A 144179-nucleotide genomic window follows, 5' to 3' on the forward strand; every position below is an offset into this window, starting at 1 on the left:
TGCCCTAGTTATGCCTCTGGTGGGGTAAGTATTAGAGTGACCAACACGGCTACAACCTACACCCCGTAAGTATTAGAGTGTCACTCAGGTGGGGGACAGGGCTTAACTTGTAGCATGCTTGCCGAAAAAGGTTGGCCATCATTTCTTTGAAGTATGGGATATCACTGGGAAATGAAGTTACTTGGACTAGATAATGGGGGATAATCCCACGATAGCCTAAGGCCAGAACAAGAGCTGCATTGTGCAACAATGGTTTATGTTAGTGAGCGTTTACTCTCATGAGTTAAAGAAGTCCTGTTGTTGACTTCAATGAGCCCAACATGAAGTGACATAAAAGATTCTCCATTTGCTATCAGGAGTATGGCCTGCTATAACATGGGATCCGTATCCAGTTACAGAAAAGCAGCATGGGCCCATTAAGGGAAGAGTTTTGCAAAAGCAGCCCGGAAGCCTGGACTTAATAAACAGCCTTCCAGTTTGGCTAGTTGATAAGTCACTTGACTGAGTGTGGGCAGGCCTTGAGTGCCATATAAGCCTGGACCTGAGCCAAGTCATGCAAGCCACTGGATGAAGAGTTTCTGGCTAGGAAGGTGGTAGGGAGCTACCAGGCTGACTTTAGTGCTGCTCTAAGGACTGCCAGCAGAATACTGGTGCCTTATGGAGGAATACAACCCAGGTAAGAAGTAGCCTTGCTGCAAGATAGTGAGCTATTGTTGTCATCTGGTATATCTATAGCAGGTTACTTTTATGTTATAGCCAGTGTGCTTGTTTTCTTTGTTACAGTTGACTACTGGTGGTTTGGGTGGGACTAGAAAGGGTGGTGGTTTTTGGAGGTCTTATTAGAGCCTGAAGACCATGTAGCTGCCTTGAGCCCTGCCAGGGGTCAGGGTCCAGGCAAAGGCAAATCCAGGGAGCCCGGCATTGCTTGTGAGGGGCAGAAAAAGGGCTAAAGAGCCAACAGCCCAGAGATAGGCAGAGCTACGGAGCCTGCATCCCAGGAGGAGCAGAGCTAAGAGACTAAGTGGGGCAGAAACAGGCTTAGAGAGTCCGCAGCTTGGAGATGGGCCCACAGCCTGAAATGGGAAAAGCCAAGGGTGCAAGAGGGCAAGACAAGGACTGGAGCCCAAGAAGCCAAGCCTGATGCAGTGGGTCTAAGCTAAAGGAACTAGCTAAAGCAGAGGGACAGAGACCAGGAAGCTGAGGTCCCACCAAGGGGGGGAGGTCTGAGCTGGCCTGTTCGTTTGGGGTGAAGTGCCCACTTAAATGGTGATTGAAAACATCTGTGAGGCATGGGCATGGGTGTTGGGGTGGATGGAGCCCACATATTTAGATAAGGTGATGAGCACAAACATCTATGTTCATGAGTGTGAGAGCAGGCATGGGAAGCTCTAGGGCAGCTTCCCTCTTCCGGCCGGCAGGGCAGCATGGAGGGCAGTGGACAAGATGGCAAATGCCCCCTCGTCCCTCCTCCCCTCCAGGTCTCTCTGCCAATCAGTGCCAAGAGGCACAGCTGCTGCAATATACCTGCAAAATCACTCCTGTCCACTGTGAGCAGACTGTGAAAAACCCTTTGTCTCACTGCAATTTAGGTAGGAGTGTTAAGTTGAAAAAAGCTAATTATTGGTTATACCGCTTTTAGTTTGGGTTTTTTTTCCTTTTAAAAACAAACTCTTCTGTGACTTATTAGAATTGGAGCCTTCTACAGTAAGTCTGCAAAAGCTCTTCCTAAATCTGTCATCTTGGGCACAATGTACAACTAGCTATTTTTATGTATAAAGGATGCTTCAGCCGACTTACCCTTTGGATGAATGAATGCCTTGTTCTTCTGCATGGGAACTTTTTTTTAAAAGTCTATGTGTATATCTGTTTCAGATATTTCACCATATTGTCTCTGTTCATTATACATTAAATGCTTTCAAATTCTATGCATATAAATATTTTTACATTCAGCCTTATTTTTAAGGGTTAAGAGGAAAGGACCATTGGCATTTATTTAATTATCTAACCTAATTTCTTTAAACTGAGTTCTCTCTCTCCCTCTCTCTCTCTCTCTCTCTCTCCCGCTTTGTGAAAGTGACTCCTTTCCAGCACTGTTACAATGAGTACAATGTGAGCTAGAAATGCTTAAGATAGCCCATGAATATAAATCGAACAATGGATATTCATTTGAGCCAAAGTGCTGCTCTAACTCTGGTATCTATCTAGATATTTCTAAAGTACCTTTTGCCCTATTATCAGCTTCTCAAGCCTCAGAAGTAGATGAAGCACAATGACATTACCAGTAAAAAAAAAAAAAAAGGATGTACCTAGCAGATATAGTAAAGGATCACAGGATAAACTCAGCAGGCATAAGCAAGTGCAAATCTAATAGATGTGTGTCCACCTCAGGTTTAAAAAAAAAAAGTCTTATCCAGGATCCTACATAAACGACGTATCCTCTAAGTCTTCCATATTAAGCTTAAAGTGACAGTTCAAACTTTTAAGACCTATTATTTCAGGCAGACATCCTTCACGCTTTGTTCATATTTGCAAATTTTTATTTGCAGCTACAAGAGCCCCAAACACAGACCTACAATGCTTGTTCCTAATCCAGGCCTAGCCTGCTTATGCTAGGGGACAAGATTGCCTTATGTGCATTACAAATGGTATAATTTAAGAATTTAAAAACTAGAAATGGAATGTGTGGGAGGGGGGGCAAGTTAGCCAAGGGCTGGGCATTAGAGCTGCTTAACAAGTAGTTTGCTTAGGGGTTTGGTTAGTTGGTGGGGATTGTTTTGGGGTTAGGAAGGCAGAAGAAAAGAAACCTTATGGAAAACCTGAATTTTGGGGGGTGAAATCCACAAACTGAATGTTTAACAGAAAACAAAAATCCCCACATTTTTTACTGAAATTGCAACATCTTGGATACTGAGGGCCCCATTTTTTTCTACAGCCTGGTCTCCTGACTAGACAGCATCTCCTAATGGGGAATCATGGTCTGCCCTCTTGCTGAACCACTGTTCTGCATCATACAAGATGTGATCTGGATGGGGAGAAAGTAGTCTTGCTGTTCCAGTAGGGTGTTGTGGCAGCATTTCCAAAGAAAGATCCAACTTTGTGGGTATGTTCAGTTTTCCAGTGAAAAGTCACAATTTTAACAACAACAAAAAAGGGTAAATGGGTAACCCACGTTTCTGACAAGGGATTTTCAAGAAAACATTTTCCAACCAAGCAAAGTAGCCTTCCTTGTGCTCTGATGACTTACTGTGAGGAGCAAATATACACAGGGAGTATCTACACAAGATGCTACTGCACAGTAACAATAAGCTACTGTGTGCACTAGTTCATTGCTACCACACAGTAGCATTGCCGGGTACTAACTGTGCGGTGACAATACTGCACAGTAGTAATGAGCTACTGCACAGTAGCATTAACAAAAAAAACATGCGGCAATGGCACTGATCAGCAATGCCAGTCACTGCACAGTCATTTAATACTTGCTTAGGCACGTACTAAATGATTCAACAGTAACAACTGTGCAGTCCGCCACTCATGTAGACACAGGCACAGTAAACTCCTTCGGAGTATCACAGACACTGCTTCCAAGGAGTTAAATACAGCACTATATGGACTAATACAGCACAGTTTCGCAGAGGAAATAAAGAGAACGCAAATACATGCATGCAAACTTACTGTTTTTACCCTATAGGCAAGGCTATTTTTGCCATAGGTTACCATACCATAGGCTTTCAGCAGTATGATGCACAGTTTCCTTTCAGCATAGGAAGCCAATTTCCTTCAAAATGAACAGGACTTATGAACATACACCAAAGTGAAGGCAAGGGGAAAACACGCTGTATCTAGATAATGTCTTGCAAAATTAGTGCTACCAGCTCTGCATACGTCAAATGGAGTTGCTCATAACAGCTGCCTATGGCCAGGCTGTTCTCTTTTAATCATAATACACTTATAGACAATCAATCAAGAATTAATCTTACTGTTGTTCACCAGAATTCCAGAAAAACTAATAACACTCAAGATCTTCAATTGAGGACTGTCTGTACTGTGCCTAACACAAGAAGTCTTGAGTTATGATGATGACCTTTTATGATATAAAGATATGAAATGGAAAACACACATTGCCTACAAATTTCTAAATGTGTTAGAGTTTGGCGATAACTTGAAATGGTCCAGAAAATGAATAAACTGGATGGAGACGTAGGTATTTGATAACAACAAGCAAGACATTTTAACAGCGAGATGTTCTTGTAACTGGCTGACTAGCCTCCACTTACTGCATTTTTAAGGCTTAGATGTGATTTTTCCTGAATGAGATTGGGATTCAATAAAGAGAAGGCTAAATACCATACTCGTTAATTAAAACAATCACAAAAAGGGCTCCCATATACCAATTTCTTTTTTCTCTTGACTTCCTGGCAACTCGAATCCAGCTCATAGACCACAATTTATAGAGCTTAATCAGCTGAAAATGTTCCTTAGTAAAAACAGTTCCAAGAAATGTCTTGGTTACCTCCCAGCCTTTTAATGTGCAGCTTTGAGTGCTTGTAGCTTAATCCTTTAAGCTTCAGTCACTGATTTTAGAATACTATCATTTTCATCAAACTTTGACATTGCAGAGAATCTGTCAACAGTAATAAGGGATTTCAATATCAGTACTCTGTTTTTACTTGTAGAACTGCTTGAATTCTTTTTCATATTCAATTTTCAACACAATAGTTTTGATAAAAAATGTTTTAGTATTGTCATATTTTAATTTTGATGGGAATCTCTTATTTTTTTATGAGGGAAAAAAATCAACCTTCTTCTATTTGGGCGCGTCTACACATGCACATTTACTGCACGGTAACCAAAATTACTGCACAGTGTGGGCACACGTCTACACATGCATGCCTGTACTGCAAGTAAATATTGTGATTCATGCCAACTTGAGCGTAAATTTGATACCTGCATTATGCCCAATTAGTTACTGTGTGTAGATGCCTCATTGCACAGTAACATTGTGTGTGTGTGTGTGTGGACTGACTTGGGACTAAAGACTAAAGTTAGTCCCAAGTCAGTCCACACACAGCATTAATATGATTCAACACCTGGATGTGTAGATGCCAGCCTATTCCTGATTACTGCACAATAAATTTAAGCAAGTGTACATGCACATGGAGGCACACCCTTTTGGGAGGAAAAATACCTTCTTCCCTCTTCTACTTCCTTCATCACTACTTTTCTCTTTTTATTATGACAGCCTCTGTAATATTGTACGTGTTTTCAGATAAAATAATTTTTTTTTAATTCATACTGAAGCTGGTATTGGGGAAAATAAGATAATAAATTAACTCCCAAAATATCTCAGATTATAGCAATCAGACCCGTGCACAGCCCAACAGTCCAGGGAACCAATCAATTTAGGAACAAAACAATGGACACAAGTAGAGCTTTTTGGAAATTCTATCCTTCCTCCCCCAAATCAATCTAATTATTGAAGGAAAAATGAACACATCTCTCTCAATTAAAAAAAAATCAATTTGGAAATGTAACTGAGGTGTCTCACTGAAGGGTTTTCATGCCTCAATCTTGCTTGGTCTGGACTCAGAACTAAACTACATCTCCCATGATGCAACAGTCTTCCCTTGCTAATGCTGCATCACGGAATTCCCCTGGGACTGAAGAGTATTGGAGGTGTAGGATGGGTAGCGAGTTGGTGTTTAGGAATGGAAGGAGTTTGCCTTCATTGATCTTGCTTGTAAGAAAAGTCAGAACATTCTGTTGGAAGCAGATGCCCCACAAGAAATTGTCAACCTTATTTTCCATTGGAAAACAGTTTAGGCTAAAAAATATCCCTGCATTAACCAATAGGACAAATTCTCAATGGAAGCCTAAATATAACTCAAAAAACTGTTCCCTTCCAAAATACAGCCTTGTACTGAGTATGAAGATACTTTGAAGAGGACTTCTGGCAAAGTGGTATGGTTCAGCTTCCATTAAATCAGTGGATTTAATTGTATTAACTGCATTAACTACAGTGGGTGCAGGACCAGACCTTCTGTCAGCAAGGGAGATTCAGATATATAGAATTCAATGACAGTAGTGTTTTCACCTGGTATTTTTAAGATAAGACAACTAGGTGATGCAGTTCAGATTTCACTCAGTCAACTGCTTGTCACTAATCCTTCCTGCTGCTCAGTTGGATGTTTCTTAAAATGTGCAACTAATTTGTTCATTAATATGTGTAATGGTTAGCAAACAAGTAGTCTAGGCAGTGGGCATCATTCTCCAGGAGGGTGGGGAGAGAAACCACACATCATGTAAGTGAATACCATCTGGTATACAAAACCCTTTTACAGTTCACTACAGTCATTGTATAACTCCAACAGAACTCATAAAAGTGTCTTTGAGCTATTATGATTTTCAGTGTATTAACGTGAATCTAACTGGGCACTCCATAAAGTAAAAGAATGGGAGCTATATCTCCGTGGCTATCTGGGAACACTATGATAAGGGAACATGGCCTTATTTCCATTTGGTATAAAACTGTGTCATCCTGTACTAGCTATCATAGTAGACAGTACACTAGGAATCGGCAGACCTCAGATCACGGATAGAAAGCGCATTCTGTAGATGGGTTATTGTTGACAACACAAGGAGAATAAATTAGAGTCAGGAATAAACGAAGACATTAAAGCCCCCATGGCACCGTCTTAAAAGAATTTAATATTTGGAGATATTTCAGTTTCTAATGTTTGTACATGCCATTTATAATCCAGACTGCATAATATGCAGGAGACAAATGAGGTGTAATTTTCATGCTAATTACACTGGATGCATTTATCCCTTTGTCATATTTATTTTATATGGTATCTTTTAAATTATAAAGAGACAATGATATTAAAACACACAAATTACACTTTACCATTTTATTTTTGTTTTCAGCATTTTCTGCTTTTTTTTTCACACCAATTCCCAGAAGACACTTCATTATGTTACTTCAGCTCTCAAGTGACAGAGATTTCTTCCCCAGGATTTAGCCCAAAGGGCTTTATTCATCCTTTTGCTCTAGCAGACCTCTGAGTGAAATCTACAGGTGCCCCAAGTAAGGGAGGGTGGGGAGCCTGATGGCCTGATTCTAATCTCACTTACAGTGGGCTATATCCTGAGCATCTTCTATGAAATCAAACATCAATGTAAAAGTGGTGAGAGCAAGACCAGAGTCAGGACCACAGAATTCAACTGCCAGAGTCCTTACAGCTTTGTAAGATGTTGACTGATTATATCATTCCCCTGGATGCCATATGCTGCTGACGCAGGTTAAAAGCTTAGATTAAACCCTCGAGTTAGCATATACTTTCACTCATTTTAATAATGTGTTTCATAAAGTGAACCAAGATGAAAAATGCTGTTTGACTTAGTTATCAATGTTCTTTATTTCACATTGCTCAAATAATTATTTGGTTTTGGATTTACCATATTTACTTAAATACAAGGGTTCTCCCCCTCAAATCCACATTCCAGGTCAGCCAAACTATCCGGGTTGAAAACCACCTGATTGGTATCTCCCGGACCACAAGAATAAAAATGTCCACTACCAATAATCACACCTTGGCTAGATCTCATATGCTCCAATACTCAATACAGCCCATTTGAATAAGACATATGGTAGTAACTATCCCAAATGCTCTTGGTCTCCCTGAGCACCAATTCTTTAACAAGTCATAGTGAGCTACTACACTAAATACGTTGGCTTCCTCTTCAGTCCCATAGCTGAGCTGCGCCTTTCTTTTCCATTTCCATTGATTCCTGTTTCATCACCAGCCTTAAATGTCTGGCAAGCATAATCAAATGTAGCCCCAAACAGTTCACCCGGAATCCCTCTGTTGCCCCCTCTCTTAGCCTGTTGCATATGATTAGCGTGGCCCTGTCCTCCACGAGGTAAAGCCGGACCAGGTTGCCCTGCCCCTCACTTGCATATAATTTTTTTGGAGAATCCCAGGACTTGACAAGAACATGTGGTTCCAGTCATAATTAACACATGGTACTTTGTGAAAGGTATCTGGAGTTCACACATATACTGAGCAGTGCTGAGCTGTGGGGTCACTATGGCTTGAAATGCTGTTGATTCTGATGGGGCCCAGCTTAATAACAATATGATATATTACAAGTATTTTCACTGTGGACTAATAATATCATGCATTGTTTGTATATAATTAGGTACAGAAGTGCTGCTTAAATGTGTGTTTCTGGAATATCTGTGCTACAGCTTGCAGCAGTTGAAAAAAAAAAGTGCAATGCATCAATTCTAGATTAACCAAAATAATGGGTATCCATAGTAATTTTCATATATGTAAATTACTACAGGCATGTTTATTTCCAAGTCAGTATTTCCAAATTTGCTTTTCACTTCTATGTGCTCAGGGAGATCAGAGTCTGACTGTAAAGGGGTAGAGAAGGGACTACACGGGGAAGAAATTGGGGAGTCAGTGAGCAAGGAAGTCACCTGATTTCCCCACCCCCCACCATTTATTTTGCCTTGTGTAGCAGTGGGAGGGCAACAAATTCAAGGCAAACCTTCAATAATTAGATTCAACACATGGAAAACTATAACAAATGTATAAATTTTCCATACATAGAATCTAATTATTGTGGGGGGGTCATCTTATATTCAAGTAAGTATGAATATGCCCGTCATTTTTTGATGCCAGTGTTCTGGCACTTTGTCTCTAGACAAGTTCACATTGAACCGAACTGACATCATGTTAGGCTGAAAATGCCCCATGGAGAATCTAGGCAGGCAAGGTTCTTTGGGTAGCTGCGATATATTTCATTACATCAACTAAATAGATTGAAAAAGTTCTTTGCAAGTTTTCAGGTACAAACACCCTTCCTCAGGCATAGGGAGCACTATAGATAATCTACCTTTCCAGTCTGCTTCCATAGGAACCACATGCACCTTTTAAGATCCCCAGCAAGTGGATAGATTCAGACTCTGTCAAACCAATAGGGGACCAAATTCCAGGGTGGAGAAACAGGGTTTTCTTCATGGTGGATCTCAGCTGCTGGAATAGAGCACAGAGATAGAATAATTGTTTTAATCTCTGAAGCTGTAGGTGACTTGGGTCCTGGCTACTATGATCAACACATGGTGCAGATGTACTGTCCATAAAGAAATGCAGCCATGTAAACAGAAAGCTTCTGTGCACAAAATCATGAGCTAAAAATAAATGTCCAATAAGGCTGTAACACGGGCGTCTGGTGCCTCCTGAGTCTTGGCAGGGCACCCACAGAAGATGGTGGCAGTGGCAGTGGTGGGAACAGAGCTGGCTAGCACCTGTAGAAGCACCTGACGGTGTTGGCAGTGGGAATGGCCCTTTTTAGGGGAGGGGGAGGCACATGCTCCCCCTGTGCTTCCTCTACCAATCACCTATGGGCTTGAATATGAAAAGGCCACATGCTCAGCTTTTGTTGAGTTGCATAGCTCTGATTTCAGAGGCCTCCTGGGTGTTTGACTTTTTAAAGATAATTCCTGGTTAGTCACTAAGGTTGCTAAACTATGCCAATTGACACCAGCTAAGGATCTGTCCCAATGTGAGGGAGCATTTTTGCCCCTATAGAACCACTTGTCCCCTTGCATGTTGCTAGGAACTGCCCCTTCTTAGCTCCACCTTAAGTAGACCAGTTGAAGAAGTCCCAGAGTCTCCACTGACACAAGGGGTTTTAATAGACTGTGTTGGCTCCAGTAACTCTGCTTTGTTTATGCCTTCCCACAATGTGCACACTAGTGTCCTGGCATTTTTTGAAGTTGGCAATATCCCCCTTTCTAGCAGGACTGGTACAACATGGAGGGGAACAATGCTTCATTCAATATCTGTATGAATAGTTCTTCAAAGGTATTGCTTCAAAATCCAGCAGTGAAGGATGTGAGTCATTGGATTAAATTAGACCATTTCTCCCAGGATTTACTCATGCTCTTATGATCAGTGTTTACATCCATGTTTCTTGGCATATATGTGTTATGCCAGTGTCATGTAAACCTTCATACATGTTTCTTCAAGGTCAGCGGCACAACTAACAAATATCATACCTGAGATGCAACATATTTGGAACAGCCTATATCAAGCAATACCTCTCAGTCCCAACAGCTTGAATGAGCTGTGATACATGGATAGCTCTAGCTTTTGATGCATCTTAGCACATCCCGCATTTGTTTTCCCTCCCATTTGGTAGCAGATTTCAATTATATATATCATCCCTGCCAGCTGTCTTGTACTTATGACTGTGGTGACTTGCTCAACTAAACAGCGAGCTCTAAACAGATGTTGTGCATGAAGCAGGAACCACTGCACTTGACGTATATCACATGCCAGACAGTGGGGCAAAATGACTCAACTTGACATGGGGAGGAAATTGTGTCTGACATGTCCTTCAATTCAATGAGTAGGATGTCACTTCTGGCCCACATTTTCATCTGATCCATTTAATGTTATTTGACAGGACATGCATCTGACTGCTAGAGTGTTGAGTACCAAGTTATATACACATAGTATAATGAAAGAAGCAATGGCTGTGTAATGGGGACAGCAGGACCTCAGCCGTGGACCCTGAAATATATTATCTAAATTATGTCCCAGGTTTTCAGGGCATGTGCACTATTTAGTTCTGACGTTTTTTATCAATATGTCCAAACCATCAGTGAGCACATTTTTTAGAGGAAATTGCCAGTGGACAACTGATTTTTCTCCCCCCTGCTCTCCCCTTTCTCCTCCATCATGGATCTACCTCCAATGATGCTGTTTACAGCTGGCCAGACTAAGAACATTGTTCCAGATTGCAACAGTATAAGGAGCGTATAGGATGCAAACAAGCCACAGTGTGCGATCCAAGGAGAATGCTGAGCTAACCAGGTTTCTACACAAGGCCAGGCATGATTTTAGAGCCTCACCTTGTAACTAGGTTGCCTATAGATAGGACCTGATTTAAATCAGGATTTCGCATTTTTTGTGAAAATCACAAAATTAAGTGATTTTCACAAAAAACGTGAGTGGTAACAAAATGCCATGGGGAGTTCCCATTCCCCAGCCAGCAGCAAAAGCCTAGCAGCCCAAGGGAGACGGGAAAGGGTCATGAAAGGAAAGGGGGGAAAAGAGAGTTTGAGGATGTGTAGGGGAAAGGCTGTTTGCAGGTCCTCCAGATGGAAAACCAGGGCGTGAAAACACAGCTTTCTATGAAATACTAGTGCTCCATAGACCACAATATAGGAACATTTAGGCTGCCTATACACCTGCTCGGAGGCAGGGGGAAGGAGGGGCACAGGGTTTAATTAGAGCAGATCCCAGAGAGCTGTTCTAATTAAAATGCCTCATAGTCATGGCTATTAAGCCCTACCTGTTTCAAAATGGCTGCAGGACACTTTAGCTAAAGCTCATTTGACAAGGTTTAATTAAAGCACTCCCACAGCCATTATGAAATATGGGGAGACTTAATACACATGACAATAAGGCAAAGCTGGAGTGTTCTAATTAGAATGAGAACCAGCATGTGTATAGGGCCTGATTTAAATTGTGGGCCAATCAAGGCAAGGGTCACTGTTTTCATGCCCAGGGGGTGGGTTAAGGGCTCCACATGAAAAAACAAACAGCTCCTCCTGTACCCAGCACCAGGGTCATCTGCCAAGGCAGCCCCAGTGAGACAGAGGGGGGTATACATGGGCTTTTCAGCAGCAATCAAAGGCCTTGGGAGCAAGGTTGCTGCGCTGCAGTTAAACCTGAACCTCAACCTGCCCCCTTGGCCAATCAGGGGGTGTGGGGAGGAGTACCATGATCTGGGTGCAAAAAGAGTGGCCCCAGCTGTGATCAGGCCACAATATTAGTAAGCTGGGCCTGCAATTTAAACCAGGCCCTACGTATAGACGTGCTGGTTCACATTCTAATTAGAATACTCCAGTATTGCCTCATTGCCACATGCATTAAGCCTCCCCATGTTTCAAAATGGCTACAGGGATGCTTTAAATAAACCTCATCAAATAAGCTTTAGCTAAAGTGTCCCACAGCCATTTTAAAATGTGAGGAGTAGCTTAATACACATGATGATGAGGTGTTTTAATTAGAGTGGCTCTCCAATTAGAGAGCTGCTCTAATTAAAACATGCCCCCCCCCACCTCCACCAAGGCAGCCCAGGGGCCTTGTTACACTTTACATAGTGAGCCACACAAATGTTGATGAGCATTAGTGCTACCTCGAGTTTAGAGCAGTCACACCCTTAGTCTAGAAACTTTCTCTGACCGTCCCCCACCTGCACAGCTATGACTTGCCACTAGAGACCTGGTGAACAGGAGAAGGACTAGGTGCTATAGTTGTAAGCTGCTGCTACAGGGTTGGTGATCCAGGACAGACTTCCATTCTTGGTCTATGAGTGGGGGTGTGAGACATCCTGGGATACTGGAGGACTTCAATTTGGGTTGAACATCTACAGAGAGTGGCCGACCTTAATGGAACAGGATCTGGGTAGTACAGAGCAGAGATAATCCTGCCCTGGAGTGGTGTAACTTTACACATGCATTAATTTACTTTTACTAATGCACATTAACTGTAGTACCTCTAATATGAGGTAATGAACTAATGTACATTAGGCTGCATTAATGCGCGTAGCACAAGTGCATGCTTTTTTTACTAATAATACACAGTAGACTATTCTACATGCACATTAGCATGTTAGCAAGGTTTTTTTATGCACTGCTTTAATGAACAGCAGAATAGGCTACTGCAAATTAAAGTGCACATATAGACATGCCACTGGGTGCTTCAAACCATTTTATGGTGTTAATGTGTGAATAGCCCAGGAGTTAAGAGCTCCAAGGACTGCCCAAAATTACAAGGCCCTAAAATAAACAAGATTTTTTCTACTCCAGGTCAGCCTTCCAAATGTGTGTAATCTCTGCCCTGATTCAGCACAGCCCTCCAACATATGTTAAACTGCAAGCAATTAGGCAGTCTCATTGGAGTCAGTGAAACTTGCGTCCTTAAAATGTAACTGTGGGTGTAAATGCTTTGCTGGATCTGGGTCTCAGTGACATTTTAAAATATAGTTTCCTTGCTTCCTCCCTACCCTTCAGCCTGCAGATTGGTGAAGTATACCATTTTATTTCACTACATAAGAATAAACATTTTGGCCAAGGAAAAATTTCAAAATACTTACCCATTTTATCAGCATTTCTCTCTTTTGAATCAGATTATAGGTCAAAAATGACCTATAACAAAAAGACAGGCTGGAGGAGGAGGTCTTATGGCAGTGAGATGCTTAAGATCATTTGTATTCGGGTATTGACATTTTCCCAAAAGCTTTAATTATCAGGTATCCCCAAGACAAATGCAATGGAGTGCCGGAGGCAGATTTACAATGCTAACAGGAATTCTTATTGGCAGTGCTAACAGTATACATGCAGGCAGGAGTCCAGTAGGTACGGAAGATTCTCTTCTGTGGAATTAGCCATGCTCTGAAGTGAATCAAAGTTTCATTCTTGATCCCAGCTCTACAGCAAAGAGGTTTGCACAGGAGTAAAGTTTGATCTTGTAATAGAACTTTGAGTAATGAGAACTGGATGCTGGTCCTCCTGTAAGCGAGAAAGTAATGATACTGTGAAGGAATCACAACATCCCTAAAGCCAGGAGAGAGCTAAAAACAAAGGGCAATGCTACCTAGTTCCACCTAGTTCCAGAGCCTGGTGTAGGGTTTAGGGCTGTGTGGCTTAGGTCTTTTGTAACTACATAAACAACACTCTTCCATTAGAATAAGAAGAGGTTAGCTTTCTTACTTGGTGTGTTACGTTAATCACCTCTTGACCTTACTGGGAGAACAAGTCAGCCCACTGGAAGCATAACAATGGTCACGTCTACACATGCGCATTTACTGCACAGTAACCAAAACTACTGTGCAGTACGGGTACACATCTACATGTGCATGCCCCAACTGCATTGTAAATATGGTAATTTATGCTGACTTGAGTATAAATTTGATAAATGCATCATGTGGGTATCCAATTTATGCCCGATTAGTTAGTGTGTAGTAACGCACATGTAGATGCCTTACTGTGCAGTGACACTTGTCCTAAGTCAGTCCACACACAGCATTAATGCACTTTAATACCTGCACATGTAGATGCTGGTCTATTCCTGCTTACTGCACAGTAAGTTACTGCACAGTAAATTTAAGCCAGTATATATGCACATGTGGACCCACCCAGGATGCATCTAAAATCCTGCAGAATTGGAGTACTTCCTAATCAATGGCGGTTATCCAAAATATGCCAAGAATACGTGCCCTTGTGATATCATGGGAATCTAACTGTTGTCCTTAAAAAGCATTTGCCTACAAAAATATGAGGGCAAGTACAGCAAGACATGCAGGAGAGGAACCGTTTCTCAACAGGAAGTGACACCAAGGGAGTAGCAGCCAATGTTCAGCCATGCTGGGTTACCACTTAGTGCAAATGAATCTACCAACTGTTTGTATCTGTCACCTTTGCTGTGCAATGTCTGAAACAACAAAGTGGTCCTGAGGTGGTGTGCAATGTCTTTTCTCTACTGTTAAAATCTGGTTTTGAATAGATGTCAGGTAGTTACTGGAACATTGACAAAGATGAGAAATCACCTTTTCACAGGTGTATTTCTGCTATTTGGGAGACTGCTAATTCACTAACAAAAAAATGAAAGGCTGAAAACTCTCCAAGTTATATGATCTATTTTCTCTGCTGCGTTGGATCATATACTTAAAAACTACTTTTTTATTACATCATAGAAAAAAGCCCAAACTATTTGACTGTGTACTGAAGGCATGACACAAGCTTCATCAAAAAGATGAAATTCAATAAAGGCAATGCAAAGCGCTACACTTGGGAAATAACTGACTCTGGTGATCAGGACACTTGGAATGGGAGAGTTCCTTGCACCAATAAATATTTATTTATATGAAGCAGAGCACCTTTGACAGCAAATATTAAGAGGCATTCATATACATCACTTTATAGCTCAGTGTTGTAGGTAGTCACCACAGGCAGGATATTAGTTTAACTCTACTCCATCACACCCGGTGGAGTGCTTTACACAGTGAGCTATTAGGTAAAAGAGAGAATACCATCTTTTCCTGTAGCTATAGTTTCTGCAAAACCCCGATCTGCAAGATCTACTCTGAGAAGGAATCCTGGATCGGACCCCCAAATAAAACAGGTGAAGGAATGGCCAGTGGGATTTAAGAACCAGGATTTTCAGTGCAGTCACAATTGAAGTAGTTCTGCATATCCAGTACAGGAATGTAGGTGCCTAGGGGACTTTACTGGTTGATACTTAGCACCCCTCTACACATTATATTTATGTCACAATGAATCTGTTAATCATGGCATAAACGACAATGGTGTTACATGTGCATCCAATATAAGGAGCCATAAAATGGCAAACCAACCATAAAAATATTCCACATATAACATTTTTATGGATGGGTTGTATGGAGCCTTAACTTGAATGTGTACCATGTATCCCCAACCCCAGCCCTGGCTTGACCCCAAACAACCCAGGGGTCCTGAACCAGCCTCAGTGTGGTCCCAGAGCTGGGAGTGACAATCAGCCCCGGCTCATGCTGAGCTATGGGCACTCGGCTTATAATTTACCAGTGCTGGGGGAGCCTGGGATCATGATCAAGTAAAAAGGACTCAATTGGGATCTCATTCCTGATTCCCAAAATTGTGTCTTCTGCCACACAGGGGTTGAAATCAATTGCAATGGTTGTGATCAGGGATCAGATCCCACAGCGCCTTTTAAATGAACATGTGTCAGGGCCCTTATACACATAGTGAATTTAGCTACCTCCTGAGATAGGTGGAAGTTGAGTGCCATGGGCTTTCAGCATCTAAATTTTAGAGTTAGATGCCCAAAGCCCTTTATGACTTACCAAAAGTCATAAAAATATAACAGTGGCAGAACCAGGAATGCAATTCTGGATCCTGGCATCCAGCCCCATCTTTTTCTGTCCATCTTTTTCTGTCCATCAGACAGTTCCCCTTGCCTAAGTCCAGGATAAGCTTGACTTGTAGCTATTTATGGGATGAAACAGAAAACCTTAATTATAATGAATATTTCACTAGAGTGGAAAATTGCTTTTAACTGGAAAAAAAAGCTGGAAGTGATTTTTTGCTGTGGGTCACTGAAATGTCACCAAACTCCTGCTAATTCACACTAGGGAGATACCATGGCTTCTATAGTGAAACAGAATGCTTTGATGCCCTTTATGTCAGCAGTCAAGGGAAGCCTTGGAGCAGGGTACTTTTTGGTGTTATAATGGCTTCAGGGCTCTCTTTGGACAGAAGCCTTGTATGTTTTTTCCTGATTCTACCCGCCTGCCCCCCCTCTTTGTTTTTACTTGCCAAAAGGATTGTGATATTGTTACCAAGACTTTTCAGTGCTCCCTAAGGAAAGTAGATGATAGGGCCCCAGTAATTTATTCTGGATCAACTGCCAAATTTTGTGTTGGAGAATTTTTTTTAAGCCTTCACTCATAACAATTGCCAAAAGCATTGGGGAAAAAAAACCCTAAACCACTTGAAAAAACATCACTTCGTGCCAAAGGGTTTTTTTAGATGAAAATATATATTTTGTTGACTTTAGTGTTCCCAAATGTTTCAACTACCTGAAAACATTGTTTAGCTTAAATATTCAAAAAAAAAAAGTGAGATAAATAAATGCTGAAGCCTGACAAATATAAAACTTAAGAAATCTAGTGGTGACTGGTGAATAGCCCCCACGCTAAAACATATGCTAGTGGCGTGTACATCTTAAATCAGTAAGCAATAGTATGATAAATTCAGCAGAATCCTCTTCCTTCTGTGGTTCGAATCCTGCAAAACACTTGTTCACTGGGATTACACATGTGCACAAGAGTTTACAGGTTCAAGCATAGTTCATCATTGAACTAGTGCTCTAATTGGCTCTGGAGTCAGGCAATTAGCAAATGGCCAGCTATGACAGCTTGTTCTTGCATTCATGTCTTGGGTGTTGGCTACAGCCAAGGCTGGGGACTATGACTGGGGTGTGCCAATTCTCCAGCTAGGAGCAAAGCTGGAGTTTCCAACCTAGAGGGTCTGGCCCTTCCACTCAGAGTCAGACTAATTGTCATATTTGGGATCAGGAAGGAATTTTATCCCATGGTCAGATTAGTACAGAGTGGGGGCAGGGGTTACCTTCCTCTGTAGTGGCGGCCTCCACCTGGGACCTCTCGAGCATATATTGACAACATTCAATGGAAGCAGGATGTTGGCTGCCATGGTTCCCCTCCTTTACCTGTGGCAGGTTAGGGTGTTAGGTCTATGTTGTTTCAGAGTTGATAGTAGTCTTACATAGAGTTTAGATTATGGTTAAACTAGATCCTGCCTCAGGCAGGGGGGGTGGACTAAATGACCTCAGGAGGTCTCTTCCAGCTCTACTTCTCTCTGTTCCATGACTTTTGTAGGATCTCCCTACAGAAGCATGTGCTGCAATTGCCCATGGTCATTCTTTGCTTCATGGTAGCTTTGTATTAAAAACCTCCTTGTCACCTTGATGCTCCTTTTTCTTCTTTTTTCTTTTCTTTTTTTTTTTAGCAAGAATGTTCTTTCACTTTATTTAAGGTCCACTATCAGTGCTGGGGACATGGGTGCCTAAAATATTGGAATGTATTCTATGCTCTGTCCTTGTTTCCTTGTTTATACCTACGTGAAAGAAAATGTTACTAAATGAGAGCAGCATGTGGTCAGAGTTCTCCTTGGAAACCAATATCATATCCACTGAAGGTCAAATCTTGCTCACTTCAATCACTCAGCTGATAGGGCATGTAGGATTGGGGTCTGGCTACTTACAAAGTAGATGTCGAACTCCACTGACATACGTCTGCAACAATGAACGTTTGGGTCTGTTCCAGGTTACTAAGCATTCATCCCCCATTCCATAACAGCTCCAAAAATCAAGCGACTGTGGGTGAAATGGCATCTTTTATTTCAACTGCAGTTGTTTGTCTGCATCCTCTGGGTATACTTCTTTTAAAGCCTGAGTGATTTGATTGCTTAATGGGATTCCTTGTGTGACTAAAGCTTTGCAGGTCAGGACCTTTATTTACATATGAAGAAACAAGACCAGGATTTTATGCTTGAAAATTCCTTGCTCTCTTCATTCAAAAATGTGCAGTCCTGACTAAAAATGTGCAAGTCAGTTTTCATCCCTGTGGGACTGTTATTGCTGAGTGACTATTAATATTCAATAGAGTAGGCTATTTGGAAAATAAGACAGTGTATTGGGTGAGACCTAACATTTTTACTAAGGCATATTTTAAAGGCAAGAGCAACTGTCTGACTTGCTAGAATACATTTTGCTCTTCTTCCTAGTTTTGTGCCAAGTGTGTATGATCAGGAACATGGATGGTCTATCTCATGAGAAGAGACTAAAAGAGTTGGGCTTACTTAATAACAGGTGGTAGGAGATACGATTGCTATTTGTAAGTACATCAGGGAGAGTAAGTACAGCAAAGAAGGAGAACTATTTAAGCTAAAAGGCTATGTTGATACAAGAACAAATGGGTATAAGCTGGCCATTGATAAATTTAGGCTGCAAATTAAGGAACAGCTCCTAACCATTAGAGCAGGGCTGCACAGAGTAAATCCAGCAGGGAGAACAGCAGCAGACAGGGCAGGCAGGAGAGAGGAGAACAATGGATTGGGGAGGGGAGGGGATCGGAGTGGCAGACTTACTTTGTAGAATGTCTCCCAAAAAGGTTGGCCCCTACCGCACTGGAGCAATCAGGTTCAGGAATGACCTTCCCATGGGAAATGTGGGTGGGGAGGGGCAAAAACCTAACTTCTTTTAAAATTAAGCTCAGCAGGTTTATGAAAGGGATTATGTGATGTGATACCTGCAATAGCAGAGGACTGGATCTGATCATCTAGGTGGTCCCTTCCAGTCTTATTTGTTTTTTGGAACAGGACTTGGCTCTTTCCAAGCTAGTTTGTTTTCAGCCATGTACCCTGCAGGTATACTCAATCTAAACGTCAGAAATAAAAACATTCAGTGCCAAAACATTAATTATCAATATCCTTGCTCTATGTTTCCCACTGAATATTTATAGAAGATGACTTGGCATTTTAAATCATTTTCCATTAGTCCTAATAGGGTCAACAACGTTCATGTGCATAGCTAATAACACTGTCTTCTGCAGAGGCCCAACACAATGGAAATCCCACTCGAGGTCTAGTCTGAGGATTTAAACAAGGCTTCCATGTTGCATAGGTTTGAACCATGCCTCTGTGCAGGGATAAATTCAACTCTAATGGTATGTCTGTGATGCAACTGGAGGTATGATTGCAGAATATATGATCTAGCTAGAGACCATGTATAGATTGGCCTGTAATTCCAAGGATGCAGTACATGTATCCCTGTTCCATTGGAATCTGTATGTACTTTTTGAAGGGTTTTCCCCTTTCTTTCTCATTAAACATAACCACTTGGCTTTCTTAGACTGGAGAGAGGCATGGCAGGAACAAGCAGCACAAACAAGGAGACCTCTGCAGACAGGACCGTCACTGCATCCCAGTCCTGACCTGTAGTATTTCATCCAGCAGCAAGGTCCAAAAGGCTCATCAGCAGAAACTGGCATGCCTAACAGACAAGCTTCATGGAGGAGTAGAACAATGTGAACAAACAAATCCACTGAGAGATCAAAGAGAGGCCACTAAGCTCTCCTTCAGCTTTGTCACAATGTCAAGACATGATTCCCAAAATGTGAGATACTAGCCAGCTGTGTTAGAATCACAGAAAATTAGGATTGGAAGGGACCTCAGGAGGTCACCTAGTCCAACCCCCTGCTCAAGGCAGGACCATCTCCATCTACATCATCCCAGCCAAGGCTTTGTCTAGCTGGTTCTTAAAAACTTCCAAGGATGCAGATCCCACAATATCTCTGGGTAACCTGTTCCAGCACTTTACTACTCTCCTAGAGAGAAAGTTCTTCCTAATTAACTTTTCCAAAGTTACCTTGATCATACCCTCCCACATGTCTTCTCAGAGACCCAATTCCCTAGCCCCCATGCTATTCGCCTGTACCTCTGGTCCTAGAACTCAGCAGTCCATGGGCCTCCAGTTTTAGATGCATTTTTTCTGACAAGTCAATATCTATTGACCAGCATGAATAAAGTCATGTGAGCACAGATGAGTGACTTTGAAAAGTTTCAAACTTGAGCTTAGCTCACAAGGATAAAGCAACAATTTAAAACCACATAGCTCTGGCAGGTTTGGAACGGAGCCTCCTCACAGGCACTGACGCATTTTGCTTAGGGCATTCAAATGAGGAAGTTTTGAATCAAAAGCCAAAAGATAATTTAAAAAAATACTGAATCTCAGGCAAGTATGCAGGCTTTTATTGTTTTTTTTTAAAAGCTATATACACTTGCAAAGCTAAATGTGATATTATTTTCAGCATCATTGGAGAAGACCGCCCCAAAAATATGTCTGTTTCACTGATATTTAACCCATGCTGCAAGCTTTGATGTAGCTCCAGTGGAAACTGTGATTATTTATATTTTACATTAAAAAGACCAGGCATCATGTAGTAAAAACTGTCTGCTCACAGCTGCTTCTTCTGTGCAACATCCTTGGGCAATGCAAGTTGACCATGCTATGCGAATGATCCCTTAACATCTTTGCAAATGTAACAAGGTTTTCGTGAATGATCATCTTAAATTATTATACATGCTTTCATGGGGATTTTCTTTATTTTTTGTTTTTTAATAACAGTAAAACACAATGAGAACTATTAAACTGAATCTAATGTCTTGTGTCATCTCTTTAGAGTCATGGTTAAACTGAACAGTTTAAGACCACCTGAGATGAGTCAGCTCTGACAACCTACCTGTAAGAGGTGAATCAATCTAATTGTTCTGTCAATGCCAATGTATCTGATGTTAATGCTGGAGAGCTTTGGTATTAAGTTCTGTTATAATATGTTGGCAAGTCCTCTGGCTCTAAAGAAAGCAAGACGGCTTTTACTGCTGACAGTGAATGCATCCGACCTGCAGAGGTTGAATTTCTGAATGCTCCTGGTCTGCAACAGATTCACCTGCTGAGGTACAAGTTGCACTCCCCTATAACCCAAATGCAGCTGTATCAGAGTAGGGATTCAAACCCCAATGAGGGAGGGTGCTTGTAAACACAAATAAGCTCTGCAGTGTTACCTGAATTGGCACCATGCTGCACTGCCTTAGCCCCCTAGCATAGTTCTGAACTCTCCTAGAGGGCAAAGACTGCTCCCTTCCTCTTTGCTGTATCTGCCACCAGTGAGGATGTAACTGAGACATTCTAGCTCCGATTATGCCAGATCAGCACAAGAAAGGACAACAGCAGCATTTTCATTGCTGGTTTCATTAAGACCCATGGAAATTAGGCTATTTTAATGACACTTTGTATCATAGCGCATATGTTGTGATGCTTGTTCAGTCATGCCTCAGTAGCTATTGGAGAGCAAGTACTCAGTTTATTGTATAAAACCCAGGTTTTATACAGTAACTTAGCTTTTGTTCTGAAGATCTAAGCCCTGTGGTCTGAAACCCCTGTGGAGAAAGAAACTTGCTGCTAACCACGAATGGTCAACAAGGAAAAGAGTGCCTCAGTACTGCTTGAGAACGCGTGCTGAAGAGCAGCTCCAAAAGGGACAGGATATAGAGTCATTCTGTCTTTCTCTTTGGATCAATGAATCTTTAAGTATTTCTTACAAAGGGGAACAGCATCAGCAATAGGAGGGATTGGGACTGTGCATTCCCAAAAGACCTTATCATACAGTGGTTAGGTTAGGGCATTTCCCTGGAAGGTGTGAGCTAAGGGTTCAAATTCCATCAGGTTCAAGGTAGACCTTGAACCAGGGCTTTCTAGATGGAACTACTGATTAAAAGGCCATGTTTCCATCTCTTCCTCTCTTGTGAATCTTCCCTTCTATCAGAAGTTCCCAAAAAGCAAAGTTCCCTCATTTGACCTAAAATGACACTTATCTTTTGGTGTTTTTAATGAGAAAACCTGAAGAATTTTTCATTTGGGTTAGATTATCCCAAAATTTATTTTCAATTTTTCAGTTGGGCCACCAAGCCAAAAAATCAATTATTCACGCAGCCTTAACAACTACTTCAGAAAGGGGCTGGTGGCTTAATTAAATAATAATTACATAGCGATCTGAAGACTCCAGAAATGCTGACTTAGTAGCACTTATAGTCACTTCTCCTTTATTGTCTTGTCACTTCGCTGACAATAATTTATACACAGAAGGCTGCTAAGGGCATAAACACCTTGCGCTCCCCCACACTCAACCCCAGTTATCAAGAGAGATGTAATCAAAGAAAACATGCAACATAAAACAGCCACTGTTCTGACTGTAAAACTGCTAGATCCACCCATGCCAACACAGCAGCTGGTTCTATTAGTGCCCTTCCGTAGGAGTCATCGGAGGTGACTGAGCTCTGGTCCTCTAAACCTGAAAACCAGAGCTTCTACTGCTTGAGCTAAGCTGTTAGCTTGGCATTATTCACAGATTCAGACCTCTATGCCTGACCTAACTATTCAAGAAGTATGAAGGGTTACAGCTTGTTATCCAGTTTTATACATAGTGCATTGCAGCTAGTGAGAGTTCTGCCATTGGACTTGGATACGATCAGGATACAGCCTCTAATAGGTGCTAACTATCATGGAGCTGTCCCTAGGCATTGTGTATACAACACTTGGTCTTTTATGAAGGTTGCACTACTTGGAACGCCAGTCAGGGTCAGGTAGCTTTTTCCACTTCAGGTAAAATATTCTGCTTAGTGGTTTCCATGCCACGTGCTTTGATGCTACCCAATCTCTCTCTTTTGCCAGTTTTTCATACCTTCTTTCCATTTCTGATGACTGACAACAGGGGTGCTCTATCTATGGCCTGCAGGGCAGATGCGGTGCGTAGAGGTAAGTCATCCGGACTGCAGGGCTCATCACAGGTCCTGAAATTTGCAGCAGGGGAGTGGTGGCAGATTTAATTGCCCTAGTGGAGCCCAGAGCTACAGCAATTAGCAATTAGCTAATGCTGCCACTGCCAAATTTCCGGACCTATGGAGAGCCCCATGGGCTGATGACACAGCCATGTGTGCTGGATCACCTTGACTTGAATTGATCAGGAAATACTGGAGGAGTGGGTTCATTATGTGATTACAAGTCATCTGTTCTCAAGTTTTAAACAGAAGAAAAGAAACAGTGGTTTTCAGCTGCTGAGAATTGAATAATATTTGGTATTTTAGTGCCAAAATCTGGGTTGTTTTTTGATGAAAAACCAAAGAATTTTGACAAATTATTGTTCTCAAAGAGCATACCATGGCAGAAAAAGGTATTTTCTAGCCAAAAGAGGTGGTGGGGACGGGAAATGCTTTAACAAGAAAGCAAGACTTCTTCACAGTCAGAGTGTCTAGACTGTGAAACAAACTCCCCCACAGACGTGGTGTAGTCACCTACCCTGGAAATCTTCAAGAGGAAACTGGATGGTCACCTTCCTGGGGTCACCAGACCCCAGTTATCTTTCCTCCTAGAGCAGGGGGGCTGGACCTGATGACCTTGTGAGGTCCCTTCTAGCCCCTAACAATCTATGCATTTTCTGTTTCCATCCGCAGTGTTTTACTGCAGAGGACTTCCCTCTTAAGAATGATTTTTTTTAAAAAGGGGGCTATGCAATGAGTGGCTTTACAAAGAGCAGCAAAATCGCCCTTCACTTTTCACAATACATGCTTTATAGCTGGATACCGCAGTGATAAATGCTTCAGAAATGTTCCTATGTTGATGTGATTGCTTCAGACAGGTAACAAAGCAATTGTCCAAAGACTATAAAAAGTTACAATTTAGTTGCTAGTTGCCAGTTAATTACAGAATTCTACAAGAGACAGCAAAAATTCTCCAAGAGCCAGCAAAAACAGAGCACAAGGAAAACTAATGAGGACAAAAGAGGGCTTCACTTTTAAAAGTTTTGCTACTTGGGCATAGATTAAATAGTGTAACTGCTATACCCTTGTGGCATCCTTCCATCTCTATGGAAAAGGAGATCCTTCATTTAATCCAGTCAAAACAACAAGAAAGTAGATACTATGTTGGATTAGGCAGAAATTCAATTAGAATCTCAACACTGTCCCTATATAACTGTCACTGTCACACAGAAAGGCGACATATATGTAACTGCAGGTCATTCACTGATTTTACATACTGGTAAATGGGAATGTTATTCTTTGATAGTAACTAGCCATGTTGGAAGGCAGGGTAGATTTACACCTTATAGAGTAACCAAAGTAGATACATATCTACTTATCACTTCAGATGAAGTGAGCTTCAGCACATGAAAGCTTGTATAAATCTACCCTGAGTTCTTTGACATCCCAAATTTATCACAAATTGTTATCAATAAAGCTTATGTTCTTTCCCTGGAGCATTTTATGGTTGCATGAATCCTTACATAGATCTGTCCTTTCTGGGTATAAACAGCAAATCCTAGCTTTTGCTGTGGACCAGGATCCAAAGCAAAATTCTGTTTAGATAAGTCCTTACTCGGGCAAGTAACACCATAACAATGGGAGGAGCTGGCAGGATCAGACCAATAAAAATGATCCCTAAATGGTCAGGAATGTGAAGAGATGCAGAATTAGATAAGAGCGATCATAAGGGGCTGCAGAGAGCTGGGCAAATATTTGATTTTGTTAGTTGGTTTGTTTGTTTGCCTGGTTGAACCAAAAGAAAGAAGAAACAAAAGTCAAATCAGTTTGGCCTGAATTAAATATTGTGTTTGACATGAAAGGTTTTTGTGCTTCAGGTTTGTGTCTGTGTCATTTTAAACCTGGCATATTGGCTGTTGACATGTCTCTAAACAAAGGTGTCATTTCAAAATAAGAAATATGAAACATCAATTATTTCCAAAAAAAATTTCAGCCAAACATCTGCGCTGAATTTGGCCTAAACTCTGAGTTTCTGTCACCCCAGATCTCCACTTTATTTGCTCCAAATAAACTGCTGAAATAATTTCCCCTAGGTCTAATACAAGACAGATAAACAGGATGCTGTGAGATCATGGTGCCTTTTGCACTGGCTCAGCAGTAACAGATCAAGACTGTAATGTGTGTATGAAGTGGGAGTCAAGGCAGAAAAAGCAGCACAAGTGTGATGTGATTTAGTCCTCGACAGATGTCTGGCTGACAGGGGCACAGTGCATTCAGAGGAAAGCAAATGTAATAATTGACCCTGTATGAGAGTTGCAGAATCAGCCTTGCTAAGTGAATCCCTTTTTTTTATTGGCAGTATTTTTAGAGGCTGAAAAGCTGACCAAGTGTAGCTACCATATGCTGAGCAAAAGAAAGTGCAGGGTCAAAAATAACCCCAAGACACTAAATATTGTACTAACCATGTATATTCAGCTCATCAAACTGCAAACACAGGCACCTTCTTTTTATTCACTCAGTGCCTGCAAGCAACTTTGCTTCATTCAGTCCTACCTAATTTCAAGTCAGTCTGGATTGACTTTCCAGTAGGCATCTAGGCGCCAATACAGCAAACACTCATGCATGTGCTAAACTCAGTTACCTTAAATACAGTGACTACAATAGGAATAGTATTAAAAGGAACATTAAGGATGTGGGAAGTTGTAAGGTGGGAGAAGGAGAAATGTAGTCTGTGATATCTTCCGTCTAGCCATAAAAATGTCTGCTGTTCTGCCTGATACTTTTGAGGGTTAACCTGTAGTGAGCTAACCAAACTGAGCCTTATAGATTCCTGTATGAAACTGCTGGTGGAATACCACTTTACACTGAGGTTCAACTGAAGAGCAGATATAGCATTTTACTATGGCTTGAGAAGTGTGGGTTTGAGCCTGGCTCAGGCCAAAGGTTACCACCCGTCTACCCAACTACTCTTTGGGGAGTCAAAGGCAGTTGAATGTGATGCTAGCCACATCACTCCCTGGTGGGTGTTGGCTTTGGAAATGGTGGTGCTGTAATCCTGCTAGCCCAATTGTCTGTTATGCCTGGGAGAACCCTTGACTTTGTGGGGTGCAGGTGAGCACAGTTACAAGCTGGGCATCTGAATCAAATCAGTGCTTGAACTAGCTAAGTCATTCTTTCCAACAAAATGCAGCAGTGTGAGTGCACACCTGGGAAGATGCTGCAGGTAGGGCATCTTGTAGTGAGCGGATGACTACCACTCCAGTTCTTCACCATGTAGCCCATTCAGTTGTGCTGCATGAAGCAAGAGAGTAATAGAGACAGAATAGAATCCACCTACAAAATGTTTCAGGAGTGTCTAGATTTGGATCTGCATTTTGCAAATAGTTTCCCTGTTTAGAAGAGGCCATGCCAAACCTCTGGATCTCACCACTCCAACATGCTGAACTCTTTGAAATCTTGATCCTCATGTGGTGGCTTGGTTTGGCTTGGCTTGGCTTTTGGCAGTCCTTGTCTCTAGTAATAATTAGATAGTGAGAACCAGACATCTGCATCCCAAACCCAACACTTTCCTTCAGTCTTTCCAGCTCCTGAATTCAAACTTCACAGCTTGTGACTTTCTATCTAAAGAACTTTTCCCCTAACTTTGCATCTGAACTCCTAATTCAGTTCAACCAGAAATCCAATTGAAACTTGGCAGTTCAATCCCATCGCTAAACTGGAAGATCTAGTGTTTTGAAGACTGGGAAAGTAGGCAACCAAGATCCAGCACTAATTTGGCTTTGCTAGGTAGAGTCTCATAGACATCAGTGGCTGGAAGGGACCTCATGAGATCATTGAGTCCAGCCCCAAATGAGTCAGCACTGAAAGAGGCCACAGGAACTTATATTCTGAACCCTTGCACAGGGACACATTTTGCAACTTAAACCATCCAGCCTTGTCATGACACCCTCCAATGAAGGAGATTCCACAACAAGAAATCCTTCTTGAGATTTAATCTGAATTGCTTTGCTGTAATTTAAATGTGCTGCTCTGTGTCCTTCTCTCTAGCAAGAATCTCTCTTTGTGGCAAGAGAAAGCAATTTTTCTGTCTCTCCTTTATGCTACCCTTTCAAGTGTTTGAAAACAGCTATAATGCTTTACTATCATCTCCTTTTCTCCAAGCCACACATTTCTCCTTCTGTCCTTCTTCCTATGGTTTGCTTTCCAAACCCTTAATCACCTTCACCACTTGTCTCTGCATCCTCATTGGTTTTCTTTGCATCTTAAAATATGATCCCCAAAACTAGATGCAGGACTCCAGCTGAGGCCTAACCAGCACTGATTAAACTAATGATCACTTACACCTCCTGTGTCTTGCACCAAAAACTTCTGTTAATGTTGGAGCCCAACATCACATTCTTTTCTTTTTTTTTTTGGTTCAGCATCACATTGCACACTGAATTGGTGGGTTTGTGACCCATAATAATCCCTCAAACCTTCTCAGCAGTACTACTGCCAAGCCAGTTATCTCTAATCCTGTCTGTGTGCATTCAATGCATTTTTGTTTTCTGGGTGCCACACCTTACATTTGTCTCTGTTGAATTTCATTTCCAATTTGATCACTAACTTCTCTATATATCTGTATCCAAGTCACTAGTAAAAATGTTAAACAACACCAGACCTGGGATAAACCTGTGTGGAATCCTCCTTGGGACCTCCTGCCAGTCTGACATTGATCTGTTACTAGTTTACATTTTTCATGTGGTTATTCAATCAATTAAATAGAATAACCATTAGGTGGATATACATATAGCCCACATTTCTCCAGCTTTCTTGTAAGGATGTCACAAGGGACTATATCTGCAGCCTTACTGAAAACAGCATATTCCTCTCATCCACCAAACTCTCCAGCCAAAGAAAGAAATCAGGTTGGTTTGGCATAATTTGTTCCTGACAAACCTACATTGAATGCTAGCAATCATCTTTTTATCCTCCAGATATTTACAAAGTGATTACTATAAAATTTGTTCTCGTAACCAAACCAAGCATTTAGTCAGGCTGACTGGCCTATAATTCCCCAGGTCCTGATTTATTTTTTTTAAAATGAACACTATCCCCTAAAATCACTGACTGGTTTGAGAAGTTTTCATAATGGAAAAGTCATCCTGTCAAGTCAATATTCTAGAGGGGAGAAGGAGGAAAAAATGTTTACTTAACAATTTGGTGGAAATACTATTTTCCCAGAGATTACAAAAACCTTCTCCTGCCTCCAAACCAGAAAATTTGAACAACATTGTGGACACTGATTTGTGTGTAAGGGAGCACTGTTGACAGAAAATAAGTATCTGTCTTTACATATATTTTAGGGAATTGGATGCATCTTTTAAATATTTGATTTATTAGATAAGTTGGATTAATTAATACAATTTTTTTTACACAAAAATAATGGGCACTGTTAGCTGTTCTCTGGGAACCTCACCTCTCATTCATGAGTTTGTGAATATTACTCCCCATGGCTCCGAGATTTCTTCAGCCAGTTTCTTCCGTGCCCAGAGGTGAAGTCCATCAGGCCCCGCTGACTTACATTCTTATGTTTGTCATGCATTCTCTGATGTGCTCTTTGCTTTTCATCATCTTTGTAAAATTCCTTTCTTTGTTTCTAATAGTTTTTCTAATTGGTCTTCTCTAAGACCCAAATCTTCCCTGGGCTTATATCTGTTGCTCTCTACCATTTCTTGCTAGCTGTGGCTCATTTTGCAACTTTGCTTTCCTGACTTCTTAGGAAATATATTCACACTGTTCCATTTTTCAACATTGGCTACTTTCTAGTCCTTAGAAAGATGTATTTCCTTCTGTCTTGTGTATGCACCTCCCTTGATTTTCAGATTGTTACAAATTGCCTTGTGTAGCCACATTGGTCTCTTGCAGATCTTACTGTTCCACTGTTAGAATAGCTCCATGTTGAGCCTCCAACATCATGTCCTTAAGGAACTGCTGGCACACCTGGTTTCATTTTTCTTTTAAATTGTTCATTTGTAGAACTTCACCTACTGTCTTTCTGAGTCACTTCAAAATCTGCCATTTTGAAGATAAGCATCTAAGAGTTTTTTGGTGGTATAGATTTGGTTGGCGGTTCTTCAAAAACCGGACTGAAGTAGGGTGATTCCCCCAGGCCTTTGGGTATTAGTGCCAATGTTCAAAGGAGCCCCCACATCTTTTTAAGATGAATAATGATCTGAAAAATCATAACTGGGGAGGCTGCAGGAACACTGCAGTAGGTGACTTACAAAGACACTGATAATTTTCTTTCCCTGGGACTTCTTCTGGCTTTGTGACAGAAGCAATGAACTTACAATGAAGTGAAGGGAGTGGGGGGATTCATAAAAAGGATATTTCATTTGCTTCAATGAAAGGTCAAGGATTTTCAGGGTGACATTCAAAAACTTTCTAGACTCTTGACAAACTCTCTGGGGTGTCTGCAGTCTTTATGTGACTATATTAATAATCTGGATGATGGTTCTGCTAGTTTTTTTTAAAGGCCAGAAATTGCTGATGTAGACTTATTCATTCTCATTTGCATTCTTGTTTCTTGGTGAGGTACCTTTGTTGACTACATCCAGGCATAACTATCATATTTGAACTCTGCTGCACATAATCATTAACTATTCTCTTTTCCTCTGAGGATTGGGCTGATATTGCTTATGCCAAACTGAAAATTTAGAACTGCTGGGTATCTTTCACAAGAGCTCCATCTGGTGTCTTGTGTTCCTTTCCTTTCGTTTTCTGCATGTTGCGCAGGGAATAAAATGACTACATTGGCTTCAGATTATTGAAGAAATGATTTTTCAATTATAGGGGCAGAGGATTCACTGGTGTGGAGCTACAGTTTTTATACATGCTAAGGAGTTGACTCATGATGTGTATGCATGTTTATGTATATATGTGCATGCATGCATTCATGTGTGCATGCATATGCACTGCAGCATTCATGAGCTCTGGTTAAAGACCAGGACCCATTGTGATAGGGGCTCTGTAAAAGCAACTTCTGGTGGAGCTTAGACTTTAAGTTGAGAGAGGATGGGAAAGACTCAAAATAGTGCTTATACAGTAGTTGGCACAAACACAGCAGGAGACACAAAGAACTAGGAAGAAGGAAAATTTTTCTTTTTCTCTTCTCTTGCTCTCATACACACATGCATGTATGTGTGTAAATGCATATGCATGCATATAAATGAAATTAGAAATGGTAAAATTTGCCTGTTGCAGGGAAAGTGCCATCGGAGCACCACTACAGGTTCTTCTTTTGTACTTTCCTCTATGCTGAGGCACTTTAGAAAGATATTGGATACGTGTTTAAATAAGGTATTTACCAGTTGTCACCGCAGCAGCCTGAAACCAGCTGCCACTTTCTCTGCCAAGCTAGTGAGGGAATCCTTAGTGACATGACAGAGGAAACAGGCCTTCATTACTCTCTGAAAATATTAGCTTTGAAATGATCTACTTTCTTATCCTAATGTAACAGCTTAATTACAGGCCAGCTTTACAAGTTGCTTTGGGATGGTTAGGGTATTTTTCATCAGCTGTTTTCAGGTTATCAGGAGATTAAAACAAATCTTGGGGTTTTTAATGATGAAAACCTTTATATTCCTTCTTTGCCTTCCCCAGCCACCACACATGCTCTGAACTCTCCCGTAGTTCCTACGTATAGAAGTGAATGTTCCTCAGAATTCACCTTTGGATATTGCAAGCTGGGGTCCAAAAGAAACATTTGTGCATATAATGTATATGCATGTGTGCATGTCTATATATAAAATCCATCAGAAGCTTCCATGCCTTATGCTTATATTGTTTATATAATCAATATATATAATAAAGTGAAAGGTTATGTATGTCCCAATTTCAGAAAGCACTTAAATATGAAAAATACAAAAAAACTCTTAAAATTAACTGCATAGTTTAAATGAATTGCGTAAGGGGAGGATAACTAACTATGGTAGTTGATAGCCCCATTTCACATACCTAGAGTTACTCACAGACTTATATTATTTCCGAGATAGTGAAAAAGGTGAAGGAAAACCTGCATATAACTTGAAGACTAACTCTTTCTATTTCTTTGAAGAGGTGAAGTGCCATATGAAACATTCTGATGATTTTATCTGTAGCTGATTGCAAAAATTGGGGAACTGAAAATCTGTGGAATAAACAGAAAATCAGTGTCGGAGACGGTCAATACTACCTTAGGCATCTTGGAAATCAGAAGGAAGGTTCACCCTGCACTCTTAAAGCCAGATAATACCTATAATCTATTTAGCAGGTAGGTTCACTGAAGTTTGGATTCATGCTGGTGTAGCTGAAAATGGTTTGGCTTGCATAGCTAATTGTTCTATCCTAAATGCACTGTTAGGTTTTAGGTAGGGTTTTTTTTCTTGCGATAAAATCTAAAGAAGCCTTTACAAAATCATAGAAAACTAGTGTAAAAAGGAAATTCAAGAGGTCTTCTAGTGCAACCCAGCAGGTAGAATTATCTCCGCCTAAAACATCTCAGACAAGTCTTTGTCCAACCTGTGCTTAGAAGAGCCTAAACGTCCCTTTTCACTAATCTATTTCAGTGTTTAATAGTTTGAAAGTTCTTGCTAATATCCAACCTAAATCTCTTTGTTAAAAGTTAAGACTATTACTTCTTGCCCTGTACTCTTGCCCTTTTCCCCGTGCACATAGAGAACAGTGGATCATCCTCATTATAACAACACTTTCTGTATTTGAAGAATGTTATCAAATACCCCTCAGTCTCTTTCTTCTCCAGATTAAGTTACCCCAGTTCTTCCAACCTGTCCTTGTATATCAAGTTTTTCAGGCCTGTGATAGTTTCTGTTCCTTTCCAGTAGACTTTTTCTCATTTGTGCACATCCTTTCTCAAGTACAGTGCCCCAACCAACCACAGGACTCCAGAAAAGACAATGTGCATATGACACACAGGATACATTTATTTCAGATGTTCCCTTATATGAATCTGTATTTAAAATGTTCACAAACTTTACTTTCTAGGAAAAAAAAGATTTTTAATAACATTTACTGGTGTAAAAACTATATGATAGACAAAAATGTTGGTTTTCTTCACCTCAAATGTGCAGTACGTAAAGATCTCAAATTGTGCTCCAAAAGATGAAGAAATTATATATTTGAAGGATTTTTTTGGCAGAAGAAAAACTCTGTTGTAAAGTTTCTTATAAAATGTTCTTGGGATCCTGTGGGAAATAAAGTAAGTGAGTATGCTGGGAAGGAGGGGGGAAAAAGGAGGAAAGCACATTTCTTCTTCAAATATATGTCACTATTTTATTCCAATCTACAGAGGCCTCTCACCATTTGATATCATGTCATAAACCCTATTCAAGGGGAGAGAGCACCCCCAAGAGGATTGGTTTTGAACTGATAGAAGGTTGTCAATTAACATTCTGTGGAAGTATAGCATTAGATCAGTGTAAGGAAACAGCTAATGATTTAGTTCTGCCGCTTCCGAAAATGAAAATCACGTTGGTGTGAATAATGACGTTTCCTAGGTAGAACAGTAACATTGTTTAGGTAGCTAACATTTTAATGCATTTCCTACAGCTGCCTACAGCATCAGTGTGTATTTGTCATTGTGCATCTTACAGAAAACACACAAGGAGGGGTAGATCCCATTTCATCCATTAGGCATTTAAGTGCCATTTAGCCTAAGTGTCTTAGTGCCATCCTTCTCCATCTTATTCAAATCCATGAAAAATTATTAACATGCCTTGTTTTGTTGTGTGTCATTGCCTAGCCCGTGACAGGATGGTGCCTGAGGGCCAACGTGATGCCACTAGTGGCCCCCTTCTCCTGCCCAGCTCCTGCTCCAGCCTTCCAGGGTCTCACCCTTTCTTTCCTGCCATGACTTGATGTTGAAAGATAAGGAGGGGAGGCTGTGCTTGGAGGCTGGTGAGCCTATGATATTTGCTCTTGCTCTTTATTTTCCTCCCTTTTCCTACCCACAAACTATAAACCCCAGAGCTAGACCCATTCTGGTAGTCTTGTCTTTTCCCTGGGCACTGCTTCCCACAGTAAGCTTCCCTGCAGGGACTGACAGCTTCTTGGACTCAGGGCCTGGACATATGGGAAGGCCTGGGAACCCACACTTTCAGTCACACATACCCCTTCCACCCAGCCACACTTGGGGTTTTTACTGTCTTAATTAAGGGTCATCCTGTGCTCCGGCCACTCTGTCCTCTGCAAGTGACAGGATCCCCTGGCTCTCTGCCTGGACCTGCTGCTTCAATCCCCAATCCTCTCTCAAATGTCTTTCCCAGTCTTCCTCTCTTGGATGCCATCTGCCCAGGCCACTTTGGCACATTTTCTGGGTGTACTGATTGAGTCTTCCTCCCCCTTCCTTATGTCCACGTAACAGGATCCCCTGTTACTCTGCTCTTAAACTGACTCCCAAGAATCAGCAAGGAAGAGAACTGGACTGCAGTTTAATTTATTAATGCTGTATTTGGATCAATCACTAGTCTGCTGTTTCTGTACCACAAAATGGATATCCAGTCCTAGGGGTAGTAGAGCCTGACCACCTAGGAAAAGGGGGGGAGAATGACCTTTCTAGGGGTAACATAACCATTCCCATTAAAACATTAAGGCAATGTCACAGCAAGTAGCTGTAATGGTTGTAGGCACTGTTTCTTAGAGAGTATTAAAACCCACCTGGCCCTTTCAGAATGGTAAGTCCTGATTTAAGCATGTCTCCATTGCAGTGAACATACCCAACTTAGTTTTAAATCCACTAACTCAAATGGCAGTGCTTGTGTAGCCATGGCAGTATGAAATGCAGTATAGCCTCGCTGCTGTACTAGCCCTGATTCTCAAGCGAGTTTTGCATTCTGAGTCAAGCATCATGCTACTACTGCTGGGTTGTGTCCACACTGCTTCCTGGGATGCTCCAAGCATACACTCCCTACTCATTCCTGTTCCGCACATCAAACCCAGAAACGAGGTGTTGAAGCCATACTAAGGGCACGGCCTACTGCTGCTTTGGGGATCTTGGTCTCCTATGTGCTTAAGGGGATGCAGGTGAAGCAATGTAAACCTCTCCCTTGGACTGCTCATAGCTTCCAAACTAGGCAGTTTAACAGTAGTGGTGTCTCTCAGCACTACCCCGCAATAAAAGCAGTAAGCAAACCTGAAGAAAAAAAATCATAAAAGTCCATCTGAGACAGGGAGAGACGGGAAGCCAAAAACCTAGAGGATATATGCAAACGGACAGAGACACAGTTGGTTCAGGGACTGGCAAGCCCCTTTTTTTATATTCAGAATTATTGGGGCTGCTTTGCTGGGCTGCTACAATATAGAAGACAAGCCCTGAGTCCATGTTACAGCCACGTGCTGCCGCATATGATGCATATACTCTGCACTGGCCTCTGTTCCAGTTACAGAGTAGTTAGCAGTGAAACCTATAGAAATGATCAGGGCCTTGGGGCATGCTCTCCATACAAATAACATGCTGAGGCCAGTGCTGTTTCCCTGAGCAGGGCAGAGAGATGGATAGATTTTTAACCATTTCCTCAAAGAAATACCTTTGGGCAGGTGTAGGTGACCCAGTTCATGCCCAGAGCAGAACTGCACGTGCAGCATCTTCTGCTGCTACCTCAATGCAGAGGGAGTGGGACTACAGGAAGTTTGTGAAACAGAGGGCAGTAGTTTAGCCTGAGTGGTACATATTTTGGTTGATTTCCACACTTTCTCCTCTGGCTGGACCAACACATCTTGAAACCCATGTGCTTAAGAACCTTAGTGCTTCAGGAGTTTGATGCAACATTGTCAACAGGAAATGATGTCCACTCAATATTTCTGCAGGCAAATGCACTAAGCGAAAAATAGCAAAATACAATGAGATGAACCAGGTCTTTCAGATACCGCTGGTACAGATAAGGCAGGGTACTCAGGCACTGTAGGTCAACATGGTTCTGCTGACTCTAGTTTAGAAGAGCTGAACATCTCGCCCTTACTGGCTTCCTTTCTATTCTAGTCGGGTAGCAATATCGTGATTGCCAATTAGAGTCAATAAGCCCGATTCCAGTGATACTCCTCGTAAGTGGCCAGCTGTCCGGTTCTGCCATCTACATCCCAGAATTCTTCTGAAATTCCAGACGGAAGAAGAGCTTGCAGCTGCTCAGATCAGCAAGCCACTTAGTGCTTAAAATCTTTTTGCATTACAGGTCAGGGGAACTCTTTAGTCAGCTTTTTTATTCCTTACCTCTAAACCAGCACAGTAAAGATTTCAAAACATGTCACTCAGGGCCAGAAACAAGCTGCTGACCTGACTAGTTACATTTAAATCTTGGTCTTCACAAACAGAGTATCCAACAGACTTCTTAATTTGTTATGCCACCTTGTTGGCTTCCAGTTCTGAGCTGTATTTAGCAACAAGGCTGAACAATTTTGCTGCCATTTTTATTATCTATCATGTAGTACTGTACTAGCTCCAATTAATGGTAGTTTGCAGATAGCATATATGTTTTAAATAAAAGCAGCTAACACTACACAGAGAAAGGAAAAATAGTTTTGTGTTTAAGATACCAAGGAGTTGTAAGAAATGGGTTCTACAATTCATTCCGCTACATACTTCTTGGACAAAATACTCCAAAGACTTCAAAAGGAGCCATTGATTATGGTTGTATCAACTGAGATGTTCAAATGTGGAGGCCTATGCAATCCTTACCGATGCTGAACCAAATAACTAGTAAAAGCAAGAACTACAGGTACTCAAAGCCTCTGGAAAGCTCACCCAAAAATGGTGACTGCTTTTTGAAACATGGCTGGTAGCATGCATGTATGTGTGTGTCCCTTACAGATATGCCAGACTTAACCCATCACTGATGAGGGGGGTTGTGACTCCTGATTTTCGTGTCTTGGCACTTGAGCTCCAGGAGTAATAGTTCATGGCTTTAGTAGCTCCTGCTCAGTCCACCGTGTTGGCCAGAGCATGTCACATCTTTGCCTCACCTTGCTGTACACTGTGCCTTGAAACGCAATCAAGCCTGTTTGTCTACAGTTTCAAGTAGGGTCCCTTTGTCCTCTGCCAGTTGCCTGTCTTCCAACACTCTGCCATTTCCTCTTTCACATCTCTTCACCAGATCCACACCTGTTTGTTGGCCTCCTAGCCTTTCCTTCTATGTTACCTCTCCCATCACTTCTCTTTCTATTAGCTTATCTCTTCACCACTGAAACACCAGCTCTCCTCCCCCAAAACTATAAAACTAGCCGATTATTTACCACTATTATATTATTTGTTCTGCTTTTGTTTTTTCTACCCAATTTTCCTACCCTGGGTGTCTATCTTGTCTCTTTAAATTGCAAGACCTTATGGGGTAAGAGGCTATCTACTGTTCGGGGTTTGTTCTGTTACTAGCACAGGGAGGACAGAGCGTTCTTGGACAGTCCCAGGGCATTACTGAAATAAACATGATAAATAAGAGTGAGAGGCACAGAGAAGATGGTAGCTGTAAAACTAAAAGAACAAAAGGAAGGCTAAATTTATTTGAAAGGAAGTTTTAAAGGCATTTGGGACATGTTTCTTTAAAAGGGGAAAAGGGCAGAATGGACTATTAAAGGCCTGCATGGAAATCGCAGCTGTATTGTACTTTTGGCAAAGAACTCAAAAGGAGTTAGAAAAGAGAAGGTGGCGGGAAGGGGAGAAGAGGGGCTGTGCTATAAAAATCAACATATTGGTTGGCTATTTGAAACTCCTTACAGATGTTCAGGACTTAATCTACTACTGATGAATCCTATGTTTTTTTTATAGTTGCAATTCATTTTTTTTAAATAGAAACATCAATCTGTCTTCCAGAAAAAAAAAAGCCAGAAGAGACAACTCACAATATTAATCTTTAATCTTCCTTTCAACGAAAAAGTCACTCTTCAGGGCAGATTTTTTTTAAAATGATTGATATGCAGCAGAAAAGCTTCACAATTAGCAAAATGCATATTTTAAGTCTTCTTCATCTAGGCAGATGCAAATAAAACCAGGGGAAGAATATGACTAATCAGAGCATTACTTCGTATGTTATAAAATTAGTGGTCCAAAAGTGGCCTGAATACTGTGGTATCAACTCCAACCAATCAGTGCCCGATGCAGGCTTCAAGGAAAGCAAACATCCAAACTCCTCGTATTGTGCATTGGGAGCGTCTGGTACTAAGGGAAGGATCCTTTGAAACTGGATAACTGGGGAGCTGCATGAGCTAAGCAGTAGTGGAATGTAGACATGGGGGGAAAGGAAGGGCTTTAGGTACAAAAGCAGCTACCCTAAGCAGAGAAGTGCCTCTCTCCTTCAGTTTTCTAGACTAAGAACTAAGGACCCTAAAATAGTCCATAGCTTTGTTGCTTGAGTACCCACTTGAGATTTGGAAACCAAGGTACAAATATCTGGTCTCATGAATGCATTAAACATCCACGGATTTATTTGTGACAAATATGTCATAGATTTTTGATTTTTTATGATTTATTCCTGCTAATATCTACCCAGTTTAGATAAATACATGTCATCTGCATTCAGAAACATATAGGCAGACAGTGACGTACCCCAAAAGGCAGACATTCACACTTAGAAAACCATAAGCTACTTTCTAAAATCTGGAAATGAACTAGAAGTTGTAAGTGTACCACTTGACACATAGCAAACCAAGTGCATTCTGCACTATGGCAACTGATATTCTTAAATATTCTTCCAGAGTAACTCCATGGAAAGTGTAGGTCTGTGGAGTTAAAGCAACCATGGATGAGGTTTTGTCTGGAAGAAATGACTCAAATAACCAATCAATTACTGTGGGGCACGGAGAGGATTTGGGAGGCACAGATTCTTGGTCAGCTTCTAAAGATCCAATTAGATGCACAGATCGTGCACAGATGCATAACGTGTCATTAATAAAGGTGGGCATACTTTCTCCATCAAAAATATTTCCTCTCTCTAATAAATGCTTTTCTTAACCAAGCAGAGCCAGCTTTGCTGTGTTGTAACTTACTATAGCTCTTTCTATCTCAACCCAGTGCTCTGAAAATAGTGTCTTTCCATGGTCCAGTAAGGGTCACAGAGCGTCGTATTTGCAGCCTGCCAAAGCACTACAGCCCAACCCAAAACACTATCTTCCTCTACTCATCTCTTAGGGCTTTGTTACCCGTTGATTTTAGGTGGCTCAGAGAGGTCTTAACCTCCAGCCTGTCCACGTATTAAGACGTGTGAACTAGTTTTAAGCATAGTTTAGGTGTCTTAAAGCTATACCACTCCAGGGCAGGTTTATCTCTGATTCATGTTACACAGCCCATGATGGGTCCCATGAATAGGTAGCCACTCCCCAGAGATAAGCCACCCAAGTTTCAATCCTGAGATGCAATGTCCCTTCTCCTCACACTCTTGTTCTGCATGGACAACTCACAGGTGTAGCTCCTAGTCAGGACCCTGCTCAGCAGCCCTCTAACAGCAAATCACAGCTGTGTAGGTCAGGGACAGTCAGAGAAGATGTTCAGCCTGAACGTGTAACTACTCTAAACTCAAATTAACATTAAAGTTCATCAACATTTGAAAAGCTTAAGGTGCTACATGTAACAAGGCCATTGTGTACTGAACAGGAGGGGTAGCAGAAAAGATAATGAAATAATGAGACTCTCCAAAGAGCAGAACCCCAAAAGCATTGACAACAGCTGAGATAAAGATAGTCTACAAATGTATCACAAATTGTCTAAAGGTTTGTGGCATCAAATAAACCACTGTAATGTAAACAGTTGTACAAAAAAGGACAGCAGGGGGAGGGTTATGGTTTACAAAAGAGTACATGATTAGACTTAAAGAATACATTCCTAGTTTAGTTAAGTTTACTTTAGTTTAGTTGAGTGTGGATTCAACATCAGCAATAACGGCTGACTACAATAATGTCATTAATGTTATAACCAATCATATTACCATATTTTTACCACAGGAGACAAGACAATGTTGTTTATAATCTCTAACATATATTGAATAAAATGTTCAATAAGATCATTCCAAACATGTTTCCTCTGGTAGCTATTTTATTACATTTCCTACAGATGATGCAATATTCAATTATCATTCTTGTTATTATCATTATAGCCTCTGGTTCAGAAGCCAAAACCACTATTTACTGGAAAGAAAGATCCCCTTTTATTTTTCTTTCATAATCCTAACAGGATTAAAAACTTTTCATGAGAAACTCAAAGCAAAAGGGAAAAATTCCCAGATGCACTGAATTTTCCAGTTTTAAGTAAATCTGTAATAAATTGTTCTTAAGTCAATCTGTCCTCTATATAACAATACTGCCAAGCATCGGGCATTGTCAGCCTATGAAAAAGGAGAAAACCATTTTCAATATTGCTTCTGCAAAAGGTATAATTAGTTTGTTTAATGTGAGTTAAGGATTTAAAGGCTCATGACATGGTTTTGAGAGAAATGCAAAAGGCAAATTGAATAATCACTCGTTAATTACATGCTTTCACCCAGTTGATAGGAATTGCTTCATCTGAAAACCATGGGATGATAGAAAAGAGAATTTTTGTAAGTTACTTTTTGTTTAGATTTTAAAGCTTTTTTTAAATATTTATTTTATTGGCTGGCCATAATAAAATATTAAACCTGATCTTTTTTTAACTTTGTCTAGCAGGAATTAGTCAAAACAAAGGCTAGAAAACTTCAGGAAAATAAAGTTATGGTTTTAAAAGATGATATCTACTGTCTGTGAACAAGGAGTATTGTCTGATAGAGATTACTCCACTGTTCTTATGCTCAGAAATACTGATTTTCAATCCAAGCATTTGTGATTTACATGTCAACAGTTTTGAGAAGAGAAATGCTATGTTTTATCTAACTCAGATAAGATACAATCAACATCACAGTTGTAGGGCTCTCATATATTGACTAACATTTGTCTCTCTGATAACAGCTACTGAAAAACTCTGTAATGACTTTCCACAATATGCTTAGATTACCAGGCCAATAAATTAGGGTCCAAATGTTTTAGGATAAATCACATCTTTTGATCTGTAGAAACTCAAGTAGAGTTGTTTGGGAGTTTTCTTACTTCCACTGAAATCATAAAGCTTTCGCTGACGACCACAGGAATATGATTTGTCCATTAGAATTATCACCAATTAAAGCACTATACAGTTTGCATGTTGCATACTTTGGGTTTTTGCTAGTCATTGAGTGAGTAGGGAAACGAGTCTTTTGATTATATCTGAACAGAACAAGAAAAGCGCTGTTTCACTAGCTGCCCACTTCTACATGAAACTGTAAATTGTGAAGAGGGATTCTAATACCACCTCCCGGGGAGGACAAGATATGAGAACAGACACTTCGATAGCATCTCCTTGCCTGTCATTCTAACTTCCTAAGTCATTTTCATTTTAACATATATCCCCAGCACTCTCCTAAGAGATTCTTCTTCTCAGCTATGGTGCATTCTTTCTTTATTTGTAGGGTGCTTATAGCCATTTTTACCCCCAGTAAATACTGTCTTTGAATTATATTTATTAAACCACAAGTTAAAGGTTGCAAACTGTCATGAAAGCAAATAAAGCCAAAGACTATGTCAAGCATAGCTGATCAGTATATAGTCACATATGGCAAGACTTAATAGGCCCATTGATATATTGCCCTGTTTGTCCCATACTGCTCGTATTAAACACAGTGGCAAAACTCCCATTGACTTCAATGAGTAGAAACTGTTGCTGTTGTCTGATATTCATAAACCATTGCACCTAATCAGACTTGTCCAATATGCTGTGTCCTATACCAGTGTTTTTCAACTTTTTTCCATTTGCAGACCCCTAAAAATTTCAGACAGCCATGCAGACCCCTTTACATACTTTTCATTGATCATAGTCATCTTTTTTGCAGACCTCTTAGACAAGGTTCCACAGACCACAGGTTGAAAACCACTGTCCTAGACCAATGTGAAGACACGGTCCCTGTTCAAAGAGCTCACAATTTGAGAAAGCCTTTTACATGATGCGTTTTCCAAACCCAGCTGGCCACATTCAGAGCAGAGTATTAATCTTGTTTTAATTTTGTGGGTTGTCAACCTTTAATCTTATTTTTCTCCCTTATCATCAACCTGGAGAGGCCTCCTCTCCAATTCTCCTCTCCGTTTCTAACTCTCCCACCTACTCTGGTGATTTCATTCTCTCCCAGGTCCCTGTTGTGATGTCCCCTATATTCACCTCCTTCTTCACCATCCTTTTCAACTTCACATTGCTCTCCAATTCCTTCTTCTCTCAAAATAACCATATCCTGGTAGTTCCTGTTTTCAGTAAGGTGCCCCCAGCCATACTTGCCACTTTACCTCTGTCCTATCTCCATCTTCCACATCTCTCTAACTTACCTAGGTAAATTCTTAGCCTTTACTTCATTGGCAGGATTTCACCCACTGTGCATGAAGGTTACAACAGGTATACAGAATTGCTTTTCTCTGTGTCTATCCATAATCCTGTCCTTCCTGACACACAAATGCCTTCCAGAAGGGTTTCCAATGACCACTTCAATGGCAAATCTCAAAGCCTCTGCTCTAGTCTCAGTGTTTGTGACATCTGTGCTGCTTTTGATACTCTAGATCATTCTTCTTTGACTGCCATCTTATCCTCACCAAGATTAACTCCAATCAACTTAAGGCACCTTATTTTAAGTCTACTTAGTATGTGTGTACACACCCCATGATACTTTTTTTGTCACCCTAATTTTATCAAATCCAGAGCAGAACTTTCTATCTTCCCTCCCCAAACTACATAACTCCTTGGCTGTTACTGCCAACAACAATCATCCTCCAAATCACTTAGACTCATAGCCTCAGGATTATATTTGACTGAACACAAAGAATGACATAAATAGGAGCACAACTGATTAGCAGTAATACTTCATCTCATCTAAAACCTTTTTCTGTCTTCAGCTATCCACACTTTCACCATCCTTTCTCTGGCCATGAAAATAAATGGGCCCTCTTTTATATTCTTATGTAGTGCTTACAGATGGGCAAAAAGTGTTGACTATTTTTTGTTTGGCTAAGTGACATAACTAAAGTAGCTGCTATTCTTTACAGCTTGTTCTTTTCATAAAGCACAAAGCAAGTCCAAAATAGTCTCAGCTCATGTAAATTTGTAAAATGTACTGCATTTATAATGTCTGGAAGCTACTCTACATGAAATTGTCAGATTACTTCATTAAGAACCAATTCCTTCACAAGTTAAAATGCCTATCATCATATTGTCATATAAGAAGAACTGGTCCCCTGTGATGCTGATTAATAGATGTGTCTCTTCCTTGGAAGTGTTACATAATAGCTGCACACACATTTTCTTTTTATCACTACAGGCTTTTTCCCTGAAGTAAGTTACTTCCTTGTGCTAACTGCAGACTTATTTCACACTGTTCATCAGCTCCCTTTCTGTCAATACCAGAACCTGATTTAATAACAGTATGGCAGAAACCTCTGACCTTTACAAAACTTTCAATTTCTAGGTGATTTACTGTGAATATTGTGGTCTATTGTAATTGATCCCCCAGGTCTGCCCTTCTTCTTTCGTATGGCTCTAGGAGCAAACACTATCATCACAGGTTTAATTCCAAATTGCCCAACCAGACCAATGCCCAATCCCAGTTGGGATAAATGCATATCATCTGCATTCAGAAACAAAGGCATACAGTGGCATACTGCAAAAAGATAGGCATTCACACTTAGAAAACCCTCAAACTTATATCTGGGTCAGGATGTAATTATGTGCTCCATGGTTTGGTCAGGCTTTCCACAGTCATAGCCAGACAAGGTTTTTAGGCATCACTTGAACATCAGGTGGCCACACCAACCATGTCTGCCCTGAGTGTATGTTAGAGGTTCAGCAGAGAACAAGTATTGTTTCCTAAACTCTGTACTGTAGATATGTCCTTTGAAATATGAATCAAAACTGATTACATAGGTGATTACTTTTTTGCTCTGTCATGCACTTGTGAAGGTGCATGCTTAGGCTCAGAAGAGTAATTGCACCAGAACAGTGGTATATACTGGTGGTGAAATCCTGGCCTCGCTAGCAGTACTCCCAATTTCTTCAGTAGACTGAGGATTTCAGTGCTATGGATTTCAGTGCTGAGGATTTCAGTGCTATGCAGATATTAAACGTACTGATGAACATAACCTGAGACTTCTATAAGGAGCAATACAAGTCTTGAAGTCACCATGGGATTTTGCATGGGTGCAGCCTACTCACATGGAACCTTATACTGGACCTTGGGGCAAATGTAGTGGTTAAGACACGTGATTAATTGGCAGAGCAACTAGTGTGGAAGCATAAGAACTCTGCATGGGTGTCTATTTTTCTAGCAGATCTCCTAAGGACCATGGTTTTGCTTCTTCCGTGTTTCAAATTTGTCCTCCAACCAGCCCCAGGAGATGCCCCCCAGAGAGGTAGCAGATGATCATCAGGATCTATAGTGCTCATAAAATAAAACGGTTTATTTTCATCCCTTCTGAAAAATATGCTAAATACAAAGAGAAAAATGATACATTTAGTGAATGACACCTCTTTAACATACAAATCAATGATCATGTCTGACATCAAAACCTTGGAGGACTGCCAAGCCTTTTGTTAAAGTGTGAACTGCTAATCTAACACCAATGTTTTGACAATGATTTTAACAAAAACAAAAGATGTTGTATAAAGCAGGGGGACAAACATGTTTTCCTGCAGCATATGGTAACCTCAAGTTAGACGACTCTGAAGTTCTCTCCTTCACATTCACTTTCTTGTTTTGTTCTCTCTCTACATAAATACAAACATTTTCCAGCACAGCTAGCATGCTGAAAATGCTATTCTGCTTTTTGAATGGGTGTTGCAAATTTCAGATGCTAGATTTTTATTAATGATAACTTCTATTGGAAACAATTCTGTTCCTTTACATAAGTGAAGAAGTAGATCCCGGGGCAGGGCAGGGCATGGGTCCTGGGGGCTCCAGCCTGGCTGTGCAGCTGAGACTCGTCCCACTTCAGCCCCTGGCTCCAGGCCCCCCCAGGTGGTGCGGGGAGGCAGCCTGGGCCGGTGCAGGGCTGGGGAGTGGTGGTTTTGTGGGGGGCACCGGCAGCAGGCAACAGCCCCAGGCATGGGGAAAGGGGCAGCCACACAGGCCCAGTGAGCCCCAGCCCTCATCCTGATCCCAGGCCCGGCTCTGCTCAGGTCCTAGCCCCCTATCCCCCGCAGACTTTCCTGTCTGGGGGTGGGTGGGGCACGAACCCCCATGCATGCTCATCCCCCACAAAATTCTTCTTCTCTCTCCATGCATGTGTGTGTGTGTGTGTGTGTGTGTGTGTGTGTGTGTGTCCATGGCAGGAGGAAGAGTGTGTTTGTGTCTGTCTATTAGCAGAGAGTGAGTGAGTAATGTGTGTGCCCATCCGTGTGCATGTGTCTGTGTGCATGCGTGAGTGTGTGTGCATGCGTCTGTGTTCACTGCAAGGAGAGTATGTTTGTGTCTATGCCCATGTGCAGAGTGAATGAGAGTGTGCACCCATTTGCGTATGTGCATGTGCTTCTCTGTGTGTGTGTGTGTGTGTGTGCGTGCTTGTATGTATGCGTGTGTGTACATTTGTCTGTTCATGGTAGGGAGAGTATGTTTGTGTCTGTGTGTCCATGTGCAGAGTGAAAGAATACAGTGTGTGCCCATCTGCGTGTGTGTCTGTGTGTGTGTGCATGTGTCAGTATGTGTGTATGCATGGGTGTGCATGCATGTGTCTGTGTTCATGGCAGGGAGAATAGGTTTGTGTCTCTGTCCAGGCACAGACAGTAAGTAGAGGGCATGCCCATCTGCGTGTGTGTGTCTGTGCGTGCATGCATGAGTGTGTGTTCATGGCAGGAGGGAGAGTGTGCTTGTGTCTGTCTCCATGTGCAGAGAGTGAGAGTGTAGAACATGCACGTGTGTGTGTGTTTTCCTGGCACAGACAGTATGTTTGCCAGGAGTATATCTGTGTGTCCATGTGCAGAGAGTGAATGAGAGTGAGAATGAGAATAGAGTGCACGGGACAGTGGGTGGCAGTAGTGGCCGCCAGATGCAAGCTCCCCCACTCGTTCCTGGGAGACAGTAGTGGCATGGGGTGGTGGGTACTGGTGCTCTGTCATCCCCCACCCCGCCATCATTCTTCACAGGCAATTGGCTAGTTAAAATATATTTTAATAACAATAGTGTTTTATAAATATTTCAATGTACTGTAGCAAGAAAAAGAATGGCAGCAGAGGTTACTAGGAGTTGCTGTAAGTTAATTTGTCCCACGTACCTGAGACGTTATTAGTTCTAAATTTGTCTAGAGCTGTTAATTTAAGCTATTTGTATTGTGTGTATGTTCCAAACTGCAGAAAGATGTATTACCTATTCTGGAACAAAATGATACTTTCACATTTCTCTGTGTGTGTTACTTTGCACTGTAATATTGTAATGGTACATGTTACAAGACAAATTGTCCTTGGGGGTCCTCTTGTGGTAAGACTTAATTATTGCGCTTAAAGTCTGGATTAGGAGTTCATGATTCACTTTTTCAAACTTTGCTATGTAGCTTGTGAGGCTGCAGAAAAGGAAAGTTAATGCTAAATATTTTTGAAAACCATAAAAACACTGATGAGGAAAATGTGAGGATAAAATATATCAAAATACCCACTGCACATAAAAGTCCGTGAATGAACATGTGACTACAATGTCAACAGTGGTGTTTCCTGAAAACAGAACAATATGGATATAAAAATATATTGGCCTTTGCTGAAAATAAAACAGAAATCGGGATAGAAATATAAAATATAGTTTGATTGCTGCTTTGATTCTTTGTACTAGTACTTTATACTGGGCACATATACACATGCACTTGATCTAGGATCAGTTTACTCGCTAGTAAACTACTCACAAGTAAACACTCCCAGGCAGGTGTCTACACATGCAGAGAAGTAAAAGCAGTTTGCTGCTAATGGCCACAAACTGTTCTTGCTGCTTGGAGCTCTGCAATGGGCCCCTTCTGCCACCAGAGGGAGCGCTAGGCTACCCCTGTGGGTGCTAGTCCAGGGGCTGGCAGGGGGCACCCTGTCTCCTGGCTGGGGCTGGGACATTGCACCCTGCTCCAGGGGGCTGCCTGCTGCCCGGGTGGGGACAATGTCCTCCTGCCTCAGCAGCAGGGAGCTCCTGGCCCCAGTCCCCTGACCAAGGGCAGGAGACTTGGAAAGAGCTTCAGGTGAGGGGCAAATCCCAGGCCCCTGCCCCAGTCCACTGGTGGGACAGCTAGCAGCTCTTTCAACCCATGCAGCTCTCTTTCTAAGCTCCATGACTCAATCACCTGATTGGGGCATGGGGCTGGGACCTGCCCCAACCAGGATAGTTCCCAGCCAGAACTCCGCAATTGCAGGAACGGGCTCCTCAGCATCTTCCCCACTCAGCTTCACAATTATGGAACTGGGCAGGGAACAGGATCCCTAGCCCCCGCCAGCAGGGAGCTCATGACTGCGGGGCTGGTGCTGTAAGATCCTTATCTCCCAACCCAAGCTCTATGGTCACAGGATCCAGACTTGGAGACCCTCATCTCCCAACACAAGCTCCATGACAGCAGGGCCAGTGCTGGGAGATGCTTATCTCCCAGCCTGAGCTCTGCAATCACAAGGCTCTGACTGGGGGGATAAGGATCTCCGAGTACCAGCCCCATGCCCACAGAGCTGGTGCTGGGAGATAAAGGTCTCCTGGCCCCCTGCTCCCAAATGGTGAAGCAGGGGCTGTAAGACAAGAATCTCGCAGCCCCCATTCCCCAATCATGATCTCAGAGTGGGGGGGTTGGAGCTCTCTGCTTCCAGGGCAAGGGAAATAGTCTCCGCTCGGGCTCTAGTGATAAAGCCTGCCCCAGCAGCAGGCAGCTCCCAGGAGCAGGGAGCAATCTTCCACCCCCTGGTGGCCAGCTGACTGGGAGCAGATTTGCTCCTGGTCAGCCATCTACATGAGTGCTACTGACTGTTACTAATTGAAAGTAAATTTGCTATTTGCAGGTAGCAAATTTACTTGCAATTAGCAAGGTTTACTGTGCAGTAAACACGTGTATAGATGTACAGGCTTATTGCTCTGTAAACTATGCTACTGCACAGTAAACTGTCTTGTATAGACATGCCTACTGTTTACTGCCACAATACTGGATCTCATTACTGTCTCCTGTAACGATATAGTAGAGTAAAACAAATCTTCCTGATTATAAGTGCTTGTAAAGGTGAAAGACCTTTGAAGGACTTTCATAGTTATAAAACCTAATATATTAATCCCACAGTATTAACCATGATAGTTAATACAAATAAATTTAAGGCCATATAAAGATAGCAACAAATAAAACCTTTCAAACTATAGGACCTTTACTACCTGACATGACTGGGAGTTCTTCTGTGGCTTACGGACAAAGCTATATGATCTATCCAGATTATTCATAACTAAAAGTGCAATATGTTCAAGGCTGACAATATTCAGTCTCATTAAACCTACATATCAGATGGAGATGGAGTATCTTGTTTTATGCACAGCAGAAGGCAGTATTAATATTTGTGCTTTATGATATCTCACTTGATGGATCTTAAATCATATTTATCCAAATAACAACCCTCAACTTATCTTCCACTCCACATGCATTTATGCAAAAGAAGGGTTTATGTCATGAAGTTTGGATCAACGATTCAATGGTTTTAAACCCAGACTTAAGTGGCACCAGCAATATAATTTTGCACTATATCGAAAGTTTCAAAATTAAAATTAAGGGTATAATAAACATAACTATGGCAAGATGAAGAAATTTTGCTATGTTCTCCAGACTGAGCACAGCTCCAAAAGCCAGAAGCTCTTGATTTCAGATTTGGTTTTGCCAATGACTGCATAGTTCTGAATAAATCACATAAGACTTTTTCAAAATCCATTGAAGAAAATGGGGGGATTACAATAGGCTTTGGATCAGCCCTTTAAACTCCCTTGTCAGCCCTGATGAATGAACTTGGGCCTTTGTGTATCAGTCCCATTCAGTGACTTAATTAGGGTGGGAGGGTGCAGAAAAAAATGGCTGCAGCTGCAGCGGGGCAATCACACTAGTGAAAGTCAAAGTTTCCCCTGTGCCCCAGGTGCCCTGCCACATGATTTCCCTCTGATCCCCTCTTCTCTAAATGGAGACAAGAATGTTTGCCTCACAGGAATTGTGAAGGAGGAATCAAGACTTGTTTGTAAAGCCTTCTGAAGAGAGAAAACATTATTTTTGTTTTAGATGTTAGTAAACAGCCTTATTACAGGTCATATCTAAAACAGGAAAGAGTAAAACAAATGGAAGAACCCTCAATAAGAAAAAGGGAAGATGGTTTAGAATACTTCACCTACTTACAGAACTGGAGCACCATCTGGACTGGAATGTATTCAGCCCTATTTGTAAATGCTACATAGATAACTGAACTCTTCATGTAATATCATCTTTTCCATTAGGAAAAAATAAATGAATAATTAACTCGTGTAACTGTATATTTTAATAAAGGAATGCTAGCTATTAGTCTAGAGAAGAATCCAGTTTGTGACAGCAGTATGCTTCTCCTGCTAGTGAAATAACACAGAACGCAGCTACACGTGCAATTAATGTGACGCGATAAACTCCAGAGCAGTTTGTACCAGAGTACACTGCTCCCAGGTGCAGTGTCTACACATGTGCCCAGGCCAGCAGCATTCTGAGCCAGGGCAGAGCAACTGTGGGCTGCCAGCAGTCTTGGGGAATCATCCCCAGGCTCCAGGTGGCAGCAGTGGTGGAGGGGCTCCCTTGGGAACAAAAGTGGAAAAACTGTGGAGCCCTGTGACTGACCCCTGAATCTGTTGCCAGCCTGGGGTTGCTCCACCCCAGCTCAAAGTTCTGCTGTCCCAGTCACCATCCATATGTACATTGCAGTGCAATACATGTCAGGGACAGTACTATCTTATGGCAGAATTAATTTACTGCACCCTAATACCAGTGCTCATATAGACAGTGACACTTTACTGTGGAGCCAATTAGTCAACTCCCCAGTAAAGCCCACATATAGATGCACCCATAGAGATTTAAGGTATTTAAGCTCCAGGAGATTAAAGTATTTGTAGAGTTACATGAGAAACAAGTAAAAACTCATGAGTAGGAGATGAAACCAAAAAATATCAAATTGGTAACTGTATGTAATAATTTTGAGAGAAAAAAATAGTACTCAACACCAACATTAAAAACAATAAGGGAAAAAACATTGGAATCTGGAAATAACAATCCAGAAATAACAATAAAGATTCTGTATGATTCATTATTCACAGAAATATACAACTAAAACAGATGAGAAGGAAGCAACACAGTGAGAGAATTGTTTCACAAGGAAACAGTATCCTGATAGCATGTCAAAGTTAAGGCCTGAAAACAGTCACCATTGCATACTCCAGGGTATTTCTTATAAGATAAAAACATTTTCTTGAATTGCTGAATTCAATAACCTTATGCAGTTTAGACTCCTACTGTCATTTCTTTTGTCTTTCATCTCTAAAACTGATGGCTAACTTGAATTATAGCTGCAAAGTGAACAGAAGTGGAAAATCCAATAGGTTTTTCCTAAAAAGCCACTAGGATTACATTATACTGTAGAACACCAAGAACAAGTGGTAGAAAGAAATGTTTATACAATAGCAGAATGTGTGGCAAAATAAACTTCTACTTAGCATATACAAAAAAGAAACAGAGAAAACACAAAAAACAACAAGAACACCAGGTTTAACTAAAGTAGTCAAAGCGGTAGTACAAAACTCTTGCATAGTGATCGCAAGCTTTACTCCTGCAGTTTTACTACAATGTAGAATATTACTTGTGTCATATAGAGGACATACGATATTTGTTTGTTATGCTTAGGGTGGTCATTGCTTTTGTCTTTTTGTGATGATTATACCTTCATTATTCCTCACCTATAGAACTACAGTAGTAGTATCTTGTAACACAATTTTGTCAGGTATTATGTCAAGTGGTTTCAAGTAACTTGGGTGCAATACCAAATTGAATAGATTTAAATGAATCTTATTCTCTGTTAGTTTACTTTGGTCCAAAATTCTAGTAACGGCGATGCTTGCTAGTCTTCTTTCGTGAGGTTAGTATTGTTGTGAGAATATGGAGAATACTTTTTTGCCATAGTTTGAAATATGGACTTATCCTTCCCAGGTGGTTGTTTAAAAGAAGGTTGCATACTAATGTTTTCAGTGTTGTGGTATGACTGAACTTCCAGCTGCCACTGGGTAATAGATTACCAACATCATCATTTTTTTTTCTATTTTTCCATGGCTTAGAGATCATAACTGCTTCTTCCAAATGCTTTGTTACCATATTGTGTGCCCTTATCACTTCACAATTAGATCACTGCAAAGAACTTCTCTTGGGACAACATTTTAAACTAGCAAAAAGAATCTGAAGTTGGGTCAAAGTACGGCAGGTGTCTTAACAGATAGTGGACCTTTCCATAGCTGTGCTCAGCAAAGGCATGCCACCTTTAAACTTCTGCAGAATGCTCTCAAGTTCCAGACTTATTCTCCAAGTTGGTCTCAAACTACAGGAAATGCTTCTAGATTAACATCTTTACTCAAAGAAAGGCTTGGTAAAGGCTTGCATTTACATGTAATGCAGGGTACTGTCAGGGTTTAATTTAATCTCTAATGATTAGTTTCTGGTTTGGGAGTGTGGAGAAGCTGTAGGCTTTATCTTTCATTGAGCGTGTCTACATGAGACCCACTACACAGGTGTTACTGCACAATCATTTAGTACCTGCATAACCAAGTACTAAATTACTAGGCAGTAACCAGCATTACTGTGCAGTTGCATCCCAGCATGGTTGCCTAGCAACTCTTACTGCACAATAGCTCTTCATTACTGTGTGTGCAGTAGCATCATGTCATGCCCAGTAATGCTACTGTGCAAGAGTAATGAGCTATTGCACAATAAGCATCTCATGTAGACATGGCCATTGTTTTAGTTTTAATCATGTCAGAGGTTCCTGGAGCCCAAGAAGAGAGTTATTTGCATGCCTATGTATCTAGCAAAGAAAAGAAAATGAGTGGGATCAGTACATGGTTAGATGATGTAAGGGATGCGTGGGTGCTGCAAAAAATGGTGTATGAGTCAATATATGGTTTTCATCCTTTTCTGAATGAATGCAGTAGAAGGACAGTTTAGTGGTTTTATAAATGAAAGGTGTTACCATTAAAAATCTTTGTTCAGTTTCTACCTAAATAGTTGTTTGCAGTAATAATTTTACATTGCCACTGAGGTAGCCAGGCCTATAGAAAGAATGGAATAAATACCTCACTGTGGTTCTTCAAGATAGTGTGGATCCTGCCTTAGGAATGCCTGTACCCCATGACCACAAAATTGTATTTCTTCAAATAAGTGTCTGTTAGAACCACACAGGCATCCTGTACTGCCTTGTGTCTCTGTGAAAGGGTATAAAAAAGGCTGCAACCTTCCCTCAGTTCTCTCTTGATGAAGAGCTTGTGGTAGCCAAAGACCTCCGAAGAAGGGATTGATTATTGGATCAGCGCAGAGCCCTTTCTTATACATTACATAATGTAACTGTTTCTTCTTCTTCAGGTGTGTGTGACTGTCAAGCTGACAAACAGCATCCCCTCAGGGTAGCAGGAATGAGTTCAGGTGCATCATTCAAACAGTAAGTATAGTATTCCTGCACTTGCCACGTGACCCACTCATTAAGACCAAGAAACAGCTCCTAATAAAGATTGTTGGCTTGCTACATGTTAATGTTTTTACACATAGATTCATAGATGTTAGGGTCAGAAGGGACCCCAATAGATCATCGAGTCCAACCCCCTGCATAGGGAGGAAAGAGTGCTGGGCTCAGATGACCCCAGCCAGATGCCCATCCAACCTCCTCTTGAAGACCCCCCCAGGGTAGGGGAGAGCACCACCTCCCTTCAGAGCCCATTCCAGATTTTGGCCACTCTAACTGTGAAGAAGTTCCTCCTAATGTCCATTCTAAATCTGTTCTCTGCTAGCTTATGGACATTATTTCTTGTGACCCCCAAGGGCACCTTGGTGAGTACAGCCTCACCAATTCCCTTCTGCGCCCCCATGATGAATTTGTAGGCAGCCACAAGGTCTCCTCTCAACCTTCTCTTGCAGAGGCTGAAGAGGTCCAGATGCCCTGGTCTCTCCTCACAGGGCTTGGCCTGCAAGCCCTTAACCATATGAGTGGCCCTTCTCTGGACCCTCTCCAGGTTATCTACATCCCTCCTGAAGTGTGGCACCCAAAACTGCACATAGTAGTCCAACCACAGTCCGACCAGCACCTGATAGAGGGGAAGTATCACCTCCTTGGTTCTGTTTGTCATGCATCTGCTGATGCACGATAAAGTGCAGTTAGCTTTTCTGATGACTTCATCACACTGACAACTCATGTTCATCTTGGAGTCCACTAGGCAATATCTCCCATATTGGCACACTCCTGGCCAAGACTGACTGAGGCCAGGCAAAGGAAGATTCCTGCACTCCAGTGGATAAAGTCCTGACACTCAAGTTGGACAGCTAAATTAGCCAGCTTCTAAATAGCAAAATTTGTTATGTTCCTCTACTTTTAAATTCCCTGCAAAGAGATGTCTTCACCTTCAGGACATCCAGTTATGGATATAAACAGAAAGGAAGAGAACCTGAATTGTTTACTCTTTCCAATATAATAATGTAAAATCTTAGAAATAGATCTCTGAGGACATATTCTGATCCACAATCATTAGGAGCTGCTCTTAGAAGTCAGAAAAAAGCCAAGTGTAATGCTTTAAGGTTAAAAATCATCATGGCATTGGTTTTAGGCACCTCACTGTTTTTCCACTAAATTGCCTGACTGGATGACATTAAAATTCAGAAAAATAGTGAGTTAGACACTTGCCAAGTCCCATCTCAGTGCCACAGGCAGTAAGAGGGAACCATAAAGTGTTTAATAACCACGTGCCCTTGCATGGAAGCACCACATGACAGAGTGCATATGCACAGCCCTGATGGATGCCCCTACAGGGGAAAAAAAAAATCTCTGAGCTTTAACACACATGGCACACTTGTACTTATAGTGAAATCCTCACTGACACATACTCAAAGAAGAAACATTTGTCAAGCCTAAAACTATTATACCAGTATATCATTAAACCTAACTTCCACACACAACCTTTAATTAAAATCTTTCCTGAAAAAAACTGGCACTGTTACTAATCTTTTACATATGTTACACTTTTTATTTGCATTTTTTATGAACAATTCAACCAATGAATGGTTTTGCTTTATCAGGTATATAGCATCTTGTCAACAGGATTAGGAACCTTTTAAAATTTAGCTAACGGCACTTTTTTCTCCCAAAATTATGGCCATCATCTCAACAACAGGTTGTTACAAAATTACCTCTCCCAGGTTTGATCTGGGCATATGAAGGATGGGGAGAATTTCTTTTAGACTACAACGTGAGGATGATGGGAAAGGTACATGGGTATCGTTTTAAGATAATTCATTTGAGACTACACTGATGAACAAAAACCTTTGGACAAGTTCCCAAAAGTAACCCAACTCATTTCTTTTGATGTGACACAAGGGTATTCCAAATGTGCCAGGCCAGGAACTCATTCCCACAAGTAGGGCTGTGTGAAATTTCACCTAGTGTTTCATTTCGAAGCTGTTTCAGTGTGTTCCAAGCTCGAAACAGCAAAATCAAAATGAACAAAAAGCTTCGAAACAGCTTCAAACAAAATGAGGGCACTCAAAACATTTCAAAAGTGGTGGTGGAAGGCAGAGGAGACCCAGGGCTGCGCTCCAATCGTCTCCACCAGCCCCATGTAGCTCAGCCAGGTGGTGGGAAGCGGGGAGAGCCAGGGCTGTGCTCCACCTTCCACCACTGGGCTGAGCTCCATGAGGCTGATGGAGCCAATCAGATGACAGCCCGGCAGGAGGAGGCGTGCAGACCCGGGGCTGAGCTCCAATTGGCTCCACCAGCCCCATGGAGTGCAGCCTGGCAGCTGGAGGTGTGCAGACCGGGGGCTGCGCTCCACCTCCTGGCAGAGCTACACGGGGCTGGCAGAGCCAATCAGAGTGCAGCCCAGTGGCAGGAGGCAGCAGAGTCGGGGCTGTGTTCCAGTTAGCTCCACCAGCCCCACAGAAGGCAGCCCAGTGGTGGGAAGTGTGCAGACCCAGGGGTGTGCTCCACATCTGGGCTGAGCTACATGGGGCTGACAGAGCCAATCAGAGTGCAGCCTGCCGGAGGCGGGCAGAGCTAGAGCTGCACTCCAATCGGCTCTGCCAGCCCCATGGAGTACAGCCGGGCGGTGGGAGGTGGGCAGGGCTGGGGCTGTGCTCTGCCTCCTGCCGCTGGGCTGAGCTCCATGGAGCCCGGCGTTGGGCATAAGCTGTGTCCAGTGCGGTCCTAGGTGGCAGTAGCAGATTCATGTCATCCAGCACAGAGCCGGGGGCCTGCACCCCTGGGAGGAGTCTGGCACAGCCCCGTAGCCCTCCCAGCGGTGCAAGCCCCCAGATCTGCGTGCCAGATGACAGGAGGGTGCTGCTGCCAGTGTTAAGAATTTTACTTTCAAGTTTAAGGTGCAGTTTCCAAGAAACCTTTATATTTATCTCCTTGAAACTTAGCAGGTTTCATGCTCTCAGAAGGGGCTACCATCCCTGCAATTTGCATCTGAATCAGGCAACAAATGACAAAGATTTAGACATTTTCATGATTTCCCATTATAGCCTATAGGTAAAACGTTGAAATGAGTCAAAATAGCAAAACAGTTTTGACGAAATGAAAGAGGACAGTGCTTCAAAATGAAACAAAACAAAATGAAACACTGTCCTGGTGAAACAGACATCAAAACAAAATGATGGCATTTCGCACAGCCCTACCCACAAGGTGTAAAGCGCTTCTGTGAGCATCACCAAGCCTACAAACAAATATCAGACAAGAGTCCTTGGCTCCTTGCAGGATCAAGTCCAAAACCTGGATTAGATAGATGAGATGGAAGTTTGGTGAAGTCTATAAAATAATTTTAAAAATTTAAGATATTTATAGTGCTACCATTGAATGTTAAGTAATATGCTATGGTGACATTAAATCATTAGTATATTTTGCTTGTTTTCTAATGTCTGAGTGTATTTTACTTCCAAATAATAATTTTCACTTATAAACAAAAAGAATCTTTTACATAACCATTGTAATAAAGATTTTTGATTGTGTCACTACCTATTTCTAATGAGTGCACTGAAGGGGGATATGAAGCAGCTGGAATTTGGAAGCTGTTTTTTATTAAGTGCTCTTTTATTGAGAAAATCATATTTCAAAAGTGACAGACAAGTAGGGGACAGTTCAAAGCAGAGGGACAAAATGGTAAATAATGTGGCAAATAAAATCTCAGAGGAAAGGTTACGAGACTTAACCTGGAGAAAGTAAGACTAGAGAGGCATAACTGCTTGCAAATGTGCAAATTGGGGTAATAAAGCGGACAGGGATTAAATACTAACTAAGCAATGGGGACAGAATAAAAAGTGATGAAATTAAGCCATAACAAGAAATATTTAGGTTAAGCATTAGTGATGATTAGAAAAACTGTACAGTAGCTTCCAGCTCAAGGAATATTGTGAAATTACTATTACTTGAAATCAGTCAGAACTGAATTAATAACCCATATATCCTGGACGTCATAGAAACAATAGAATGAAAACTTTTATGATTCAAGCAAATAGATAATTACTGACAAATGGTAATATTGTTTAGGCCTACCTAAATCAGAAAATGGTTCCATGTCTGATTGTCATATCCCCAGCCCAAGGGTTAGATCCACTCTGCCTGATATATTTTCTACTCATTGTACTTCTGAAGAAAACACAGGCAAAAAAAGCCTAACTAATGCAATGGTACCCTTGAGTAGGCAAGAAAACCTGAAACAACAAATCAGAAGTATATATTCAATGCTCCACTAAACATCCTAGGTTGTGAACTTGGAGGACAGAGTTAAGCACTAACAATGCAAAAGGTGCTATACCTAAGGAGACAGTATCTAGTATTTCAAAAAACTTCAGTTTTTCTCCGAAGCCAGTTTCTTTGGAGTCTGATACCAGGAACTGTTTCAATTTTTCCTTTTTGCCCACCCACACTCAAGAATCAGAAAGTCTATGATCTAAAGTCAGGATTTCTTTTCCTACTTCTTTTTTTCAAAGTTAAGCTTCCATGCTATGATTCCCATTCTTTAAAGCAAATCAATTCTACCACAGCTTTGTTTAAACGAGGTTCTGTGGGGCATTTGTTTCCAAAGAAAAGTCATTGTAATTAATGCTTTGTTTTTAAATCCGGCATAACCTAACAGATCAAGAAAGCATGCTTTCCTGTTTTAATCTCTTCCTTCCTTTGCCTATGCTTGGCACTAGATGGATTTCTAAATATATTATGTTTACTAAAATCTAGTCTGTTTCATAGGTTGTCTTCACTATATCAACTCATCTTTCAGTGCTGTCATGTTTCCATATAAATTACATTCACTGATAATCCACTCAAGAGTTCTTGTGATATTTGTCCCAACACCTAGAAGATACTTGTGCTATTTTTTAGTTTAATTTTCATGCATCTCACTGGAAATTGCTAAATGGAAAACATGAATTAAAATATAAACGTTAAAACAAGAAAAGGAATCTATGGAATTCCGTTTTATACATTCACTTACTGGGTAAGTATACATATCCTGCTGTACAATCCAAATACCTATGCTCCTTCCTGAGCAAAGATGATCAACTGGATTTACTGGTGGTTTATTAGACTTCATCTTCAACGTTCTCTTTTCACAGTCTTACTATCTGAGTCTCAGCTGGAATACAGGCAGGATGTGTTCATGACACTTCTACGGTAAATAAACTAACTTTCATGATCATTCAGTATTTACGGATGAAGATGCTTGTTCCCAAATACCAGAATTCACACAAATCCCCTTTGTGTGAACAAAAACTAGAAGCAGAAATTCTGATGGAAAAGAAATAAGGAAAACAATGCTGCCAGATCAAACTACACATTAGAGTCAGAAAAAAGTATCCACAGACATTTCTGCAACTTCCCAGCTATGGCCTGGGAATGCTGCATCATTCCCTATCAGACTGCTAGGAACAGGTATCAGCTGTGGCACTCTACCTCACCAGCCTTGCAAGACTAATGAATTTGGCCTGTTTAAATGTGAAACAGGGAGTTTTCCTCTCTCAAACAAAATGGACTTCAGAGCATCTGACAAAGCAGACTTACAAAAGCTCATGACTCTCTGAATGAGTTACTTCAAAATACCACATTGCTCTAATTTCTGCTTAACTTCAGACTAACACAGCTAACTACCTCTCTAGGACAGTGGTTTTCAACTTGTGGTCCATGGACCCCTGGGGGTCTGCAAACTATGTGTACAGGGTCCATGAAAGATACTTATGATCAATCAAAAGGATGTGAATACCCACACTTACAATTCAAAGGGGTCCGCACCTCCATTTGAAACTTCCAAAGGGGTCCACACCTCCATTTGAAATTGTAGGGGTCTGCAAATGGAAAAAAAAGTTGAAAACCACTGCTCTAGGAGAAGATAGTGTGTGATCATGTAATAGAATACTGAATTGTGATACTTATGTACAAGGGGTTCAAACTAAAGGTGCACAGGTAACCTTAATTTTGGTATTTCATATATTGCAAGTGCTTGATTTTGCATTTATAACATTTTCATGTGATTTGTTTACAATTGGCCTACATCATCAAGGTATCTTGTGGCTAACATTACATAGCTCTGATTTAGTGAATCTTAAGTATCTGTTTTATTACATAAAATAGTAAATCCTAGTCAGTGGCTAAGTTGTAAGTAGCAGACCTTCCCAACCTGCTCTAAAACAAACCCACACACCAAGTACTATAAAAAAGTGCTCCTTCCTGATCGCTGCTATCCCTTTCTGCCCTGTAGTTCTGCAGAGAGAATCAATCTTAATAAAAAGTATATAGATCAGGTTTCAACCCCTTTCTGCATGCAGATGTGGTGCACAAAACATATTTAAATATAGCACAACCTATCTTTTTGAAGTTCTGTAGCTTGCACTATTTAAAACCAACTGGCATGAAAATGACATCTGCATCTGGAATGGATTTTAGCATGGGATGCCAATGCAGTCAACCTCACTCTCTCACCTTCCTTCACTTGAAACCCTTGGGCAAAACAAGGCCAGGACAGCTGGAGAATGGTCAGCTGCAGTTCTTTGGGAAACATATACCTCCCAATTAATCAAGAACTAAATTGTAATCAGGGCTCATGGACAGAGCTGATATCTTTTATTAGATATAAACAACAAAACAGTTGTTGGTCTTATAAAAGATATCACCTCTGTCCATGAGCCCTGATTGCTTTTTCCTCTAAACCAATATGGCTACAACCTGGACCTAGCCAAACTGTGGTATCTCCTTCACTGCTGTTCTTCAAAGAGGCTGAGCAGGCCTGTCTGGGATATTTTAGGAATAATGTGGCTCACATCTGGGCAAAAGTTTGGACTGATCACTCCTGAGATCCCTCCACACCTTATAGTTTTATGATAACACCAGCTTCCTAGACAGCTTGGCTACTGGATCTACCCAGACAACTGCTGGGGGGCCAGGAGGTGGGGCAGAAAGAGACAGCCTTTTGGTTAGGAATCAACCATGTTCCTCAAGAATAGTTCCCTGGCATCCCCCAATGCTGCACAACTCACCCATGGCTCCTAGCAGCCCTAATTAATTTAGACGCTATTACTATATATATATATCTATATATATATATAGATATATATATATATAAAAACAGAATTTCAAGCTCTTTAAAAAAATGGAAACGTGTGATCAAAACTGGGAGGCTGCCAAACGACTACCTGCCATCACAAACTGCAGAACCAACCATCCTTCCCATCTACCTGCATTCAGAGGCATGAGCTTTCATAGGCTATAGCCTACCTTGTCAGATGCTAGAAAGTCCTTTCCATCTAGGAGAGGAAAACTCAGTTTCAAAACTAACCCCTATATAGAAAATGCAATCAGTGACATGGTGGGGTGGATATATAAGAAATGGGGGAAGGAATATAAGAGCTTCCTGTGGGGGGAAAAAGCCAGAACTTAAATATAATACAATTTTATTCCTATTTAATTTTATTCCTGACCCCTCAGGATTGCTGTGCTGAGGCAAAGTAAATAAATAAATAAAAAGATGCCCTTAGCATTGTCTCACCTAGCACTGCCCATTCCCCTGCTCTCTCCCTCTCCTCATTTTCTGTATCCTAATTTCTCTCTTTATGCTGTTTCCTGCAAGGCCTTTCACAGCATGGTGAAGCAAGCTGGGATCCACAAAAGCGTGTGCTCTCTCCCCTATAGATATATACACCTCCATGCAATTTCATCTTTCAACTGACTTCAGATCCCAAGTTTATCACAGAGCAGTCTGTAAATACCAATAAAACTCCTCTTCACCATTTACAATGGCAAAACTTAGATAGCTGAAGCCAAAAATGCAGTTTTCCCCAAACTTTTCACTGGACCCAGCATGACGTATCCCCTCATTGCGAGCCAGCAAGGTTCTTGGGAAAGATGATCTCATCTTTTATTAAACCAACTAAATAGTTGGGAAAATTGCTCTTTGCAAGCTTTTGGGTATAAACATCCTTCTTCAAGCATGCAGAGTCACCTCGCTGCCGTGTGTGCAGTCGTGTACTTCAGAAAAAGCTCCAGCTGTTAAAATGTTTTGCACTTGAAACACTAAATCTCCTCTGTCCTGTCACTCCTGACCCCTGTGGCCTGTCTGGCACCTAAATAATATTTCTAAGTGATGTATTGAGATTTGATTTCCTTTGACATAAAGAATAAAACAATTGAAATAAAAGAGGTTTGACTGACTTCAGACGAGTGCATGTGACACCCCTGTGTACACCTCAGCCTAGCACGTGACCCCGTGTGTACCTCACACTAGTGCATGTGACACCTCTGTATGTACAGACTAGTGCATGACACTTGTCTGTGCCTGACTAGTGCGTGACACCCATGTATACCTCAGATTAGCATGCGACACCCGTGTGTACCTTATTCTAGCACATATGACACCTGTGACTAGGACATGCAACACCTGTGTGTACCTCAGACTAGCGCATGTGACACCTGTGTGTGCCTCAGACTAGTGTGACACCCACGTGTACCTCCGACTAGCGCATGTGACACTCCTGTGTACCTCAGAGTAGCACGTGACACCTCTAGGGCTACCTCAGAGTAGTGCATGTGACACCTCTGCGTGTACCTGACTAGAGTCTGTGACACCCCAGCGTGTACCTCAGACAAGCACACATAACCCCCCCAAGCATCCCAGTTCGGAGCTACTATCAAATACCCACCGCCAGACCACACACCCGCCGCCATAGCAACCCGTCTCCCCGGGTCACCGCCCCCCTTTCAGGCCCCGCCCGCTTCTGATTGGCCGCTCGGAGCGCTCTCCCATTGGCTGGCATTACGGTCACTCACCAGCGGGACGGGCGGTGGCGGAGGGCGGGGCTTCACCCAGCACTCGCCAGGTTAGGTTGCGCCTTCTCCCGCCCCCACCCCCTTACGGTCTTCCTTTCCCTCCCGCCGTTAGCAGGGAGCGGCCCTCAACCAACCCTCCCCTCCCTCCCGGTCACGTGACGCGGGTCGAATGTTTACCTTCGAGGCGGGCGCCCCCCGCCCCTCCCCCCCCGCGCGCCCGTGACCGTTTCGCTTTCATTTCCGGGCAGCCGCGGGCTGGGGCCGGGGCCGGAGCCGGGAGCCGCCCCTCCCCCCCACACACCCCCCCCCCGAGGAGGCGGCGCCGGGCCCGACGCGACATGGAGGAACTGGTGGTGGAGGTGCGGGGCTCCAACGGGGCCTTCTACAAGGTACCGCTCCGCCTATTGTCGGCCGGGCCCGAGCGAGGCCTGCGGGGCCCGTGGGGTGGGCCGCGGCCTAGGCCTAGTCCCGTGTGAGGCCTGCTGGGCACGTGCGCCCTGTGGGGGCGGCGGCGATGGAAGACGAGAAAAGGGGAGGGAAGGAGAGGGGGGGGTTTTGTTGTTGTTGGAAAAATCTCCCGCCCTCCCCCTTCCCCCAAAAAGAAAGTTCCCTTGGGTGGATGCTAAGGGAGATTTGCCTCCCTTAAACCTCTGAGAAGCTCCCAAAATGTCCATCCTTCCCTGGGGAAAGGAGAGGGTGGGTTGGGGGAGTGAGGGGGGAAATCTCCGGGTTTTAGGGCTGTGAGTTAATGAGTGCACAAGGTTTTCTTTATTTTGTTTTGGGTTTTTTTGTTTGTTTGTTTTTTCTTTTTCGGGTTAATGAGCAGATGGGTTCTTTTAATTTATTTTTTTTAGGGGCACAGAAAGTGAAGTTTGCAAGGGGTTCGCGCCCCGATGAGCTCACGAACAATTCTATTGACCGCCGGTCAGGTTCAGGCTTCAAAAGCAGATGGAGTTCGGGATTGGGTCTCTTTAAATAGTGGGGGGAGGCAATTTTTCTCAGTGAGCTTTTGGGGTCAAAAGCTGGGGGGTTTCCTAAAAAAGTGCGAAGCATGTTCTTGGTGTGAACAGCTAGCTCCGGGATAGAAAGTTTGGGACTTGCGGACTTCTCATGGGTTTGTCCGGTTCATCTCATCTGAGAATTGGCAAATTAAAAAAGGGCGCGATTTCTATTTTTCCATTTTGCTGGTTGAAACCTATGACTCTTCCCGTTAATTTCACTGGGTGGTTTAAATCATGAGCTGAGTTTATGCTGGTAAGTATGAAAGCTTAGTTAGCCCATCCAGGTTTATTTACCCTTTGGCTAGAATATGATTTTCTTTTTATGTTTTGGAGTACGTTAAAGTTTGGTTTGGTGAACTAAAAATGTAAAGGTTAAATAAGGGGTGGGTGTTGGAAATGGCAAATAGGTCTCCGCCGTCCTCCAAAGGTGGCTCAGCAGAAGCATCACATATGCTATAACAAAATCAATCAGTTCTCTAGATTAAAAAAAAAATTTGCAAAGTTTTAAGCGTCTATAACCAAAATGCATAGTCGATCCATTCAGGTGAATAGTTTTCTTCTCATTGTAATTCCTGAGCACTGCACAAGTATGAATGTGTATGTGCCTAGTTTGGTGTGACATGAGCCAGTATTATTCTCATCTTGCTGATTGGGAAACTGAGGCACAGAATGAACTGTACTGGCTGGCATCACGCAAAGTTTGCAGCAGGAAGAAATTCTGGACCTGAACTTCAGTTACATGACTGTTTGAATGGTAAACTAAAACATTTCTTTAGGCAATATCTTAGATGGATGCTTTTAGAATCATAAGAGTGTAAAAATACTCTTTATCCAATTTTATTTAATGGTGTGTTTATCTCTAGCCTGTGTTTTAAGGGCTTCACTTTCTTCCCTTGCATCAGGGTGTAACAGTGGTATATATTTTTAGAATTTCAGCAAGGATCTTGAGAGTCTATTAAGGCAGTTTTGCAGTATGAACTTTAAATGCATGCCCCCGCTGCTTCTGGACTGCTACACTCCAAAGGGGATGTAATATCTCAGGGATGTAGTATCTCAGGCATGTCTATTGGCGCATGTCCAAAGCCACACTGAGTGCCACATTACATCTGTTTCAGGACATACACACACAGAGCCTGCGTCCTGTGTTTTGCTGCAGCATGTCTTGTTGGTGTAGTTTAGAGATATGCCCTTACAGTTGGTACTATAAAATGGCATTCATCCACTTGTAAGAACTAGCAAAATTCTATGAATGTGTGCTGCTACTGTATTTTGGTGTACTGTATGGGCAGCACAAGATGAAGCTTCAGAGTGGTTGGGGCTAGCTCCACAAAAGGGGATTCAGCTTGACCTGGCCACCTAACTTTTGCATTGGGCATCTCGGTCCAAAATTTAGATCTTTCAAATTCTGCTACAAAACTCTTCCATAAACCTTAAGGAGTATAAAAAATCTAGGCAACTAAAGTTCTGGTTTTGCCTGTACCCAGCAGCACCTCAGTCTTGACAGTACTTGACAGTTCTGAGCTTGACTTGTGTCTAAGCACCATTGGGATTAGTGGACAGAGGTGCTTCTTGGCCTCCCATGGTTAGTTAGGTTCTTGACCCCTCCCAAAAAGGTGGGATTTAAGACCTCCTGTCCTCAGCACTTCCTGTCAGCCAGTTTTGGGGACTTCCCTGCTAAGTGTTCTAATGTATCTCCCTTCTGAGGTACCTAACTTTCCTCAGGGGTTCCTGTTGAGACCCCAGATGCCAAATATTACAAGGCACGTAAGTGCCTAACAGGGTCTGCAAATGCTCATTTACCATGCTTAAGTCCCTTCTGGATCTAGCACTTCCTGGCATGAGTTGGGGGTGATCACATTACTCATGAGTGGCAAAGCCACAAAGAGATATTCAGGTTTTCGCAAATAACTGGGAGGACTACTGTCACATCAGTCATACCTACTTTTGTGTATTGTCTGTTATAAAAACAGATGTTTTAGAAACAGTCTAGGGAACTTTCCAAAACTCCTGGTAGCTTTTCTTCTTCTACCAGAATCTAAAATTGTATTGATACCATGACTGATTGCATAAGTGGAGGGAAAAGAAAAATAACTTAAATCTAGAAAGAATTTTGTTTCTACAGTGACTTTTGACATGTAGCTGTGATCTGTTTGGCCCGTAGTTGCTACTGTAATATAAATATCAGGTATCTAAAACAGCTTTTATAATCTTAATATCACAAATTTAAGACTGTATCACAACATATCTGATACAGGGGTCCTGGTTTTCTCTGTTTAAAACTCACAGATTCTCTGATAATCTCAAATTCTCTGGTTAAATTCCTCAATTAAAATGAGACATGACCATACATATCTGTTGATCTATAGATAGATGTAGATCAATTGAACACAATGTTTTATTAATATATTTACAATCGTAAAGCAGTTTGGCAGCCTACCAGTGCCTCAGTCACTATAATAAAATCCAGTCTAAGTACCTGTAAATTTTGATGTTTGATTTGGGGGTTTTTATTATGGAAAATCAGAGTTCCCCTTGCCCCCTTAGCTCACCAGGATGCAGGTCCAGGGTTCCCACTCACAGCCCTGCTGCTGCCCCTCACTCCCTACCCACAGCTCCCCCCAACCCCTCCAGCTGTGCCAGAGGAGTTCCCCAGCTGCCCTCTGGAGGAGCACCTGAGCCCCGGCTGTTGCCTGCAGGAGGTGGTGGCTGCTGCAGTGGACCAGAGTGCAGAGCCCAACTCCCCTTCCTTCATGGGTTCCAGTCTGCCCATGCTGCTCATATGGAGGTGGATATGGGCTGCCTGTTTCAAGCTCAGGGCTCCCCGCTTTGCTCCTATCCCCTGGGTCTTCCGGTGCTCCTTGGGCAGGACCTAGCATGGCAGGGAAGCTCAGTGCCACTGCTGGAAGCTCCATGCTGCCATGGTGAGGTGCTGTCTGCCTGCCCAACAGGGGTGAGGGGTACGACTCCATGTTGTTGCCTCTGCTGCCTCCGGGCAGGCAGGGGGTGCTTCGCCAGGGTGGTGCAGGACTTGAAGTGGCAAGGAGCTTCCCTGCCCAACCCTACTCTGCCTTGCCATAATGGGTCCCGCCTGCTGGGCTGTGGAGGCCTTGGGGGAAGGGCAGCAAGGAGGGGAGTTTGAGCCTGCAGTGGGCAGCCCACCCCTACCTTGCACCAGATCTGGAGAGTATGTGGTCCTCCTGGGAGTGTGCATACTGGCAGGGAGTCATCTCCCCTGCCTGCCACACAGTCCACCCACGGCCCTGTCCCACGCCCTGCCAGGACCCTGCAGCTGCACATTCTGGCCCTGGGCCACAAGCCCTATGCACCACCCCAGCTAGCCAGCAGTTCCAGCTCTGCCCAACTCCCTCCTCCTTTCCCGCCCTCCCTCTTGAAGCCTCAATCCCTGCTCCCCACCAGACTTACCTGCTGGAGCTGCTCTCCAGCCTACCAGGTAGCGATGTGCATGTGTAAGCGCACATGTGCACCTGGCATCCTCTGCCTGACTGCCCTTCTCCGCTCCCCCCAGCCCCTTACAAGTTGGAACTCTGCCACCCTGCGGAGAGCTCACTGCAAAAGTGCAAAATCCGCATGTTTCTCCATTAAAATGAAAAATCCACATTTTTCTCGGTTAAAAGGGAAAATCTGAGTTTTTCCATTTTTCCATGGGAAATGGAAAACCCGCATCCCTGCTGATTAAATAATTTGTTTCTAGCAATGGCAGTGAGCTAAAGTGATCTGGCCTGATGTTTCAGAATTGCTGAGCATGCTCAGTCCATCATTATGTTTAGGATGCTTGATCTTAATTCTTCTTGTTCCTGAGAACCGGAACTTGCTTCTCCTGGGCTTCATATTGTCATCCAAAACAGTGCAACTTTGGATTAAAAAATTACGAACTTCAAAAGTGTTTGAATTCATCCATTTTTTGGAGCCCAGCCTGAATCTATTTGGAACTTTAAGTTAATGAACATAATGGAGGTAAAACTGCCAAAAGTGAGAGGGAAGCATCATAATATACCATACAAGTATCATTAATATATGTGCTGTACAGTTTGTTTTCTACTTTTCAGAGGAATACTTTGGTAAAATTAAAATTTAGGATTCTCATTCGTTTGGATGTCATGAATCAGAATTTATATTGAATACTAGGAAATACTGTGGGTAGTAACCGCATGATTTACAACCTGCTATACCAACAAATTGATGCGACTTGTCTAAAATAACTGTCAGTCTTTTATGAAGGAAAATGCGTAACCAGCTCAGGATAATGGCAATAGTTTCATGAGGGGAATGGATGGTCAGAAGCAGAGGGAAAAGTATAACAATGCGCCCATTAATAGAATAAGAAATTATTTCTCTCTAGTTTAGTAGTACATTTTAGAATAGTACTCCAGGATTTTCCTTTTTAAACATGCATGTGAGCAGTTACCATGGAGCATCTTATGCATGATAAATCCCTGCCCCTTCTTGCATCTCAGTAACTTGTTTATGTGCTCATACCAATACAGCTACTAATGAACTCTCTGAAACCAACGCTACACAGGTACATCAAATTTACTGTTCCCCTTTTAGATATGAGGAGATTCACATAGGCTAAGTGACTTGCCACAGACCATTTACAAAGTTATTGACACAAATGAGATCTGGAAATAAGGAGGTCTTGCTTCATCTCATCATCAGTTTCCAGGACCATGGTGCCTGTCTAAAAATACATTTTTCCATTTTGACTACAAATGAAATAAAAACTAAATTATCAATTAAGTCTTTTTTACTAGATAGTCTTAAAGCACACTGTAAAACTATAGCTAGTCTTGTTTTCTCACAATGTTGCTCTCTAGATGTAAAACTGATGTTAATACAACCATGTTCATTAGACAGTGCAGTAAAAGATACTGTGTAACAAATCTTGCTCATGCGATAGGGACATAAAAAGTAGGTTTCTCTTTTTCTTGAAGTAGGATTATCTTTGAGACTTGTGCTACAAGAACAAAGTAGTTGCCTAACAATACTTGGAGTATACGGTGCACTTTGGGTATAAGTTAGAAAATGCTGTATATAGTTATTTAAGGGGAGCAGTCAGTGGGGTTAAGAGACTGAATGCCTTTCATGTCCAATATGCTAGTAGTTTCACTAATCAGTACCTCCAGTACCAACAGCATATTCTTTGCTGTTGATCACCTGCTTGCCTGGCTCTGTAAGTCATTTTTTGACCCTACATCCACTTCTAGTTTGTGATCAAATCTTTCTTTCTTCCTGTATACATTTGTTGAAATATGCTGCTGCTATCCATCCCAAAAGCTAAATTGTTTGTCCATTATCCCTTTGGTATTACGGATGCTTCATTTGTCTCCATCCAAACTGCTACTGTTGAAATAATCCATCCTTCTTGCTTGTTCTGTTCACATCATACCCTTCAGAATCTGTCCCTCCTGCATTCTATACCAGTTTCTTTGTGTTTGCTTTCAGGATCCTGTGTAGTTCATTCCCATCAAATCATCAACTTTGTCATCTTTTATGTTCATCTCCATCCCGTCCATCCTCCTAATGGTACCACCTTGGATGTCTCCTTGATTTCAGTGTATATGTGATAAAAGTATACCGCACTGACTTTTTCACATGCTGCACAACTTTTGGTATTGTAAAATGTAGTGGAGGCTGCTTTCCATTACATGATAAATATTTTTGTGCTCTCTGGCAATATAGCAGCAAGGGCATAAAACTATTTTTGTGTTCAAAACCTCTGGAAATTTAAATTTTTTCGGTATAGCAGCTTCTTTCAATCTAAACGTTTACTTTGATGTTTGTTGCTCTCATTCTTTTTATCAAACATCATTATTTTAGCCCTCTATCCAGATAAATTACCATAGTAGGAACTGCTTCCAGATTTCCTTGTCAACTCATCCATCCCCCAGTATTTTTTTCACGCATTTATCTTGCCTAGTCCTCCATCCCTGACTTATGACCTTGAGACCTGGTGTTCCTCTTCACATTTATACTTCCTTCTTTTCATCTTTTTTGCAGTTTTTTGATCTTTAGGAAGACTGGGAAATCCCTACATTGTTCTTAGAAAGATAGTCTACTCTTCTTTCTCTACTCTTCTACTCTGTACTTACTCGAATCCAAAATGAGGTTTGTTTTCTTCCCCTTGGTCTACAGAGGGAAATTGGGTCTCATTTTCAGTTTGAGTACCAGCACTCCAGCTTGGCCCTGAGGTCAGAGCTGGGGCTGCTCTGTGGCTTGGAGACATGGGTTCAGCAGCACTGCAGTGAGAGTGGGTCAGGGGCTGGAACTAGAGATTGGGATGGGACAGAAGTGTGAGTTGGGGATTGGGAGGGAGATGGGGCAGCAGCGTGCGTTAAGGATCAGGCAGCAGCGTGGGACAGCAGTGCATGCTGCTGATGAATTCCCTGACCTACGCTGCTGCCAATTGGAAGGATAGGTCAGGGGATGGCTCAGCAGCACAGATTGGAAGAAACTGTAGCAGCGTGTTGGGGGATGGCGCAGCAGCACAAAGCAGGAATCAAGGGTTGGGGTTAGGTGGGGGGGGGCAGGTGGCAGGGGGGATGCAGGTCAGGCCCTGTGGCTGGGGACAGATTTTAAGATGCGCCTCCAATAAAAGATGCTGTATCTGGAAAGTTATAACCAATTTATAGTTTTCCCTGTGTAAAATCTAATTATTCCAGTGTTGTCTTAAATTCAAAGTCATCTTGGAATCGGGTAAATAGGGTGGTATTTTGTTAGACCATGACTTTGCCCTCACTGACCTCTGGACCTGGGCTTATGTGCCAGTGGATCTGGCTTTGCATTTTAAATGCCTTGTCACTTCTGAACAAAACGGATATGTACTTGGCATATTAGCCTGATCATGTTCATTTCAACGAATTCTGGCATTATTGGCAGAAATCTTGTACATATATCACCTATCTTCACTCAAGTTCACCATTTTATCCTGCATCTTTCTCTTGGTAAGTACCATAATAGAGGAAAATATAGCAGTGAATGCTATTGTAAAAATGAATTATTGATTCCTATGACTGATGCTAACTCCGTAGTGTTTAACTTGCCTGGCTTCCCTTGGTTGGAACTGGACCCACCTTTAGCAACTTAGTGAGCAGTGTAAGGAAGCCTGGGGCCTAACATAGCCATTACTTGCCATACTGCTGCCAAAATGTGTCCCCATGGGAGTCCATACCTGAATTCAGTTGTGGTCTCCACTTCCAAGTACCTGGCCCCTGGAAAAGCCCTGTGGGCTGTATTGCACACCTCCATAGACCATATCTTTTTCCTTTTCCTGCTCTTGCTTAATATGGATTGAATTGACTATGTTACATTAGTTTCAAGATTGCCTGCTGTTGTGCAGGTACAATCAACATTTAATTTTATACCAGCTTCAGAACTAAATGTTTTCCTTTTCGACTGTCTGTCAAAGAAAAGGAAAATGGCAAAAGATATGAGGCATGTATTGTGTAAACCTCTGCACCTTTTGCTTCATTGGACATCACAGCAAGAATAGTCAAATTTGTTGCCACTCCTCATTAGTGTTCCTTAATTAAATTATTTTTCTTTTGAGGCTTCAGTTACTTTGAAGACCTGCTGTATAGGAAAATTTGGATTTTTAACTGGGCATAGCCATACAACCGTCAGAAGAATGGATGTAAAATTTGTGGGTTATATTCAGCATACCTGGAGAAATTTGAGCAACATTTTTTCCTCCGAGACCATAACTGTGGCAAAGGATTTCTGTGTGACCTGCCAGAACTTTGGTTTAAAGGATGGCACAAAGCAGAGATCACATTCCACCAGAGATTATTCTTCTATTTTAGCTGTTTGTGTGATTCCTTTTCCCAAGAAATGCGTGTGATAAAGAATCCTGAGTTAGTCTTCAGTTTAGGTACCCTGTTTCTGTGTTTCCCTTTCTGATAACACTTGGTCTGTTTCATCAGATATTGATGTCATATATCTTGACTTCAAAAAAGCCTTTGATTTGGTATCCCATGATCACCTCTTGGCGAAACTGGCCAGTTTTGGCCTTGGCTCCACCAGGATCCGCTGGCTAGGAAACTGGCTCCGTGGTCGGACCCAGAGGGTTGTTAATTGTTGGCAGTCACTCATCATGGTGTCCTGTGACCACTGGGGTCCCCCAAGGCTCTGTCCTTGGACCCATATTGTTCAACATCTTCATTAATGATGTGGACTTTGGAGTCAGGAGCGGGCTGGCCAAGTTTGCCGATGACACCAAACTTCCACGCCAGAAGACAGGCAGGTGATCCAGGCTGACCTGGATAGGCTCAGCAAATGGGTGGACGAGAACCTGATGGTGTTTAACACTGAAAAATGCAAGGTTCTCCTCCTTGGGAGGAAAAACCTGCAGCATCCTTATAGGCTCGGCAGTGCTACGCTGACTAGCACTACGGAAGAAAGAGACTTGGGGGTCATCATTGACCACAAGATGAACATAAGCCTGCAATGCAATGCTGAGGCTAGTAAAGCAACCAAAACACTGGCTTGCATCCATAGATGCTTCTCCAGCAAATCCTGAGACATCATTCACCCCTTGTACTAGGCCTTGGTGAGGCTGCAGCTGGAGTCCTGCGTCCAGTTTTGGGCTCCACAATTCAAAAAGGATGTGGAGAAGCTTGAGAAAGTCCAGAGGAGAGCCACGCTCATGATCAGAGGTCAGGAAAACAGACCATAAGACGACAGGCTGAGAGTCACGGGGCTCTTTAGCCTGGAAAAGCGCAGGCTCAGGGGTGATCTGATGGCCACCTATAAGTTTATCAGGGGTGACCACCAGTTTCTGGGGGAACGTTTGGTCACCAGAGCGCCCCAAGGGATGCCGAGGTCGAACGGTCATAAACTACTGTGATACCATTTCAGGCTGGACAGAAGGAAGAATTTCTTTCCTGTCCGAGCCCCCAAGGTCTGGAACAGCCTGCCATCGGAGGTCGTTCAAGCACTTACACTGAACACCTTCAGGAGCAAATTGGATGCATATCTTGCTGGGATCCTATGACCCCAGCTGACTTCCTGCCCTTTGGGTAGGGGGCTGGACTCAATGATCTTCCGAGGTCCCTTCCAGCCCTAATGTCTATGAAATCTATGAAAAAATCTGATAGATGGTGGAATTAACACGCATGCTTATTGTATCTCTGTAGTGAATAGGATTCCAGGCCAAGGACTAGAACATCAGTGCTAGGTGCTGTACAGTGGAGAACAAAAATGTAACCTTGCCCAAAGAGCTAGCAGTTCTTTAAAATGTTAGTAGGTTTAGGGGTAAAAATTGGTTCTACTCTATATCACCACTCAGATCTATCCCAGTTCTACCCCAGGCCTTTCTACGCAATTTTGAAGAACCATATTCACATCTTAGACCACCTTCAAGGCTACAGCAATAAGTGGCACTGCAGGTAGGAGGAAAGTTTGAAAAGACAAGCGATGGTGGTAGAAGGAATCTAAATGTAATTTGGAAGAAGTGGAGACTTCTGGGTTTTTGATGTTGATGTGGAAACTTCATTTTGAGGTGGGAAGGAAAAGGCTGAGGATGCAACCAAATACAAGGGTATGAGGCAGGTGTAAAAGGCCTTGCTTGGACTGCTCATAGTCAAAACTGTAGAAGATAATTCTGTATAATGCAGTTGACAGTCTACGTTCTCTTAGAATTCTATACCATTCTTTTTAAGTAATGAATAGAAAAGAGTACAAGCATGATTGAAGCTTTGTTTATGCCTATCACCGTGTTGGCACCCATGAATCGGAAGATAAAAGGATGTCATCGACTTTGTGGCTTTTGCCTATTTTAAAGCGAAACATTGTTAAGTAGAGGACAGTTGATTTGAGACCAGATTTAGTTTTTTCATTTTCAGCAGCAATATTATGGAAAAAGAAGCGCCCCCCCCCCCCTTTAAACCAAATATCTGCAGTGTCTATAATTCTGTTAATTCTTCTCCTACAGGCATTTGTTAAGGACGTGCATGAAGACTCCATAACAGTTGCATTTGAAAACAAGTAAGTGTAGTGCTGATACTGGCTTTGTACAGACTTTAGGTCTCTAACACTATGAGTGACTTATTAGCACAGGAATAACAGTATCTTTTAAAGCCTATTTTGTAGTACCTAAAAATGAACACTTAAAATATAGTCTGTTATGCCATGGCTTTTTAGAATAAGAGCTGTTTTAAAGAAAAGCTATGGTAAACAAACCTTTTTGTAAAGGTAAAAATAGACATTACCTAGATATTACAAACATGATTCACAAGATAACCCCATAGATTTCAAATAGGAATCTATAGTTTTAAATACATTGACCTGTTGTGGTCTTTCAGAGGTCTTTGTAACAGAAGAATTGCTCTGTTATTTTCCTGTAATCAAAGAATGAATGAAAACTAGGAGCTGGCCTTTTCTGAGGGGCGTCTTGAGTCTAAAAAGGTTGAGAACCACTGCCTTAGTGATATTTTAATTGTTAATTTTACACATGTAACTGCATCCTAAAGAGGTCCTTCTGCTGCATTTTCATTGTAGGTTGTATTAACTTAAAGTTCTTGAAGTGGTTTTTTTTTTTTTTTATAAGCTTTTGGTAAAAAGCTTTGATGGGAGCAAACTGATGGAAGACATTTATGGTCATACCTTCAAAAAGAAAGTGAAAGTGCTTGAATCATTCTGGGTGTCTTTGTTTTGTAGCTGGCAGCCAGAGAGACAAATTCCATTCCATGATGTGAGGTTTCCTCCACCTACAGGTTATAATAAAGATATAAATGAAAGTGATGAAGTAGAGGTATGTATTCTGTTTTAAACAGTCCACTTTTTAGTAGGGGTAGAGGTGGGTGTGAGGGGAGAAGCATGTCACCTAAGCAGCTGGAAAAAAATGGCAGTGTGGCATTCTTGTTCTTGATGTGCCTTCTTACTGATTCCAAGCACTGCACATAAAGTTGACTATGGTTTAAAGAGCTTATTTAGACAGTTGTAAGCCACATCTGGGATGTTTTAGGGATTAGTGTGTTACAGTTGTTTCCCTGCTCTCATGGAACCCTGTTTGTGTTATCAGCTGGCTTGTAAAACAGTGCTTAATTCCTTTCCAAGTCTATATTAATCAAGGAAACTGCTATTGTGATGCTGGCAGAATGTTCATATTATTTTAGCAAGAACTGGTGTAGTTGACGTATAGGCCTTGTAGTTTATGTAGGCACTATAGGTTAATAAAACTGGAAGATAAATGAGCGGCTCTATATAATAAGTATATTTAAATGTAGCTGTAAGATAACATTTACTAATTAGAAATATCCCATTATCTATGATGTTATACCTGCCAGTTCCATTGGACTACATGCTCATGGTGGATTTTCAGACCTTTCCATAGGTCTGGGGGTGGGGGAACTGCCTGTAAGTTGTCTATCTTCCTCGTGTCCCCAGTTAATTGATGTGAACTGAAGAGATATGGCCATGTAGATTATGGAAACAAAATAACCATGTAGCTGTGGGGCCAAGTGACAAAATTTATTGATGCAGTGGGGTTAAGCGTTAATTCACGTGTGGCTGCAGGAGCACAGGATGATTTAATTGGGAGGTCTGGGGTGGGAAGTTGGTTCCTTTTTTACCATTATGTAATATTTGTGCAAAATTCTCGGATTCTATACAACATAAAACTATTGTTCCTTACAAGATATTGGCAGGGATGGAATGGGCCGGTAGTATATTGTTAAAGGCGAGGGAAGCTTTCAGAGGCACTCAGAGCAATGGTCAGCAGCAGCTAGGCACCTAATTCTTTGTGTCTTTGAAGCCAGAGTTAATAATTGGCTGATTCAGATATAGTTCCATTACTTTGTTTTTCTTTTTGCCAAATATTAATTAAAAATATAATTATGTTTTGATTCAAAGCATTAAAATTGAAAAATAAGATACTCCTTTCTTAAGTTTGCCCATGCTTAATTTTTGCTGATATATCAAGTATAGCTTATTGCCACTTAGTAAATAGGCTGTACTGACAAATCGCACTTTTTTGCTAGTATGTGTGCCTGCATCAAATCTTTGGCTGTATAACTTTGTTGACTGGAAGTAAGATGTCCTCTTCTTTTAAACAGAGTTGGGCCAGCAAAATATTTTAGTGTAGATGTGACTGTACCTGTTTTCATTGTGTTAAAGGGTCTTTGTGTCAGTCTGACTCCACACCACTATGCACTGATGGTACCCCTTCGGTACTTGCACAAATTCAGGAAAGTTACAAATGAAACCTTTTAGCATGCCAGGAATGCTAAATGATTGCATCTTCCAGAGTATGTCTGAAATTTCATATTTCATGTGGTATTTGAATATGTACTTTGGGCCAAATCCCACTCCATTTACTAGACATTTTAAGGACATTTTTACATGTGCTCTGAAGGTGGGGGCTCAAAAAAGCTTTAGTTAAAGTAACCCTGCCGCCATTTTGAAACGTGGAAGCACTGGTACAGGAGACATGGAGGCTGGCTGGAGTGCCCTAATTAGCACACTCCAGCAGACTCAATTAATCAACAGATTAATCGAGTCTGTTCCTTTGCACTGAAATTACAGAGCATTGGAGCAGCCTCCCCACATGTGTAGAGGCACCCTTAGTGTCTAAGTATTATCCCATTCCACTGTGCTTGAGTGCTTGTAAACATATTACTTTTATAATCTACCTTCATCTCCACCTCCAGACTAAGTCCCAAAAATGAGAATGAGGTATTTCTGCCCCCCGCCCCCCATCAACCTTTTCCATTAATGGTTTCACAGGACTCATGTAGACTGACAAGTCTCACTTAAACATATTATGGGTGGAATGGGATATGGCCTCTTGCTTCATGTTTTATTGAACCTATATAATTCAGATTTTCCAGTTAAGTCATAGTATCAATCTGTTTTGGTTTTTATGATGTGTTTTTTATGTTAATCCTACACAGGTTTCCTCATTAATTTAATCCAGTTCTTATTTTAAATGTTGCACAACACACCTTTTTTGTTTAGGTTTATTCCAGAGCCAACGAAAAAGAACCATGTTGCTGGTGGCTAGCTAAAGTGAGAATGATAAAGGGTGAGGTAGGAATATACTACATATTTCATTTTTCTTTCATAAATATGTTCCCTCTTGCAACCATTTCAGCTTTGGATTTGAAGGTGTTTTTCTTTATTTTTTCAAGTAATTTTTAAGACTATTTCAGCGTTAGAAAGCTTGATTAGGTCTTTCTTAATTACCGTAGACTCTTACCTGGCAATACAACAAGTGCAGGATTTTTGCACAATTTAAAAAATGCTTTACACACAACACAATCATAGCATAATTCTTTTTCTTGTCATTAAACATATGGCTTGGATGATTTTATTGTTTTTATATCAGTTTTATGTAATAGAATATGCAGCCTGTGATGCTACATACAATGAAATTGTCACAATTGAGCGTTTAAGATCTGTGAATCCCAACAAACCTGCAACAAAAGATACTTTTCACAAGATCAAACTGGAAGTGCCAGAAGATTTAAGGCAAATGTAAGTACAGCCTTTCCTGGTTTTTTATTTTGCAGTATTGCTTTTAATATTTCTTTTTGGAACTAGGGAAAGAAAGTGTAAATACATTTGTTGTTTTGAAATGTGTATTTTAATGTTCACCAAGTGAAAGTGCAGACTGTATAGATGTCATTAACAATACAATTTAGATGCAGAAAAGGCAAACTCTTTGAAACGGTAGTATAAGCCTGAAGAATTAAACTTTTTTTCCTGGGGTTTTCACAGTCCTAGACAATGTAAAACTGGGTTTTCTATTCACTCTTTGTGACCATGCTATTTACGGAACCAAGTAGATAAAACAGATGAAACTCATGAGACCTTAATATAATTCTTATCAACAAAAAACATGAAGATACTTACTTTTTTCAAGTTTCATTAATATGCAGAGTATATGACACATGACTGTGAAATTGTAATTTGTGGATTATTTTTTTTATAATAGATGAAGAATAGGCATATTTGTGCAGTGATCTCGGACATGAGAGAAACTACTTGTGGCTTTCTTATAGAAAACGGATATGTCATTTACCTGAATGTTTTGGAAATGCTTGTCCAAAAGTGTTGGTTGATACTTGTTTTGTTTGTTTTTTTTCGGGGAGGGGGTGTTTTTTTTTTTTTTTTTACTGTACGGTTTTAAAAAGTAACCTTGTACGGGAATGGAGAAAATGTCTTACAGATGCTGTTGGACAACACACTTCAAACTTCAGAATTGTTGACTTAAAATATCCTTTAATGGCTAACTTGAGACTTCAGTTTCTTGTGGCCCTAAGTGTTACAGGTGTGAAAGGAAAAAATGGCAGATCCTGAATCTTGCTGTGGACTCTTTTCATCTAGTTTAAAGGCTAAATATACAGTCTTGTTACCTCTTACCTGTTTCTTGTAAAATGAAGTGCTTTTTCATTTTTGAACAGCCAGTATATTGTGTGCAATGTATTGCTTATAAATCATTTACTCAACAAATCAAATCATTTAAATACAGATCATTATTATAAATCATTTAATCATAGCTGGTGAATCAAATTTTTATCAGTGTCCCTAGATATGAGGTACATAAATACCTTTACTGATTAGTTGTTCTTTATATTTAATTAAGTAATTACCATAATGCAGGAAAAACTATGCTTACAATAACCTAAATGAAGAAAACTTAGTAAATATTTTCCTTCACATTAATGTTTTAAAGCTTCTCTACTAGGAGGAGGGAATGGTTAAAACATTAAAGCAGTGTTACAGAAATTACTTCTTTAATAGTGAATGGTGGGGGGACTCTGGAAAGCTCCTTGTGAAAAATTATATGTCAGTTTATTCCAGTGCTGTAAATAGAGGGGAGACACCATGAAAACTTTCCTTTTCTTCCCCAGTATTTTATAGATTGTTAAAGTCTAAATTTTAATTACAGAAATATGGTTGCATGACTATTAAACAGGACTGTTCAAGACCCAAAAAAATGACATGCGGAAGAAAATGCTAAAATCGTGGCACCCTAAGATATGTTCAGGGTTATAGCAGTACTGTATAGAAGTCATGATAAGCATAGTGACATTAGTAAGGTTTGGGGTGAAAATGCACTGAAGTAGGTGCTTAATGCGTGTCTTTTAATTCTGTAAGAAATAATCTGGAATTAATAATTCTTTAATTTTTTTTTAATAAAACAAATGTTTCTACTGTCAGCTAAGTAGAAATTTATCTTCTGTTTTATCATGAAATGACAACAAAATAGCCTTTAAAATACTTCATTTAGCACTGTTTCCCTCTTTTAAAAATAAATCTTTGATAGTAAAAATGGCAAATGGTTCTTAATTTTGCTCAGCATCTTCATAAACTAGTACATGTTTTATCACACATTTGGGGGACCTGGAATAGCTCTTTTAAAAAATATTCTATGTTTCTTTCAGAAAGAGATGGTCCCTTTTTCCCATTGTTTCTCCTCTTCGTTCTTGAAAGACTATGAACTTTGCAGAAAAAAGGAGTATCCCCTTTAGTGACTTAAATCCTTTATTAAAGAAGCTTCTTGCCATATTTTCATATACAAAACACCCTGAAGTATAATACCCACCTTGTTTTAGGAAGACAAAATGAAGAAAAATATTATTCTGGAGTTATGGCTGTATAGAGTAGAGACAAAGCCAGTCTTCAATTGACCCACTCTCCTTTTCCTGGTTAGGCTGTGAAATAGGAAGAGAGAAACCAGGAGCAGCTAACAAACAACGAAGTTGCCTTAAGAAAGGTTAGCTTGATTAGTGGAACATCAAGACTATTAAAAAGGAGAGGAGGGTGTTAACACTTGTGAAGTGGAGAACAATGAGCTATTAAGTCAGCTGACTCCATTAGCTGCCTGAATAGGAATACCACAGCTGAGACATTTTGGAGCAGGAATCAAAGTAAGGGTGCATCTGTTCTGCGTTGGAAATCAACTTCCTCTTTTAAAACATGCACTCCAATTTTGAGGGAAAAATTTGCATGTTGTGTGCAAGAAAATCTGGTATTCTAATTATTCCTCCTGAAGGTGCTAATTCTGTTTATCCTATCTACTTGTTCCAGCTGAATTAAGGTTTGCAGATAGCAACTTTTGTAGGCATACTAAATTAATATGTGAAGAAAATATTTTACCATTAACCACCAAAGCTGATAAATTTCATGGGTGATCTACAAATGGGTCAGACATTCCATAAATATGTAATATGTTTATTCTTAGGTGTGCCAAAGAATCTGCTCATAAGGACTTCAAAAAGGCAGTTGGAGCATTTTCTGTAACATACGATTCTGAAAATCATCAACTTATCATTTTGGTAAATAATACATTGGATACGATTAAATAAGTATTAGTCCTGTTTTGAAGTGTGCATTTGTCACATTTTCTTCTCTTTTATGTAGTCAATTAATGATGTTACAACAAAGCGAGCGAATATGCTTATTGATATGCACTTTCGAAGTCTTCGTACCAAGTTATCTCTGATATTGAGGAATGAAGAAGCTAGTAAACAGCTGGAGGTATGTTACTTATCTGCCTCGGATAACCTACCTATTGTCTTAATCACTTGTGTGTATTTATAGTTGGTAAAGTTCTCTTTCTAATTTATTTTTTTAAGTGAAGGTGGTGTCATTAAGTACTGATGATATTTGCAGTCTCTGAAAGAGGAGTTCATCCTTTGTATCTTAATGTTTTAAAATGTGACTCTCCTCCAGTTTCTCTGGAGTCAGCAGAATGAGGTATAAGCATACGTGTACGAGTACGAGTATTTCTTTTATAGGGCAACCATGACATAACAGCTCTAGTTAAAGAAAACCTAGATATTTGATAATTTTAATACACTTGTTTTTAAAGTAAGTGGGAAAGGTTATGGTATGATGTTAACATGGATTAGTGCTGGTAGAAGAAGAAACAGGTTTTTATGAAGAATTTTTAAAACGTTGAAAGTGAGATGGTATAACTAAAATAGAAATTCCTAATTTAGAGGGTGGCATGACAAAACACAGTGATGAATGGGAGAAGGAATTAAAGGAAATGGTGAAACTGATATTGGCAGAGCATAAAAGGAAAGAGATATTATCATCACTGGATACACTGTTAAAAAACATCTTTTTACCACAGTTTGATTGTCAGTTTACCTCTGATTAAACGGTGGGTTTTGAGTGGTAGGAAGCTTATTCTTGCTTGCATGTAGAAAAAAAGTGAGCTAAGGAATATGTACATCACAGTAAAGTAGTACGAAATAGTTTTCTTATCTATAAACAGTCGTAAAGAGAGAAAACATGCAGATAAAATAACGAGCTAAATTGACAGTGTTGTTACGATTTGACATTTTGTACTGACACTTCTTTCTGTTCGAACCTAGTGTGATTTGTTTTTCTAGTTTTCTTAACTTAAAATGGGGTGAATCTTGGCTCTTACAAAATATTGTAGTGCATGTCCTCACAACTTGTGAGATACTTTCTTACAAATTCACCTGCATCTCAGTAATGGTCTGCTTCCCTCTCTTCCTTGCCTATGCAAATATCCTGCTTCAGGAGAAGTGACATCTTCTGAAGCACTGCTCAGCTCAACTACCTAGCTGGGAATATTAAAAATAATTCCCTTCTTACTAGTTGCCCAGTATGAGCATAGATAATCAGCTGTTGTTGTTGTCCTTCAACTCCCACCATAAAATCTGGCCATTGTTCTTGCTGTGACTCTTGAGTCTTCAGTTACCACTAAAGTTCTAGTTGCATTGCCTTAAAGGCTAAGTACAGACAGTCAAAAAGCCCAAGGCTGAATCAGTTCAGTGTTTGCAGGTTAGTCTAAGCCAGTGGTCTCCAACCTTTTTAAGTAGGAGATCTCCTTTGCCATTTAAAAGCAACCCAAGATCTATTGTGCACAGCTGCCACCTTTCTCCCTGCTCAACATATAACTCTGTGGAGGGAGGGGCAATTGAGGCAGAGGGAGGAAAAAGTTATTTGTGGGGGTGCCTCCCCAATAGGTAAGTCCCACCCAGCCAGGGCCCCACTCACCTTACCCCTGCTCCTGCCTCTGCAGCACTGTCCCTCACTGTGGGAGCCTTGATTATATTCCTCCCCCAGCTCCCCCACAGACTGACCTGCTGGGCTGGGGCACGTGTGTGCATGCATACGGGCATTCAGCCCCTTACCCCAGCCTCAGATTGACCCCCAAGGGGCTCTGAGATCTATTGCAGTAGCCTCGAAGATCTACTGGTGGATCAAGATCCACTGGCTGGTGACCACTGGTCTAAACTGCACAGATTAAATTGAAACAGAAGTGTACAGACATTACCTTTGATTCTGGAAATGCCGCCACATGCCTGCAGTGTCTCAGGCCAGAACCTGGGGGGGCACAAGAGCATGGCTCTCTGGCTGTGTGTTCACTTCTTCTTGCTGCCCCTGTGGTCTTTGGGATTTGCAGTCCAGAATTACAGCAGCAGGCCTCTGCAGGGTTGCTTATCACTTTCTCTTCCTGCTTCCAGGTGCCTCTGGGATTTGCACTCCACAGTTGCTGCTAAAAGTACCTCTGAGCAGGGGAAAGTTTGTTTAACTCCTCTCCCTGGCCCCAGACCAGCTGGTGTGTGCCTGGACCGGGGCATTCTCCTCTCCCCCCTCATTCCCTGACCCCTTGTCAGCTAGCCCTTGCTGCTCCATCTAGAGGGTGGGGCCAGCCCTGCTCTCTGGAGCAGACAGCACAGCACAGCACAGCCCACCCAGGGCTGGAAAGCATGCTGGGGCGCTGCAATTTAATTTGAACTGGGAAAGGGTCTGGGACAGAAGTTTCATTAACTGGTTTGACCCAAATCAGTGAAGCCTGATAGTACATTCAACCAAGCTTATCTTTAAACCAATTTCAACCATTTTAAAACTGGTTTGTGTGTGTTGAGCTTCTGTTCTCTTACAGGTTTAAACCAGTTTCTGATCACTTAAACTAGTTTATGTGCAACTTCTGTCCCTAGCCATAGAAAAGGTACTCTGTGCGTGTGTGTGACATTCAATGTGAGTATCGATATAGTGACTCGGTCACTAGTCGCTACCTGAGTAAACAGTCTGAACAATCACTAACTCTTTTTCCCGTGCTTCAGTGAGTCGTATCCAATCTTTTGTTCTCTTAATGTTCTAGTTGGAAAAAAGTTGTACTAAGTATAATTTCTTTCCTGGTGCTCAAAAATCGCCTGCCAAATAAATGGCTTCCTGCCATTCAGTAACTCATGTAGTCAATACAGATGAGGTATAGCAAGGGTTACCAGCCTGCAGCATGAGTGCTTCAACTGGCATGGGTAGCCTCCACGCATGGTAGTTGGTAGATTACGGAGATGGGATGGGGTAGGGAGCAGAAAGCAGGGCAACAGGTTGGACAGGGAAAGAAGTGGAGTGGCTCCACACTTGAGGAGGGTGTAGGGTTAATTTGACCCCCACTGATGTATGGCAACTCAAAATGTATAGTTCCCAAACATATTGGTACTTAAGTATTATTCCTCAAATACAAACTTGTAGAAATCAATATTTATAAATAAATAAATTTATTTTACTGAAGGCTGACCTTTTGTTCTCAAAAGAAATACCTCTTTTGAGGTTATCATTCTTCATTCACCTGACTTCAAAATTTGGGAAAGGCTTTTGTCAATGTGTGCGGTATAAGGCTTTAGACACAGCCCCACACAACATTTTCAAGTAAACAGGAAATGTGGGCTAAATAAAATTAATATTAGGTGGGTATATCCTGGGTTATTTAACCAATAACAAATAAACTATTTTAAGTGGAGCAAAGTCACATTAGCAGGAGGTGTTTAGGCTGTTCTCTGTTTCAGTTTTTTGTTAATAACTTGGCTGCAGGATTGAGTTCACAAAAAAACACAGAACTAAGAAGTTGCAAAGACTTCTTGGAGGATATGAGTAAAATTCAAATGGATCTTGATAAATTGGAGAACTGGGCTGTAGATGGCAAAATATAATTAAAGACAAATGCAAGGTGTTACCTTTAGGGAAGAGAGAATGAATATACATCCATATCACAAAGGGGATAACTTCATTCCCAAGAAGGGTTTGAGCATTATGGTGGATCATAAATTGAGCTGGAGTTACCTCTGTGGTGGTGTTGCTGTTGCGAAACAGAGAAAGCACCCAATAGATATAGTTTGAGGCTACATTAATAGGTGTACTGTGTACGAGGTATCAGAAGTGCTAGTACCACCTTGCTCAGTGCTAATTGGGCCTCAGTGGAGAGTTGTGTACGGTCTGGAGCTCCTCATTTTAAGGAGGTAGAGAAATTGAGAAGGAATCCAAAGACAAGTGACAAATATGACGAAGTGGTTGGAATGCAAACTGTATGAGGAAAAGTGGGAAGAACTAGGTATGTGAGTCTGGAGAAAGAGATTAGAGGCGGGTAGGGGGCAAGATAGCAGTCTTCAAACATTTGGAAGGCTGCCTTAAAACAGGGAGAATGACTGTTCTTCCTTTCCACATGAAGCAGGAAACTAAGAATAGGTTTAAACTGCCACACATTCAATTTAATGCAAGTCTCAGGAACTGCCAAACTGTAATAAACACATGACGGTGGCACAGCCTACCCGGGGACACTATAGAGTCTCCTCCCTGGAGGGTTTCAGGAAGAGCCTGGGTAGGCATCTGTCTGGGATGGATGCACTATTCCTAGACCTTCTAGATCAGTAATTCTCAACCTTTTTCACACCAGGACCCATTTAGTATAATTTTCAGCTGGGCATAACCCACAACTCCCTGGCCCTGGCCCACACAGTCTCCTGTCTCTCCTTTTCCCTCTCCCTTCTTCCCTGGTTGCTGCATCTGGCCCTGTCCTTCTCCCCCTTCAGTGCAGGCTGCCAGAACTGAAGCCTGCACAGGGAAACCACACAATTCCCTGGGACCACCCTGCAACCCATTACCATGTTCGTGCAACCCACTTTTGGGTTGCAATCCACAACCCTTGAGGTCATTTCCTATGATTCTTTGCATTTGCAGGGGGCATTTTGGTTTTTGTTGCTGTTTTTGTTTTGTTTTCCGTGTGTGTGTGCTTGGAAATCTCTCTCTTCAGTTTAGAGAAGAACTGACATGGAAAAATGGGAGGATGATTTAGGTACCTGCCTGACAACTCTGTCACTTAAATGACTGTAAATTCCATAAAACTTATTCCATAAATGTTACTGTTTTTTACCTTTTTTTTTTTTTTTTTTTTTTCTTTTAGAGCTCGAGGCAGCTTGCATCACGATTTCATGAACAGTTCGTTGTACGTGAAGACCTAATGGGTCTGGCCATTGGCACTCATGGTGCTAATATTCAGCAAGCCAGAAAAGTACCTGGTGTGACTGCTATTGATCTTGATGAAGACACCTGTACATTCCATATTTATGGAGAGGTAGGTTTCCAATTAAGACTTGAGCAGTTCTGTAAAACGTACCTAGTCTATCCAAAATTGGGGAACTTCCTTATGTCTCTTTATTTCTTAGGACCAAGATGCAGTAAAAAAAGCTAGAAGCTACCTAGAATTTGCTGAAGATGTCATACAAGTCCCAAGAAATTTAGTAGGTATGTTGGTTTTGGTGTGTAACTCTGAAATGATGGAAACAGCTTTTTTTTTTTTTTTTTACCTTTGAGGAGCAATTCAGTTGAAAGGGGAAACCTGTTCTCATTTTAGTATTTTGTGAATGGGCTTCAAATTATTTTAGAATTTGTCCATGCTTTGAAATATTTTGGTAGAAATATTCATTAGAAAACATAGCTGGAGTGAGGAACTGGATCCTTAATATCTTTCTTATAAAATACAGTAATTTACCCTGCCTAAAAGATAAGAAGCTACTGGTCAAAATGGCTAATGGCCAGAAGATAGCATGGTTTTTCAGAGACATCCTACTAATTGCAATTATTTAAAAAAAAAATCAGAATAAATACTGTTACACTCACTATTTATTTAGATCACGTATTCAGTTGTCGTCTTTCATGCGGTTTGACACTTGTTTTGGTATACTGAAAGTAGACAGAGAAGACTGGTAAAAGCAGGATGGATGCTAGTTTAAGCAAATGATGTAACTGATGTATTGTGGGAAAGTAGATTCTGCTATACAGAAGATTGGTGCAATTACACACAAGTATTATTTTTATAAAGGCAGATATATTAGTAGCATGTTTAATAGATGCTCAGAGTGAAATTGATTTTTAAAGTGCTTTCTCAGCTTTCATACATGTACCTCTTTTTGAGCATGGTGCTTTTCTATGGAGTTGATTTGAATATAGTAAAATTTACACTTTTTTTCTCAGCTGTATGTTTTGTGGTGCTATATAGAAAGATTTTGGGATTTAGGCTGGGCTTTTAATTTGTTTTTGCTCCATGTATTTGGAACTTGAAGAATAAAAAACATGAAAAAATTCTGTATTTGGTACAAACATTTATTTTCATTTTTGGAACCATAAAAATAATACCAGTGTCGTTTTTCCTACTGTCTTTTAAAAACATACTTTGAAAACAGATATATTTTGCCAAACACAGTCAAAATGGAACTCCCAGTCTCCCCCTGAGGATTTAATTAGGATTACTTTCACAATAGTATATATTTATAGCATGTAATATAACTGACTAAATTATTTTCAATATGAACAGATTAACAAATGTAAAATCACATAAACATTTTAAAATTTATTTCCACATGGAATACAAAAATGGGAAGCTGAGTATTCAGGACAGGTCACTTCAAACAAGATATTTAGACTTAAGTAGCATTATCTTTGTAGATTTAAGTCACAGCCATATTATGCAAATCAAGGGATTTTGTGATTGAATTTCCTTTGTTCTCTTCTAGGACTATTTAAGAGTTCTGTTTGTTTTTTCTATGTATAAATATATTTTAACTTGAATAACTTAATACTATTTATCTTATTTCTGTCAGTGCTTTGGAGTGGTTACCTCTTGAAGGCTCAGATCAAGTGTAATATCTAGGTTTATGTAGACATTTTAGTTTGTAGCTGTGTTATGAACTATTGGATCACTTGTCCATCCCTTTTATTAAACCATACCATTATAGTATGGTAGTACTTTTAGATTGTGGGGGAAAAAGCCTAAAGATGCAATGTTGTTCTGTGTGTTCTTTCTGTAGGAAAAGTAATAGGAAAAAATGGAAAACTGATACAGGAGATAGTGGACAAATCGGGTGTTGTGAGAGTGAGAATTGAGGCTGAAAATGATAAGAATATTCCACAAGAAGAGGTATGTTCATAGTAAATGTGATCAGTGTATGTGTTAATTGATGATCATGTTGTTTTAAGTGCACCAGTTAAAAAAATATATATATCTTCCTGAGAGCAAGGTGGTGCACTCAATGTTCTGATCAAATTATTTTTTCCATACTAGAGCAGGGGATCGGCAACATACAGCCCACAGGCCAGATTTGGCCCCCCAAGCTTGTTTAAGTGGCCTGCCAAGCTCCAGGCCCCTGCAGACTGCAAGGAGCATCCTGAAGTTCAGAGCGCTTCTGGACATGCAGGGGAGGTATGGCAGCGGCGCAGTCCATTCTGCACCATGTGCCATGCTGCTGCAGCAGCAGGGACTGGGACAGGGCGCCAGCACGTCCCCAACCAGCCTGGCATGTGGTGCAAAACGGCTTCGGGATGCATGGGGGAACCACGACCGCCGCGTGCTGGGTTGGTCAGGGATATGCTAGCACCTCTGTCCTAGTCCCTGCTGCTGCTTTAGCTGCAGCCTGGTGCATGGTACAGGAAGGACCACATGGCTGGGGCCATTGGTCCTCCATGCATTCTGAAGCCATTTTACACCATGCCCTCAGCTGTACAGAGACATGGCAGCACCTCTGTCATAGTCTCTGCTGCTGCAGGTGCTGCCCAGCATGTGGTGCAGAATGTGCCATGCAGCTGCCACAGCTCGTTCACACATTCAGAAGTGTGCTGTGCTTTGGGATGCTCCTTGTTGGTTGCTGGGTCCTGGGGCTTGGTGGGTCATGCACTAGTGAGCAGCTGCAACAGCAGGGACTGGAACGAGCTCCAGCATGTCCCCAACCAGACTGGGACTGGCAGAACAGTCAGGTAATATCCATGTGGGGCTGTGCTCATAGATCGCAGCAGGTGGGATGCTTTGCAAATAGGAACCTTTTGCTGGGGTTTTGGGTGCAGGGTGGGACCTGCCTTCAATCAGTGTACGAGCAAGAGCTACCTGCCCCCAACTCCCCTTTTGTGTGCATGGCTAGGGATGTTTCTCCATAGTGATAGGGGTGGCTCTAGTGGGTGCTCTGTGAGTCTTTTTCCCACTGCTGAAAAACAGCAAGAAGCTGGCATGAGTCCAGTAGTCCTTGTACAGTGTGCTTAATGAAGGAGCCACCTGCTGTCCCATTGCTGTTAAAGATCGCCCCCATAATAAATTATACGCTCCAGCCCTCCTTGTGACTGGGCTGTGTTAATCTGAAAGGTTGCTGACAACTGTACTAATCTCCAAAAGGAAAATTTCATCTGATACCAGTACAGGTTTTCATGACGTGCTGCTGTTGTGTAAATCTTGTTTTTCAGCTAATATAGAAGTACACCTTTTCAAAAATACTTTTATTCCTCTTAAGTAGCATTAATACAGTTCTAAGAAATTAGCAGTAAGTTGTAAAATACTCTGTACTCTATTTTTGTATTCATTAACTATTTGCTTTAAATTTGGTGTCTTCCCCAATTATACATTTTATTATTTTTGATGAAGCAGTAAAGAGGTTGGTTGTATTTTTATTACATCCTTTTTCCAGGTACTATATTTTAAGTTCATAATAGAATAATGAGTGAATCTGTAGCTTAAAAATTTTGGATATTTGTTGTCGCTGCATGTGTCAGGTTTGCCTATAATAGTGTATTTTAGGAATAAACAAATCGGTACAATAGTGAATGGTTTTGAACTATGTTCGAAGGCTGTACAAATGCTGTTTTCTCCAAATGTAAGTTGTCAAAGGTCATATTCTATGGATATAGCAAAACCATTTTTAAAAGCCTTTAACTAAAAGATAATACATTGCATGCAGCAGAAAATAGGAGACTTAGGTTGTTATATAAAGGTAGAGTTACGGTCTTTAATTACTTCACTTCTGTATTTTAAATGGTGGGATTTCCATACGTTCTTTTATTTTGGTTAACTTCAGCTGTAAATTTTCTGAGTTGCTAATTATCTAAATCAGGGGCATGCAACCTTTTTTGGCTCTGGGCTTCAGTGACCCAACCAAGTCAGAGTGGCAGGTGCTAGGGCCTATGCACCACCACTGCTTGTCCCCAGAGCAGCACAGGGAGAGCACCCACAGCTGGCGGGCCGCATCCAGCAGTTCCACCTAGTCTAGGTTGCTGGCCCCTGATTCTGAGTTACGTTGTTTGGAGAATTATGAGCGCTTAGTTCATTAGTTGTGACTGCAGTGGGAGCTTTGCCTGAATGAAGGATCTTGTTTGCCTTTTAACGACCATAGTAACCTCAATCCAAAACGACCTTGAATTTTTAAGGTGCCCCTCCTCCCATAATTAGATTCTATACATGGAAAATGTATACATTTTGTTATAGTATTTCAGATACGGAATCTAAATATGCGGGGTCATCTTAAATTTGTGTCTTGCCAAACAGCAAGGGGAAATGGAGCGCGGGGGTAATTGCAGAAAATAGGAAGTCACTGGGGGAACCAAGTGGTCTGACCCTTGCCCCCTGCTGCCTGTTCGCCCAGGGCCAAACCTGCCCCATTGCTGCCACTGCAGCATGGCCAGGTGGGCTCTGGAATGACCATATGCTTGGGAGCCTGGGCTGGGGAGGGGATTTGCAGAGTGCAGTGAGCTGAGGTAGGGTGGGAGAGGGGGCAGCAATGCTGACCCTGAGCCTGGGTTGGGGCAGGAGCTGGAACTACAGGAACTGCCCAGCCCCCTGCTCTGCATTTATATGTGAATCCGAGAGAAGGGGCCATTTTCCTCTGTAGTGGAGGGGAAGGGTGTTGTCTTAGATTTGAGTAAATATGGTACCTTTTTTGCTGCACCCCTGCACTGTAAATTGAAGAAAGTAGGGAAAAATGTATGTGGAAGGTCACTGTATGATTGAAAAGTTGCGTATCGTTAGAGGGAACATTTTTGCTAATGATTCCTTTTACGTAGTTAGAAAAGTATGAATTGACTACCAAAACACAAGTTAGTTCTGTAATACTGTTAATAAATTTTATCAAGCTAGGCATAAAACCTATTTATCACCTTTTACTTTTCCTGTTGTTGAACACAAGGTGATTTTTTTTTTCCCTCTTACAAAGCAATATTTACCATTAGTGAAATGTATGAGGTTATTGTTTAAAATAGCTGCGAGGAAATAATTGTGGGTTTTATTTTTATCTCTATCCATATTATATTGGATTGTCCAGTCAGTGGCAAATAAAATTATAGTATAATTGGGTCAAGTAATTGCCCACCCTGTTATGAATATTGTTCCTGTGTCTTCTAGTCCTGCTTTAATATTAATTGAGCTCACTTTTGATGTATAACAGTTTACAGAATATATCATTGCTTTTCAGGGAATGGTACCATTTGTGTTCGTGGGAACCAAGGACAGCATCACTAATGCAACTGTGCTTTTGGATTATCACCTTAATTATTTAAAGGTGAGGAAAATATACTGCCACCAAAGCTTTTGTAATAATACTGGTTAAGGAAAAGGAAGTTAAAATCATGCTTCTTTGAATTAGTGTTGTTAAGTATTTGAAAATAAAAAACTTTGAATGTTCTCAGCAAATAAAATTACTTGAATTCTATTAGTTGGTTATATAAAATGTATCTTGATTGCTTGAGTATTTAGGTTTTGCTTCTCTTAGATCTTATTTTATCTCAACTACTTATGCAAGTTAAGGAAACCAGCTTGTTTGAGGGGTTATCTTAATCATATACTGAGTAAACATGTATCAGTGTCTAGTTTCCTGAGAAGCTTCTTTAATTTTTATAGCCATATTGAAGGTCACACAGCAGCTGACAGCAGATAGTAATACACTGACACAAGTGGTTTCCCAAGTGTACCTGCCATTTTTCCATATAACTCAGATTGTGTAAGTGGAAAAAGATAAAGCAACTAAAAGAGGGGAGAGCAAGAATGTGAAATAGGTGCAAAGAAGAATAAAATTATTTGGATCTGATAACCGGACTATAGTTGATGCATTTTTTGAGACCAGTGTTTGATAAATTTAAAATAATTAGCCACAATTCTATCAATAATATAGCTGAAATAAAAGATTAAGTAGTGGATGTAATCAAGGATATAATCCTTGTTCTTTTTAGAGTGATAGTTGATAATGTCACGGTGTTCACCTCAATATACCGGAGTTGCTACCTAACAGAGTAATGGTGTCATGGCTAAAAAGTCTGGCTGTGGAACAAATGTTAATAAGTGATTTTAAATAGCGTGTCTCGTTTGCATTCAAGTTAGGTGCCTCATGATTTGTTGTTAGTAATGCTGTTAAATCCATTCTTTTAAAGGATTGAAGGAAGGGGTGAAAAATATAGCCTCCAAAGGCACAAAACATAGGATTAAAAACAGTGACTAGATTACATTGTAATAGATAAAGTGAAAACAAAATTTCCTTCACACTTTTCTTATATACATGCCATTAGTACCACTGCATTTTGTGAACTGTGTAGAGCAGTGCACACTTGGACCATAAGGATCTTTCTTACAGCTTTGAACTTTCAGCATCCGTGGTCCGAGTACCTTCAGTTCCTCCTTTCCTTTAGTCAGCTGCAGACATGATCTCCTTACAGAGAAAAGTTTAAATTTGTTTCTGTTCTTCCCATTTTAAAAGTTTTGCAGTTTAGCTTTATATGTTGTTAGCTTTGCAACGTCATAATGTTTCCTCTAGTCTGCAGCACTGGGTTGTCATCTTAACAGTAAAACAGAAGGTAGCACAAGTTGTTTCTTTAATAGTCCATCTGCCCTTCCTCTCGCTGCCCAGATGCTCTGCCTTTGGTGGGAGGACCAGAGACTGGCAGCAAAAATTCACTTAATTCATTGTCAGTGCACTTACAACTTACTCTGGTAAGAGGATAATGGCTTTTATTAATCTTCTGCTCTTCTCTCTGAACCATTAACAGCTAGATATTGATCCATACTAACAGGAAGTATTATTGGTTCCCTTTCTTTTGGCTTCCTTGTCACTTTGTACAGAAAGCACAATAAGACTACAGCTCTGAGCTTGCTGATATAAACCATATAACCAACTAAATGAATTCAAGTAAATTTTATTTGAATTCATTTGAATTTCATTAGAGGGAACATTTTTGCTAATGATTCCTTTTACATAGTTAGAAAAGTATGAGTTGACTACCAAAACACAAGTTAGCTAGAATAAATTTTATCTAGCTAGGCATAGTAACGTCTCCAAAAATAGTAGTTAGAAGTCATGCAAGTAAATATTTAAGAGTTTAGCATTACTTTCCATGCTCTTTAGTCTCCAGTCTTAAAGGCTGGTTGTGAATGAATTTCCTCCTGATTTATTGTGCAACCTGTGAGTTGCTGGCGAAGTACTTGCTGTACTAGATGAGCAGTTTGAATAGCCTGCTTATGCCTTCCTATCTAAAAAAAACTTCAGATTATTATGTTCAAACTCAGGGAAATGCAGAAAATCAAAAGGTAGTGCATTAGGTTGGTCAGTATTAAGCAGTATCAAAAATTAAAGATTATGCAAGCTGTCTTGCTTCTGGAATAAGAGCCTCAGATCCTAATATTTGGGAGAGGACTTTGTATAAAATCAGTACTGTTACCTAGAAATCACTTCCTTCCTGTCATGTATAGTGCATGTTGTCACATGCCTATTAAAAAATCCAAATCTGTTTTGAAATGAATTGCATTAAGAAAAATGAAAATAATGTTACTATCCAAATATTAGGAACAAATGACTTTGCTCATCTGTAATTCCTAAAGGTGTCAGTGTTTGAAGGTTTGATACATTTGCTATAGACTAGAGGTAGGTAGCCTTTTCCAACTGCAGGCTAGAATGCCCTATCCCGGGTTGGAGGAAGGTGGGCGCTAGGACCTAATCTAGCCACAGCCATGTTTGTCCACAGTGGCACAGGATAAGCACCCAACAGAAACCTGCCCTCAACCACTGAAAGCACTTGAGGCTTCATGTCCATGGGCCAGATGTGGCCTGTGGGTCATAGGTTGCTGACCCCTTGCTGTATACAAATCAGTCAACAGATTTTGACTAATTACAAACTGTGTTCCCAAAGCCAAACAGCTCCTTTGTCTTTTAATATTACTCTTGGCAAAAATATCTCAAAGACGAGAAAACTTTGTAATAGGTTTCCACATTTAGTTAAGTGGTTAACAGTGGGGGTTTTTTTCTAAAGTCAGGCAGAAGGTTAAGCAGGGTGGCACAGAGGCATGAGCCTTTATAGACAACAACCTATTGTATGGTATCTCTCTGAACCAGTTACAGCAAGGTGTCACCTTAGAGCAGGGCTGGGCAAAATGCGGCCTGGAAGCCGGATGCGGCCCATCAGGCCATTCTGTCCAGCCCACGGGGGCCCCTAAAAATGTAGAAAATGAATATTCATCTGCCCCTGGCTGCCAATCATGCGGCCCTCCAAAGGCTTGCCAAAACTCAGGAAGCGGCCCTCTGCCCAAAATAATTGCCTGCCCCTGCCTTGGAGACTACTTCCTGCCTGTACTAGTAGTAATTGAATAAAGACCCTTCCTATGCCTGACAAAGTTGTGGTTGTGCCTGAAAGCTTGCAAAGAACAATTTTTCCAACTGTTTAGTTGGTCTGATTTAAAAAAAAACAAACAAAAAAAAAACTGCATCTACCCAAAGAACCTCATCTGCCTATGTCCTTAGACCAATATGACTACAACAAACAACACTAATGATTAAAAATAGTAATTTTTTCTAATTTTTTTTGTTTTTATTAGGAGGTGGACCAACTACGTTTGGAAAGATTGCAAATTGATGAGCAACTCCGACAGATTGGAGCTACTTCTAGACCACCACCAAATCGTACTGATAAAGAAAAAGGGTATATGACTGATGATGGTCCAGGACTTGGACGGGGTAGTCGACCCTATAGAAACAGAGGGCACAGCAGGCGTGGTCCAGGCTATGCTTCAGGTAGGGATCGGGAGTATTCCTGTAATTTAAGACTGACCTGCTGGATGATCTTTTAACAAATAGTACTTTGAGCTTTGAATGTTGCAGGGAAGTGATAGTTCAGCTGATATTAACCAAAGGGTTTTTAGTATTTGAATACTGTCCAGTTGTCTTGTGTGGGGGAACATGAGATTTAGTTTTCAGATGTCCTCAGACATGACTCTTGTCTGTCTCCCAATGTCTGTGGGGGGGGGGGAGGAAATAGTAAGCAAATGGACTTGATATACTGAAGTAACATGCATAGTCAAGAATTTGCATGCAACTCGTTCACTGCCAGATGTGTTCACTAGTATTGTCGGTCTGTTTTTTCCAGAACTGAGAGTGCTACTTCTATGACCCAACTTATACTTACTTATGATGGGACAAGAACTTTAAATAAATATATGAGCCATCTATTGCAACTTTGTTTTGTTCTTTTTTTTTTTCCATTGCACCAAAAATAGACAATCTGTGTTTCTTTTACTTTGTTTGGTAGGAACCAACTCTGAAGCATCGAACGCTTCTGAAACAGAATCTGATCATAGGGATGAGCTTAGTGATTGGTCATTAGCCCCAGCAGAAGAAGAACGGGAGAATTACCTTCGCAGAGGAGATGGGCGAAGACGTGGAGGTGGTGCACGAGGCCAAGGTGGCAGGGGACGTGGAGGTTTCAAAGGTAATCTAATATTAAGTTTTTAAAGAGAGGGAATTCAGTGTTAGATTCTTGATTCAAGTAGTCTTCTGTATTGACTATTTCATTTCTATATAATGTTCCCAAGATGCTAAAATTTGACACATTTGGGTGCAAAATAAATAAGTATAAAATAAATTAGTTTTACTAGACCACTTATATAAATCAAACTTGTTCCTATACCTTACCCTTGTTAATTGTTAAGTGGTAATAAGAGTATTGTGATTGCTTTTATATCTATTTTCCTTGACTTCTTAGTTCATATGTTGGAACAATCTGAGATGTACAACCTTGATTGAGGATTTGGTGCATTCTTAATTTAATGTTTGTAAATTGCTTTGAAGGGGAAAAGTTTTAACTATTGAATTGCTTTTCCCAACTTTATTTGAGGTTAGAGAGAATACTCACCACTCAAATATATGCCAGAATACTAATAATCCAAGAGGAAAGATGCATCATGGATCGTAAATTGTATTCCCACATACTGGTTACGGACCATATATCACGTTTGTCATGTGTTCCACATACCAGCTGTATGGCTTTGCTCTTTCGTCTGGTTTAGTAGGAACTCCATTGAATCAGTCACCTTCCTAATATAGCTCGTAGACTATACCTTCCCCTCTAAGCCTAATTCAGCCACATTGAAGCCAGTGGAAAATTTCCAGTTGACTTTGGGCTTTGGATTATACACTAAGTCAGAGTAAGTTGTCCTGCCCATTGCTACAGCACAGTACCTACCACAGCACAATTATTGTTTCATAAATCCCTTTACCCATCTCCTCCTCTATAATGTGATGCCATTGTATGTAGTGATGATTCTCAACCTTTTTAGACTCAAGGCACCCCTCCCCAGTTGCATGGCATTCCTCCACAAATGTTGTAAATTGAACGACATCGCAATTCAAAAAAAGAAATTTATTTATCACAACGCTTACTTCCTTGCAGTGGTGGTGGGTCCAGGCAGGGAGAGCCTGCCCTTACTTGTTTATCTGCCAAATTTAGTGATGTTCTCTGGAAAGGGTAATGCTGAGTTTAGAAAATACAGAAGCCATTCACAGAAAAGACTAAATATATAATGTCCTCTTTATACATATTTTTGTAAGAGAAATATCTCAACTCTTTAGCACCCTCCCATAGATTGTCTCTCGTCCTTCCCAGTATTTTTTCTATATACTGTACTGTGGCCCACCAGGAGGAGTCATTGAACCACTGATCGTTCAGACTATAAATAGCAGTTTATAGCACTGTAACTGCTGTTATGTTATGTAAATAAAGATTTACTTTTTAAGCTAAAACAGCTCCATAGTGAATGTATGCATTTAATTTGGGTAGAGAAATAAAAAGTTCTGAAGAGTAACTGCTGCTTACAAAAAATGACAGGATTTCTCCTTACAGGAAACGACGAACAGTCTCGAACAGATAACCGTCAGCGTAACTCTAGAGATACTAAAGGGAGAACAGCAGATGGATCACTTCAGGTAAATTTTCTTTTCAGATATGTGCACTATCTAAATATCATAGAAGCAATATTTACCAATTTACCAATATCAGCCAGTTCTAAACTTCAGATAACACTCACTTCACTGAATGATCAGTGGATTCCCTGTTCTCGAGCCAAGTTTATAAGAATGTCATCTTTTTTTTAATCTTGCAAGTTTATATGGAGGCAACTTGAGTTTATATGTTACTGTGTAATATACAGTTGTCATATATAGAAAATATAAAACGTTTACAACCTCTTAGCCCTTTAGAATGTTACTGAATTTGATAAAGGTGTCTTTAAAGATGAGGGAGAAACTTGATCTGTGAACATAGCTCAGACTGGCCACATCTCCTACATTGTCCTAAATTATCACCAAGTCTGACCATTGTTTTAGTTATTTCATAGATTTCATAGACATCAGGGCTGGAAGGGACCTTGGGAGATCGAGTCCAGCCCCCTGCCCAAAAGGCAGGAAGTCAGCGGGGGTCATAGGATCCCAGCAAGATATGCATCCAATTTGCTCTTGAAGGTGTTCAGTGTAGGTGCTTGAACCACCTCCGATGGCAGGCTGTTCCAGACCTTGGGGGCTCGGACAGTAAAGAAATTCTTCCTTATGTCCAGCCTGAAACGGTCTTGCAGGAGTTTGTGACCGTTCGACCTCGTCATCCCTTGGGGCGCTCTGGTGAACAAACGTTCCCCCAGATCCTGGTGTGACCCTGTGGTTGGGGTCTTGTCTCGTTCAGTGATAATTTCAATTCATTTTTAATCCTTTTTTTTCCAGGTTTTTTTAGTACCTCTTCCACTTACCACAGACATGGTTAACCATGCTATCCTGAAGTCAGGTAGAAAGTAGGACGTGGGTAGTGCTTTAGCCATAACTGGTCCTGAGAGGCAACAACACACTTTGTCAGATGCTATGAAGGCACTGAAGTAGGCTATTGCCTATGAGAGCTCCTACCTTTTGGAACCAGTTACTCTAAGGTGCCAGCTTGCCCTACCTTTCTCTGCTGAGTGCAAGGACAAACATTATGTGTAGTAATGATATACGCTCTTATGATCATTTTGTGTTTGAGCTCTTTGTAGTGTCATAAAATAAGACATCTTTTAGAGGGGAACTTCTTGGTAGGACTGTATTTCGTAGCACAAGGTATGATGCCTCTACTGTTACTTACAGCATGACACGGGTCTCTAGGACCCTTGGCATCCCCCAGAGTGTTTATTGCCACTTAAGCCTGGCCGTAACAGGAGGAAAAGATGAGCTATTGCTGTTTCCTTCCACATGGGAAAATGGGAAGCCACTGAATGGAGAATTTGAGATGACTCTCTTGTTCTTTCAAATGCCTTCCAAGCAAAGGGAGGATCCTAGTCTTGAGCGAGGTGAAGAGCTTTTCTGGAGTTAATGCCCAAAACTGGAGGTGCTGGTTGGATGATGACATATGCTGTCTTCTACATGTACCTGAGGATATACAGGCTTTATTTGCAAAGTTTTGATACAACTACACGATTTACAAATGCATTTCTTTTCCTCAGTAATACTTGTCAAGAAGATAAATTGAGATGAACTGAAAAAATGTTCAGTCAGGGGAGAAACTAACTTTTTTATCAGCATATCAGGAATTTTTACTATGCTGAGAACTGTTTCGAGTCATAATGCTGGGGAATCCTGTATACTGGCTGATCAGAACGTAGATAATTTTTAAAATTTCATATAACATGCCAAGAATGGCCCGAAGGATTTACAACTATCACAGTAAAAATCTTACATTTAAGATGCTTCTGTAAAATTCTTCTTGACCACTTAGAAAGCCACATAAATCTTCTAGATGGATTACATAAAATCTTGGCAGTGTGTGGCCAGTTAGATAATGTAATGTTGACCGCCAAAAATAGTTAATTATCTTCAATTATGAAACCTGAAATAATTTTTAAAATCTTACTGACTTTCCAATATACAGAGTTTTAATTTCACTTCTTCCTTATTTAGCAGTAAAACTCTAGCACACTTGAGTTTTACTTTCTGGTTCACCTGCACTAATGGAATGCTTTGTGGTGTTTGGTTTCCCTGTGATAGATTGAATGTAGACATTTTAAAAACAGCAGGTGATGGATTTTAAAAATAACCAAAGGCCATTTCAGTTCATGTTTTCTCAAATCTAGCTCCCTTTTTAAATACAACCTGAAAGGTAAGGCCCAAACTACCAGGGATTCACCCTTTTAAAATTGTTGACCTGGGGAATATTTAATGGGTATGCTTTATATAACTCTGACTTGTTTCAGATCAGAATTGACTGCAATAATGAAAGGAGTGTCCACACTAAAACATTACAGAATACCTCCAGTGAAGGTAGTCGGATGCGCACGGGTAAAGATCGTAATCCGAAGAAAGAGAAATCGGACAGCGGGGATGGTCAGCAACCGTTGGTGAATGGAGTACCCTAAACTGCATAATACTTAAAGTCATATTTCCTATACTGTTTCAGTAATTCTTATTCCACGTTAGAGAAACTTGTTAGGCCAAAGACGAATAGCAGGCAAGATGGCGCAGGGCATGAAGTGAACATAAAAGTTCTGTTAGCCTTTTTTAACATCACCAGTATGCAGTTGTTTTCAGAATAAGAAGTTATTCAAATATTTGCATAAAAATATCTGAATTTCTGAAAAATGCTTTCAAGTACGTATTGCACTTCAAACAATGAAAGATTCTTTTTTGTTTGTTTTAAAAATACTGAGCTGTGCATTGGTATACTTTCTGTTCAGTTGTACCATTTTAATGCATCGGGTCAAAATCACTGCTCAATTTCAATTTTCAGAATAAATAGTGTTTGCAGTAATCAAATTGGGCTTCTGTTTTCAATCTTACAAGTTCTTCATAAAATGCTATGTTGTTTTATGTCCTGTGTCAGTTCACGTTTTGGTCCACTTTTTCAGTATTTTAGTGGACCCTGAAATATGTGTGATGTAACAATTGTCATTTTCATTAGCAAAAAAGTTGTATGATCTGTGCCTTTTTTATATCTTGGCAGGTAGGAATACTATATTTGGATGCAGAAATCAGGGAAGATGAGTTGGAAACACTAAATGTAAAATATATGTAGCAAACCTTGTCAGACATTAGTACTTTATAGAAGAGTGCATGCTTTCCATAATTTTTTCCTTACATAAACATCTGGTTAGGCAATTATAAGAATAGGAAATTTATTTTGCACTGAAGATTTGGCGAATAGTGTTATTGAGACAAGGGGTGTAATTTTTTTTTTTCTTCGTAGTCAGTACAGAAGTTTTTTAAAAAATCTTTCCATTTGTGGAAAACTAAAAAATTCATTGTTACTGAGGGAACAAATGTAACTTGTTCACAAGATAGTAGTGTGTGCCTGCTATTTGGCCAGATGACCTTTAAAAATGCTAACCTGTTTCATCTTCCCACGTGTTTAAAAGTTTAATTTGGGGCTTATCTCAGGGGAGATAGGAAGAAACTTACCATGTGTGATACCCTGTAAGGTGCAGGTGTAGTGTAGCTAGGTAACATTGGAGGCAGGATAAATTCTTCATAATTTTTGAGGTACAAGCTCTGATTCAGAAGCTAGTTGAAAGGTGTCGCAGAACTTGTTACAAAGTACAATAGTACACAAAGAGGGGAAGGGGTAGAATTTAGAATTGTACTTTTTTTCTTTTATTTCTGATCATGAATTGAAATTTATTGAGCAAAACTGTGTGAGGACCTTCATTTTAATCCATTTTATTAAAATTACTCCAATAGGAGAGCCACTGATTATGTACAGAACTGTACAAACCTGACCTTGCCTCTGATGTATTTTGTGAGTTTTGTTTCTTTGCTTTTTTCCCTTTGTTTTTTTTTTTCCTTGCATACAAGTGAGCATATAAAAATGGCAACAAACTGCACATGATATAACAAATATAAAAATGTCTTAAAGTATTGCCAAACATTAATGTTGATTTCTAGTTATTTATTTTGGGAATGTATAGTATTTGAAAACAGAAATTGGTACCTTGCACACATCATCTGTAAGCTGTTTGGTTTAAAATACTGTAGATAATTAACCAAGGTAGACTGACCTTGTAATGTAACTGCTCTTGGGCAATATTCTCTGTACATATTAGCTACAACAGATTGGATTTTATGTTGACATTTGTTTGGTTATAGTGCAATATATTTTGTATGCAAGCAGTTTCAATAAAGTTTGATCTTCCTCTGCTAATTGACGTTGATGCAATCCTTATAAATGATTGCTTTTTTTAAAGAGTCAACTTATAACAAGTAGAACTTATATTTCTCTGTTAAACTTTAACTGTAGTTATTGTTTATTTCCATTTGTTGTAGAAAGCATTACCAGATTTCAAGTTTGGTGATAATGCTAAGAATATGAAACCTCACTGGTGAAACGGTACAATACATGCTGAGCTATTACACTATATGCACTATATTTTTTACACTCAATAGTTGAATTCAATAAGGTGCTAACTAGGATTTATGTGAAATTGCTAGTTACTAATTACTAAAATTGCAGTTTGATAGGTTAATTACATTCCATTTTCAAGTGCATTTTGGGGGTAATGATATTTTACAGTATTTCTGTGCTGAAGTTGAACGTGTATCCCTTTCGATTCAAATTCCACTGTTTTAAATGTTAGCAAGTTTCAAAAACATAAATTGTAAATCTAAATGTAAAATTTTATTTTGAAAAAATCATGCGTTGTTACAAAGCTTGAAAGTGCAACAGATTGTCTGATGCTTGGGTTCAGATCCTACTGGTAACTTATAAAATATGGTCTAATGAATTAAAATTATTTTAAAAAATAAAGGTTTTTTTAAGATTGAAAGGTATTTGTGAATGATGATTAGGATTTAAGTTCATAGGATTAAACACAAATTCTGTAAAGTAACAAAACATCTATGAAACCAGGGAGAGAGGTTCCCCACCTCTTTCTTCTTTCTCAGTATTTTTCTTTTTCTTTTTGGTTTAGGGGAGAAAAGGGTTGTCAGGGTTAGCATTAAGCCTCTCCAAGGTATTGAATAGAGAGGTGTCAGGCAGAAGACAGGGCAGATTCCTAACCCAGTAAAACAAGAGATGATGCTACTTCCGCTTAGTATTTTTGCTTGCAAGAATCAAATATTCAAGTTGAGCTTCTGTTCCTGCCCAGTTTGCATCTGTGCTCCAAGAGATTATATTTTGTGCCTTTGTTAGCCACGAACAGGATCTAAATACAGAGAGTGTAATATGATTATTAGCGTAGATGCCTCATCATTCATAGAAGTTATCTTGAAAGGCTAACTTATTTCCTGATTCAGCACACTGTGCAGCTCTCCAGTGTCAAGTCTGGGACGAAACTAGATTAATCATTCCAGCAAGTATTCTGAAGCACACCAGGAACCTTTATTTAGCTTTGCAAAGTCCATGTTCTTTATCAGTCATGAACTAAAATTGGCTTACAAAAGTTTTACGCTTAATTTTTTTAAGTTACTGAGCGGCTCCATAACAGCAAGACCAAGACTGATTTATCAGAAGAGTTTCTCAAAGAACTATTCCTCTAAAAATAAAATAAATATTAGGTCATTTCATGCATTAAAGAAACAAGATTCAGCATAAAATTTCTGAAATGTAATAAAGTATTTACTTTGTTAGTCTACATTAGAAATTAGAATAGAGTTTTAAAATTACTAGTAGGATAGCATTTTCCCCTGGCTTCAGTCGCAACCAGGAAAGTCAGGATGTTCAGAGAGCTTTACTATTTTAATGGTGTTAGGACTAAATTATCTTGATATTCTTCAAATTTGTGTATGGCATTAAAACCAGAGGTCTGTCCAACTGAGCTCAAAATCCGTCCGAGTGGGTCTGTGATTACAGTACATAAGTTTCAGGTATCTTGCAAATATCAGAATGTGCTATCTCAGTATGGCCTTTGAATCTAACACCCAGTTCAGAGGAGGAATCTTGCCTTCACTTTCAATTAATATTTTTCAGCTCTGTCTTCTAGAGGGCTACCTCTCTATTCATGTGTCTTCTAGAAACGCTGATGTGGTTAGTTCTCAGAGGCGATAAAAACATGATAATGGAAGTGGTGGCTCTTTTGAATTTATTGCCTGTATAGATGCGCGCTTATCTCAAACATCTCTCATGGTTCCAGATGCATACAAAGGCTTTCCTGAATCTTTGGAAAGAAATACAAAGCAAATGGCTGCCTTCTATTTTGTAACCTTTCAGTCCTGTGTGCAACAGGTATCCAGGGGACACAGCTTTCTATGGGCACTGATAGATGTAGCAGGAGGGAGAGAGGGGATGGGGCACTCCTTACCAGAAGCAGCAGCGCATTACTTTGACCCAGTTCTGCAGTATCTGTCTAGATCGGGAGCTTCAGCAGGGCTTTTTGGTGCTTATATGTAGGCTGATTCAATCAACTGTTAGATAAAAACCCCACTAAAGTGCCTAATCTGCTCAGACACTGGGAAAGCTACATCCAACTAATGCATGATGGTCAGAAGTAGAGTAGAGTAAAGCACCATTTTTGTTCTTTTCCACGTCTGCAAGTAGCCTGTGAGAGCGAGTTATTACAGAGGCTCTGCACGCTGCGCTGTTCCAGAGTATCTGGCTCTGGATTTGATTCTGTAGGTGGGTGGGGGATGTCTTTGTCTCCAGTAAGGGCTAAAGCACTATCAAATGTAGCTTGCTCCAACAGTTTCCTCTTCCAGAGCCTGCAAATGCTCCTCTAAAGTACCCTTAATTAAAAATCTTGCTTTATCCTTTCTTTAGGCAAAAAAAAAAAAGGAACCAGCTGTAGCTGGGTTTTACAAAAACAGCATCATTGTAAGGTGTGTGATGTAAGGCTGGTGAATTTAGCTTCGGTCATCAGTAAAGAACCTGCAGTAAAATGGGGAAGATTCGCGAGCCCAAAATAAAAACCAAAATGATCATCACAGCTAAGAAGTAAGCAAGCAGAAAGCATAGGGGTGACTTTTATTTATGTATTTATTTATTTATTAAACCTTTGTACCAAGATTCACAGATCTCTTGCAGTGGGTTCTTCGCCTGTTTACAGTTTGGTGGCACAGTCAGTCTTGTCACATGACGAGGGGAAGGCTCTATTACCTGAGGTTGCCTCCAGGTTTTTCTCTCATGACAAGTCACCTACCTAGCCTGATCTGTGGATTTTCTTCAGAAATCTTTGTGTTTTTTAGACTAAGGAGTTTAGCTTAATATATTTAATTCCCAGCTCCGTGTTGCATTTGATTTCTGGGGGGGTTGTGCCCTCAGCACCACTCCTGAGCTGATTACAGCTTCTTGCTATCATCTTCCACATTTGTGCTAGCACCAATTCCCTGCCTTTGTCCGATTTTTAGTATCTTCCACCCTAACATCAGCACTTTTTTACAATAGATTCCTCAAAATTGTCATATTTGTACCTAAGAATATAACCAAATAAGTCATCACCTTTTACAAAACTCTATTTAACTTCAGTAACATATAACATGACCTTTACAGTATGGGAAAGGGGTCCAACTCATCTATTCTTGTCTCCTAACTTGTTTGTTGGGTAGATCTATAGCTTAGGATGAAGCTTCCCTCACAAGCCAGACTGGTGAGGGATGACTTGATTACCTCCCCCCCGCCATCTAGGGGAGAAGCCAGACAGAACTGGGAAAGCTGGCCAACAACTGCTCTCCCCCAGGTCTGTCCTGAGTGAATCCAGAGCATGCCTGAACCACTTGTACTAGGACCTGTCCCTCTGCTTGGTGACCTCCACTACCATGTTTTACTCTTTCCCTGCAGCTCACGGATGGAACCTACGAGAAAATGAGGATACTACCAGCACCCAAGTTAGTAGCAAGAGTCTAATTGCCACCTCTGTCATAGCCCCCAAGGGTTGCTCCTGTCTCAAGCTGAGGTTTCCAAGAGGGGAGACCTGTTTGGACCTGGTGATCCCCATGAAATAGGGCTGCTGAGGAGGCCAGTCTTGAACTCCAGGCCCATCCTTTGAGCCAAAGGGACCTATGTGGAGGGAGATGTATCTGCCTTCTCGGCAACTGGAGTAGCATCAGCTGAATTCAGTTGAAGGTCCCAAGGAGATATGGGGAGGGAGAGGGTGGAGGTCTGCAAACCAAAGCCCACTGCTATCCGAAGTGTTCCAGACACCTACAAAGTGCATCACAACTGGATCCATGCAGGAAGTTATTACAGGGAGCAGCAGGTCAACTACAGTAAGTCTGCCTGTTTCAGCAAGTGGGGAAATGGGAATATCCCTTTTATTCTAATCTACTAGTGCTACCTATCCAAAGTTAGCTAAATTTTTTGTGTTCTAAATCAGTGGGGGAAAAACCCTTTCAAGATGACTTGTCTATTTAAAAATTGTGGTAGGCCAGTGGCGAACAACCTTTTTGGCAGGCCTTTGGGGGGGATGCTAGGGCTGGAAAACCCCTAATTTAAGCCCCTGGCAGATGTTACAGATAAGTGATTAATCTGTTAAACGCACCAAAAAATACTCCACAGATGAGTATCATTTTTGTGGCTGATTTCCATCGCACCTTAAATGAAATGTATGGCAGGGTAACAAGAGCCAGCTCGAGACTCGGGTGCAGTCCTGGGGTTGGGACCACGCTGGTGTCTGCAGTCAGCTCTAGTGTATTCTCAGGATTAACTGTCTATCTGAGCCCTAGGACCACAGGCATCTCAACCAGTCTAGGACCCTGGGCTCCATTTCCCTAGGATCCTGGGCTCTCCATGTACTGACAAATGACACAATTGGGATCTGATCCTTGATTCTGCTGTCAATGTGTAGCCTGGCAGGAGAAGCAATTGTTGGGATTGGGCATCAGATCCCATTGTGCAGTTAAATAAGTGTGTGCCTGGGCCTTAGTCTCTGCTCTTCTGGTGACCCTTTTTTTGTGGAGGAGGAAGGGTACATCCATGACACACATCCCAAGCATCTCATCTTGTCATTATGACCTATTCCACGGCTAATAGAGATTCCTATTGTGATGACTGTTGCTGTCTCCCTATCCTATATCACTTGCTTTGCTGTCATTCTGCTGTGCATGAGCTGCTTGACTGGGATATCTCTAGGCACCATCTGCTTGCACCTCTTATGACTTGCGAGAAGGTTTGATGGGGAGAAAAGATCAGTATTGTGGGGAAACGGGGGACCTCCTTTCACCCTTTCCTGACTCTGCCTTTTCTTTTGTTTTCCCTTCCTCTCTGCTCTGCAGTTTGCATTATATTTTGTGGAATATATTCAGACCCTTGATTCCCTTTAATGAATCCTGTGGCATGTCCCAAAGGAAATGATTTCACACACAAGTCTTGGTGAAGGCTTTTACTGAGAATAAAAAAAAAGGAAAAAAAAGTCCACAAACTTGTTTTAAATCTCTTCTGTAGTACTCTGCAGAAAAAATCCATCCTATTACTCAATGGTTTTTGTAATCCTTTAGCAGCAGAGCCCTTGCTATATAGGGCTTCTGTGTTGAGGGTACACATAAATGTCAGCTCCCTTTTCTGTGTGTTTGTACAACAGCTAGTACAATAGGATTCAGGTCTGGGAGCCTCTAGAAGCTACCCCAACCCACATGATTGAAAGTGAGATTTGTTAAAAGTCTGTCTCATTATCCCAGCATGCTTTAATCTTGTTTTGAAAAAGATCTAGCTGAATAGAAAACAAGTAGCTTAGCCAACTCAGCTGTCACATCCTGCAGAACAGTCATGATGAAACTTTGGCCAAAACCAGTCCCATCCTAAGTGACTAAGTACCATGGGACCTTAAAAGACTAAAGACGATGATTAGGGCCTCATTTTATAGCTGTGTGTGAGAGAGAGTATTCTTGGACTAGATGGGCATGTGGTCTGACCTGGGTGGCAGCACGTTTACTTTCATCCAAAGCGCCACACGTTCTGAATGGATCTGTACAGATGTCTTTGGTCCTGAAACTCTTAACTCTGGATGCTAAACCTGAACTAAAACCTTTGCCAAGGTTTTCAAGAAGTGGCTAGTGATTGGGTTTCTCAGTTCTTCACTTCCCAACTTGAGGCATTTGAAGTAGGTTTGTGTTCAGAAACTATTAAACAAGTTCCTGACTATGGTTATCCCCTTTAAGTGTCTCGCATTGAGCACTCCCAGGTTAAAGCATCCAGAACCATTAATCACTCCTGAAAAAAAAAATACCTACCAGGCCTTGGGGTTTTGTTTTTTAACGGAGGAGGATCTTGCTGGATTCTTCCATCATCATACACAGTCCTATTTGCTACAAAAAGACAAAATCACAGAAATCAAGAAAAGCTTTTGAGGTAGGGTTACTTAAATGCATCCATAACTCTGTCTTTGATTTTAATATAGTAATGATGCAGATGGCAACCGGCAATCAGTTCTTGGGGAGCGGCATCTTTTTGTTGTATCATATCATCAGCCCAAGTGAGTACTGCAAAGAAAAAAAAGTTTTAATAGCAGCAAGCAATTTTACTGTTAAATATATCTACCCATCAGCATTGTTTTGGCTGCAATACAAAATGTGCTATTGACATTATGCAGCCCCATCTGAAATACATGAGTGCTGCACATATTAAATTTAGAAACATGCAGATTTCTCTCCACAAATTGTAATTTCTTTTGTATATCTGACCAGGCTTTTGGTAAGAATCAGCTGTCTCCCATCTGGCATCATATCTCACTCTTTTTTTTTCTAACTTTGTTTAGAAGGGATTAACGATAGTGTTTCTATTCTACAGTCTGCCTCAGCCCGTTATTTAGGTGAAATCAGGAGTACCACAAAGTCTAAGAACATGCTGGGCACTGTATAATGTATAGAACAGAAGCTTTAGCAAGAGATCTTCTGGCAAGCTGAGTTGTAAAGAGACGTGGCTTGAATACAGGCAAACGTTTTAGTTGTAGAGGTCTTAAGCATGAACATGCGGTTCGTGGTGCTGCAGACCCATCTGCGGCACTGCAAACTGCACACACTGCACGTGCAGGCCTTCACTGCATGGCTAATTTGCAGCACAGCAGGGAGGGGTTGACACTGGGAGATCTTGGTGTCAAAAAAAAACCTGAGGCAGAAAGAAGTGAGGTGTGCACCACCTGAACCTGGAGCCTGGCTGGCCAGAGACACATTACACCTGCCAGCCAGGCTCTGGGGCACCTGGATTCCCGCCACTCGAGCCTTAGGAGGCCCCCAACTATGTGTCACTGCTCTTTGTCTCTGGGGAAATGCATGTACATGCTCATCTGGATATGCCCTTTAAAAGGAAACAAGACAGAGCTGTTTCTCCTAGGGGAATCCCATATTTCTGTGAAGTAATAACCCATCCTGGGCAATCCCAGTACATTCCAGGAGCAATTTGAGCAGACTACCAACACTCTGGAGAAAGAGATGTTAATTACTTTCATAAACTCTTGCTAAGTTCAGTATCCTGTCATGCTGTAGTCGTTGCTACTAGCCTGGGCAGTTCACTCTTTATCTGAAGAAGTCCTGGGCTTAACTCCAGGGCTGTCAGCATTGAAAGCAGTAATCCCAGCTTCTTGGCTTCAAGGAGTAAATCCATATACTGGTAGCAGTGATAGGATCTTGTCACTTGTGGACCAGCCACTGGAGAGTGACATATACCACTAGTATTGAACCAAAAGATTGGAGTTTTCCATGAAATGGCAGCATTTTTCCTTGAAAAATGATCGTTAGTCAGCCAACATTTCAAGAGTATCTACCAATAATATTACAGCTCTGAGGTGCTGGAGCTCACTCCTGTATCAGATCATGAGTGCAGGTGGTTCCTCTCATTTGTCTCTTAGGTTTTATCCCTTCTCCCTTTTTTGAGCCTTCTGTTGGTGATGGTCTTATTCTGATGTATGGTGAACTTCTTTACCCATTATTAGTCCTCTTGTACCAAGAGAAAGGACAGTCGTTTGGTGAAGGCACTGCCCAGAATAATCTAGGTTCACTTCCAGGCTACAAATGGCCTGCACAACCTTGAGAAGTCACTCAATCAAAGAGGGAGCTGGTATTATTCCTTTCTCTTACTTCTGTCTGGCTTGGCTACTTAGAGCATGAACTCTCTGGGGCAGAAACTTTGTGTTACTGTATGCCATTACAGTGTCTGTTGCAGAGAGATCTTGATCTCAGCTGAGGCTTTGGAGTGCTGTTATATAAATAATGAGAAGGAAATATATCTTTAGTCATATTGTACATGTTTCAAGAAGTCTGCGCTTGTGTATGAACAATAATGCTCTTGGTCTTGACAATTTCCAGTTGAAAGGATTCTTTAATATAATTTAAATTTCACAGCTATAGTTCTTTGCTCATTTGGTTCATGAAGCAAATTGAAGTAATATAATTGAATACAACAGAAAAAGACATTTATACTTAACCCTGCTAGCCATCAGTAGACAAAATTCATAATGACTATAAATGCCGTCGTAATGAAAGATAATCAGTATGAAAATGTCATTGCATTTAATTAATTATGGATATTTTGATGATAATGAGCTAATCATTATGAGCTTTCAGGTTTTGCATCACCAACTCAGCATGTTTTAAAAAGAAGTGAAGTGGCACCCAGCAAACCTAAAATGAAACTAGAAGATATATCAGAAGCTCTGTTAAATTTCTTCAACCCAGTGAGTAAGTGTTACTGTGATCACTGAATGCTGAGAAGAGAAATATCTGAAACCTTCAACCCAATACCATAAGACTTTGTTAAAATGTCACTTAGCAGGTTGCTTTATATTATTTCCACATAACATTTTATTCACATTTGGAACAAAGGCCCATTTGTTTCCACTGCACTAATGCCCCCTAACAAAGTCCTTCATCTTAAGTGATGTGTTATCCTCAACCAGTTTATGCCGGACACTTTCAAAGCAATAGGGGAAAGAAAACAGTGGTGTGATACAGCTGTGATTTTTGCTATAGACACGGAAAGCATGATAATTGATACGACACGGTCTGATGCTGCATTCTTCATGCACCCAATACTGTTTTGATCCCACCAGGGGATGTTAAGGTACATGAACAATGTAGGATGTGAAGGGGATGTGCAGAATGCAGGACTAGTTCCATGATGACATCAGAAAGTCATGGGGGAAGTGAAGTGTCTGGGGGTGACACTAGATGCATAGGTCCTCAGACGGTATAAACCTGCGTAAACTCTTAAAGTTGATGAAGCTAAACCAATTTATACCTGCTGAAGATTCCTGAACAGGATAAGCAAGTATCTAGCATCATTAAGTGCCTGATTTCCCCCAGGGTTTAACTGGGTTGGACCATTACCATTAAACTGGATAGGTGCATGATCGAGGGGGTGATAAATTGGACTATGGCTGGAACCAAATAATCTCCCAGAATTGTAGGGAAAGTGTTGTATAAATAGGAGGAAGGGGTGTATTTGTACTTTTAAACTTTAATAGAGATGATCTGAATAATGATTACATAGCAATATTTTAATTATATTTCACTATTACCTTAGGTTCTTGTTACTGCCATTGCAAAATTACTACCTTTTAAGTACAAGCAATTAGTGGTTAACACTGAGACAGACGGGTGCAGCATGCCACCATCAGTTAGTTAAAACGTGTAGGGTTTTTAATTTTCTTTTATTTGAGAAGCTGTCCAATCAGCAAACTAAATTTGTTTTCCCCATTATTTTTCAAATCTCTTAAAATTAGGAAAAACTCAGCTAAACACTATTTAGATTATATTTTTCTGAATATCTTATTAATATCGTTGTTAGTGAAACAGCAGCAGCAGTTTAAAAATGTCGCGTCTCTCATGATCTTAGCTTCCCCTGTAGCTTTAGTATGGAGTTATTGTTCCATATCCAAAAATTAATCACTTAAGAAAATGAATGACATTTTTTGGGCAATGTGCCCTATCAAAACAGAATGAATAAGTTGAAATGCTAAGTTTTCTGTGTGTCAAGACATTGTTATATAATGGTTTGACTGAGCATTGTTCAAAGAACTGAAACATTCTGGTTTTTTGTAAGCTTGTCGCCCTAAAGAAGATCAAGCATTAGTTGCGTGCCCTGCAGGAGAGAATATTAACAAGACGACATGCCTGGAAAATAAATGCTGTCATTCCTCCAAAAGGAGGAGTGCCCTGAGTTGCTACATCCCACTCGGAGATGGTAAGCGTGCTTGTTCTATAAATTGCTAAGAATCCTTTTAGCCAAACGTTTCATCTGGTCAAAACCTGGGATTTTCTGTTCAGTTTCTTCCCTTAGTTTTTCAGCGTACCATTCTCATCCATGTAGTGCAGCGCTTATTGCAGTATTTGCATATAATGTAATATAAAAGACAATCGCTTCTGCCAAGCAGTCTCAATTACTTGGGAAGCTTGACAAAAGCAGGCAATGAGCATTTCAGTACAATTGAACATAAGGTCATATATCTAGGAACAAAGAATGCAGGCCCTATTTGTCGGCTAGTGGAATCTGTCCAGGAAAGCAGTGACTTTTAAAATGATTTGGGAAATTATGGTGAATAATCAGCTAAACCTGAGCTCCCATTGAGTTATTGTGGCCAAGAAGACTACTGTGCTCATTGGGTACTTAAAGTAGGGAATATAATTACAATAAGTAAATTATATTACCACTTGGCAGTAGCATGACCATTACTAGCATCCAGTTCTGGTCTGCTCTTCAAGAATGATTTTTTGAGTGTCTCAATTTTTCCAATGTGACAAGTACTATGTTATATCTGGTTTCATTCTGCAGAGCTTTCAGTGGCACACTGGGCCAACCGGAAAAAAATCTTGCCAAACCCAAAATTTAAATGCATAAAATAAGCTATAAAAAATAACTTGATAGGGCCAAATTTTCAACTGATATAAACCAGCCTGCTTCCTCCATAATAATCCACTAGCTTCCAGAGGCTTAAAATATTGCTCCATCTTTCCATTACACCTAAAAGAAATGTTTGTAAGTTAAAATATTTCTCATTTGATTTCCACTTATTTGAGGACATCATCACTGTAGTAATCATAACAATGGAAACAGCAAATCAAACTTAGGGCCAAGTTCCAAAACCTTTACTCCAGGTGTGTAACACCACCCTCCATTATTTTCCATTGGTATCATGGGAGTATCTTTGAGTTAAGTAATGTTCTCAATGAATCACACTGTCAGAATCTGGCTATTCGCTAGGGGCAAGACAAATTCATAAAGCCTTTAATAAAACTCATTCTCTGAGTTGGCTTTTATGTTGTGTAAAAAGACATTTAGCCACAGCAGAGAGAAACTGTGTAGTGAATTATAGCTCTCCCACTCAGTTTAGGACATGCACTCAAATGAATGTTAAAATTAAATATGCTTATTCAGCTGCAACTGCTTGATTCTTCATTTCATTTAAGCTTTTATTGTTTGGAAGTAAACATCAAGGGCCTACTATTTTACTAAATTATCTGCTTATAGATTAATTAGCTACTTGAATGCTCCAGGATGTACAACATATGTCCAAAGAAGATGCACACACTTATTGCCCTGGGAGCACATGCTGTGTGCATCATAACAATCTGTTGACAAAATCCAAGCACTTAGCAGACATTTGACTCAGGGCACTCGCATTTCTATAAGATGGTCTTTGGCTGCATACAACACATGCTTGGCCCTGGGAGTGTTGCCATTGACTTGAATGGATCAAGCCTTTAAAACAATGCTGCAGAAGTTCCAGACATCAATATTGCAACATTGAAAGGTAATTTCTAGCCAAAGTAGGCCTGAGCTGGGAGCCGCTTAAAGTTTCGGGGCCAATCAATGGTTTTACATATCCCATTTTTGGGGGCACCTTTAAAGGCACCTGCTTTTCAGGCTCTGGGCACACTTGGCCACTAGTGACTTTTGAAAACTGAAGCCTACATCTGACCTTAGTCAAGTATCTGGGCAGTCTGGATTCAGATCAGATTCCGAACCTGATCTTTCTGACCGGTGCCCATTTCCAACATCTGCATATTCTGTTCATCCCGTAGCAGGATTAGTTACACACCTAGCTTGCTCAATAGCTGTTGTTCTCTCTAGTGTATCAGCAAAGGAGGCTCCAATTTAGCTCTCTAGATCATGCATCATTAATGCAGCCTTGCATCAAACCAACAGCACCCCAACAGACACTGCGACTGTTTGGCCTTGGATTTGGAGGAGTGGTTATTTTTGGATGTCTTCCACTTTGCTGCTGTACTTATTTGCAGAGAAGGTAAGAAATTACTACTTCATGCCGAACTGGATACATGCCACATTATTGAAATAATTTGGAAGTATGGGTGGTTAGACAAATGTAAAAGTGATGAGAGGAAATGCAACAGAAAGAAAGCAAAGGTCTGTTATGTAAACATATAAAAAATGGCGGGGTTAATTTGACTTGGAAAGAGGTCAGGTATCAAGTCCAGGCATCTCTTCCAAAGACCAGCTATACATCATCAGGACCTAATCCTGTAATTGTCCTTCCTTGGAGGAACCTGCCTGTCATTTTGGAGATTCATTGACAAAAAGCAGATCCAAGCAGGCACAGAAGTCTGCCTGATGACGCCAGGCTCCTGTTGAAATACAGGCCTAAGCTACACTGACCAAAACTGAGTTCTTCTGTAGGCAGGTGTGCTGGCATGCTGAAACCTGGTTTTAGATGGGTTTGGTCTCCCGACCCACCTTTGGTTTAGCAATCAGTCCCCTCTCCCAACTGTATAGGCTCAACTATAGGTGTTAATTATTAAAAGCATCTTACCCTTGTTCCCCTTTTTCATCTGGGAGTAAAGGGGCAACAACCACTACCAGTCATGAACAACAAAGGTGTCAAAAAGTACTTGAAAAAATATAATAAAATATAATAAAACAGCCCACCACTTAATCCCCTTGCAGTGCTACAAATGTAATCCCAAGTGAAGTTGTATGATGGTATAACTAGCAATGTTCACTTAGGCTGCTCAAAATGCTATCTCCTAGCCAGAATCTTAGATCCAAAGGAAAGTGCATAACACCAGTAAAAGTGAAGGAAAACTAAATACTTCCCACAGGTAGTGCTCCTTATCAGTTTATGATATACAGGGAAAGAGAGGGGAATGAGAACTAGCCCTCGACTTGCCCAGCTCTCAACTTGCTGGTAGAGGGAAAACCATATTTTTACTTTCATCGCAGCCAGAAGGCATGGTGAAGTTCTTGCTCAGGAAATCTGAGAAGAAAAGAACGAAGAAGCAAAAGTGACTTGAAGAGGGAGATGAACAGAAACCTAGCACAGGATAGAATAAAGCAGAAATTGTATCGTGAGATTCGTGACAGGAGGGAAAGCTAATAAAAAGACGGGAGGAAAAAAGTGACATGTAATGAGAGCGGCTAAGAACAAAAGTGGAGGAAAAATTATGTCTAAAGCTACTACATACTTCTATTGAAATGTCTGAAACCTTTAAGCTATCTGAATATTAGTATGTCACTGCTTTGCAGTGTTGATACTACTGTGTGTGTGTGTACATGTATGTGTGCATGCACACACATATGCCATGATAATGGGGATAGAGCAAGTTACACAACGTCAATCATCATTAAACTAACATTTAGCATAGTTTTGATTTATTTTTCTGAGACGGACATTACTGAATAGCTAATCCTACAGGTAACACTAGTAGCTCAGTGACAGAACCGCCACTGCCATTTTTTCTTTACAAGAATGTTTCTGAGGTGTCTGAGTTGCTGAACTAAAAAGATGGCAAAAGAAGTGCCCGTGCTACACGCACACATACGCGCTCTCTGCTAATATTGCTTCTCGCCAGATGGCTATTTGCAATAGAGTTCCACATTCAGACAAATCCTGCTGTGCAAAATGCCACATTGCAACTTCCACGACATTCAGCAGCTGATGTTCAGAATGCAGATCGCCAGCCTGAGCAGTCAGTGACTCTGAAAACAGGAGACAAAGAATTAGCATGAAATTATCGTCAAAAAATTTCTGGAAAATGGATTAATGTTGGTTCGTTTTGAGACACTTCCCATTAATGTTTAAATGCTCATCTTTGTGGGGGGGGGTGGGTTTCATTATACAGTGCAACTAGGAATATTGCTGTTGTGCTATCAGTGTCTTTTTAATGCGGTGATTAACCAGATGCTAAATGGTTTTAATTTCCAGCTTCATATATTTGAGTTCTAGGAAAGAAACAAGCCCATAACATAGTAACTTTGAGGGAGTTCTGCTAGTTTAAGGAAGCTCTTGATAAAGGACGTGGTTTTGCAAAACTTTCTTCTAATGTCCTTAACCTTGGTAGTGGGAAAAGGAGGTCTCTTGGCTTCTGTTGTCTCAGTGACCTGGTTGGGCAGTTGTCAGTTTGTTCCTGCAAGTCATGTTCAAGCCCCTTGGGGAAAATATTAGCGCTACAAGCAGTGGCTTCTACTTCCTCTATTAAGACTCTTGGACCTTTGTACAGTGCATTCACTCTGGGCATCCCATCCCTGACCTCAGAGTATGTGTTCTTAGACAAAACATCTTTAATAATCAACTTGAATGCAAAATTGCAGAACAAGACATCTTCTACAGACTGGATTGTATTAAACCATAGTTTAAACAGGGACTATGGATTCTTAACCTATTACCTGGCCTACCTGTTACCTCTGGTGTTCCTCCAAGTGTTAACTGCTTTGTTTATCTCAACTGCTCTGATCAACCCACTTTACTGCCTCTCCTAGCAGTGTACCCTCCCCCATCCCTTCCCTTCCTGTATATAATCTTTTCTTCCTACAAGCGTATATAAGAAAATAGGTTCTTGTCTACGGAAGTTTATTGCTTTGAGTGGTCTCTGAGTCACTGCCCTACCTCCTTCCTGGACTCACACAATACACTTTTCCTCTAAGCCTTTTGTAAGCTTCCCATAGAGCGCACAGAGAGTGAGCTCCTGCAGAGGTGAACTATTTACCATGCAGGGATGTTGCAGGAGTTATCCACCCACCACACTGCATCTACCTCAAACTCTGCAACCCATGCTGCAGATCTGCATCCATGGATCTCACAGCCCACAGGTAGAGAGAAAGAGCAAAATTAATATCTCACGTTTTTTCCTTCTTGAGGCACAAGTCCAGTTCTAGTTCAGCTTGCCAGTTCGCTGGCTCTTTTGCAAGATCCTACCTTCTCCCAGAACCACCAAGCAGCTGGGCATGGCTAGAAGTGATTGCTCATCTACTCCAAAAACACCCTGGACTGGAGATAGCAGAAGTTGTTCTTAGCTACCATAGTTGCAGTGGTTCTCGAGGAGTTACTTCAGGAGCTGGAGACCACTAAGTGGAAATGTACTTTGGTTGCTGGCCATGCCATCCTATTTGAGGAGGGAAGACATGCAGATCCTAGATAATTAATCAAGCGGAGTTAATGAGAATCTGCTTTTTAATTTTTTTTTCCTTTTCTCCTTTTTTTTTGCTCCCATTTTATCAGTCTCTTCTGGATGGACGGTGCACCCATATCTTTTGCGTTAAACTTCTGGACTCATTTTGCTTCATCTGATTCAAAATTAAGCAACGGCAATTTGATCATCCTAGTTTAAAGAAACTTATAATAACTTAAGTAATTGATATAGATGACTCTGAGACAAGACTGGTAAGAGACTCAGCTATTGTAAAGCAGAAAAGTCCTTTAGATGAAAACCTGTGAGAGGGGAAGTCTTATCCATGTGCTTTCCAAACCTGAAACACCTTCAAATTCTAGTGGAAGGTCTAGAAATGAACTTTTGGCTCCACTGAATCAGTAAGAGTTTTGTCATTCCCTTTCTGGAGCCAGGATTTCATCCTAGATCTCTATAATCTTTGTCCAAGTTCCTTTTTTGGAAAGCACCCAATTTCAGCTACAGGTTTAATATCTTACAGTCCTTGTGCCAACCCTCTACGAAGACCAAACAAAGAAGTGGAGGAAATTGTGAAGAAGCAGAAAGAGAGGCATAAAAACATTGGTAGTTTTTTACTGAATTTGCTTAAACAAGATGCAGAGGATCACAAGAGCAAGAAAAAAGGTAGCAAATTGACCTCATTTAGTAGTTCAGCTAAATGATGGTTTGTTTAAAGTACTCTGATACTTTTTGCTTAACATTATTATCTAGGCACATATATGATATCCAGCTAGTAATAAACATTGACAACAGGCCTCTGGTCCGGTAGACCACGCTTTCCCAGTCACCCCTGTTATTTGGCATGGGAGAGAAGGTGGATCTGCAGGGTCATAAGGGAAAAATCTGTTCTGACCCCTCAAGATAAAGATTTAATTTTAGACCAAATCCACGGCTACTAACGAAGCCCTGAGTCTGCAGTAACTCTTGGTACTCCTTCACGTAGATGTGTGCACTGTTGGTCTTAATGGTCTGCCCCCATTCTTCCTAGTCAGCAGTGACATAACAGGTACTTTCTGTGCCCTGGGCATCCACGGCAGCAGGGTCCAGGTGGGCAGCGTCAGCCACCACCCCTCTAAATTGGTGCCCCACAGTCCCCCCTCCCTTGTTATGCTACTGCTGGTCAAGTACACCTCTGCATTTCATGGGTGCATGGCACAGAGAACTGAAAAGTCAGGCTTAGCTGCTCACCAGAGATGAACTAAATTTTGCCACCTTTACTCAGCAGTCTGGAGAACCTTACTCCTTAAGTAACTCCAGTAAAATGTAAAGGACTGCTTGCATCGTGCTCCTCACCAGGGGTGTAATGCTGTCAGAATTGCCCAGAGCATCACCTGCTCGGACAAAATCGGGGGTGGAGCCACACTCCAGCTCTAAGACTGAAATAAAACTAATGTCCTACATCCAGGACTTGCCCCATGTCTGGATGTTATGTTGACACAGGCTTCTGTTACACATGAGGTTTGGGCTGCACCTCCTGTATGTCTGAGTGCATGCGGGTCCTCTTGGCACTATAAAATTTAGCCCCATGGCCCTGCTGTTGCCTGACCACAAGGGTGCCAAAACATGGTCTCTCCATTTAATAGTGCAGTACAGTGGTTTTCAACCTGTGGTCCGCAGAACCCGGGGGGTCTGCAGACTATGTCTAAAGGGTTGAGAAAGATGCCTATGATCAATCAAAAGTGTGTGGATACCCATGCTTACAAGTCAAAGGGGTCTGCATCTCCATTTGACATTTCCACCTCCATTCAAAGTCTTTTAGGGGTCTGCAAATGAAAACACCTTGCAGACCACTGGTGTAGTAAGAAAGGTACTACCACGGCCATCAGACAAATGAAAACACACACAGAGGCAAGCAGTGACTTGTAGCAATGCAGATTGTAGAATGCTTCCTGAACTCTGCCTTTACAGCCTGTTTTATCATTCTCCCTCATTCATAGGAAAACTACCTGCTGATCTTTAACAGCATGGACAAAACGAAGATGCCGGGATCACTTGAGTGTGTTCAAAAAGGATGGGGGGTTTTTGGTACTGTGCTTCTGTAGTATCAGCCTCCTGTGATAACTCTGTGTTGACTTTTTGCACCAGACATGCTTTGTATTTGGTAACCATGCAGCATTATCAAATTGCCATCCTCTCTCTGCTTTAACTATTGGCTTGAAGAGGCACCCTTAATCCTAAAAAAAGGCGTAAGCTGTCGGTGGCAATTCCTGAATGCTAAAAACAGTCTTTTATTAATAACGTATAGAGTCCTCTTATCTTTTGGGGCAAGTAAGAGTCCCAGGGAGGTGGCTTTTCCAGTTAAGAGATCAGCTGTATTAAAATGCTCCCTTGATTAGGAAGTGGTGGTTGCCATTCACTAAACTGGCTGCCAGCATGACAACCTACTTAAACTCATTCTGATTGTTGTAGATACCATAGTAGTAATGAGGATCATCCCCATAGTTATATTTAAATAGAGGATTAAAGCAATTATATTTATAAGGACGAGACAAAGTCTTGGCTGGGATGATGTAGTTGGGGCTGGTCATGCTTTGAGCAGGGGGTTGGACTAGTTGTGACTTCCTGAGGTCCCTTCCAACCCTCGTTTTCTACGATTCTGTGACTACAGCAGAGATGTTAAAATTTGGATGTAAACCCTTCTCACAATAGAAGGTTTAGAAAATTATGGTCATTCAATGGTAATGCAAGTATTGGTCCCGTTCCTGGATATTTACATCATTTGGTTTGTGTACAGTGCCATAGTTGTCAACAATTTGGCTCTTTTTCAGAAGGAGGATGAAGAGTTTTCTTTCTACCTCTCTGTTTCTACTGGTGATTCTTAGGGACTCTGAATGCCCACCAATTCCTCGGATTATGAAATCATACTTGATCACAACTATCATGTGAGTGGGCACTTCACGAATAGGTGTAATATAGTGCTGGGATGGAGAACACATCTGGGTTGCTTTAGTGAGGAAATACGGCCTGCTGAAATGATCAGGGATCTTACTACTGATTGTGCACAGCTATGAACAAGACCTTTAAAACATGATATTGCACCACTGCTGGTACCAAGTGTGTTACTGTTGTCAGAGATGCTTTTAGGTGTTAAATAGGGAAAGAAAGGAGCCTAGTTTTTGTGTCGCATCGGGGAAGCTGGGGCAGGGGGGGATAGGGGAGGGATGGAGGGAATGACTGAACCAGGCTCTGTTTGCATTTTAGATCTGACTTCTACATAGTGTGCATGCTGTTCCTGGATGCTGTTTACATGAATTGTGATGTATGCCTCTGGGTAGCTTGGCTAAGATACAGAACAATCCCTTAGTACCTGAATTTAGGGGCACTGTCATAGTGGAAAAGTGTATGTGACAAATCCTGGTGGCTGGTGGTGATAATGGAATACAGACCTGCACTGTGGAGGAAGTCAGGCTTTCATTTGGTGCTTTGTGATTTTGATTTGAAGGGTGATAAACTCCTTTTGTTTAGATATCATTGACAGCACAACTGCTTTCCATGTCACACAACGTTTTGACAAAGAGAGACATGCTGGTAAAACAACTGTATTTAACAGCAAAACAGGCAGCACAGCTGCAATAAGTATGTCTGGCAGCACTGGAGTAAAATTAATGGAAGCAAAATATATGCTCCATTGCCAGGCACTACAAGGAACAGGACCATGGTAGAGCTGAGTTTCTTCTCTCTCTCTGGACTACAGTCTGGAGCACATTGGCTTGGATGGCCAGGAGAAGATGCTACGGTCCAACCTGTGGGGTCCTCATTGTGGGGAGGTGCACAAGGCCTGCATAAAATCTGCACAGCTCTTGCTGTCTTGGTTTCCTGCCATGATAGATGTACTCTCCCACTGCTTCCAGTGTCTCATCTGTTCTGACTCATGACTGCCTGTAAGTAGCCTATTCCAAGCCAGCGAGGACATTTAGTTGCAGAGCTCCCACTGAAATAGTCCCTGGTCAGTGTTCATTATCAGCTCCATGGCCCTTATGTTCCCTGGGCACTCTTTGCTGGTCGGGTACGGTGTAACAACTCTATTACCTCCATTTCCCTCCAAGTCTTTCAGCTATTCCATCACACTTCCAAGCATCTTCTAAGTCAAGGAGTGCACAATACAAGGTAAGCGATACAAATTTCACCTACTCCAGGTGACCCAGCTTCCTACTGAAACATAAGGAAATGATCTCTGGACCTGCCGGGCTCTGTCCTCTGCAGACTCATTGATTACTGTTACCATATGTCCAGGTTTTCCCAGACCTGTCCTCGTTTTAGGTCCTCCTATCTCTGTCCAGATGGCTTTTTAAAATATCAACAGATGTCTGGGATTTTGCTCTGCTCAGCATTGACGTTTTTCCCAGCACTTCCCAGTTTGCCCTAGCCAGGAGCTGCTTGGAGCTGGGAGGAGCGGGTGGAGGGCAATTGGAGGCAGGGAGCATCATGTGCATCAGTGCATACACATGCATGCGGCCGGCATGCACCCAAGCCGAGCGGTGGGAGCAGCCCCAGCAGCTGGATGCAGGGAAGTGTATGGGGGGGGAAGGGATTGCAGGGCCAGGGCCTGGGGAGTGTGAGTGTGTATGTGTGTAATAGGTGCGTGAGGGGGGGCGGGTGCCTGACGGTGCTGGGGCAAACTGTCTGGGCGCTGGGGCTGCAGCAGGGCAGGGGAGGCGCCTGCTCCTTCAGCAGCGGAAGGAGCTGGGGGGACCCTTTGTGGGCAGCAAGGAGCTATGTGGCTGAGCCAGTGGCACCGGGGCCAGTGCCTCTGCTTGCAGGGACAGGGCCGCTGGGAGATGTTGCAGGGTTGCGGGGAGCAGGGGGCTGAGGGTTGGGAGTGAGGGGCACCCAGGGGGCTGTGGCTTGGGAGTGAGGGGCACTGAGGGGTTGGGAGCATGGGGCACAGGCAATGCCAGGGGGCTGCAGGTCAGGAGTGAGGGGTATCAGCAGGGACGGGGGGGGCTGCGAGTTGGGAGTGAGGGGCACCAGCATGGTCTGGGGGGCAGGGTCCTGTGGGTTGGGAGTGAGGGGCATATCACTGCCCCCCCCCAAATTATATTACCCCTCCCCCCAACAGGAATCCTCTTTTTTGAAACTGGAAATATGGAAATCCTGTCTTTGATCCTCTCAGTCTCTGCAGAGCACAGAGGAAAAAACTGCTGCTGCCCTGCCTGGGCTTGAGAAAACCTCAGTTGGCCACTGGCAGTCAAATGAGGCAAATGTCCTGCCAGGCCTGTCCTCTTGCAGGGAGTCTGTGCTACAGAGGAGCCTTCCTTGGCTCCCACAGTCAGAGCTTGACGTCCTCTCCTTTTCTTTCAGCCTCTCAACTGAGGGTATGCAGCCCCAAACTGTACTCCAAGCATAATGTAGAGCTAACTAGCTCAGGTAGAAGCAGCAACAATAGCCAGGAGCTGTGTGCATGCCAGTGGAGCAGGTCTCTGTGCTGGCTAGATGCTTCCAGCAGTTAGAGCCAGCTCAGGTATCTGCCCTGCACTGCAGTGTGCCATGTATTCATACCATGAGCTGGTCTCCCCTTGCTTAGCTCCTCTCTTAGGATAGTTGCCTCAAGCATTGCAGGGCAATTAACAGCAGATCATTAACTCTTTTGTATACCCCTTTGAGGGCTAAGCGCCTCAATGCAGGCTGTCTCTTCAGTTCTCTAGACTATCTACTCCCTCCCTGGGATACAAGAAAGAAGTCACCCTGTTCACCCTCACTTTTTTGCCCTTAAATCACTTACACTCTGAAGGCATCTTGAGTTAGAGGATGGCTGTTGCTTCTGCTTGTTGATGGTTTGCTGTGTACAGAGGTGAGTAGCTTTCCACCTTTATACAAGTACAGATTGCACCACTGTTCCCAAGTCCACCTGTTTCCAAGTTGGTAAAATGATTTCTATAGATTTGTGAAAGGATTTGTATCCAAGCCCCCTTCCTGTTAATTATATCACGTACACAGGTAGCCCTCTGGGACTTGCCCACACTTACACAAGCTATAATATCTTTATTTAGAAGATCATTTTCTCCTCACTTGTGACTTTGTTTTGCAAGTTTTAGCTTCTACTAACTAGCAAGATGTGTTTCAGAAAGCATGCTGTCGTCACATATCTTTCCCGTCTCCTAATTTGGGGATCCATTATCCCGCTTTCCTCCCCAGTGCAAAGAAGAGTTCCTAGTAGTCTAATAGTAGTAAGTGCTACACTTGTTTGGAAATGTATCTGCAAAATCAAGTTCTCTATTTCGAACAGCTCCATTTTGCAAGGGGTCTTTCTGATTTTGACTTTATTATCTTAAATTGTCTTGGTTTCTCTAGATCCCTCTGTACATCCCAGAACTGTTGGTAATAATATCAGTTTACCTGCAGTCACAGCTACGCATAACTGCAGCATGCCCTTCTTCCAGAATTGGTAGGTGCAAAACTGTGAGGGTAAACCCACTTTCTCTGTGCTTTCTCCTTAAAGAACTGGGTACAGCTCAGGTCAGCAGCAAAGACTATACTTGAAGCATATACATTGACTAGAAATGTTTCCTTTCTCCCTTCAAGACATTTTCCTCCAACCTTTCTGTGGCAGTTTGTGTCAGAAAGTGCACAGTGTCAGGTGTGCAATTTCCCAAATACAGTTTTGTACGTCACCCCCAAGAGCAGAGCTTTAGTCATGTGACTTTACAAGCATTCAGTAATGCCTTTGGTGTTAAAATTAAGCACCACGAGATGGCACTGTAGGAAAACCTTTTTTTTCAGGGTTTTAGTTTTTCAGGGTCCAGTGCTAGTCTTGAGCAATTGCTGCTGCTCCGTTTTTTTTAAACTTCTTTATTGATTTTTGCCTTTTACAGCGTGGTTCATCAAGTCACAAGAAGGCAGATATTGTACAGTAGAGCAATGGTCACTCAGTAAAAAAGACAACATAATGCAGTATATGATGACACGGCGTTAGAAGCCTTGCAACTTATACAAACCTTTGCTTCTGGTTTCAAGTCTGCCCTGGGCTCTGCTGAGAGTAAAAAAAAATGAAACTCAAAGACTAAATAAATACACAGCTAAGTAAACTATCTATCTTCGGAGTAGCCAACTCCAATCAGCACTCTTCGTTTTATAATGTTGAGAAAAGGTTTAGAGCAAAGTAGCATCACTCTGTCGCATGATAAGCAACTGTGTCAGCTCTTGCAAATATTGATCTTTTTATCAAGTTCCAGCTCCTGGAGTCAGGAGAATCTCACATCTTAAAACGCAGGAAAGCACAATTCCCAGCCCTCAGAGTTGCGAAAATAACTTGGAAAACAAACTGAACAGGCTCAGAAATATAGTGACAAATAAAAAGATATAATGTAAAGCTGCCATTGGCTACAGGGACTCTCCTAATGCAGAGACTTAAGGGAGGTGGGAAGGTGGGAAATGTAGATGTCCTCATGGTTCGTGCAGCGTGTGAAGCAATGTAATAAGAAGGGGAAGATGTTAAGGTAAAGGATCTGAGTAATCATGTCCTCCAGTCCTGTACCAATCTGCTTCAATTCAGTCCCATCCTCTCTCTTCCTAAATGTTGTCATTAGTCCTAACTCTGTTTAAAATGCTGATAGCTGACACACCGTGGCAAAATACAATTAAAAAGAAATACATAAACAAACCCAGCCTGGATCCAACCTCATTTGCACAAATGGTTTGGCTGCTTGCACTGCATGTCATGCTAAACTGGAAAATACAAGAAATGGGACTATTATTTCCTGCAGAAGTTTTGCCTCTATTTAAAATAGTTCTGACCCTTGAACCCTGGATCCAAGCACTGCCATAATATGATCAGCAGCTGAATGTCACAATGAGGGTTTGTGTGTACACATCACCTTTTGTGCGCACACTCCCCCACTGTATAGGTGCAATCTCATTGCACATGTCCACTTAAATATCCATTCATTTTTGCTCTGGGTATAACATTTGCCCACTAAACGATGAATAAGTGCAAGAGACTACAAATTCATGCTAAAAAAACCACATCTTCCTTTGACCCCATGTCCTATTGTACAGTTGGAGGGATGCTTCCTTGAAGGATTTCAGTCTCCTCTCATTGTCCCCTTGGTAACTTGTGAAAAGGCAGGAGAGCTAAACTGGACCCATGATTTGATCAAATATGTTATTTTCATGTTTCTTTCTTCCACGGCTCCTTTATATCAACCCTGTGTTTCACTTCCAGCACTGGATGGCATAAGAATTAATTTGCAATTAACAAATCTGAAAATGCAAATGCTTTTGTTAAAGTGCATTCTGCAGCTGTGATGGAATCTTTAAAATGCTTTTGATAATTAAACCATCTCTGCAGTTCACCTTTAAAAGAAGGTGATGCTAATTTAAAAAATATCCCTCTTCATTAACTGGTTGCTGCTTTGATTGGCTTATTTGTATATTAATCCCAAATTTGGACAGATAGTGCAGCTTCAGTTAATCAACAGGAAAAAAATTAGCTAGGTGTTGAAATAAAACACCATTTGGAGATGGAAAAATCAAAAAAGAACTTAAAATGTGGAAGATTTTGGCTTTTTCATTTTTTCTCAAGTTTTCTAGCTGAAAGCTATTTGTCAAATTTGACCTGAATTTGCAAATAGTTTTGAGCGACTGAAAACTGCTTTTTTTTTTTTGATAAGCAAACTATTTAAAAAAACCCAGCATCTCCCAGCTTAGGTTGCAGGTGTCTATCACCTTTCAGGATACAGACTTTCATTTTTATTACCCAACACAGAAACAATCATTTATAACAATACATATGAATTGGTGTATACTTCCTAAGGCTCCAAGTGTATGTAGGCACCGTGCTAGCAGCCGGTTCTGGCAAGGCTGTTTCCACCCATCCACTACACCTTGCTCTTTCCAAACCTAGAAATACAACCTCAGTCTTCAGTTGCAAGGATGACCCCGGGCAGCCCGAGTGATATACAGTCATGTTTGAATCACGTGAGCAAGGGCAAGGATCTGGGGCACGCTCAGGAACATCACAGCTGGACCATGCTGCCACTGTGTAGACAGACCCCAATTTTTTTTCAAAGCGATTTGTAGCTTGATTAAATCCTGCTAACCTTTTGTTAATTCTTTGCTCCATTAATTGTGAGAGAAGTTGTGTGGCTTGGTCGCTTACATCACACAGCGTTATTTCTGTTCCCTAATTGAATGAGCAGAACTTGTATCGTCAGGTGCCTGGTGTGTGAACATTTACACAAAGAGTGCAAGTGTTCAAGTCCAGTGTTTGATTGATTGCTTATAGAGAGCAACCAAAAAGGAGCAGGCCAGAGGGAAGTCATTTAAACAAACAAAAAAAAAAAAACAAGCACAATTAAAGGAGAGAAAACATTTGCAGTGTTCAGCCACCTCTAATATTAAGACTGGTGACATTTGCTCCCATACTTCCTCCTTCACAAGCCCTCAGGCAGTTCCAGAAACTGCAGATTACAAAGCCTGACGTGATCTGCTACCTCCTTGGTAGTACACCCAAGTCTTTAGTTTTCCTGCAATGTTGTTTGTGAAAATTGAGTTGTCCTCTGCGCTCTCCTGTGAGATGTCTTTTTTTTTTTCTTCCCTAAGACCCCAATTGGTGCTACTAACAATTTGGCCTGTTTTTCAGATTGATATTGCAAGCCCTCCTGTGGTCGTACCACAAGTAAAGGAACATTCCTAATAAGATCTCCATGCTTCCTCCTCCACAGACAGGAAAGCAAACAGCTCCAGGCTTTAAACACAGCTGCAGAGTCTGCATATTCCTTCCTTGTGGTCCCTGTGACCACTGGGGTTGCTGGCAAGTGGTGGGGGAAGGATCAGAAGATGCACAGAATGGGGGTAACCAGCTCCTAGTCACTTGTGCAGAAGAACATGTCACCCACTCTCTATGTAGGAGGGTGAGGCCAGTAATCATACATCTACTGGCTGCTACCCCACTGCTATGCCCCTCCGAGTCTTTCACAAAAAAACATGCCTGCCCATTCCTGTAATACCTCCCCAGAAACCTGGTCATTGCTCTACCCACTCTTTCATAGATTTCATAGACATTAGGGCTGGAAGGGACCTCGGGAGATCATCGAGTCCAGCCCCCTGCCCAAAGGGCAGGAAGTCAGCTGGGGTCATAGGATCCCAGCAAGATAAGCATCCAATTTACTCCTGAAGGTGTTCAATGTAGGTGCTTGAACCACCTCCGCTGGCAGACTGTTCCAGACCTTGGGGGCTCGGACAGGAAAGAAATTCTTCCTTATGTCCAGCCTGAAACGGTCTTGCAGGAGTTTGTGACCGTTCGACCTCGGCATCCCTTGGGGCGCTCTGGTGAACAGACGTTCCCCCAGATCCTGGTGGTCACCCCTGATAAACTTATAGGTGGCCATCAGATCACCCCTGAGCCTACGCTTTTCCAGGCTAAAGAGTCCCATGTCTCTCAGCCTGTCATCGTAAGGTCTGTTTTCCTGACCTCTGATCATGCGCGTGGCTCTCCTCTGGACTCTCTCAAGCTTCTCCACATCCTTTTTGAATTGTGGAGCCCAAACTGGATGCAGTACTCCAGCTGCGGCCTCACCAAGGCCGAGTACAAGGGGAGAACGATGTCCCGGGATTTGCTCGAGAAGCATCTATGGCTGCAAGCCAGCGTTTTGGTCGCTTTACTAGCCGCAGCATCGCATTGCAGGCTCATGTTCATCTTGTGGTCAATGATGACCCCCAAGTCTCTTTCTTCTGTAGTGCTAACCAACGTAGCACTGCCGAGCCTATAAGGATGCTGCGGGCTTTTCCTCCCAAGGTGGAGAACCTTGCCTTTTTCGGTGTTAAACACCATCAGGATCTCATCTGCCCATTTGCTGAGCTTGTCCAGGTCAGCCTGGATCACCTGTTTATCTTCTGGCGTGGATGCTTTGCCCCAAAGTTTGGTGTCATCGGCCAACTTGGCCAGTCCACTCCTGACTCCAATGTCCACATCGTTAATGAAGATGTTGAACAGTATGGGTCCCAGGACGGAGCCTTGAGGGACCCCACTGGTCACAGGGCACCACGATGAGTGACTGCCATCAATCACAACCCTCTGGGTCCGACCACGAAGCCAATTTCCCAGCCAGCGGATCGTGGTGGAGCCAAGGCCACAACCGGCCAGTTTGGCCAAGAGGTGATCATGGGACACCAGATCAAAAGCTTTTTTGAAGTCAAGATATATGACATCAATCTCTTCTCCCTTGTCCAGGTGATAGGTCACCTGGTCATAGAAGGAAATGAGATTGGTCAAACAAGACCTACCTGCAACAAACCCGTGCTGGCTATCCCTTAGCCTGGGCCAGTCCCTCCAGCCTGCCAATAATCCAGACAAACTGTAGAAAAAGCGGAGCATAATTCTGCGGTAGTTGCATCTTTGCAGTGCCCCACGGTTGTTTCGTAGGGGTCGTTTGCTTCTCTTCTTGCAAGCCTTGCCTGCTATGACCAGGGGCGCTCAAGTCATTCTGCAATGTGGATGGAAACTCTGCAGATGGCTGCCCCAGAAATGACAAGGGCGTTACTTTGATTTGTATAAAAAGTCCCGCTGCATCCCTTTCTTCCCCTGATTTCCCGGTATCTGATTTTAAGCGTGTGAAGCTAAAGGTATTCAATATTCTACCAACTGTAGATCATCAGCAGAGATGAAATGAAATGGAATGAATAAAGCAATCTTACTTTAGAGAAGCAGTCTGATCTGAAACATATGCCTGCCCTGCCACTTAACATAGAGTCCTTGCTCATTCTCCAGTACTGATTCTTATTGACTCTTCAAGCTTTTTCCATTTTCTTAGTCAATGCACTAGATCTAGTAGTTGCACTTAAGATCTAAAACCTGAATGAGGAAGGCAAGACTCGAACAGTAATAGATAGTGTTCTGAGTTAAGGACCTGTGCTCAGCTGGAAAGACTGCACCAATCAAGCTAGGCTCACTGCACTAGTGTGGACTATTTGCTGGGGTAACTCATGCCTCTTTAAGCCTCATTGTGCACAGGGGCGACCAGGGGACCTGCAGTCTGGCTACCCCCGTGCAGTCAGTACTAATGCAGGCAAGACCTACGACACTGATGGTGAGGTTGTGCCAGGCTGTGGTAGCAGTATTGCAAGGCAATCTGCCGAATTAAATGTAAACTGATAAACAAATGGCTAATTGCATGAAGAAATGATGGGCATAGAGGGGGCAGAGGGTGAGAAAATGACCTTCTGTGGAGGAGTAACTGAAGCTGAAAAATATATAGGCCAGCCACCTTATTAGGGATTTCTGAGTAAGCCCCGATCACCCTACCCCCATCTATCACTGGGGGTAAGGCAATGGGATAGTTATGAAAGGAAGGCATGGAAAATGTGGCTCACACTCCCACAGAGGCAAGAACCGAGATGCAGCCTTCTCCATGGCTGCCTACACGGGGCAACCGAAAGTCTGCAGTCCTAGGAGCCTTTGCCTAAAATGGAGAAGCAGGTAGCTCCTTCCAGCATCGATAATGCCAAGGTAGGCATTTCTGAGGCAGGGGGCCCTGGGTCAGGCAGGCCTGCTGGGAGGTGGAGCCCTTTGAGGAGGTATATTTGGGATGATTAAACCCAGCTGGCCAGACACCAGGTGACTGAGGAGCACCCCTTTCTATCAAGTCTGAAAGCCCTGTGTGAAGAAGGTGCATCCTGTATGAAAGGGCTGTAGGTGCACTGGGGCGAAGCACGAGATGCTGGAAAGCCCAGGGGGGAGGGGGTGGAGAGGAAAGTAAATGTTGACTTGATGTTGAGCTGTGTTACTCTGGGGTTTGCTAATGACTGTGCACCCATAAGAGGCAGTTAAATCACCCTTCGTGTAGTGCTCAATCCTTCTTGGGCTGCGAGGGGAGGCCAGAAGCTTTAACAACAAGCTTTTTCGTGTGCGATGAGCAAGGCATCTTCCTTTCTTTATTGCTGTTATGGTGCTTTTATCCAAAAGGATCCCAAAGTGTTATGGTGGGGGGAGCTTGTTCCACCTGCTGAAATATAGCTCCTTCAAAGGTGGGCTGCATCAGCTAATTGGCTTGCTTTACAGCTACAGCAGCAGAGAGAGAGAAAAAAAAATCAGGCTCAGAGCACTAAGGAAAACATCCTTATGAAAATTGTAAGAGGTGGTTTAATGATCATACAGAATGAGGCAGAGCCTTGTTGGGGGAAGGGGGGTATTATTATTAAGGTCACACTTAAAAGGCTGTCACAGCGTACAATACGATGTGATCCTTCCTTTCACCGGACTAGTAAAAAAGCCGGACCATGGAATTAATCATAGCTAGCTACTGCTGCTAGTTAGCTAGCAAAAGGTTAAAAGCAAGCTCAATTTTACTGGTTAAAAATGCTACCAGAGTAGCATTTGCTCAAATGGTTGTTTTACACATGCAGTGGCGTCATCCAGTTTAAATCCTGCTGTGCTTCTTTGCCAACAACTGCTAGTGAACATTTGCCCACCTTCCCTGCTGCTGAGCAGTATCAGGATTAGATGCAGGGAGGCAAGCAGGCTTACAACTTCATCTGTTGGCACCACAGGAATGCAGGAGCAGAACAGCATGTCAGTAGGAAAAAACTTTCAAAATCATCAATTTTCAGGTCTTACCTCGAAATGGCTAGCTTCTGGGCTGGGGAAGGGGAGGAGGGCTCGGGGATCTTTCCTGAACCACAAAGCCCTTTTCCAATAAAGACATCTCGGGTATTTTATTTATTATGCATCCTGGACAAGTGCGTGGATGGAATTTCTGCAACGCGGCACCAGGAAATAAAAGCTAAAAACGGATTTTGATTTTGGAGCAGGGCTGGTTCCTGTTTAGGTATTTCTTGTAACACTTTATAATGACTAATAATTTTCCAGGAATAGGTATCCTCTTACCCCTAGCAAAGGAAGCTATGATTTCCATCTCCTGGGGGGGGGGGGGTGTCTCTTTAATGACATGGGTGTGGAGGAATTTTCTTTTGAGAAAGACAACTGCTTGAGAAACAAAGAGCTGGTGGTTCTCTGAGCACTTGTATCAGCTTCCATAAACTTGAAAGTAGGTTAGAGCCGAAATCCAAGCTAGGAGCATAGACCCAGAGTTGGGCCTTTTATTGGACGTTTCAAAACAAAAAGTTTCACTTTGAGGCTTTCAGAAAATGCAACTTCCCAATTTTGCATTTCAAAACAGCAAATTCCATTTAAAAATCTTCTAAATTAAAAAGAGACAGAGAGAGAACGCTTTTAAAAAGGATACTGTAAATAATTTCAGAATTAAATCTTGTTTTGAGGTGACCTGGATATTTTGGGTCGAATGCAAGCTGACTCTTTCAGTTTTATCGTTTCCCTGAAAAATATTCAAACTTTCCATTTCAGTTAAACCCAAACCAGTTTTTCCTCATTTTTTCACTGCACCCATTGACATGAACCAAAAAAACCAGAACAGGACAAGACACGGTCCAGCGCACCACAGTACAGGACGCACTATTTTTCCAGTTCACGCCATACCTCCACCTCAGCCAGAGAAGCGCCTTTGAAAATGAGCACTACGTGATATGTTCCATTTTCACACGTGCAAATCATTTCTGATACTATATTCATTTAGCAAAAACCCGTTAAAATAGCAGTTGGTCATTACTACATAATCTGAATGAGTCTGCATTTCCTGGGGAGGCCATTGGGGTCATCCCCTGAGAAGAGGAGAGCTCTCTCTGGAAGCAGAGATGGGAATAAATTGCCCTGGTCGCTGCAGGACGAGGGTGCGAAGCATCTTGCACAACAAAGTTTAGTTCTGAAAGAGGTGCAGTACAGGATGCATGTCTGAAAATAGCGACATTTGGATACACAAACCTAGGGATCACCTATCTCCTCTTTTTCTGAGATGCCATGTGGGCAGAATTCGCAGCCTAGGGAACATGAGAGATGTAGGACAACCAAGTGCTAAGGAAGTTTTGATCTTCGCAGAGGGGGTGATTGGCAGGGGTGGCAGTACTTCCTGCTGGTGTTTTCAATCAGCCAAGTGCGGAGGTTGGAGAGGAAAATGCATCCTTTTCTCTCCCACCCTCCTAACCCTTCCCAGCCAGATATCCTCCTTTATAGATGTGGCCAGCGTCCTGGTTATTCGCTTGAAAGCGTGGCCCCCTTTCTAGAGATGATGTCCCGCTTTGGAGAGCTGTTATCCTCCGCCCACTGCAGCCCTTTCTCCAGCAAAGCAAGAGTGCACCATCAAGCCATGCACTCAAGCTGCCTGTTGGGCCCATAAGCTGCCTACAAAGCAGTCAAATCTTTACAGATTAAAAACTCTCAACTAGGTCGTGACAAAAGAGACTAACAGCTCCAAAGCAGCCATTATGGTCTATAGTGTCAATAACACACATTAAAGAGCCCCTAACCACATATTTACACAATAGACCTAATGGCTCCAAATGAGCTGTTATGGCCTATCAGTTAAACAATATGCATAGTAAAGAAGGCACAGGCTAGGCCCAGAGGAGTTACTTTGATCTGCTGTGGCAGTTTTCTGTATTCTGTTATCTCAATAAAATATCCTACTTTAAAAAAAAAAAAAAAAAACCTTGTTTTCCTATTTGTTTTATTCAGTAGACAGCAAGCAAAGTAAAAGGCAAGTACTTGAAGGTATATTAAGAATCTGCCAAGCCCACGCAAGCCTGAACGTTCAAAGTCAAGTCTAAAACTCCATCCTTCGCTCATTGTGTTGTGCCAAGGTATTTGCAGCACACATGGCAAGTGGGATTCCCACAAATGTGCTGTCATTTAAAGTTGTAGTTAACGAGTGTACAGGTAGGTGAATCCATAACTCTGAATTTCCCCTCTTTTATGTATTTAGGCCAGAGTATTTACAGTTACTTTAATGCCGTCTTCTGCAGTTTAATTTTATCTCTCTATGCAGCGAGGTACTTACTCACACATAGTCATCAGGCTCATATTGCTTCCTTGTGACTCATTAGTTGTCTCCTATGAATCGGGTATATGATTTACTTCTTTTCCACCCCCCCACCAATCTACCATAGAAGCAAATTCACATGATCTAGTTATTGAGAGTATAGCAGTCTGATCACAAAGAAGAAAAACATGGGTGGATCATCCTAATCCACAGCACTTTTTGTTGATAAAAAGCTTTACAAACCTTATCTGAGCAATAAGGGAGCTTTGGTTTCCTCCTTCCTGGAAAGCAGTGATGATGCTGCAGCAATTAGCTATGCAGAGCCCAGTCCATTGCCCTTCCAGTCTTGTAGTGCTTGTTCTGGGAGAATCTGTGATACTTCCCAGTAAATATAGTTCCCATGGAAATGAAAGGATGACTCTTGACACCAGCCAGCTAATATGCAGGCAGGGATCATACACTAGTCTTGACCTAGTTATTCCTAGTTTCAGTGAGTTTATGACTAGGACAACCTGGTAGAGCACGTTATCTGACTTACTGCCTAACAGGCCATTACCTATCACTTATGACCAATAATTAGCCCAATGATGTCACTTCACCTAAAGCCCTTCAGTCCTAAAGAGACCACTGTGTGCGCTAGGGCTAGAGAAAAGAGGCCTGGGTAAAAATAGTGGCCCTTTAGAAAGCTTGTAGGTGTGTGACCATGTTGGCTGGAGTGAAGTGAAACATAATGAGGCATGTGGGGCTGAGTGAGGGACAATGCACAGCTGAATCTGATGAGTGCAATGAAGCCTTGGCTTAGAGATGGATGTGGGGTGCACGCTGGTGATCCCAGCTGGAAGTAATCAGCACAGGTCCCAGAGCCAGGCTACCACAGTCCCACCTGCGGGAAGGAGGTGATGCAGGAGAAGCACCTCCATCCAGCCCTGTCCCACTTGCAGAGCTATCCTGACCTTTTGCCTCTGGTAGAGCTAGCTGCTTGTCCTAGCCCTGCATCTCACCCCGGGGAATGAGGAGCAACCTCTGCAGCACTGGCCCCTTCTCCAAGAAAACCTCAACAAAGCAGGTAAAAATGAGGTGAGGACAAGCCTCCTGTAGGGGTCTGCACTGTCTGCAGGGTTCCTGGTGGGTACAAAGCGAGTCAGCCCCTTCAGGGTACAAGACAGAGGCTGGTGGGGTGATAATGAGCTTTACTGAGGGATCTGTGTTTGTGTAGGGACGGGGAGATGAGGGCAGACCCCAACAATGGGGCAGAGTTGTGATGAGAAACCCTTGGCAGATGCTGGGGTGGGGAAGGTGCAGGGTCTTCTTGTTTCTACATCAGGGGGTTGGGAAGTGGGATCCCACGTGCAGGCACATGCATGGGGTGAGGCTTCTCCCTAAAGTGGGGGGATGCTGCCATGCGGGTGCTCAGTGTTGCAAAGTTTGGCCTCTCCTGCTGAAACAGTATGGTTGGATCCCTGCTTGTGACAAACGGGGGTCTGTGGCACCTCCGCTGTGTTCATTTGTGACCCCATGCTTCCTGCTGTGCGCGCTTGGGCCTCCAAAGATGTCTCCTGAAAAGGATGATTTGACTCTGGGGGTGTAGCAAATACCAGAAGCAATTTTAATTGACGGATTTGATGCATTGTTTTGGGGTATTTCAAATTCCTAGTGTGGCCACTTCCTTTCTCTAGTGACTAAGCTGCCATTGAAGGCTCGTCAGTCTGTTACTGCTTCCAGTTGGTTCAGACCCTCCTGTTGGCCCAAGCCAGCCCCACGAACTCAAGCCTTTAGAATAGAGGCTCCAGGTTCAATCCCTCTAGCGGGCTCAATTGGGGACTTCACTTCAGTTGTATGCCCTGCGATGTGCACGTGCCCCAAACCTCCATGGAAGTGAATTCTTGCTGTCAGTGTTTTTGTGACTTGAAAGTTGCTTCTCAACAAAGCATCCAAATTACTGCAACTGGGGGGTTTGGATTTAGATCCAAACTATTTATGGCCTGACACTGACATTGTAAACCACTTATGAAACATTTATTCACAAGTTTGATTATTAAAAAAAACAAAAACCAAAAAACCCATATGCCACTTACAAAAGATATAACTTATGGAACCATCAAATTTTATACTGGGCGGGGGGGGAAGGCTTGAAAACAAGACCACAAATGACAAAACGTACTATTTAGAGCCCAGATGGCGGCATAAAATAAATAGCCATTTCCTCAGTGGAAGCATAGGCAATTTGGCTGTGTGAAGCTGCAATTCCAGCAGAGATCCTTGAAACAGATGTTGATATTGCTTGTGCATCAAAACTTTAGGAAAAAGCAAGATGTTCAGGTAGCATGAATGTACAATAACTGACAACCTTAGATGCCTTTATCCATATGAGAGAGAATTATATTTAAAGCCAAAACATGCCTTTTGGAGCTCAGAACAAACAACTTTCTGCTTTCATGCTATGATGCAGCTAATACATATGTCTGTCTGCAGTAATCAAGAAATAGCTGTATTTTTCTTTTTAAAAATGATCCCACTGCTCTACCATTTAGGGTGAGAGGAGAAAAAGGGAGAACTTGAAGAGAAAAATCTTAATCTTTCTCCATACAAGAGAAAAACAGGAACTGATTTCATTCAGATCTTTTACATCTTCTCGTAACTAAAACGTATTGGACAATTTATAAGCTCTTTTTTTTTTTTTTTTTTTTTTTAAAGAACATCCAACTAAAGTCATTTACTGAGCAACCATGGACTAGCTTCTGACATGGTTGGTCAGTTAATAGTACCCATGGCTATTTGGGTACAACTCGTCCCAGGCAAGCTGTTGGCTTGGGCTGGCCACGAGAAATTTGGATTCCAAAGGTAATTTCCGATACAATTATAGGAAGCAAACACGTGCAATTGCTGTGTGGAGAGCATCTCTTCCATGCAGAAAGCAACAGGAGTGGCAATTCTTAAACCGCTATGCCCTAAATTCTGCTTTGGTTTTTAAAAGATGCGCATAATTTACCCTAAATCAGTCTTTCGGTTTATTCGACAGCAGGAAGGTGCGTTGCATCCTGTTTGAGCTTGTATGTCATTTAGTCAGTCACTCCAGTAATAACATATTGAGGTTTGCAGAGATTAGGCTCGCAGCCGTCATCTCAGAATAGCCCCTGGGTAGTTAGAGAGCTCCCCAGGGAGGTGAGGGGTAGGTGGCCCTGCTCCGTACCCCACCGGGGGGGTGGTCCTTGGAGTTAATTGTGACAGGGTCGGCCTTCATTCATTCCTTCCTTCCTTCCTTCCTGCTTCCCCGCTGTTACGTGACCTTCTTTGGGATGATGCCTGTAACCCTCACGGTAGCTACAAGAGGAGCTTTTGCAGGAGGTACGTGGTATCTCCCGTTGGCTCCGTCTCACTCCAGACCTTCCAAGATCTAGCACAGGTCTCGGGCAACCCATGATTGCTGAGAATGAAGCCCGTGAGCAGTTCCCTAAGAATATAGAACTGGCTTTATTTTCCTCTGTTGAAAAACAATCATTTATAACAAATTTCTAAGTGCAGTTTTGCTGAGTCTCATTACCCCTGAATGGAGGCGTTTGAGTAGGGCACGGGTTGACCTGTAGCAACACGGCACAGATTTATTATTAATTTTTGGTGCTTCTGTGTATTCGGTGGCTTGCAGTAGTTTTGTGTACCCATCTAAATTACATAGCGCTGTTTAAAAATAATTAAGAGAGCAACACCCCCTTCCCTGAAGCTTGCCAATTTAATTGCTTTAACAGTCTATGCAGAGCATTTTTGCCCTTACACTCTGCTAGCTAAAAGTGTTGAGCTGTACATGGGTACCAGTGATCCCACCGTCTGCCAGGTGAAATCACAACTGCTCCTGTTTCATGCACCCTGTAACTGCAACTGTTCTCCCTTAAATGCAAGTAGCAGAAGCTTGTGATGTGCAAGGTTGCCCCGGTCCAGTTCCAAGTGATCCTGTTATCCAGCCTGGTAGCAACCATCAACACCCAAAAGGTCACAGCTTGATAGGCTGTTTAAAACATCTCTAGTTTTGCGAGGCCTCAATGCCTCGTGGCTAGGGTAGAGGAATGGGAGGGAGTCAAGAATTGTAAACTGTGGTCCTAAATTATTAACTTGTTCACTGTGAGATGTTGGCTGACTTACCACACCCCTTTCTTGCTTTCGGAAGGAAGTTGAGATCTTTCCACGAAAGGCAAGGTACATGTATATGTATTTTATCCAAGAAAAGTCTCGAGGAACTTGCTTTCTCTTTTAAATAACACTGGCCATAATGCTTGCTGTACTGATCTTCTAATGCACACCTAAGCCAGCTGAGTCAACCAGCTAAATACCATACATCCTAGTATTAATTTCAGTGATCTTGACACTCCTGTATCACAGTGTTACATGTTTATACTCCCCTGTCAGCAGGTAGTAAATGTGACAGCATTGTCAGCCCTCACCGAGCCAAGGCCTTCTCTTGCAGAAGTGTATTTAGTATTGTCACTCCTCCGCAGGTTTGGCTTTTATATATGCAGCACATCACACTAATGGTGACCGGAGTTATCACTGTCTTAATATTACTTAATTAATAATCGTAATAATAATAATAATATTAACTAATCAGTCCTGGTGTTGTGGGTTTCCTCCTTTCAGAAAAATCCTCTTGTATTGATTTAAGGTAAAAACAGATTGGGACAGCCAGACCCAGGATAAACCCAGATGCATGAGAACAGGCTTGGGAGAATCCTTTACTGGGGCATCTTGAATGGCAATTAACTTGGATGAGCTATGATTGTCCTGGGACAAAGTGTTATCTGAGATACTTCACAGCTACTTAAATTGGGACAATGGGCCTGTAGGATCCCAGGATAAAAGGCTTTGCCCTAGGAGAAATCCCACATCTGTTTCTTACCCTCGGATCATGAAATCTGAAGATACAGCCTATTTTCTCAGGAGGCTTGCACGGTGTCACCACTTACCCTTGGAGCACCTCTTAACGCTAGCCCCCACAGAACGAGGAGACTATAAAATCAAAGCAAAATGAATTTATTTGATAAAGATAAGTAGATAAAATCATAGAAAATAAAGTGGGAGAGAAGTAAATTCTCAGTCCCATCCGCAGCTGTTGTTTTAACAGAATTGCCTTTCCTCCCGAGAAGAACAGATGCTCCAGGGCCTCAGGCTGCTGCAGTCCAGTCAGTGGCTCCAAAGCAGGGGCAAGACCTGCTTTAAAAGGCTTGAGCCCTAATGAAACCTGGCAGGACCCTTCCAGGATGATCTGTGTACACGTGGGAAACTGAAGTGTACCTGACATTGTCTGCTAGAGCTGTCATCATAGATTCATAGAAGTGGGGTCGGAAGGGACCTTGTAGGTCTTCAAGTCTGACCCCCCGCCTGGGTGGGGGAGAAACTGGGCTCAGATGACTCCAGCCAGGTAGGCATCAAGCCTCTTTTTAAAGCCCCCTGGGGTAGGAGCCAGCGCAAGTTGGTTCCAGCTCCTAGCCGCCCTGACTGTGAAGTCGTTCTTATGGATGTCTGATCTAAACCTCCTCTCCAGCAACTTGTGGCCATTACTCCTTGTTATGCCAGCGGGTGTGAGGGGAAACGAGGTCTCTCCCAATCCCTTCTGGTCCCCCCTAGCGAGTTTACAGACTGTCACCAGGTCCCCCTCAGCCTTTGCTTGTGAAAGCCGAACAGGTTCAGGTCCTGCAGTCTCCCATTGTAGGGTCTGCCCTGTAGTCCCCGGATCATGCGGGTGGCCCTCCTCTGGACCCTCTCCATGATGTCCACATCCCTCCTGAAGTGGGGTGCACAGAACTGGACGCAATCCTCCAGCTGTGGCCCGACCAGTGCCACATAGAGGGGGAGGATCACCTCCTTGGCCCTGCTCAAGATGTACTTGCAGATGCACAACAAGGTGCGGTTAGCCTTGCCCACCGTGACCTCGCATTGTCGGCCCATGTTCATCTTGGAGTCAGTAATGACTCCAAGATCCCTTTCTGCCTCTGTGCTCTCAAGAAGCGAGTTTCTCATCTTATAAGTGTGCTGCTGGTTACTACTGCCCACGTGCAGCACCCTGCACTTGTCAGTATTGAAACGCATACCGTTTTTGTTAGCCCACCCCTGTAACCTATCCAGGTCTTGCTGCAGTCTTTCCCTTCCTACTAGTATGCTCACCTCACCCCAAATTTTGGTATCATCAGCGAATCTACACAGGTTGCTTTTCACCCCATCATCCAAATCGCTGATAAAAAAAAATTGAACAGCGCGGGCCCAAGGCAGGGGCCTGAGCCTTAGCTGGTGGGGAGCTTGGATATTTTGTGTATATAGGTATCCAGGTTGTAGCCGTATTGGTCTAGAGCAGCAGTTCTGACCCAGGGGTACATGTACCCCCAGGGGGTACGCGAGATATATTTCATACCTTGTCTAACACAGGTCGAAGGGCCTAAAAAAGTAATTTCCCATTGGAAGGGGGTACGTGAAGTCTTACTCTGAGACCTAGAGGTACATTGCCTGAAAAAGGTTCAGAACTGCTGGTCTGAAGGAAAAAGGAATCGGGAATCATGGTAGAGGTGATCTCTTTTATTAGATCAACTAGATTTTTGCAATTTTTTTTTTAATTATTTTTGTAAAAATCTAGTTGGTCTAATAAAAGAGCTCACCTCTCCCACAAGCTCTGATTCCTTTTGTGTATATAGCTGTCTTTCAGGCTGCACTTGTGTACCTCCAGTCTGGGACATGGTGCTCCAGGGCCAACACATGCACATGTGCTTTTCTGGCATTAACAAGTATTAGAGTAAAAATGTGTGTATGGTTTATGCTCCAGGAGTGGCTGAAAATCAGGCCTCTGGGTGCAATGCCTCTCATTGTCCTATTGGGCCTGGACATAAAAGTGGATGTGTTTTTTATGCTTATAACTAACTAGTAATGGGCACAATCATAGTACTTAGATGCTGATGCAATTCCTTGAGTTGTTGGGTTGTTTGGGTTTTTTTTGTTTGGGCGGGGGGGGAGGTTGCTGAATTTACTCAGCTTTATGTATAAGGAAAGTTCAGTTTTCCCTCAATGCATCTCACACACTGAAATGTCTAGATTTTTCACCTATAAAATGGGGATAATGATACCCCATGATCTCACAGAGGTATTGGAAAAAATCATTTGTGTGCGTTAAGTGCTTGGATACTACAGCGATGAGGACTGTATGAAAGCCCACAAGGATATAATCATGCCATCTTCAGAGTAGGTTTTGAACAGTATGCAATAAATGGGCCTGGGACTGCATATGGAGCGAGGAGGAGAAAAAATATTGAACTGCTGCTCATTAAGTGAACGCTGTCCATCCACTGAACTGAATGAAGCTGGGGTCCTGTGGGAGAAAAATAGTATGTGATCATGTAATTAAAGGCTGTATCAGAATAGAGGCACGCAAAGAGGCCAAATTCAGGTTGCACGGGGAACCTTAATTCTATCATCTCTTAGCATTTTTGGTGCTTGGCTCTGCCATCTTGATTTTTAACTCCGTGTGTGTTGGTGGGGGGAGGGACAGTTCTGCTTTTTGAGTTTGCTTAAAAAAACCCAAAACTTTAGAAGCTCCATGATAAGAAGTTTGTCTTGAAATGAATATGCCACAGTATCAGTTCACCACATAGGCTCTTGAGCTCCCAGAGTAACTACTAGTAGTAGGTTGTCATCCTCAGGACTACAAGGGGGATATCTGATGCACAGAGGGCTGCTACGGCATGGGACACCCAGACTCCAGTCCAGGCTCCGGAGGGCAGTGGACTTTAGTGGACACCATCTCATCTCCAGACTGTCTCTTCCCAAGCCTTGCAGACAACGAGCTCCTCTTTCCACACTTCAGGCTCCTGCAGCTTGCTGTCCAGCAAGTCTGTCTTCTCATCCATACTCCCAGTCCCTATCCATTACATGGTCTCTCGAGTTCCTCTCCAGCCCCTCGTCTAGCCAGTCCCAGTTCCCTCCTCCTCGCTCCTCAACTGATTCCTGTAATATCTGATCTCCTGGCATCTCCTGGCCACCTTCTCTGTCCGCGTTTGGTTCCGGTTCTAATCTTTCTTCTCAACTAGGTTGGCTGTCTCCCACCTTTGCTCTTATCCCTGTCTCTTTGCCCAGACATCCTTTTTCTGCATTAAATACGTGCCCTCCCTGACCGTCTTTCATGTCCCAGTCTCTTTTCACTGTGAAGGAGTTTCCGCTCTCCTGGAGGCCGCCCATCTTCCCAAGTTGCTCTATCCCGATTCTGTCCCTACAATTATTCTGTCTGCCGCATTAAGTTCAGGCCATTATTTCTTCCTTGTGCTGCCTAGCCCAATAGGAAAGATTGAGAGCCCAGACAGTGTGATAGAGAAATGGAGGGGGCTTCTAGGCAATTGAATCTGATCTCCTGCATCTGCAGGCAACCGTTAACTAGGATCTCTGAAAATCACCTTCTGCAATTTCTACCGCACCCCAGTCCTAAAGCGCATTCAGAAAAGAGTAAAGCCTACCGTGCCCCACAGTTAAAAAGTGGGGGAGACGGAGTCATCACCAGTGCAATGACAAGAGTATTTTGGGACCTGGATCTTGACTCAGCAGGACCAGCAGTTATTATTGCAAGGAAAATCCTGCTCAACCTTTGCCTTTAGCATGTTGAATGCAGAGTCTTCAAAGAACAAAAGGTCTAGCATGTTTCTATCAGTAGAAGTTGTGCTTTCTTTCAAAAGTTTATAACGGGGCTATATTAGTTAGCCGGATCCTTTGCCAGGACGATATTAGCTTTGGGTCAGGAATTTATTTTATCTTCTTGACAGATCTTAAAACCTGCTTCAGAATATAGGTGTCTTGGAGCTTTGTACTGGCAAAATTCTTTACTCTTTCAATTTTTTTAAATTCAATTAAAATGAAATTTAAAAAAAAAAAAAAAGAGAAAAAGATTAGCCTGGGATAGGTATGACACGTGGGAAACTTCAACTCAAAGGGTTAACATTTTGCGAAGTTATCAGCATTTGAAAACAAGATGTGAAAATGGATGATGTCAGGCAGCATTAATAATAGCTGGTGCCATCCACCATATTGTACCAGCTATTATTTTTAAATAGAGGGCTGAAAGGCCAAAATAAGAGGCAAATGTATGTCACCATCTTTTACATTTTAATAGGCCTCATTAATGAGGCTGGCATGCTTTTGCAAATGCTTTTAATTTATTCTTTTGATTAAAAAGTGGAAGCGTCTCAGCACAAACCATATTATTTCTGCATTTCATACTTCTCCACTACATAAAGCCGATTCATACTGATGGAAACCAGCAATTCTAAAATTATTGTTTACGTTGCACACGATTTCGGCACAACTCATTGTAGATTTACTTCATAATTGGTTTGCTCTGGTTTCCCTATTGGACTTAGTGAGCTTGACTTGAAATTGGGGAAATTATCTGGATGTAACTATTTCAACTTTTTTTTTCTTGCTTGCTTGTTTCTATAGGAGGGGGAAAAAATAGCTTCCTATACTGGAGAGAGAAAATGAATTCTTCCCTTTTTTTGTTTGATTGCATGTAAGAAGATCTCTTGCTACTGCTTTGGCTAGCCAACAACATTGTGTGTAGCCTTTTATTTATTTATTTATATTTTTACCCACTGGAGCACATTCGGGAGGGAGGACATACTGTGACAGCTTCTCTTTCATGCCAGGTTCTGTAATGAGTATCCTCCTCCTACTTAATATTTTACCAAAATAGTGAGTAAATAGTGTTTTTGTAGCCAATGCGGCATTCATGGACGTGACGGGGAATCAATGTAAATAAATGAGAATGTAGTTGCTCCTTTGGATACACTCATATTTTCTTTTCTTTTCTTTTTTTTCTCCTTATTTACTTGGCCATTAAATGATGAAATTCTCTCCAGACCAGTGGTTTCCAAAAGCTTCCCGCATTATTAAAGCTCCTGTGAGCCCTGTGATAAGGCTAAAATCCTCCCAGCGTTCACCCCAAGAAACTGAGCTGGACCCGAAGGATTTCTGTCTTCCCCGCTGCCCTGGAAGTGGTCGCAGCCTGCTGCTCCTTCCGCATTTTTCTCCCTTTTTCATGCAAGAAGAGGAGCATAACCTACATAGTCACCGATCTGTCTCTTCATCCAGCCCCTATTTTGGCCAGCTCCCAAGTCTCTTCTGAAGCTTACCTAGGGAGCTGGAAGAATCGGGGGGACGCGAGGTGTGGGCTGCAGGAATCCTGCCTCCTATTTGCAAGATGACACGTGTCCTGCTTCCTCCGCTCATTTGCTCCCCCCACAGACAGCCAGAGGGATGAAGAGAATATGACCAAAAAGGGGTTTTAAGTGGCATGCATGGCCTCAGTATCTTATGCTGGCCAGGAGTGGACTGCTGCACAGGACACCGTCTTCTATGGTGCCCAGCATAAAAGACTGACCCGTGCAGCAGGCCACTCCTGGCTGACTTCTTTTGCTTGTCCCCGTTGTCTGGCTGGGTGGGTGGTTGCTAGAGGAAAGAACGATTTTAATTCTAGAAAGGCAGGATAAGGCCCAGCGCATCTTGTTGACGAAGTAGAGCAGATGGGAAGCAGATAGCTTTGCCCTTCTCAGCAGGTTAGAATCTGGCTGCTTGTAGATGAGATTTAATGCGGCTGTGAGTAGATGCGAGAGAGGTATTTGCTCAGACCCAGAGTTTACAAGATTATTTGTTTTTACTATTAAATCAGCCCAATAAAATATTTCCTCCCCGATGCTGTAATTTTTTTTACCACTGCTGTAGCTGCGAGTCCTGCTCTGAGGGACCGTGTTCAGAAGTGCACTCCTGCTCCCTCCTCCCGGTTGGCATTATGTCTCCCAGTTTTCCTAATGCAGAGCCTCTCTTGGGTGAGAAAATAAATTGCTAAAATATAAAGGATGACCAGAGAGAACCCATCAAAGCAGCGTCCAGAACTCTGTGAGTGGCAACACTATCTTACAAGCCCTATAAATGCTCGGTGTCATCCCATGCACATCTCCCTGGGCTTTTGCATTTATTTCTTCATACATTATACACCAACATGGGTAGCAAAATATGAAAAAGAGGAGACAGAGCAGAGATTAGGGGGCTGAAAACATTTTCACAGCAGTATCTTGTCAGCTTTCCAGCATACTCTGACTTATCGAGATCCAAACACTCACAGCTGGTGCATATTTTAATGCCAAATGACTGGCATGGCTGAAATTGGAATTCACAGTCTCTCAACGCGCCTTACCAGCGCATTTAGTCAGCACATTGCTTTGTGCAACTCTTTTAAAGTTTAAGTTACATTTCAATGAGGGCATTTTTACGGAGGCACTGTAAACTTGCATGGAAGAGTGTATGGCTCCATGTGCCAAGTGGCTGTGTGTCTGATTAAAATTAGAAGTAAAACAACATGAAAAACCCTGCTAATTTACTGCCCTAAAATTGTCAATTAGAGATGTGCCAAATAGCCTGGCAGCATTTCCCGCTCCTCCAAAATGTGGGATACCCATGCCAACTCCAGAGCAGAGGAGAGCGGAGGAAATATTTTGTCTACTCTATCCAATAATTGGTCACATAATAATTGGACAGTAAATTTCCCCAACCTGAAACATTTTTGCCAGTAGTAGGAACAATGCCTGGGTGGCGGTGGTTGTTTTTAAAATTTCCCAGACAATGCATCATTTCCTATGTGCTGCTATCTCCGGCGCATTGCTGTCTAACTGATGCTTAGTTACACATTGTCAGGCTTCTTGAATGCCAGTTAAAACCGCTCACTGCATAATGATACAGTCTGGGAAATTTTAAACACCTACCCACTTCTTAAAATGAATCCAAGCCTTCTAGAAAGAAGAAGAGTTTGGAAAGGAGGGTGATTTAACAGGGGAGGGCCAGCTCCTTAGTGGAGAGAAATCCCAGTCATCCCATTAAGTTCAGGGGACTGATGCTAATTTAAGACTGGGCCCCGTGCACCCCGAATGATGGTGGGACTCATCGGCTGGTTGGGAGCCATGTGGGTCGGGGAGCTTCCAAGGGGATACCAAATTGAATTCAAGGGATGCGATGGTTGCCTCCGCTCTGGAGTCTTGACATCCGCTTTAAAGAACTAAGGTGGGATCAGGAGGCTGTAACAGCTCATTATCCCCCTGGGAAGGATGCGTCTCCCCATAGGAGGTGAGGGATACAGTTAGACAGCTGTTTGAGGGCCTCCCAGCTGTGGTGCAGCAAGGATATGGGTGGGAAGGGGCCACAGATGCTGTGCAGTGGAGACTTGGTACGGCGATATAGCCAAGCTGGGACAGGCTTCCACTACTGAGACCAGACCCCAGGGCAGGGATGAAGGATTAGCCCAAACTTAAAGCCAGGACAGGCTGTCCCCGTGACTAGGAGATGTCTTGAGAAACTCGGCACAGAATCCTCTGAATTGAATTTGGGGGAGTTAAGAGTGATCCATGTCATCCTGGTGCACTGTCAAGGCCTTGCAAAGATTTCTGGAAGGAACCCAAACCTATATGTCTTTAAACAATTTATACGCTAGATTAACGTGGTGTTTTGATGCCAGTGATAAACAAGGCGGCCAATAAGAATTTGTCAGAATTCCTATTAAAACCCTCGTTTGAAGGGATTTATTCTCCATCTGCTGGTAGCCATTTTTCATCCCAGTTCATATTATTTTTTATTTTAAATGACTGAACAGCTGGACATAAGAGATGGGCAAAGTATTCTGCAGTTGATGATCAGACTTGTGGGTTTGGGGAGGCGGGGGGGGGTTCATCTAGCAGCTGCCTAAAGGGGAAATATGGGTCGTGGGGGGAAATAGCAGAGCAGAAAAGGCAAACCACTTGGCTGTATCAAGAAACTGGGGATGGGACAGAGTTTGGTTTGATACAGGGGAGCAAAGTGACCAACTGGTGGAAGGAGGCGAGTTTTGAACAGTAACAGAAAGAGGATGAAACCGCCGAATGGGCAAGGAGTGCCAAGGGAGGAAGCTTAGCAAGTATGCTTAGTGCAAGAGTATGACTCTTTGGGAGCTTACTCAGGGTCCTTGACGTACAAGCTACACAGCCAGTCCATTGTTTGATGTTTTTACCTGATCTGATCAACCAGAGAGTGCTCAAGGTCTGTCCCTTCTATGCCAGAAAGTCCCAGGCTTTGCCATGTAAATGCAAAACATTAGGCTGTTCAGTAAGTAACCTGGGCTTTGCCTGTGAAATGTATGAGAACTTCACCACTGACCTCAGTGGAAGCAAGAGCAGCATTATATACTGTTATGACTTGCACAGGTACCATATGGAAAAGAAAATACAGATGCCATAGCATAACGCACATTCCAGGCTTATGCCTCTGGTCTCTGGGATGGCAGAACAACTGGTTAAAGTACCAAATGGTGATACTAAGCTAGCAGATCATCATGAATTTGACCTTTGTGATTTGTTGTTATTATTATTTTTATTTGTTTAATTTTTTTGGACGTTGGAAAGCTGTAATAGCACAAGGAGAAAAATCTGCATGTATTTGGTCTAGAACCAATGGTGCGTTTCATGCAAATCTTGAAGCCCTATTGCCTACATAATTTTGTCTGAATGCATACAAGGTATAGTGGATCAGACCTATGTGAGAGATCCTGGTCTGGCAACGCATCTAGGTGATGAGTTCCCTGGAATCGAGACTGGGCCTATGAACTACTTAAGACAGCATGCCATGCATCGGGTCAAGTGTCATACTATTAAATTAAATAATCTTTTGGCCTTGGCATTAACGCTTAGCCTCCATACTTTGATCCATGCTGGCTTCATAAGGTTTCCATCTCCAGGCTGATTCACAGGCTTGGTACATTCCAAATATAGATATTAACATTTCTGTAGTAATGTAGGTATTTAATTAGCTTTAACATAATTTATTACCAGTAGAGAGCAGTCTGAGATTAGAATTAATATCAGGCATTGCTTAAGAAAAGTATTGTATTTGCACCACAAATACATTACGCAGTGCAAAATTAAAGTGATTGATTTTAAGCAAGCACAATATGTACTTGTAAAAGTAGCTTATTTTGGCAATTGATTCTCTAAAGAGCGAACGTTTAATACTTGTATTTGAATGTAACCTAGAGACTTAAAAAAAAAAATAAAACAAGGCAGTGTTCTCTAGATATAATTTAATTTGAAAAGGTTTGAATACTGGAGGTGATATTTAATCTTGCATTTTCCCCTTATGTCTTGCTTTTAAACAGCATCTGTTGTAAATAATGTTTACAATGCATGGCATTTACTTTATTTCCAAGCTTGAATCTGAGGGGGGGCGGGGGGGAATATATATAATATATATAAATAAATAAAACATGCTTTAGTGTTGATTTAACAGCAAGAGCTGTGTTATATAGTTGCCTTTGTTTCAGTTTACTTAAATTATTTTTATTAATATTCAGATTATAAACATAAAGCCTGTTTTCCATCAGAAGCTCCATGCAGAACATTTCATTCATATTGCTGAAAGATGTAGTAAATACAAATCATTGCACAAAACCAATAAGCTGAAGTATTGACTTTCAATTGCATCCTGTTTAGAATGCATTAATCTACATATTAAAAGAACAGCTTTCAAATACAGCCATCTTACACTTGTGTCCATCTTACATTTTTCATAATAGTTTGTCCCTCGTCACTAATGACTCTAATCTTTTTAAGTTTGCCGCTTTCAAATCCCCCTTTTTTTTTCTGTTTCATCCTGTAACATAGTATTACTGTTGGGTTTATTATAAGCCTACCTGTTCAGCTGGATGGTAGTGGTTTATAATCTCATGATAACTTCACTACAGGATCCAATAGATAGATTGGTCAAAAGGGAGAAATCCCAGTTAAAACCCAAACACCTCTAATAGTAATAGAAACAAGTAATGGCTTTGTGTAGTTTATAGTAAGGAAGAAGTTTAAAGCTACTAAGGGAAAGTGGGCGGTGATTGGGGGGGCGGTGGGTGGGATCATTTCCCTTCTTCATAGTTCAAGTGACTGGAAGTGCATCTGGGTAGGTAAATTAGCCTAGCCCGTCCCACATCACTGGGCACATCTACACGTGCCCCTGACTGCACACTGTGTGGTCATTTAGTACTTGCTTAAAACAAGTACTAAATGCACTGTAACCGCTGTTACTGCACAGTCCCGGCACTGCACGGGTCGTTTTTGACCCTACTGCGCAGTAGTGTCAGCATCGCAGTTGTGCCCGTCAGCGCTAGGTAGAGTC

The 144179-nt window shown here is 41.8% G+C and overlaps 1 protein-coding gene and 1 long non-coding RNA gene across 4 annotated transcripts; one reads left to right on the forward strand and one right to left on the reverse strand.

The window, feature by feature from the left end:
• Positions 1-8547: 8547 nt before the first annotated feature.
• On the reverse strand, positions 8548-60459 carry LOC149858039 (uncharacterized). Its single transcript, XR_016444024.1, has 4 exons — positions 60422-60459; positions 57503-57574; positions 13180-13594; positions 8548-9044 (listed from the first exon to the last, which is right to left on the reverse strand). It is a non-coding gene; the product is annotated as an uncharacterized LOC149858039 (long non-coding RNA).
• A 197-nt stretch (positions 60460-60656) lies between these two features.
• FMR1 (fragile X messenger ribonucleoprotein 1) lies at positions 60657-98666 on the forward strand. 3 transcript variants are annotated; one of them, XM_090061723.1, is made up of 16 exons: positions 60657-60937; positions 71499-71551; positions 72224-72317; positions 74522-74593; positions 74892-75040; positions 77754-77847; positions 77933-78049; positions 82737-82907; positions 82999-83077; positions 84640-84749; positions 84894-85031; positions 88057-88143; positions 91440-91635; positions 92150-92329; positions 93740-93822; positions 96110-96245. In XM_090061723.1, exons 1-16 carry the CDS (start codon positions 60887-60889, stop codon positions 96113-96115), a joined length of 1680 nt encoding a protein of 559 aa, XP_089917849.1. In that variant the 5' UTR covers positions 60657-60886; the 3' UTR covers positions 96116-96245. The 3 variants fall into 3 exon arrangements, with proteins under 3 accessions (XP_089917849.1, XP_089917847.1, XP_089917848.1); XM_090061721.1 differs by having other exon boundaries at positions 60660-60937; positions 96105-98666; XM_090061722.1 differs by lacking the exon at positions 84894-85031 and having other exon boundaries at positions 60662-60937; positions 96105-98666.
• The last annotated feature ends 45513 nt before the right edge of the window (positions 98667-144179 follow it).

This window comes from Crocodylus siamensis, chromosome 8 (assembly GCF_052110815.1).
Source record: "Crocodylus siamensis isolate JL-2025a chromosome 8, ASM5211081v1, whole genome shotgun sequence".
Taxonomy (NCBI): Eukaryota; Metazoa; Chordata; order Crocodylia; family Crocodylidae; genus Crocodylus; species Crocodylus siamensis.

Coding starts and splice junctions, on each gene's coding strand:
- FMR1 (XM_090061721.1), top strand. CDS start 60,887: ATGGAGGAACTGGTGGTGGAGGTGCGGGGCTCCAACGGGGCCTTCTAC. Junction 82,908..82,998: donor CATTCCATATTTATGGAGAG/GTAGGTTTCCAA, acceptor TTTATTTCTTAG/GACCAAGATGCAGTAAAAAA. Junction 83,078..84,639: donor AGTCCCAAGAAATTTAGTAG/GTATGTTGGTTT, acceptor TTCTTTCTGTAG/GAAAAGTAATAGGAAAAAAT.